This window comes from Diadema antillarum, unplaced genomic scaffold (assembly GCF_040938485.1).
Source record: "Diadema antillarum isolate AM-2024a unplaced genomic scaffold, OU_Dant_1.0 seq00001184_RagTag, whole genome shotgun sequence".
Taxonomy (NCBI): Eukaryota; Metazoa; Echinodermata; class Echinoidea; order Diadematoida; family Diadematidae; genus Diadema; species Diadema antillarum.
In genome coordinates, this window is record NW_027271984.1 from 486843 (window position 1) to 621294 (window position 134452).

The 134452-nt window shown below is 39.5% G+C and overlaps 5 protein-coding genes and 1 pseudogene across 5 annotated transcripts; 1 reads left to right on the forward strand and 5 right to left on the reverse strand.

Moving 5' to 3' along the window:
• Window positions 1-2035: 2035 nt before the first annotated feature.
• Window positions 2036-14363, forward strand: LOC139744486 (prohibitin-2-like). Its single transcript, XM_071654920.1, has 7 exons — window positions 2036-2229; window positions 8612-8773; window positions 10004-10188; window positions 10645-10735; window positions 11371-11513; window positions 13123-13200; window positions 14259-14363. Exons 1-7 carry the CDS (start codon window positions 2103-2105, stop codon window positions 14361-14363), a joined length of 891 nt encoding a protein of 296 aa, XP_071511021.1. The 5' UTR covers window positions 2036-2102.
• Window positions 14364-16728: 2365 nt separating this feature from the next.
• On the reverse strand, window positions 16729-28613 carry LOC139744487 (arylsulfatase J-like; annotated as a pseudogene).
• A 1790-nt stretch (window positions 28614-30403) lies between these two features.
• Window positions 30404-50113, reverse strand: LOC139744488 (arylsulfatase J-like). Its single transcript, XM_071654921.1, has 7 exons — window positions 49850-50113; window positions 48324-48510; window positions 47419-47621; window positions 34388-34595; window positions 31776-32034; window positions 31204-31373; window positions 30404-30678 (listed from the first exon to the last, which is right to left on the reverse strand). The coding sequence occupies exons 1-7, from the start codon at window positions 50111-50113 to the stop codon at window positions 30404-30406; spliced, it is 1566 nt and encodes a 521-aa protein (XP_071511022.1).
• Window positions 50114-51981: 1868 nt separating this feature from the next.
• Window positions 51982-63607, reverse strand: LOC139744489 (arylsulfatase J-like). The gene is made up of 7 exons (XM_071654922.1): window positions 63329-63607; window positions 59707-59893; window positions 56983-57185; window positions 54562-54769; window positions 53691-53949; window positions 52899-53068; window positions 51982-52256 (listed from the first exon to the last, which is right to left on the reverse strand). Exons 1-7 carry the CDS (start codon window positions 63605-63607, stop codon window positions 51982-51984), a joined length of 1581 nt encoding a protein of 526 aa, XP_071511023.1.
• A 5502-nt stretch (window positions 63608-69109) lies between these two features.
• Window positions 69110-76567, reverse strand: LOC139744490 (uncharacterized). The gene is made up of 6 exons (XM_071654923.1): window positions 76379-76567; window positions 74120-74349; window positions 72932-73229; window positions 70657-70691; window positions 70005-70088; window positions 69110-69323 (listed from the first exon to the last, which is right to left on the reverse strand). Exons 1-6 carry the CDS (start codon window positions 76565-76567, stop codon window positions 69110-69112), a joined length of 1050 nt encoding a protein of 349 aa, XP_071511024.1.
• A 29570-nt stretch (window positions 76568-106137) lies between these two features.
• Window positions 106138-111671, reverse strand: LOC139744491 (uncharacterized). The gene is made up of 6 exons (XM_071654924.1): window positions 111444-111671; window positions 110497-110726; window positions 109705-110002; window positions 108780-108814; window positions 107032-107112; window positions 106138-106351 (listed from the first exon to the last, which is right to left on the reverse strand). The coding sequence occupies exons 1-6, from the start codon at window positions 111669-111671 to the stop codon at window positions 106138-106140; spliced, it is 1086 nt and encodes a 361-aa protein (XP_071511025.1).
• Window positions 111672-134452: the final 22781 nt, after the last annotated feature.

Below are 134452 nucleotides of genomic sequence, written 5' to 3' on the forward strand. Positions count from 1 at the left end.
CTACATTATATAGATGATGACTGGCAGGGGAGGGAACATACCGAACGTTCCACCCGAAGGGTTTGAAATGCCATTGAGGGACTTATAGCCTCCCTCAATAGCATTTCTAACCCCGAGGGTGGAACGTTTGGTAGTTATACATGTTCCCGACAACAAAAGTCATCATCTGTTATATCATAATGGGTTAGTCAAATCTGCTTTTTCACATTGTATGGAATAGGCAAGTTTATCCTATCGATTGCGTGAAAAAAATCGTTTGGTTTGTCATTTGTTACGTGAAAATGTTCGCCCATGGGAGAACATTATAAAAATGTTCTCCCATGGGCGAACATAACCAATGTTCCTCCATCACGTGACTGTGTTTAGCCAATCACTAACCGGTATTTGACTAACCCATTTGATATAAAGTAATGTTGTATTTGTGTGTATAAAGACATTTTATTCAAATGTATTATGAATAGATTACCATGACATGACACTCATTGACATCAATCTTCCAGGGTTTACGTAGAGGAATGACACGAAGGAATTTGTCAAACCAAATTGTGGGCAAGTCCTTGAGAGTAAAACAGAAAAGATTGGACCAATGCTCAAAATAGATCTAGGGGCTGGGGAGAGAAAGGAGAAGAGAGTAAAGATCGCAGCCCCCCCCCCCCCCCCCCACACACACACACATACACATGAAAATCAGCCACGTGCTCCGGAGATGAATGTAGATGATGCGATCAGAGGGAAAGAAGCTTTAGGAGGAGGGGAGAAAGTGGGAGGACAGGAGGGGGTAAAGAAAGGGCAAAGCTAGTGGAAGAGTAAGAAGGGGAAGAGAGAGAGAGAGAAGGAGGGAATGTTCAAAGTCGGAGGAAAGGGGGGGGGGGAGCCTAAGCTTGGAGGGGAAGAGTAAACATTATAGAAGAGAAAGGAGAGAAAGAGGGGGAGTAAACAAAAACGAAAAAGCAAGAGAACAATTGAGCAGGAGCCGATCTAGCTTTATGCTAAAGGAGTGTGACCCAATGACAATCGCGTCATGTCAAACAAAACAAAACAAAACAAAACAAAACAAAAAACAAAACAAAAACAAAAACAAAAAAGAAACCTTCATATTTTTCGCTGCCACTTCTCTCCCCAAAACCGCTGAAAAGCAAAAAAGAAAAAGAAAAAGAAAAAGAAAAAAAGAAATGGTGGATATGGTGTTTCTATTAACACCCAAACTTGTATTGGATTGGCCAAAACGTCATACACTTGATTGCCTGAGAAACGCATAGTTTCTTACCAGGCCCCATGATATTTTCCATGCGTGATCGACAAAGAATGTCAGAAGATTACAGAGGAGTTTTTTTTTTCCTAACTATATGTTCTTTCTCGTGCTGTTTTATATTCTATAAATTCATATGCGGACTAACTGAAAAATAGCTCTTGAGGCTGATAGTGGTTTTTTTTTTTTTAACGTAGTGAAGTGCGCGACAGAAAAAAAAAGAAAATTTCAGAATCGAATGAATTATGTGGATAGAATGACTTCGAAAGAAGAAAGCAGCAACCGCGCACATTGATTTCCATTTCTTTCACCATGTGCATATATCTATTCTGTCCAATTTCCTAACATCAATCCTTTTCAATAATAAAATATTGTAAACACAAAGTAGGCCTACATGTATTTTTTTTTTGAAAATTATATTCCCTGACTTTCAGACGACATTTTAATCAGAAATTTATATTTTCTTTTTGATTTCTTTTTACTTAGTTCACAATTTATAATTCTGCAAATGTGCACTTTGTTAGTTTGAATACAGAATTAGAGTACAGTATTACATGGTATAGGCCTATGATGTAAAGCAACACTTTTCTGACGAAAGAATCCAGGCTCACGAAAGGGGGGGGGGGTCGTTTTGTTCTGCGCATGCGCTCTTTCTTCAACACGTTACGTGATGCCCGTCTATCTAATGGCCATTGCGAGACTGGTGGCTTGCCTACACGTGCCTCCATGCACATAACGCACTTTTACATGTGTGGGACTACGACCTCCGTGTTGCACTGTGTCCGTGTTATGCTGCAGTTGACTCGCGGCGGCAGAAAGATCTCAGTTGGTGCGGCGTTCAAACGGATAAAAAATGGCTCAGAGGATTGGAGATATGCTGGGAAGGCTGTCGAAAGGTCCATCAGGACTTAGCAGAGGTGTTCAATTATTACTTGGCGCCGGAGCTGTGGCGTACGGCGTCAAAGAATCAATTTACACAGGTAATTTTCATTTCAAAGGGCAAGCAATTGCAAAGAATCACTGCACACATAGACAATCAATGAGATGCCGCCGTCCGGTCCCATGCACTGCACAGTCGCTGAGTAATTTGTAGTAAATTTATACGAAAATAACATCCATAGAGTTTCGTTAGTTTATGATTGGATGGAGGAAGAATCAAAGAGTAAGCTGAATGTGACATAATAGAGATGACCGCAAATGTAGAACAATGTAGTAAAACTCGTGACATGAACTCCCGATTTTCGGCACGGGAGGCGAGGCGGAGGTTGAACCTTCGACGTTAGTACATTGTGCAGTTATTTTTTGTGTTGTTTTTGTTTTTTACTGCAACTTGTACAATATGTAGAAACTGGTGTAATTATTACTGACTGCGACTCGCAGACAAGAGTACATTAAAGTAAACATGGATGGCGTAGGTGCGTTACTGTTATGCACTTGTCAATGTAATGACTCACCCCACTACCCCCGGACATGGGTGCGTCATTTCCTCGTTTGGTCCATCAAATTTGTGACCCAGGTGTTCGTCATTTTACCAGCTTTGTCCGTCAAATTTTTGACCGAGGGGTGCGTCAAAATCCCATCATTGTCGGTCAAATTTTTGACCGAGGGGTGCGTCATGGTACGTCACTTGGCTATGGAAAATAACACGCATTATTTTAAACAGAGGGGTGCGTCCTGGTACGTCACTTGGCTATGGAAAACTGCACGCATTTTTGCACGCTACCAGTACCGGATACACGTACCGCGAGTGAAATTACAGTGAGCGGTGTCCCGCAGCAAGTGAAAATCAAATTCGGGAAGTGTTTTGGAATAAGAGGGAAAAATGCTTGCCAGAATCTGGCAAGCACATAATTTAAAAGCCACCCTTTATCCTTACATTTTCCCTCCAACAAACCCATGAAATCTGTGGTGACAAAGGCGAATTCTTGACAGTAAAAGAAGCGGCAGCAGAAGAAACTGCCTGCAGCATGCCATTTTCTGCTCGCGGGATAGCCCGACCAGACGCACGACGACGCTTGCGAATCTCTACGTACAGCGACTAGGCTGTATGTAGTTACTCGCGGGAATGCCGTGGCGTGGTGTGTACCTGCGCTGCAGCAGTATGCATCCACCGCACTAGCAATGGCCGCGCACACACAGCGCATCTGCACACATGTGATTGTCATGTATGGATTGCATGCACAGAATACATACTACTGTACGGAATATCGTAGCAGCAGCGTGATGTACGGTGAATGACGGTACGGTGCTTACAGGGCCATGGTAAGGGAAACTTGCCGAAACTTTTACAAATTATGTTTACGAACCAAAAGAAAATGAAATTGCGTGAATAAAACGTATGCAAAAATCGTTTCAGTATTTACGGGGGTGCGTCAAATGTACCGGGGATGTCCGTCAAAAAAGTGACCGAGGTGTGCGTCACTTTCAACGTGTTGTCCGTCAAAAAAGTGACTGTGGTGTTCGTCACTTGCAGCGTTTTGTCCGTCAAAAAAGTGACTGTGGTGTCCGTCAAAAACCCCGTGTGGTCAGTCAAAAAATGACCATGACGCACCCATGTCCGGGGGTAGTGGGGTGCGTCATTACATTGACAAGTGCATTACTGTTAGACTAACGGCTGCGCCGTGCTCCCATTCAGATCTTCATGTTGAACAAACGGGTGCCTTTACGGCGCTATATTTCCTTAATTTTTCAACGGAAACTACTAGGAATACTTACATGGGTCGATGAAACCTAAATGACTATCATCGGCGACTGTTTGATGCATTTCATTGCTTGTGATGCACAAAATGATGTCTTATAAGCAGCTCACCGATGTTCGCAGAATTCACAATCACTTGCACAAGCGCACAGAATACGTTGTTGTTGTTGTTATTTTGATTTTTTGGCGTGTATCTTGTATCGTGTATACTTGAACTGTATTGCTAGCCTTTTGTCAAGGCCCTCTCGCTGTAACGGAAGAGCGAACGGACGAGCGAAGCTAGTCCATCCGAGCGCACAGCGCTACCCCACTCGGCTGGGCTCTCCACACCATACAGCGAGAGGGCCTTGACAAAAGGCTACGTATTACTTGCTACAGACGTAAATAGTCATAAATGAATGATACACGCCAAAAAAATAAAATAACAACAACAACAACATGCTGCTCCAATTTTTTTTCCGTACCCTTAATACGCCGAAGAAATGTGTTCCAGTAATGCTGCTTGAATCGCTTACAAAATAATGATAATAATAATAATGTCTTGATCATGCACATCAATTAGGTCTTCACACTGAGTTCATGAATATTCATTTACAATGTTACTAGTATTATGTACATCAACGATGCGGCCGATGGGGGGAAAAAAAAACAAGGAAAAAAGAAAAACAGGCGAAAATACTAGCAATAAAAGCATCAACATTAACTTGTCCTATTGATACGATTATATAATCGAGACAACTATAAGAATTACAGTACTATACTACAGTATTGCAAACATTGAAAATGAACTGTTTGATGCATATTCATTTCACCTTGTAATTATGCACTGAGTAATTATGCATTATTCATATCCTTGAGCTTCCCTACCGATAACGTCATTATTTACGCATGCGTAGATGCGTGCAAATGGATACACGTTCAAAATGGCAGCAAGGCTCTCCTCAGTGGGGCAGGTCGCTTACTGGGCAAGTCCAAGATAACACGCGCGTTACGTATGGGACATTCAGAGACTTTTATGACCTGAAAAATAGTGTTAATGGCTTTTGATCATATTAAACTTTATCATGGTGATTGATATCTAGGAGAAGTATAATCATGCAAAAAATGGAGAAAAATGACCTTCACAATTATATTCTAGAAGAGAAAATATGTGCCGTTACGTATGGGACCAGAAAAATTTTGTTTTTTTGAACATTTTTTTCAACCTCAAAACTCTCTGAAAGTATTTCATTCTACAACTTGTAACTCACTGTGATGAAAGTCACAACACTCAAGATTATCACAGGTAAGTTTCGTGTCATTAGGTGAAAAGCTCTAATAACAGGTTCTAATTAAAGACAGACATGACGTGTTACGTATGGGACAGTTACGTATGGGACAGTTTGTCCCCCATTCATTTAGTGTGTGAAGAACCATGTTTATGGGTATTTTGCATAATTATTGAAGTAAAATCAGTTGAAACTACTCAAATACTGATCCAGATTGTCAAGGAAACAATATTCCCCAAATATTCACCATCATAATCATATTCAATCATATTTTTATATTTTTATGACCAACCTGAGTATGCATGCCCTTTGTCCCCCATTCGTTTAGTGTGTGGAGAGACATGTTTATGGGTATTTTGCAAAGTAATTTTGCAAAATACCCATAAACAAATTTTTGCATAATTATTGAAATGAATCAGTTGAAACTACTCAAATACTGATCCAGATTGACAAGGGAACAATATTCCCCAAAGATTTACCATCATAATCATATTTAATCATATTCTATATTTTTATGACCAACCTGAGTATGTATGCCCTATTTTTATCAGGATAGTTACTACTGAAAAATTGACTAGTTTAAAGTGTTTACTTCCATTGATGAAGGGCAGTTTGCCATTTCGTTTCAATAAAACACAATTTGACACAAGAAATATTAATTTTTATAAATAAGCAATACCTGCTGCGTGGAACCCCAGTGATCGAGTAGATATGATGTCTGTCTAGCAGTCAGATCGTTGATTCGAGTCACACCTCAGTATGTATACCCATGAATTTTGTCGTGGCTATTATTGAAACCTGAATAAGGACAATTTGTGTATCACTTGCAATTAAAAAAAAATCATTTTACTTTATATTTTTTTTAAATATTTATATTACAACCATTTCAAATTGGATCTCCATCACTAAACTTTGAATTCCTCTAGTCTTAGGATTGTATGCTCTTTAGTAATTCATATAATTGGTTTCCAATCATCTCATTAAATGTTGAAAACTGAATCCCCATTTCTAAAAAAAAACTATACCATCCCTTTAATGCTGATTTTTCATTCTGTATTTTGCCATTTTCCCCTCCCCCTTTCTGAAAATTGTTCAGTCAAGTACATGTATTGTTTAAAGTGTCTATAACTCAAAATGTAGCCACAATGTTGGGATGCTTTCTTCAGGATGATTGACCATTTGTGTACTGAGAGACCTTCCCAGCTAGCTACATGCATTTACATGCATTATGTATGAGGATGTCCCATACGTAACGCATTTGTCCCATACGTAACATTATTTCAATGCCTAATAAAAAATATTCCTTTTACTGTTTTTTCTTTTTTCTATGGTATTTAATTTCTCTAAACAATAAATTAGAACTTTCCAAAAGGGCATTAATATAACCTTAGCAATTTCAGAAAAAACCTAAAAAAATGACCTCAATTTGTTACGTATGGGACATCTCATGATAGGACACGAGCTAATTTGCATAATCATTTGCATAATCCCTAAATTTTCATACCAAGTTAAACTATTTGATGAACTTCTTATGTCCACATATTAATCAAATATCATTTGCTTTCCTTTGAATTAATATGAATTTTTATAAATGTCCCATACGTAACGCTGTGTTTCACATTTATGCAAATGAAGCCCTTGAAATTTGCATAAATTTACGTAATATACTTTTTTCCTCCATGGAAATCAAAACTTCAACTCATAAGCTTCAAAATGATACCAAACATGTCAATATTAAGCAAAGATGAAATTTTGCCTTCTGAGGGGACCTTATCTTGGACTTGCCCTACTCCTAAAAAATGTGGAAAATTTTGCAGTTTCCAGATGAATTGGTGAGAAGAACCAAGCCAATGAAGTAATCTATACTTTAATTTTGATTGTTACTGTGTTCATTATCAAAATTTAGTTATTGTTTATTTGTGAAGTTGCCGCATGTGGCAATAGGGGAGCTGTTCGTTATTCTCACATAAGCGAAACTGCGGGGAAGCCGCCAGGACCGCGCCTGGCGGCGCGGTCTCCGGGGCTACTGTTAGACTAGAGTCTCTCTCTACTGCTGCCTCTAGGTCGAATTGTAGAGTAAAAATACCCCATTTGCGGCAGGCTTTGTACAGGCCTAACAGGGTGCCTGTTTGCAGCAAGGGCCATTTCATTCATTGATGAAAAGGCCCAGTCATGTGTCACTTCCCATAACACGACTAACTCCTGCTTGTGTTCTAAAGTGGGACTAAGCACACATGATGTTCATTTTATTAGCTGTTTTATTGGTGAACGAAAGTGCCACTGCCAGAAATAGGCACCCTGCCGCATGTTGGGTATTTCACTCTTTATCATATGGTAAACTTGCTTACTGGTAGTATGGTAGAATGTTTTGTGATACAGCTGAGGCTGAGCTGACCTACACATAGATCTACAATGCGTATGCATCAAATGTAATTAACTAGAGAACATTTTTGAAATCACTGCTCCCAATGATAAACAGTACCTTTTATGTTATCACTGCACTGCAGCCCCTAACCCGACCAGATGCTGTTTTTACCACGACTGGGCTGTGTATAGTTATGCAGCCCCGTGCCATACCAGGGCCAGGGAAGAATAAAGTTGTGTACCTGTATTATGCACTGATATTTATATTATATTGGATGGCTATGAATGGCATACCAGGGAATATTGCACGAGTTAGGGCCAATATTGCACGAATCGAAGATGAGTGCAATATTGACCCTAACGAGTGCAATATTCCCTGGTATTCCATGAATCAAGGCCATCCAATATAATTATTATCATCTATACAATCAAGCAGAGCAAGCACAAACTGCACAAAATTACCCGGCTTCAACTTGTCTTGGAAGTTGACTTGGCCTTGGCAGTCGCATCCCAGCGCTGAAAAGGGGAATCCCCTAAAACTGCGTATGAAACAAACTAGCAAGATGTTTGCGCGCATGTGAATTGTAACAACATAATGCGCAGGAGTAGCAAGCGTTTGCGCATTCAGCAAGCGCTCGCGCAATAGACGAGACAGAATTTAATATGGTGTGATCTTGAATGGCAAGTAACAACGGTAGCCTATGGCGAATTAATATGTTGGCCTATGCGTTTCGTTCAATATGCTCTGATATTGAACGGTAAAAATTGCGCGGACTACAATACGCGTTTTTAATGCGACGCTAAAACGTCCTACGTAGATGATAATTACTTATATTTTGACTTAGATCTACGTAATATTAAAAGGGAAGTGAATCAAGTATTGAAGTAGTGACAAAAACCTTCATAATGCTTGGTACATTCGGGGGTTTCTACATGTAAACAGTTAACATCTGATCTGCACAGTTAACATACACGTACAACATAGCCGTGAAATTCCATTATATTTCCATGTTTTTGCTTTCTGTCTTCCAGTTGAGGGAGGTCATCGCTCAGTAATATTCAGCAGGCTTGGTGGCGTCCAGAACCAAATCTATGCAGAGGGTCTTCACTTTAGGATACCATGGTTCCAGTGGCCCATCATTTACGATATCAGGGCAAAACCCAGACGAATCTCTTCCCCGACCGGGAGTAAAGGTGATTTGAATTGTTGTTTTTTTCTTTGAAGCATACAGTACAGAATATTAAACTACTGAGCAACCTGAAATGTTAGTGTGCATTTTACAATTGCAATTTCCCGAATTTTGCTAGAGCAAAGATTCACAAAATTAAAATGCATGCATAAGTTCTCTTCTACACTATATGCATTTAATGTCAGTGGCAATTTATGGAAATTTCATGCTGCAAAAAAGGCAGTCAGTTCCAATTTGCAAAAATCTCATGCTGCGAAAATATCTTGCTTTTACAATAAAAGCATTTATTAAATGTATCTTCATTTCTTGTACATCAAGGTTGAGGTGAAACATGTGATACAAAGTGATGTTGACCATAGAAGGACCCATGTGCCATTCTTTAAAGCATTTCAATCTTTAAAATAGGCACTTGTCTGAACATTATCAGGCACTTGCCTGAGTGTCTGTCCGCATTAGTGAGAGAAAAAAAAATTCTCTCTCATAATGTGGGTAGGCACTCGTATTTCAAAAACAAAAATATGTATATCGTCACTGGGATGACAAGACCTCATATCTACAAAATGTCAAATATTCAGGAAGAGCCAAAAAACATGGTGGCCAAAGCAGAATAGCAAATGGGATAGGCTTTCCTTTGACATGTCATGGTGGCTTCATTTTTGGGGTACGACAGTTAGGATTTGGACAGGACCTCACTTATCAATTATGTAACCATTAATCCAAAAAAAGTCATTTTCACCAAAATTTGGGCTACATGTTCAAGGTCTTGTCACCCCAGCAAGGATATATATTTATTTTTGTAATGCTCAGTATTGTGAGAGATGAAACCCAGAAGTACCTGTACACTATTAAACAGGTGTATAAAAGAATTCATTTTGACAGTGTTGTTTTCATTGACATTCTTCCCTATTTCAAAAAATGGAATTTGGAAGAAAGAGATACATGACTGTGTGCAGTTTTGCCTGCCTGGCCACTAAACATCATCAATCAATGTCATACACAGGGATGTGAGAATTCAGAGTTACGAAGTAAACCTGATTTCAGACCTTTTTACTCTGCCGAAAACCCACTTTGCAGACTTTTATTGTCAATTCAAATGCATTGAAATGTACACAGTTTAATGCACTTCAGACCCTTTTTCATAAATTTCATATTTTGTCATACATTTTTCTGCAAATATTTTCACACCCTTGCATACCATATTAAACTCAACTGGTTTGATTGACATCCTGGGCAGATTTGCAGATGGTCAACATCACCCTTCGAGTCCTCTTCCGGCCCGTGGCCAACCAGCTCCCACAGATCCTCCGCCAGCTGGGCACGGATTACGACGAGAGGGTGCTGCCCTCTATCTGCAACGAGGTGCTGAAGAGCGTCGTGGCCAAATTCAATGCCTCCCAGCTCATCACACAGCGTCAGCAGGTAAAGGAGAGCTGCCAGGTTTCCCTGATTCTTGGGGGATTCCTGAAAACTTCAATTTTCCATGCCTGGATAAGGTTTCCAACATGAAAATCTCCTTTCTTTAAGAAATTACATTTGCCTGTTGGGTGGCATGTAACATGCAAATGTATCCCCCTGATTTGCTCATCAGAATCTTTGTAATTTTGATGGATAAATGTTGTTCACCCAGAGTAAAGGTGCCCTGACAGGCTGCCATGGTTTTGTTTTCCAGGAGATATTGATACTGAGGCAGTTTATTTGTTTGTTTGTTTGCTTGTTTTTGTTTTTGTTTTTGTTTTTTGTTTTTTTACCAAATAAACATTACTAAAAACAGTAATGCTGCACAAATTTTCTTCGGAATGACTACATCTCATGAGTATGTGTGTAATATTTGAATGACTGGTGTATTCTTTCATGTGTTATAAATGTCATTACTAGGTGAGTTTGATGATCAGGAAACAGTTGACAGACAGAGCCAATGACTTTGGTATCATCTTGGACGATGTGTCCATCACAGAGCTGAGCTTTGGTAAGTGGCAGTCACACCATTAACTACCTTTATTTGTCCAAGCATGTACAGTAGCCATGTTAATCGACTCTTGTCGTTAGTCGCAAACTATTCTTTACTGAATGAGTGAGTTCTGATATTAAATGGCCTGCGTCCCCTGTAGCAGATGTTCCATTGTATCAACAAAGAGGTAACATATTTGTTGTTGCCTTGTTTGATTATACCTAAGCTTATTTTCAAGACATTCCTGTTCCCCCTCCCTATTAAAACACCTCACAAACAACAAAACAAAGCTGACCCTGAAATGTTGTCTGCTCTATTCTCACAGATCTAGTACTATGCATCACCACATTGTCACAACTTTTTCTTTCTTTTCTTTTTTTTTGGGGGGAGGGGGGAGGGGCATTGAGGCATTTTGGTACTTTTGGAGTTGCTCACCTGGTCATCACCCTTTCTTGATTAGCAAATCAGCCATCAATTTCTTGGCAGACATTTGTCAATTTCATTTGCATAGAGTGACTTGAAGTGGAAACATTGTTGTTCTTTTTTTTTTTTGAACCACAAAAGTGTAGTCCATTATCAATGGCAGCCAACAAATTGCAATCAAACAGATCACAAAGTCAACTCTTGAGATATCTGTGTCCCCCTTTAACCAGGTGCTGAGTACACAGCGGCTGTGGAGTCCAAGCAGGTGGCCCAGCAGGAAGCCCAGCGGGCCCAGTTCCTGGTGGAGCGGGCCATTCAGGAAAGGCAGCAGAAAGTGGTCCAGGCAGAGGGAGAGGCGGAAGCCGCCACCATGATATCCTTTGATCTTTTTAGACTTCTTTACCTTTAAGATGGCCATGTCAGAGCTGCCGAGTCTTTCACTGATTCTGCAGTAGGCCCCCCAAAAATGTGGAATATCTCTTCATGCCATTCAGACCTCCAAACAATTCTTAATTTGGAGGAAAGAATCTAAAAGTTTACTATTCCCAGCTCTTGTTTGAATAGGCGTTTCCTAGTTATCTTGATAATTTAACCACACACAACTCTGTGGGAACTGCTCTCTCTTTCCTACTTTGGAGCCAAATCATCCTTATTTTTCAGTGGGAAAGGTTGAGAGCCAAGGTCTGTGTCATTACATGAGAATATTAAAGTCGTGCTGATTTTGGAAATAATCCTTGATTGCTCTTTGGACCCCCCGCCGTGGTTTAGCTATTAGAACAGCGAACATTGGCAGCCCTAGACTTAATCACAAACTACTTTCACTATTCCCAACAAAGTACCAAAGCGATGATGTTACTATCTTTTCTTATAGCTCAGGTTGGCACTTGGGCCAGGTGAGGTTGTTTAGAACTGGTTTTTACACGTATGATGGCTATGGTTATTTTATCACACTGTGGTATTGTATTCACTCCTAACAAGATTTTTTTTTAAAACAATTATTGAGTTTGTCATGGGATGATTAAACCCAAAGTGAATCCAGCTTCAATGCCCCAATGTGACACCACCAGTAATCCCCTCACTGGAGAAACCAGAGTACCACATTTAAAGAAAACTTCAGGGGGACCATCTGTAATCTTGATGATTGACCTTTGACCTGTTGTGCTTGACGACCCCTTTCTGTTGGAGGTCACTCGAGACCAGGCACCCTCGATGGTCCTTCATTGTAAGGACAGATGGACATTAGACTCCGAGCAGGAGATCACCGACAATTGATCTGTCCAGTCCATAGATATTGCTGTGACATGTGATTGTTGGTTGTAGAAGAAGGGTTGGACTGCTGGGTTCATAAAGTAAAAACAAAACAAAACAAAACAAACATTCTTTGTTTTTCACCATGAATTATTTTGTTAGTTAACTTGCTACATTGTATTTTACTTATTGTTGTTTTTGTATAGAAGAAAAAAGGGGAGTGCTAGTTGTGCATGCAATAATTCAAAAGTTATTAACCACAGAGATGTAGGCAGGGTTGGAAACTGGTGGTAGTCAGTTGGTGCCTCTTGGCTGGTCACGTGATCACATCTTTGGTAATCTGATGACAGACTGTCGTGGAAGAGAATAAAATTTTATTCCTGTGCCAAGAATGAACATTGTAAGTTTAAAGAGAGACTATGAAAACTAGTGTAACAAATTTAGAAGTTGGAGGGTGGGATCCTTGCACTGACCCAAAAGATTTGACATGTTTGGGTTTATGCACATGTCAATGCCCATCTTACCCTTCAAAATGGTTTTGTCTTATGGGTGTGATGCACATCCAATATTCTGCTTTGTATTCATATGTAATGCATCACAAATGGCTCCTCCTTTTTGCAGGACTTGGTCTAGAGTTGTATAGTTTCATTTGGAAGTTGTGTCGGGTATTCATACAAAGTCATTCAAGTTCTTTTTTGTTTACCCCTTGACCTTTGCGTGTTTCTCCATCTCACTTGGGAGAGGCCATCTCACAGAACCCAGGTTACCTAGAGCTGAGGAAGATCAGAGCTGCACAGAGCATTGCCAGAACGGTAAGAGACACATTAACCTATCCACCTACTTATTTTCCCCTGACAAATTTTATATAAAGTGGAAACATTTATAGACTTGTACTTAAATGTGTTTATGAGTCTTATTCATGTGTGGCTGTGCATCTTGCCACTGTGTTGCTAGCAAATGCCTTTCTCACCCCTCCTTCCTTGGCTTTGAGACTGAAGAAGGGTTAATCTTACAACATTGTACCTGACTTTTTTTTTTTTGGGGGGGGGGTGCTTTTAATTCATTCATTTTGAACTCATTAAATTGGTCCAGTTTGAGTTTTTCTCAAACTATATAAAGATAATAAGATGTGCACGTATGCTGCACATCTATAGAGATATTTGTAAGTTTTGCCACGGTGTACTGCACATGCATTGTGTACATGTATTCTGGTTTTGTACAACATGTATGATATCACGACTCAGAATGCATTATGACCCTGCACCACAAAACACACAAAAAGTTGCCAGACATGGATTTTTAGTTAAGGGCAGATTCTGAAAGAGCAGACTCTGAGCTTTAAAATGATGTATAACTCAATTCAAATGGAATCTCCTAACATATATAAATATTGGAAAGAAAGCGCGCACTTTGGAAAAGTTTGAACTGAGAAAAGAGGGTGTGAAGTACAGGGTCTATTCAAGTGCCTAATTTTTACTAAGCCGTGCTACATGTACTTTACCGAAAAAGGGGTTGTAGAAAAATTGTTGAAAACCCACTTTCCCATTCAATTTATGATCCCAAACTTAGGGATAATGTAGCAGAGTAATAGTTCTTTCAGAAAATATGGAAAACTCAAAATTGACTCGGTTGACCCGTTTCACCTTTCTTGAGTCCTCACATAAAATCAAGGGGTGCGACTTTTTGTTTGTTTTGATGCATGGTCACAGGTTAATGAAGAAGAGTTTAAACAGAGAGCTCTATTAACTCTTGCTTTTACATTTGCAAAGAGATGCTCATTTGATACATTATTTTGTGTCCCTTTTGTCTTTCCATCTGTATTTCTCTTGTTTGATCATTCTCGTGTCTGATTGTCTTTCCAATCTTGCAGATTGCAAACTCCCAGAACCGCGTGTACCTGAATGCCGGCTCGCTCATGCTGAACCTGACGGACAAGCAGTTCGGCATCGAGAACCTCGATACCAAGAAGAAGTGATGATGGTATCGTAATCGTCCCACCCATGGGGGGAGGCGGCTGGAGGATGCCAGCAATCTCTCATCCAAAATCCATTGTCTGTTGCAACATTTGACAGCAAACACCACCCTTTTCATGAATTTTTTCCCCATTAGCCGATGAGCATCCCAAAACTGGGTGCGTTGTATTCAGCATACCAAAAGTATTTTCAAGACAAGAAACAACATTACTGTGCCTGCAAGGTGTAGGGTGTAAACCACAAGTTGGACAAGTCTATACATGTAGTGGGGGTGGGGGAATGGGGAGGGGCTGAAATGGGGGATATTAGTACTGGTATATTAAAAGTACTTCCATCATATGTGACAATTGCTCCATCATAATGGTGTGGTATTTGATGTACATGGTAGTTCCTAAATGTGCCAGGTTTTAGGATGGTTGAGGAAAAAGGGGGGGGGGGGGGGTTGGAGTGGTTTCATTTGAGAAAGTTCAAATGCTTTAGGGTTATCTTCCCGACAACAGTCTGCATTAATGATATGACAGTTGAAAAGAGAGTGTTGAACTTTGATGTTTATTGGCGTGTATCTGTGCTCAGGATTCATGGAGTCAATATAAAGAGCACATGCTGTTCCTCTGCCATGCAACTATATTCTCAGTTTTTGCTTCTGATTTTTTCCCAGAGTATTCCCATTCTATGGCAATTTCAGTTTCTAGAAGGAAAATCCCACCTTTATTATATTTCATACATTTTAACCATGTTCTAAGGAAAATTCTTACCCAAACAAAAGAGAGAACACAAGCCTTATTCCTTTCTTTTGGATATTTTTGTATTTTTCATCTTCGAGGAATCCATTCTCGTTTGCTTGAAGTAAAATTGATAATTATGTCACCATATGAGGTGTTGAAGACTTACCAGAGATTTTTTTTATCGTTGATCACTTCTTATTTTTGTTTTCATTAGCATCCACTCCAGAGCCTCTGATGTTTATAAGTTCACATTTTAACTTTGACCAAATCATAGGACAAACATGCTTATTTGTATGTCAAAGTATTTCCTTTACTTACACAGAGGGAGAAATTGTGTAATGGAAGAGAAGATGAGAAATTATTCGAGTAGCGTGTGGCAAAGAATTTTTTGTTTGCTATTTGACCTTTCTGTGGATATGCTTCAATGGAAGAGAAGGAAAAAGAAAAGATACATGTTAATAAATGAATATCATCATGTATTATGGAATGGTTTTTGGTTGTTTCTGCTTTTCTTTTATTTAAGAATGTTGGTGTTTTCATGGATAACCTAATTTATTCCTCTGGGTGTGATGTGTGTGCCATAACTTTTTGTAAAGCATTCGGTGTCATTGTCCTACTGATACAAAGTGACTGTACCGTCGCCTGTAAGTGATAAGTGTCAAGAAATGTGATCGTTCAGTGAAATATAACATTACAGTGCACTCCCATTACAACAAACTTGGTTATAACAAAATTGTAGTTACAATGGAGTTAAAAATTTGGCTTCGACATTATTCACTCTATGTTTTATATTGTTTATTTGTTCAGTTATAACAAATTTTGATATAACAAAAGAAAACTGCTGGTCCCAAGGACTTTGTTTTAATGGGAGTTCACTGTACATTCTAATTTTAGCGAGACTGTTAGAAAATTAACATGCCATTAAAGACAAATCTGCCTTTGAGAAAACAGTCTTTCTTTGTTTGTTTTTTCAGACAATTACAAATTTACTGACACCAGTGACGTAAAGAAAGTCTCTTATTACATTCTTTTCCAGTTTTGGCAATAGCTGTGTGGTATGCTTCATAATACACTGTAATATACATGTATCCATTCTGTTCCAAATTAAAGATAATGGTAAGAGGCGAATGATGTATTGCGGCCTTGCGAACCAGTCAAGACTATGGGAAAATGCGACGAACATGATATGGTTTAAATCCTTTTTATTGACGGAAAGGGAATGTACTGAAGTAGTATTCATCCACAGACGGTCAAACACACCATGTATTACATTCATATCATATATCGCATTTCGATTATGCATGTAGTGTGCATTGTATTACATTTCGGCACATGATTATTTTAGTGAAGAAATACTTGGGAGAAGGATGCAACTAATACATGACAATGTATCATTTTTTTCATAGACACATTTGAGACTGAATTTCCATCATTTTATAGCTCATTTGATGTCCTTTAATAAATGAAACTAGGCCTATACCATTTTCGCTATTTGTTTCTACTCTAATTAAATTGACAGGACTAAAAATTGGTGTTGTGCTCTGACAAGTTCCTCACAAAATTCTGACAACTTCGAAGAATCTGCTCAGGAAACTTCAATATCCTGTCTAGCCAATAAAGGGTATTGAGGTTAACTTTTTGTCTAGCACTCCTTGCATGTCCAGAGACCACCGTGGAGGGCGGGATCCAAGTTGCAGTCCTTGCTGGCGTTGGCAGGAGGCACAAAGCGGGTGCTGTTGTAGTAGTCCCACAGACGGCCAAGAAGATTGTCTACCACGTCGCCCATCGAGTCGGAGAGGTCGTTTTCCTCCAGTGGGTCGGCGGTGATGTTGAACAGCCAGACGGCTTTTCCCGCGGTGTCGTTGGCACTTACGTTGGACAGGCCGGATTCGGGCGGAGGAAACCACTCTGTTTTCGCTGACCATGCAAAATCACAAAACTGATGAAAATAAGGTATAGATCGAGTAACGGCTTGCAGTGAAATGGAAAGTTGGAGAGGAAAAAACACAAAGGCAGGTAAACAAACACATGAATAGACGGATATAGAGACAGTCATATGGATGGACATGTGGATGTAGGCCTATATGAAAAGACTGAAGTTGAGTTAACAACTTTTAGCATTTTGAATGAAGATGCGTCTTGACTCGCCTCTACAAGAAAGTACCACAAACTACATTGACGCTGTTACGAATTTTATGATTTGGCTGTTTGTCTTTCTGATTTACACGTACTTGTATTCCAAGGAGTATATGCTTAACTTTTTTTTCATGTCCTTTTATTTGTGTGATTTTTTTATTATGGTGGTCATAATCGCATTTCTTGTTGAGTTTTGTAGTTGTGTTGAATATAAGATTACGTTTTGGTAATGACAGACGCTTAGAAACTGTATTAAGCGCGATATATATGTTAATTATTATTATTTATCGCCATTTCTTCCTACTCTGGTATCCGGTGATGAGCTTCATGTCCCCCCGTCTGATGGCGGCTTGGATGCCCACGTCAAAGATGTGAGACTGGTTGTTGTACTTGGAGTCGATCGAGCTCGGCCTCCGCATCAGCGGGTTGATATTGTAGACGATCTCGCGGTCATCACTACCCGACGTGCCACTCCTGAAAGAAGATTTCGTTACTAACCTAGTAGTTACGTACAAATCTAGACGGTGATCCTTTAAGAGTAAGTGAACTTCGAGGATAAGGTTATAGATAAGTATGGGGCGCCAAGTGTCCCATGGTCTCTTTCGTCATGAAATCAGTCATTTCGTCAAGGAATAACAATTTCGTGGATGAAGTGACGAAAGAGGACCATGCGATACTTGGCGCCTCATACATATCTATCCTCGAAGTTAAGGATCACCGTCTGAACGTAACTAATGTAAGCATTAGGTTTCCTTTGGATATGCAAATAGCATGCATAGCATACCAGAGAGTACCGAAGCGATGTTGTCACAGCCTTTTGTTAGACATACACCCCGTAATTTGGGTTTTACAGTAGAACCAGATGCAATCATAAACACTGTGGCAAGGTGAGGCTGTTTTAGACCGTGTCACACCTTTCCGGGCAAGCCTTGCGTGCGACTTGCAAAGAACAATTTTACTACCCGGAGGTCCCCGGAATGAGCCGCACATGACAATACCTAGCACGTATCTCACCCGTAGTCACCCGGAGGTGTCCACGCAAATCTTTTTACCCGAAACCATGTTTAGGCCCTGTCACACCTTTCCGGGCAAGCTACGCAGGCTTGTTACGTGTAGGGATTTTCCAGCATACCGGCAATTTCTGAGGGCGAACAAGGATTTGGGCGAGTCAGTGCAAGTGTCTTACTTGCTGGACTTACTTACTTCTCAGTTTTATTTGAATAAAAGTAAAATGGATGGCTCTGTTGTGCTGCTGCCATTTTTGCTTCCTGTGATTTGTTTGATTTTTGTGGGACATTGACTGTTTCCTTCCCCAAATCTTGTGTCAGATGGTTGTACATGGAACTGTCCACTGGCTGGATACTTTAAACATCATTTGGTCATTTGGTTGTGGAGTAACATTGGTATGATTTTCATACAGGTTTGGGCTGTCTGGCTACTGCTTTTAACACACTGTCTTACCACAGTGCAAGAAGCAGGGACAGTTGCTGTTTGCTACACACCATTGACAAGACCACTTACAATAGATGGATTTCTTTCCAACTTTTCAACTTTTTTTTCAAGCAGAAGGTAGTGAAAATACGTGAAACCCTTATTTTATGTGGTTCCTCATCAGCAAATTCGACATGTAGTGCTGGAGATGACACTGCCAGTGGACTAACGTCAGGTGTTGCCGAGTTCTCTGAATTTGATGCTGTTTCTGTTGATACGGTGCGTAAACTCATCTCCTCATCTCCAAACAAATTTTGTTCACTTGACCCTATGCTAGTGTGGATGCTGAAGGAGTGCATGCACACGTTTCTACCTTACATCGTGTCTATAGTCAGGTCGTCATTAGATTCTGGTGAATTCCCATCGTGTCTTAAGCGATTGTATTAAGAAGTCAAACCTGGATCGAGACGATCTAAAGAACTATCGACCTGTATCGAACCTACCCTTCCTGTCAAAGATAATAGAAAGGGCAGCACTGGCCCAGGTTTCAGAGCACCTGGAACTGAATGACCTGAACAATGATTGCCAGTCAGCGTATCGACAACATCATAGCACAGAGACGGCACTGCTGAAGATGAAGAGTGACATCCTTGATCCTTCAAGCTTTGGACAGAAGACTTGTTGCTTTTGTTGTTTTGCTCGATCTTTCGGCCGCCTTTGACTCTGTGGATCATGCGATCTTACTCCGTCGACTATCTGACTTGTTCTGCATCACAGGCACCGCACATTCCTGGTTTGCCTCTTACTTGTCAGGCAGTACCAGTAGATGCAGAGTTGCATGTGAATTGTCTTCTCCTGAGTCCTTGGAATATGGTGTTCCACAAGGGTCAGGGGTTGGCCCAAGACTCTTTTGCATGTACACTCATCCTTTCCCAGACGTAACTGAGCAGTATGATGGTGTGCATGTCCAGTCGTACGCGGATGATGTGACGCTGTATGCTTTTGCGGATCCTAAAACCCCTGAGTCTGTAAAACAAGCTCTTCTTTCACTGTCCGGTTGCATTGAACATCTGCAGAGGTGGATGAAAGACAATATGCTGAAGCTCAACTGTGACATGACTGAGTTCGTGGTAATTGCTAGTCCACAATCCCGTCATCGTGTAGAGAATGTCACGCTTACCATCTCAGACATCCCTATCAGAGCTAAGCTGTCAGCAACGAGTCGAGGTGTGCAGTTTGACTCTGCACTTAAGATGGACAAGCATGTTTCGAATCTCTGCCGCAGACTGCATTACCATCTGTCAAACATCGCTCGAATTAGACCATTCATTGTCAAGAAAGCATGTGAGGATGCCGTCAGAGCCATTTGTGCATCAATATTGGATTACGCCAACTCGCTGCTTTATGGCATTAATACCCAGCAGGTCCAGCGCCTTCAGAGGTTACAGAATCGTGCGGCAAAACTCATCTTCATGTGCCGTAGTCGTGATCGTGTCACCCCCTTGCTGAAGCAGCTACATTGGCTACCAGTCGCACAGCGCATTGCTTTCAAGATCTTGACAATTGTATACAAGTGTCTTCAAGGGAAAGCTCCTACTTATCTTAGATCTCTGATCATTTCATACTGTTCTGCTCGCCCTGGACTACGTTCAAGTGCAGATAGCACCTTACTCCATGTACCCAAAACAATCAGTAGAGCGGGGGACAATGCTTTTGTGACGGCTGCACCGCGATTGTGGAATGATCTACCTCGGTTCGTCCGCATTTCCCCATCCCTTGATGTCTTCAAGAAGAATCTTAAGACTTTCCTTTTTGTTGCCAATCTTTAACTGAATGTTGTAGAGTGCTGTAAAACCAGTCATTGACTGTGTAAGGGCGCTATATAAATGAGCTGATTGTATTGTATTGTATATTGTACCCATAAGTCGCTCGTAACAGAAAACGGATCGGTTTCAAAGCTCTCACGAAGGTCACATGGAATGCACGCAAGTAGAAGCTAAGTAGCACGCGTCTAGTAGGTAATAAACAAGTGCGAAAATTGCAAACATTCTTGTACGCCCGCGGAAAATCTTCCACTTGCTGGAAACTATACCTCCTCGCCACAAGCCCGCGTAGCTTGCCCGGAAAGGTGTGACACGGCCTAAACACTCTCCGTGGTGGTAAATGGCCACGACATCGCACATGGTACTCTATCGTTACATAAGATTGTGTTCATGATGACTAGAAATTGATACTCAAGACTTGTGTTTGTGTGTAGACTCTATTTCACGGAGCCGCTGTTAAAGAAAACAATGTAAATTTCAAATAAATTTCAAAGAGAATTGAATTAGACTAGTCAATCACCCAATCTTTCAATGGAACGATCGCGCTGTCGATATTTTTCCCCAAATACATCTTGAACGATGGTGATGTGCATTGCGCGCATGTACTTTGATCGATACCTCGCTATAACCGATCGATATGGAATTCGATATCATTCATGAAAACGTACGCGTAGAGCTAGAACGCACGCACACCAGTACCGGCTCTTACGGAGCAGAACATAACCGCGCGGAGAGCAAGGGCCAAATTGTTACAGAGATAATTAATACAATGGTGGATCCAGGGGGGGGGGGGGGCGCAACCGGTGCACGCCCACTTTATTTTTCGTTAAAAACAAAAGAAATAAAAGGGAAAAATGAAATTAAACCCGGAAGTGGCACCAGAAATATTAGTTGCCGCCCCTCTTTTTACAGAATTCCTGGATCCGCCCGTGTAATACGATATGATTTTTCGAAATACGTATAGGCCTACTTTCAGGCGCTTTCACAGGTGAATTTGGCTGTTTTGGTGTACATTCTAGCTGTATACATAAGTTTGATTTCCAGGGTATTGGTACATTTCAAATGTCTATTAGCATGTTATAATTACGAGACTGACTTCTTATTTAAGTCGCACCCTCCGAGGCCATAGGTAATGAAAATTTAGTGCCTTATAAGTCATGAGCAGACGGTGGTAGCCTTGGCGTCATGACAACATTATATTCTTCCAAGTTTTATACATACGTGATGGTGTCCCACATATTGACGCCATCCAACTGCAGCTCTGTCTCATTTATGGTTGCCCCGGCGACTCCTTCGAGTAGTGTTGGAAACCAGTCGCTCACGTGCATCAGTGCAGTGCTAGTGGTGCCCCTTACGCTGGCAGGCAGCAAGGGACTGGTGATGAAGCCTACAGTGCGAATCCCTCCCTCGAAATAGTTGCCCTTGCGGCCTCGCAGAGGCCAATTGCTACCTGCATTTCTGTCCGGGACGCCCCCATTACCTGGTCGAAATCGATGATGGGCAATGAAATGACAACGGAAGAATCATCAAGGTCCCGGATGTCATTCTCAAATACGGAAACTCTTCCGCCTTTTGCATTAGCCTTTTGTCAAGACCCTCTCACTGAAGGGTGAAGACAGCCCAGCCAAGTGGGTTTGCGCTCGGCTGGGCTCGCTTCTCTCGCCCGTTATATTAATCTTACAACGAGAGGGCCTTGACAAAAGGCTACCCAAGTCTATGCTAGGATCCTGCTTGATTTAAAGCTATTCTTTTTATGGAACAATAACGCCTTGCCTAAAGTTGGTAGACCTTTATAAATCTTACCTTCTCTCTTCGCGTTTTGTTGAGTGTTTTCAGCAATGGAAGACAGACGGCTCAGTCATTGTATTCAAAAATAGTGAAAATTTTGCCATGGGATGTTGCATTGACATTACATATGACTGCATCGTGGCACGTAATGATGGCACAATATTCAGTCGCAACAATATGAATGATTCTCTTGCCTATCTATCAGCCCGGGTTCTATCAGTTAAAGGGAAACGCTCGATTTCCCGGGAGAGGCCGTTATCTTGGAAAGTCGAGATAGAGCGTGGTATGACGTGATCGCCGAGGACTCCTACGGTGAGCGAGACTGTACAAATTGAATGGTAATGACTTTTCTGTCTTTGACATAGCCTTAGAAAAAGAAATCATACTAAAACAGCATTAAAGTTAATTTTCATACGCACATATATGAAACAAAATTCCATTTCGCGTATATTCGAGGCAAGAAAATGCAATGCCTTGTTGGATTTTAAAAAAAAATGTCGAATAATAGCAGGTTTACCCTTCCCTTCAGTCGCGGCAGTTAGCACTCCCAGACGGTAGCACTTAAAAGTAGAGGACAATCGCTGCGACTGTGTGAGCTGCTGTTACGCTGCGCGTGCCGCATACCTGAATTGTGCATAGGGATTGTGTGCATGCGTATAGGTGTATACAGTGTAGCGGGGTGGTGTAGAGTTCGAGCTGGCGCTCTGAAATGGGTAATAATAATGGTGTGGAATGGCTACTTTGGGGGGATACGACATATTGCCCTCACTAGAATTGTATTGCCCGAGTCGAATACAATATTCTAGCTCGGGCAATAAATGTCGTATCCCCCTCAAGGCCAGTCCATATAAAGTCGAATGCCCACTCTGCGACCTGAGCCTGGGAGGCAAGTACGAGCTGGTGCGAGCTGTATGGGGCGCCAATTGTCGCATGTAGAATGGTTACTTTGGGGAGGATACGACATATTGCCCTCACTAGAATTGTATTGCCCGAGTCGAATACAATTCTAGTTCGGGCAATAAATGTCCTATCCCCTCAAGGCCAGTCCATATTGCCCTCACTAGATTATTGTATTGTCCGAGTCGAATACAATTCTAGTTCGGGCAATAAATGTCGTATCCCCCTCAAGGCCAGTCCATATAAAGTCGAATGCCCACTCTGTGACCTGAGCCTGGGAGGCAAGTACGAGCAGTTGCGAGCTGTATGGGGCGCCAACTGTCGCATGGCCTATTTCATTTTCGTCAACGAAATGATTTCGTTACGAAATAGTAGGCCATGCGACGCTTGGCGCCCCATACAGCTTGCACCAGCTCGCACTTGCCTGGTAGGCTCAGATCGCACAGTGGGCAATGGGCTTTACATTGATACACTCACATTTGCAACCGTGACTGCCAAGCCTAAGAGCATTTCTGAAAAAAAAAAACAGCGGCTGAAAAAAAAAAAACGCAAAGCAACGCGGTCACCGCGCTCTTCTACGCTTCGTTGAACGCATCGATCTCGCACTTCATGACTTGATCTCGGGAAGTCGAGAGTTTCCCTGACTGTCTATTAAAGATAAAATGAAGAATAGGTACCTTTAAAAAGTTTCCCTCAGTATGCTTTGTCTTAGTTTGTGTTTCCAGTTAAAGTACCTTTCATACAACTAACACAATGAGACTTACTCGCCCCAAATGCTCTTATGTCTTAGTAATCACGCAATGATGGTTTCGGACTTTTCGACGTCGGTCCCATATCGAAAAGTAACGGCACGTCGTATTCTGGCTGGAAATTATGGTGGAGACAATTTCTGAATCTGGATCAATTTATTAGATCTGCACGAAGTTGGTTTCAAGTTCATTTGAATTTCAATTTTAGGTAGAAACAAGAAATTTGAGCTCATAATGTTTTGCAAGATGTAAATCAAGCGATATAGAGGCATTTGGTATTTCCATGAATGTGCTAAACAGTGATGGCGTGATCAGCGAAAAAAAAAAGAAGAAGAAAGAAATAGGCCTCGAGTTGAGAAAAGCTTTATTCTACTTCATCGGAAGCTTTAAATTTGATAGACAAATGTCATTACAATGTAATTACAGATCCAAATCATAGGAATGTGGTTCTTCCATTTAATGCGCTCCCAAGTAAGATTCTAGCACGTGATCTATTCTCACTTGACGTAAACACAAAGACGGTATCGTTCCACAGTCCCTCCGATACCAGGGTGTCCGTGAGATTTCCGATCGACTCGTCTAAGTACGTTATCATACCGGCATAGTACCGGCGATCCTTATTCTCGATGATGCTTCGCGGGTATGCGTACGAGTCCGGTACCTGGATCGGTAAGTGCGGGGCTTGGTAGGCGAGATACAGGAACAAGGGCTTTGCATCATATGGCAACAGAGAAGATGAACCTTCATACTTGAGTTTGTCTGTGTTTACCAATATCATTATCATCATCTTTATCATCATCTTCATCATCATCTTCATCATTATATATATTCGTCATCATCATCTTCATCATCATCATTTTCATCATGGTTATCATCTTCATCATCAATACCATCATCATCATTATATTCTTCGTCATCATCATCATTTTCATAATTATTATCATCTTCATCATCATCATCATCAACTTATAAAACTTTCCAGCTCTTAACAATAGACAGATACATGTATGTACATGTATAATGAGAGAGATAGGTAGGTAGATACATTGTATAGATAGATGGGTAGATAGATAGATAAATAAATACAGTAATTGATAAACAATAGATGGTCGATAGGCGTTGTCATTTCGCTTAGTTTTTTTCTCTCCCTCTCGCTCTCACACACACCCACACACACACACTTCTCTGGCAGGTCTTTGTCTTTATCTTTTGACCTCTCTTTTTTCTCTCTTCGCCATGCAGACATGGCCTCTCTGTCCCTCTATGACTTTCATGCTCTCTTCCTCTATCTCTCGTATTCCTTTCTGTCGTCCTTCTCTTCTTAATTATGTACCCATTATACATCTCTCTCTTATAGCTTTCCCACATTACACACAGGAAACCACAAACAGCGAGAGTGGTGTATTATGTGTGTGTTCAACTCTTTCCATCTCTCTTTCATTTCTCTTTCCCATTATTTCTGTTTCTCTTCTTCTTTCCTTCCCCTCTCTACCTCCTCCTTCCTTTCAGTCCATCTCCTCTTTATACATATAACTCTCTCTTATTCTTTTTTTTTTCATTGCTTGTTCCCTCTTATTCAAACTCTCACACACATAGATATCACACACACTTTCCCTCACCTTATCGGCGTTGTGACTACGAATGATCTCCTGGGCCCTCTCCGTGAAGATCTTCGTGGAGTACTCGCCTTCATAGTCGGGCTGGACGTTGGTATCGCCGTCGCGAAGATCCTTGCCGGTTAAGTTGCGACCGCAGCTGTCTTTCTCGGTGATTTTATACGTGTCCTTATGGGTAAAATGGTCGCCTCTACCGAGCAGCAGCCCTGACATCATTATAAGTTTAAATTCATTCAACAATTCATCTGAATGTCCGATAATGATACTAAGCATTGAGTCGTATTGGGTCATTTATACATTACCATGGGGCGCAAAGTTTCGCATGGTCTCGTTTGTTACGAAATTAGTCATTAATGAACAATAGAGAGACTCTTCTATACAAAGCTCTCATTCTACCTAAACAGATACTCATTTCGTCAACAAAATGATTATTTCGATACGAAATCAGTCATTTCGTCGACGAAATGGCATTTCGTAACGCGAATGCGTTACGAAATACAGTCATTCGTCTACAAAATTACTGATTTCGTGACGAAAGAGACCATGCGACACTTGGCGCCCCATACATTATTTATCAAATTGATCCTTTTCTGTTCTCATTTTTGAAATACATGATTTTACTTGCAACCGATTGACAAACTGCCTTACATCGACGTAAATAAGCACTGATATTGATCAGTGTTTTAGTAGTAGACATGATAAAAGAAATCATGGGCGTACGTACTAGAGCAGGATTTGAACCTACGACCGCCTGATCTCCGGACACGCGTCATTTCCACTAGACCACCGAGCTTCCACCCGACATGCAGCAAGTGTTGGTTCTAATCCTTGTATATGGCATGCAGCGGGTACTGCGGAAAATATTCACAATCATGAAATTATTCCGTCGAGATGTTTTTTATTGCAACTGAGTCGATGATAACAATAACGATGAACAAAATGTTCTGGGAGTTCGAAAAGGGGAGAAATGCAAAAGATGATGAGTACCCTCACCGAAAAATGACTGGAAACCCCTGTTCATCGGCCAGCATGCCTTCTTGTAAAAACCCAGATGCCATTTGCCAACCATGTGGGTGGAATAGTTCACCTCGGTCAATTTATCGGCCAATGTGGCATCGTCCAGCGGAAGGCACTTGGGCATGACCGGTTTGATCACGCGGTGCTGCAGACCATTATGAATCTAGCCGACGGAATAACATATAACGAGTTACTATTAGCATTAGATTGTTGCCAAAGTTGGATCTTCAGCCTGTATTCATTAAGTATGTTATACTAGTACCATACACTTCATCATAATCTCTATCTCACTTGTAACGATACACTGGAAAAAGATATTACGTGATACTCCTGTATCATGGTTACAGTTCGTTATTCCGAAGGTTCGTTAATCCGAAAATGTGACGTGGTTTGTTACTCCGAAGGTTCATTAATCCGAAAATGAAATAAGGGTCGTTATTCAGAAGGTTCGTTAATCCGAAAATGAAACAAAGCCCGCTATTCCGAAGGTTCGTTACGGACCATTTTTTCATTTCGGATCAACGAACCTTCGGAATATAACGCCACAAATGTTCGGATTAACGAAGCCTTTTTTCATTTTGGGATTAACGAGCATCTAGGTATAGGGAATTTATGTGTTTCGGATTAATGAACCTTCGGAATAACGAACAGCACCCTGTACCAAATATCTGTTAAATTGATGGCGGCAATGTATACTTCGGCCATATCCTTTTTTTAAATGTAGATGAGTAATGCTTGCGAAGTGTTTCTACATTTATTGGGCGAGGAAGGGTGACAGAAATAAGAGCTGTTAACGAAACTAACCAATGCTTTGTTTCCTGACTACAAAAGAAATAGATAGAACGCATGACGTCACAGTTGACCCTGGAACCATATGTCATGATTAGATAACACTGGGGAATATCTGTTTTATATTATTATGATAAAATGTCAGTTCGGCAGCTTAATAGACACTGGCTCATTATGTAGGCCTATACATGAAAGTTTTGCAGTTCTCGCGAATTTTCGTGCTTTCTTAGTTACCAATCACGGGAAATGCAGCTCGGCAAACCAAATTAATATTGCTGAAAGAATGTCGCATGCTGTGATCAATTCTGCGGAGAGCGCCGACAAGCGCTGCCATACCGGTCCAGGACATATGCCGTGCAAACAAACAAACAAGCAAAAGGCAAAAACGTATAGGCCTTTACAGATATTCCCGACAAACACATAAAGAAGCCTTTTGGTTACGTCATCAGCTTCCAAGTTCATTGGCCCAATCTGTAAAAAAGATCAAAGATCCTCCCAAAATCCATAAAAAAAAATCCCTAATCATTACCAAAATTGAGTCATCTGTTTTGCCCTCATCAGCTTTTCCTGCAAGTTTCATCTGAATCCGTTCTCAACTTTTTGAGTTATTTTGTACTCGGACAAACGAATCAACATCTTCCTTCCTTCGCGGAAGTAATAACCTGAGATTTTGCTTATTTCTATACTAATACACCCATTGCTTTAATGAATTAGGCAGTTTTGGCCTACTTACACATCCCGACATGTCATAATATCTTGCTTCTCTTCAGCGATGGATGTGATATAGAATAGTGAGGAAGATGCTGTACGAATTTATGAGGCAATCACAGCACGCATACGGTTATAAGACTCATTCTTGGAACCAGCCCACTGATATCTATCCACTGACACACACATTATTCTCAGCGTTTACGAAGGTGGGTAGAGACTACAAGACTTCACCTTTCATTACAATTATATACAACGTATATTGTCCTAATATGAAGGAGAAATATTTCCTCACCACATATCGCCCGGTCAATAACATGCTACGTGTATAGGGGTGCACAAAGGGGCAACATATTAGTTCTCAAGCTTCACTCCGCGACCGGCTAGATCGTCTAGGACAGGAGTCTCAATCTCTGACTCGTTGCTATGGTAACCGACATCGTTGAATCCCATATCATCGACAATCACGAACACGATGTGCGGCGAGGGCGGGGCGGAATCGGCGACGAAGCAGGCGATGGTAGCGACTACAGCTACTCGAAAGCAGGTGGAAGTCGACATCGTCAGTAGCATCTTGCAGCCGACTGTGAAGTAACTTCAGCGATTGGTAATACGAGACTTTTTTCAGGCCGTATTACAAAGACTGAAATGCAACATACATAGATATAAAACAAGCAAAGTCATCAGCGTGACGGACTACTGTGGTAAATAACGACTAGAATCTAGCGGACGAATTGAAATGGGACTAATAAAGTACACACGCAGATACTATACCCTATTAAGAGTTTCCGCAAGTGAGTTTGAGATTTGCTTTGACATCCTCTGATTACGTTTTGTGTTGTTTGATAGTTAAAGGGATGGTATAGTATATTGGTGGGAATGAGGATTGACACGTAACTTCTTGCAAGTTGCTGAGAAACCACTTATGAAATTTTACAGAGTATAATTATCATTCTAAGAGGAATTTAAATTTCATTTGACGAAAATCAGTTTCGAAATGGCCGAGACATCCAAAAACGGAGTGAAACAAAGCGATCCTATTATAAATGGTGGGCCCCACCTTTAATTAGGATTGCTTGTTTTTGATATCTCATCCATTTCAAAACCAATATATTTTCATCAAATATACGTTTAAATCCTTTAAGAATTACATGCTCTTTCAGATGTCATGAGAGGTTTCTCATTTTCTCTCTCTCTCTCTCTCTCTCTCTCTCTCTCTCACACACACACACACAACCTGAAGCCAGGCCTCAACCAAAACCATTCCATTTCTTTCTTTTTTTAAGCCGATAGCGAGTCTACCAACACCAGTGACGTAATGAAAGTCTCTTATGTCATTCTTTTCCGATGTCCGTTTCGACGTGCCTCGATACATGCAATACACTGCCGAACTAGAGATACGGCAAGAGGCGAACGCAATGTATGGCGACCTTGCGAACCAGTCAAGAGCATTGGAAAATGCAACGAAAATGATATGATATTAATCCTCTTTATCAACGAAAAGGGAACGTACTTAAGTATTCGTTCACAGACGGGCAAACAAGCCTTATATTACATTCATTGTAGACATCACATTTCGAGTATGCATGTTGCGTGCAGTGTATTACATTTTAGCACATGATTATACAATTGTACTGTAGAGAAATACTTTGAGAAGGTTGCAACTAATATAAATTTTTCATAGGCACATGTGGGACTGAATTTCAATACCTTATTCCATGTCCCCTTTTAAATAGAACTAGGCTTTTACCATCTTCTCTATCATTATAAATTGACAGGACCAAAGATTGATAGCGTGCTGTGACAAAATTGTGACGACTTCGAAGAACCTGCACAGGAAATATCAGTATCCTGTATAGGCAATTAAAAAGGTGGTATTGAGGTTAAAGGGGCGTTCCAGACGATGTTCATAATCAACATCATGTAGTACATAAATTGACAGATCCATGTATAGATTTGTGGAATTTATTGTGGTCCTTGAGCAGAGACATAATACTCTGAAAAATCTTAAACATAATTACACTGAACAGTGTTGATGACATAGTGGCCTCACATATTTCAGAAATGTAACGCTGTAATTCCATTACAATACCACTTGCTTTTAACATATTTACCTGTGTAGAATGTATGCATGCCACCTTCTTTTGTTCTGCTTCCTTGAGCCCCAACTCATGCATTTTTATGGTGAGGCTGCCATGTCATCATCCTTGTTCATTGCAATCTGTGGTAAATTTTGAAAACATTTTCTATTCCTCAACCCAATCACTTTAAGTTCTGACACTCTGTACTCGGTATAACTAATCTATAGTTGTTCAAATGTAAAAGTCTGAAAATCATCCGGAGGACTCCTTTAACATTTTTGTCTAGCACTCCCAACATGTCCAGAGGTCACCGCGGAGGGCGGGATCCGAGTCGCAGTCCTTGCTCGCGTTGACGGGAGGCACGAAGCGGGTGCTGTTGTAGTAGTCCCACAGACGGCAGAGAAGATCGTCTACCACGTCGCCCATCAAGTCGGAGAGGTCGTTCTCCTCCAGTGGGTCGGCGGTGATGTTGAACAGCCAGACGGCTTTTCCCGCGGTGTCGTTGGCACTTACATTGTTCAGGCCGGATTCGGGCGGAGGAAACCACTCTGGTTTCGCTGACCATGCAAAAACACAAAACTGATGATGAAAATAAGGTATAGAATTACGGCTTGCTGTGAAATATATGTAGGAAGTCGGAGGGGAAAAAACACAAAGGCAGATAAACAAACACATGATCAGACGGATATAGTGACAGTCACATGGATGGACAGATGGATGTATAAAAAGACGGAAGTTGAGATAATAACTTTTAGCATTCTGGACGAAGATGCGTCTTGACTCTCCTCAGCCAGAAAATACCACAAACTACATTGACGCCTTTACGAATTTTACGATTTGGCTATTTGTCTTTCTGATTTACACGTACTTGTATTCCAAGGAGTATAAATGCTGAACTGTTCTTTCATGTCCTTTTATTTGTGTGATTTTTTGTATTATGGTGGTTTTAATCGCATTTCTTGTAGAGTTTTGTAGTTATGTTGAATATAAGATTACGTTTTGGTCATGTAAGGCGCTTAGAAACTGCGTATTAAGCGCGATATATGAGTTAATTATTATTATTTATCGCAATTTCTTCCTACCCTGGTACCCGGTGATGAGCTTCATGTCCCCCCGTCTGATGGCGGCTTGGATGCCCACGTCAAAGATGAGAGACTGGTTGTCGTACTTGGAGTCGATCGAGCTCGGCCTCCGCATCAGCGGGTTGATATTGTAGACGATCTCACGGTCATTACTACCCGATGACCCATTCCTGAAAGAAGATTTTGATAACACTTAGTACAATGTACTTATGTTCAGATCTAGACGGTGATCCTAAACTTTGAGAATAAGTTAATTCCGAGGATAAGCTCGTTAGTAGGTATAGGGCCTATGGGGCGCCAAGTGTCGCATGGTCACTTTCGTCATGAAATCGGTAATTTCGCAAAGGAATGACAATTTCGCTAACGAAATAACAATTTCGTCCACAGAATGACAATTTTGTCGATTTAATGACGAAAGAGAACCATGCGACGCGTGGCGCCCCATTTATATCTACAAGCTTATCCTCGAAGTTATAGAATTAAGGCGTGCACATTGATTCGGATACTCATCAAGACATGGGCCTAGTCTTGGCGTCATGGCAACATAGTATTCTTCCAAGTTTTATACATACGTGATGGTGTCCCACATGTTGATGCCGTCCAACTGCAGCTCTGTCTCATTAATGGTTGCCCCGGCGACGCCTTCGAGTAGTGTTGGAAACCAGTCGCTCACGTGCATCAGTGCAGTGCTAGTGGTGCCCCTTACGCTGGCAGGCAGTAAGGGACTGGTGATGAAGCCTACAGTGCGAATCCCTCCCTCGAAGTAGTTGGCCTTGCGGCCTCGCAGAGGCCAATTGCTACCTGCATTTTTGTCCGCGGCACCCCCATTGTCTGGTCGAAATCGATGATGGGCAATAAAATGACAACGGAAGAATCATCAAGATCCCGGATGTCATTCTCAATTACGGAAACTCTTCCGCCTTTTGCATTAGCCTTTTGTCAAGACCCTCTCACTGAATGGTGAAGACAGCCCAGCCAAGTGGGTTTGCGCTAGACTGGGCCTGATCGCTTCGCTCGCCCGTTATAGCCATCTTACAGCGACAAAAGGCTACCTAAGTCTATGCTAGGATCCTGCTTGATTTAAAGCTATTCTTTTTATGGAACAATAACGCCTTGTCTAAAATTGGTAGACCTGTATATATCTTACCTTCTCTCTTCATGTTTTGTTGAGTGTGTTTAGCAATGGAAGACAGTCGGATCAGTCATTGCATTAAAAAATGGTGAAAATTATTGCCATGGGACATTGCATTGTCATTACATAGGACTGCATCGTGGCACGAAAGGATGGTACAATATTCAATCGTAACAATATGAATGATTCTCTTAATCTATCAGCCCGAGGTCTATCAGTTAGAGAAACGCTCGATTTCCAGGGAGAGGCCGTTATCTTGGAAAGTCGAGATAGAGCGTGGTATGACGTGATCGCCGAGGACTCCTACGCTGAGCGAGACTGTACAAATCGAATGGTAATGATTTTTCTGTCTTTGACATAGCCTTAGAAAAAGATATCATACTAAATAAACAGCACAGGAGCTAATTTTCATACGCACATGTATGAAAGAAAAGTCCAATTCGCCTATACTTGATTCAAGAAAATGCATTGCCATGTTGGATTAAAAAAAAAAACAGGGTCGAATAAAGCTGGTTTACCCTTCCCTTCAGTCGCGGCAGTTTCGCGACAGAGGGAAAATTCCCAGACGGTAGCACTTAAAAGTAGAGGACGATCGCTACGACTGTGTGAGCTGCTGTTACGCTGCGCGTGCCGCATACCTGAATTGTGCATAGCAATTGTGTGCATGCATATAGGTGTAGTGTAGCACAGTGGTGTGGGGTTCGAGCTGGCGCCGAGTGGAAATTTGTTACCGTAAATTGGGAAGTTTACATTGTAATGGCTTATTTTACTGCTCAAAATGCCTGCAATGGGTAAAAATAATGATGTGGAATGTCTACTTTGGGGGGATACGACATTGCCCTCACTAGAATTGTATTGCCCAAGTCGAATACAATTCTAGTTCGGGCAATAAATGTCGTATCCCCCTCAAGGCCAGTGCATAAAGTCGAATGCCCACTCTGCGACCTGAGCCGCCTGGGAGGCAAGTACGAGCTGGTGCGAGCTGTATGGGGCGCCAATTGTCGCATGGCCTATTTCGTTACGAAATCAGTAATTTCGTCAACGAAATGATTTCGTTACGAAATAGTAGTAGGCCCGAGCTGGTGCGAGCTGTATGGGGCGCCAATTGTCGCATGGCCTATTTCGTTACGAAATCAGTAATTTCGTCAACGAAATGATTTCGTTACGAAATAGTAGTAGGCCATGGGACACTTGGTGCACCATACAACTTGCACCAGTTCGCACTTGCCTGGTAGGCTCAGATCGCACAGTGGGAAATGGGCTTTACATTGATACACTCACACTTGCAACCGTGACTGCCAAGCCTAAGAGCATTTCTGAAAAAAAAAAAACAGCGGCTGAAAAGAAAACGCAAAGCAACGGTCATCGCGCTCTTCTACGCTTCGTTGAACGCATCGATCTCGCACTTCATGACTTGATCTCGGAAAGTCGAAAGTTTCCCTGACTGTCTATCAAAGATAAAATGAAGAATTGGTACCTTTAAAAAGTTTCCCTCAGTATGCTTTGTCTTATAGTTTGTGTTTCCAGTTAAAGTACCTTTCATATAACTAACACAATGAGACTTACTCGCCCCAAATGCTCTTATGTCTTAGTAATCACGCAATGATTTTCGACGTCGGTCCCATATCGAAAAGTAACGGCACGTCGTATTCTGGCTGGAAATTATGGTGGAGACAATTTCTGAATCTGGATCAATTCATTAGATCTGCACGAAGTTGGTTTCAAGTTCTTTTGAATTTCAATTTTAGGTAGAAACATGAAATTTGAGCTCATAATGTTTTGCCAGATGCAAATCAAGCGATATAGAGGCATTATTGGGTAAATCCGTGAATGTGATAAACAGTGATGGCGTGATCAGCGAAAAAAAAAAGAAGAAAAAATAGGTCTCGACTGGAGAAAAGTTTTATTCTACTTCACCGGAAACTTTATATTTGATATACACGTTAATATCATTACAATATAATCACAGCTCCAAATCATAGGAATGTGGTTCTTCCATTAGACTGGTTAATGCGCTCCCAAATAAGATTCTAGCACGTGATCTATTCTCACCTGACGTAAATACAAAGACGGTATCGTTCCACAGTCCCTCCGATACCAGGGTCTTCGTGAGATTTCCGATCGACTCGTCTAAGTACGTTATCATACCGGCGTAGTACCGGCGATCCTTATTCTCGATGATGCTTCGCGGGTATACGTACGGGTCTGGTACCTGGATCGGTAAGTGCGGGGCTTGGTAGGCGAGATACAGGAACAAGGGCTGCGAGTCAATTGACAGCAGAGAAGATGAACCTTCATTCTTGAGTTTGTGGTATCATTATCATCATCTTTATCATCATCTTCATCATCATCTTCATCATATATCTGCATTATCATCACCACCATCATTATCTTCATCATCATCATCTTCATCATTTCCTTCATCATCAACACCATCATCACCATCATCATTATATTCTACGTCACCATCATCATCATCATCAACAACTTATACAATTTTCCGGCTCTTAAGAATAGATACATTGTACGTAGATATAATTAGAAAGAGATAGGTAGGTAAGTAGATAGATCTATAGATATATAGATAGGTAGACAGATAAATAAATAAATAAATAAATGAATAAATAAACTATTCAATTAATCAATAAATGATCGATAGGCATTGTCATTTCGCGTAGTTTTTTTTTCTCCCTCTCGCTTTCACAAACACACACACACACACACACACTTCCCTGGGTCTTTTAAACTCTTTCTACCTCTATTTTTCTCTCTTCGCCATGGCCTCTCTGTCCATCTTCATATTTCAACTTTCATACTCTCTTCCTGTATCTCTCGTATTCCTTTATGTCGTCCTTCTCTTCTTAATTATTATACTACATGTATATATAAAAGGAGGAACAGTAAGAGGAATAATGATGTCGAAGCTACGCACCGATTTCTCCTTCCTTTATGTTCTCATATCTCATATATATATATATATATATATAATATATGTATATTATATATCTTATAGCTCACACACATTACACACAGAAAACCAAACACAGCGAGCTGGGTGTGTTATGTGTGTGTTCAACACTTTCTATCTCTCTTTCTTCTCTCTTCCCTAAAGGTTCTGTTTCTCTTCTTCTTTCCTTCCCCTCTCTACCTCCTCCTCCTCCCTTCCTTTCAGTCTTATATCTCCTCTTTATACATATAACGTAGTCTCTCTTTTTCTTTCTGTTATATATGAAGAACAGTACAGGTCGCGTGTCACGCACTGACACGTCTTCAGTGTATGCTGCGCCTGCGCAGTGCGAAATAAACACAGCTTCGGAAGGGTACTTCTTGGCGTGCACACTTGTTATTGAGTTCTCCAACTTTCCTCCTATTTCATACATAAGTATTAACGCGTACATAACAAAATTGGCGACGAGGATAAACTTCATCAGTTTGATTAGTTTGGTTATACTCTTGTCTACCAAAAATGGCAACTTTTGGTAGTATCGGCGAGTTTAACGACAAGGATGGCAGTTGGACTCAGTACGTGGAGCGCATGAGCCATTACTTTGCTGCGAACGACATCTCCGACGGGGGTAAGCAACGTTCGATACTTTTGAGTGTGTGCGGTGCGTCCATGTACAACCTCATATCAAGTCTCTGTGCACCATCAAAGCCAGGAGAATTATCGTACTCTGAGTTGGTTACCCTGGTAACTAATCATCGAGAACCGAAGCCCTCGGTGATAGTCCAGAGATTCAAATTCAAAACAGGGTGCAGAAAGAGAGGGAGTCTCTCGCAGAGTACTTGGCTGAACTGAAACGATTGGCCGATTATTGTGAGTTTGGCTCGATGCTCAAGGAGATGCTGCGAGATAGGATGGTGTGTGGTGTGCGAGATGAGCGGGTTCAAAGGAGGCTGTTGGCAGAGCCCGACCTGAATTACGACAAGGCAAAGAAACTCGCCCTCGCCATCGAAATCGCGGACAAAAACACGGCAGATTTACGTGGTTCTACCCAGTCTGGTGAGGGAACCGTAAACAAACTTGCAAACTCCCGTGGCCGATCGCAGAAACCCTTGGGTCAACGGACACCCCACCCTCTTACGCAACGCCCGAAATCCACACCTCGCTGTGGGTGGTGCGGTCAAGCCGCCCATAAACAACGTAGTGACTGCCCGGCGAAGGACGCAGAATGCTTCCAGTGTGGTAAGCGGGGACACTACTCGTCTGTGTGCCGAGCGCAGCCCAAATCGCACCAACCAGGGGGGACGCGAAACCGAAAGCCAAAAGCAAGGGGCTCTCGAAATTATCAGCTCGAGGACGGAGGAGAGGAAGCGTATGGAATTTTCAACAAATCTTCCAGTCCAACGAAGTCTCCTCCGATAACAACCGCAGTACTGGTCAACGGACAACAAGTCGGGATGCAAGTTGACACTGGTTCCTCTGTCAGCCTAATTAGCGAGGGAACTTGAAAAAAAACGTGGAACGCAAGTCAGAGACCAACCTTGCGCCCCACCCCCACGGTTCTCCGTACGTATACAGGGGAAGCTCTCCAGATAGCGGGGGAGTGCGACGTTCGAGTGGCTACATCACAAGACGCAGATGCTAAGTCAGCGAAGTTGCTTGTTGTCAGGGGCAACGGCCCAAGTCTGCTCGGTAGAGACTGGCTGAGCATAGTCAAACTTGATTGGCACACGGTCAACGCAGTTACGGCCGAGGGGAAGCTTGACCGGTTGCTTACGCAATACAAGCAGTTGTTCGCCCCAGAGTTAGGCAAACTGAAAGGTGTTCAAGTGGAGCTGAGTGTGGACACGAATGTACCCCCAAAGTTCGTCAAAGCACGCTCAGTCCCCTTCGCGCTGAGAGACCGGGTTGATGACGAAATCAACCGCCTCGTAGGAGAAGGAATACTGGAGCCGGTCAAGTACTCGAAGTGGGCGGCGCCCATAGTGCCTATCGTCAAAGGTGATGGATCTATCAGAATATGCGGTGACTACAAAACAACCATCAACACTGCTTTGCGATCGGACACCTACCCGATACCGCGAATCGAAGAGCTTTTCGCAAAATTAGTCAAAGGACAGCACTTCACGAAATTAGACCTGTCGCATGCGTACCAGCAGCTAGTCTTGGATCCAGACTCTCGCGAATTTGTGACGATAAACACGCATCGGGGACTGTTTCATTACAACAGAATGCCATTCGGTATTTCTACAGCACCGTCAGTCTTCCAGAGAGCAATGGAAACTTTGCTAGCGGACATTCCAGGGGTAGCTGTTTATCTGGATGACTTGCTGATCACAGGTGAATCAATCAGTGATCACCTCGCCAACCTCGAACGCGTTCTTCACACTCTCGAGGAAGCAGGACTCCGACTCAAGCACGAGAAATGTGTCTTCCTCGCAGATGAAGTCCAATATTTGGGACACACGATCACGTCCAAAGGACTCAGCCCGACCGCCGACAAGGTCAAAGCCATCACCGATGCACCCCCAACCAGCAACATCAAAGAGCTAAGAGCGTTTCTGGGAATGCTGAATTACTACGGCAAATTCCTGCCTCACCTTCCGACCACGCTAGAGCCTCTGCACCGTCTCCTTCGTAAGGACGAAAAATGGAAATGGGAACGCGAACATGTGAACGCGTTCACACGGGCAAAAGAGTTGCTCAAATCGGCAAGTGTTCTCACTCATTTCGATCCGAGCTTAGAGTTGATTTTGTGCTGTGATGCAAGTCCATACGGCGTTGGAGCTGTACTAGCGCACAAAATGTCTGACGGATCGGAAAGGCCCATTGGATTCACATCACGTACCCTGAGCAAAGCGGAACGCGGTTATTCGCAGCTAGACAAGGAAGGACTGGCGATCGTGTTTGGCGTCAAAAGATTCCACCAATATCTCTACGGAAGGAAATTCGAAATTGTCACTGACCACAAGCCTCTCTTAGGTTTGTTTGGAGAAAACAAAGCGATTCCCCACATGGCATCACCGCGTGTTGTACGTTGGGCAATCACTCTTTCAGCGTACGATTACCAGCTAACGCACAAAGCGGGGGCAGCGAATGCGAATGCTGACGCATTGAGCCGCCTTCCGCTGGCACCTACGATCGCAGCCGTACCCGTACCTGGTGACATTGCCCTCCTCATGGACGCGATGGAGAAGACGCCACTCACACCAGCGCGAATACGCGCCCTCACATCGAAAGATCGAGCGTTGTCGCGAGTTCGGCATTTTGTGACACATGGATGGCCAGATACGCGGATGCTGACGAAAGATGATGAGCTGAAGCCATACGTCAACAGACGCGATGAATTGAGCGTACAAGATGGTGTGATATTGTGTGGATCTCGTGTTGTGATACCACAACAGGGTCGTGCACAAATGCTAGATGAAATCCATGCTGCGCACCCAGGAATTGTGGCTATGAAAGGAAGAGCTCGCAGTTACGTATGGTGGCCACAAACCGACAAGGAGTTGGAGGAGCGAGTGAAATCGTGTGCTCAGTGCCAGATACACCAACGCGATCCAGCAAAAGCGCCACGGTGTCCCTGGGAACGACCGTCACAACCTTGGTCACGCGTTCACGTCGACTACGCCGGTCCCATCGACGGCAAAATGCTCCTTGTCGTCATTGATTCCCACACAAAGTGGATGGAAGTCGCGATCACAAAGAAGTCTACCAGTGAAGCGACTATAGACAAGCTGAGAGAAATCTTCGCCACTCACGGTCTGCCACACACGCTCGTCAGCGACAACGGACCGTGTTTTGCGAGCGAGGAGTTTGCGACATTCATGAGCAAGAATGCCGTAAAGCACATCCGAGGAGCGCCATATCATCCCGCCACAAACGGGCTAGCGGAGCGCGCGGTCCAAACTGTGAAGGCAACATTGAAAAAAATGAGCGGACCTCTTCACGTGAAATTGTCACGGTTCCTTCTCAGCTACAGAACAACTCCGCACTCAACGACGATGCAGACGCCAACGGAGCTGCTCATGAAACGACAACTGCGAACACGACTCTCGGCAGCGGTGCCTGATGTCGATTCCGTTGTCGAGGGAAAGCGAAATTCGCAAATGCAAAGTCGCCGTTCTCCACCACTTCGCGAATTCGAAGTTCATGCGCCGGTGTACGCGCGAAACTACGGGCAGGGAGATAAATACGTGCCTGGAGTCGTCATCGAGCGTGCAGGGCCTATGCTATACACGGTGGAGGTCGTCTTCAGGGGTCAGAAGTTTCGCTGGAAACGACATATCGATCAGTTGAAAGCGAGAATGACGCACTCCGTGAAGGAAGACAACGACAAAGCAGTCGAGATGGACGCGAGTGTCGCGTCTCGCGATGACAAAGCAGAGAGCGACAATGCAGTCAACAATCGTGGTGAAAATGCAGTCGACAACCATGATGAAAACGCGGTAAACGATCATCCAGTTGACGGCGAGCACGATCACAACGACGATGTTGCTGTCGAGACGCGTAAAGGAACCGACAACGAAGTAGTAGTCGAAGCGACGCGCAAGACGTATCCCAAACGCGAAAGACGGAAGCCAGATTACTACGGATTTTAATGAACGGACTCGAACTGACCATGATTAAGGACTTTGATTTTCGGACTTGGTGCTTAGTGATTATCTTAAGTCATTTGGGTTATCAAAAAAATATATTAATGTATGAAAACAAAGATGAAGAAAATAAAAGAGTTACAATTATGCAAATATTTGGCGACATTACTTCAAATAAAAAAATAATAGTTTTGTGGTTTGAGAAGAAATATTTTGTTTTTGGTTTATTTGGAAGTTTATCATAAATGAGTTTTCAGCTAAGGGGGGAGAGATGTTATATATGAAGAACAGTACAGGTCGCGTGTCACGCACTGACACGTCTTCAGTGTATGCTGCGCCTGCGCAGTGCGAAATAAACACAGCTTCGGAAGGGTACTTCTTGGCGTGCACACTTGTTATTGAGTTCTCCAACTTTCCTCCTATTTCACCCTTACGAAAAAGTCCTGTGGTACTCCTGTGGTAATTACCACAGGGCGGTACCACAGGACAGTACCACAGGAAAGTACCACAGGACAGTACCACAGGACAGTACCACAGGAATTGTCCTGTGCTATTTTGGGACATACCACAGGACAGTACCACAGGAATTCCTGTGGTATTTTGGGACATACCACAGGGCAGTACCACAGGAAAGTACCACAGGACCGGTACCACAGAACAGTACCACAGGACAGTACCACAGGAATTCCTGTGGTATTTTGGGACGTACCACAGGGCAGTACCACAGGAAATCCTGTTGTATTTTGGGACGTACCACAGGGCAGTACCACAGGACTAGTACCACAGAACAGTACCACAGGAACTGTCCTGTGGTATTTTGGGACAGTAGTACCACAGGACAGTACCACAGGTCGATCATTGCCACACAGCATTACCACAGGGCAGTACCACACAGCATTTCCATGGTACCACAGGAGAGTACCACACAGGATAGATCGAAAAAAAATCTGGGAGAATTTTAGCCACATATCAAGGAATATTCCTGATAGGTGAGTGATGGATTTCAGGACAAACATGGCCCTACTTAATAATCTGTCCTACTCCTAACATATAACCTCAAACGAGAGTCTAATGGCCAAGTGCCAATCTAGTCCTATGATAGATCTATATACAGTAGTCATATTCTATTCCTAGGTAGCCATCGACTGTATCAGTACATATATATATGGCCGTCTATCCGTAAAGCATTAAGGCATGGTTACTAACTCGATTATGCTTTATTATCAAGATTTTTTTATTTTATTTATTTATTTGTTCTCCACTCATGGGACGGATAGCCCTGGTCAGCTAAGAGCTGTTTTTCACAGGGGTCCGACCATATACAGTATTACAAAAGAAAAAAACACACAAAAAAAACAACATACAATCATTAAAATGTACAAACATTGAAACACACGTAAAAGGAATAAGAAAGAGATAGAAAAAATATTTGTACAATATATGCAATATACTTAGAAATACATACAATACATTACAATATAATATGCATTACATCATTAAAAAAAACACACAAAAGAAAGGATGCCTCCATCGCTACACATTTTTTCTGTTTTTATATGTAATGAGTTCCATGACCTTTTACCCCATGGCCCTTAATCCAGATCAGTTCAGAACCCCAAAACCCAAAACCCAAACCCAAAACCCAAGCCCCCAAACCCCAACATAATTAATCACTGCCACTTCAAAATATATTGTTATTACATGTCAGGATGAATCGTTTGAAGGATAGGATAGAATGTATATCCTGATAATTCAAATCATTCCATAATTTAGCTCCTCTGTACCTTAGGGATCTTTTCCCATAATTAGTTTTTGGTCGAAAAAGTTGTAGTTTCTTTTCACCTGACCTAGTACGATACACTAACTCACGGTAACAAAATAGCTCACATAAATATGGCGGATAAAAATTAAACACAGCTCTGAACATAGTACATGCTAACTGTTTCCACCACCGTAAATCAAGACGGTCGAGTTTCAGTTCAGTGTACAATGAATTTGAAGGATATCTATAATCAACATTCATAACAATTCGTAAAGATCGATTTTGAAGAACTTGCAATTTTCTCAAAAGCGATTTGCTAGCGTTGCTCCATACAGAACTACAGTAATCAAAATGACATTGAATTAAAGATTTAAAGAATGTCAAAGCAACATCTTTATCAATATATGGACGTAGTCTTCGAAGCAGATACATATTCTTCACAACTTTATTCATTACAAGATCAATATGTTTGTTCCATGTTAAATTGTGATCAATGATCACACCAAGATATTTGCAAGATTTAACTTGTTTAATTTCACTACCATCAATCCTGAAACACAAAGGAGGGCAGATCAAGATAAGACAAAAATGACTCTTCACACTGATCTGTATCATCTACAAGTTGTACATTATCATCATGTAAATCTTTACCAATGGATATGAAATAATCATTGAAAGTATTAGACAATGCCTGGCCGTGTACAATATTACCGTTCACTTTAATAGAAGTTGCTTGCTTGCCAGTTTTCTTTCCAGGGGTTAATGAATACAAAGCATTCCATACTTTTTTAGGATTTTCCATTGCAGACCCTATCTTCATAGAAATAAATTCACGTTTAGCTTGTCGAATAATTGCAGTTACATTATTACGTGCAATCTTATATTTTTCCCAATCATCATCATACTTAGTTTTCTTGGCTTTAGCCTTAAGGCGATCTCTATCACGCATAAGGTGTAGAATAGAAGGAGTCATCCAAGGTGACTCTTTTTGTTTAATACGAGTTTTACGAAGTGGTGCATGTTTATTGGTGACATCCATTAACATGGTGAGAAAAATTGAACAAACAACTTCAGGATCATTTAACAGAAATAATGGCCCAAAATTTAATTGATCCACATCTCTTTTGAAGGCATCTGCATGAAAATGCCTCATATTTCTTCCAGTTTTATACTTATGACCAGTAAAACTAGATTGTTGCCTACCAAGAATGCAATATATCATGTAGTGGTCACTGATGGACAATTCAACAACACCACTTTTGATTATTTTATCTCTAGTACTACAAAATATAAGATCAACTGTTGTGGAAGTTACATTAGTTACTCGTGTGGGCTTATCAATAATCTGCTGACAATTATATGACTTCATAATATCTAAGAGCTTATTTGTGTGCCATGCATTCATTGTGACATCACAATTCATGTCCCCTAAAATAAAATATGGTAAGCCCAAGTCGTCAATCTTTTGCAAAACTTGATCAAATTCATTAAAAGTTTGAACATTTGAATTCGGTGGTCTATACCACGTTATGACAATAAATGACTTTTGTTTTTCATTGTGAATTTCTGTGATTATCATCTCCAGTTTGTCATTTATGCATAGGTCATCTCGTTGAACAAATCTAATGTTGTTATTCAAAAAGACTGCAACCCCACCACCGCTTCTGTTACGATCACGTCGTAGTAGGGTATATCCATCAATACATATTTCAGCATCACTGATACTTTCACACAAATGGGTCTCACTAAGAGTCATCATGTCAATTTTACACTGATATATTACTTCTCTTATTTCATCAATATTTTTTACCAGTGACAAACAATTCAAATGTGCAATTTTCATGCCCTTACATGATTCCATATTTTTAAATTGAATAGATGGTAATGCATTTGTAGGAATGCAGACATCAGCTGATAAAAGCGACGTGGCAGTGACATTTTTCTCAATCGTATCATCCTCATCGGCAAAAGGGAGCTCATGGAAAATACATTTCTGACAAATCCAATCATTGTCACTAGAAAACAGATCCATACATTCATTAGAACATTTTAAGTGGCACCATTTTTCACAAATGATACATAACATAGCATTTTGATTATTTTTAACACTTTTATTACAAACTATGCATGGATATTTTATCCTCATATTGTTAACAAGTCTTTATAATAATGAAAACAAACGATCATGACTTAAATTCGATCGAGATCAGCTGCTCTCGTCACTTTCACCTTTTTGTTGTCTTTTGTCAGGGCAAAGATTCTCCCATCATATGTCCACGTTCTCAGCACATTTTCGAGTTCTCGTGTTTTGTACAATAGATCACTTCGTTCACGGGTTAGATCTTCATGAATGTAAATGTTTGTACCTTTCAGTTTGGATCTTGCCGCGTATACATCACGTCGCTTGTTGTACCGGGTGAACTTTACTATGATTGGTTTCGCGGGGGGTCTGCGTTCTCCAGCTCGTTGGTGGACGCGAACCGGTATTCGATGCGATCTGTCCAGGTCGTCTGATTGAAGTTCGATGTCCAGTTTTTCTTTCACCAGCTTGATGATGACCTGGTCAGTGTCTTCGTCCGCCGTTTCGTCGATACCATGGAAACGAAGACAGTTCCTCCGGCTATATTGTTCTTGCTCCTCTGCTATTCTCTGGAAAGTATGAACCTCTTTTTTCAAGGTCACGATCTCCTCCTCAAGCTTCAGAATTTGTGCAGTTTTCGCCTGGAGATCGAAGTCGATGGCCTTGTACACCTCCGCAGTGACATTTTCCAAGATGGCGTCGGCGACAGCCTTCACTATAGTAGCAATCACTGTTTCGGACATCAAGGCATTGTGAATTCGCGTTTGTAGCTCGTCACACAAAAGAGTTCCATTGTCTGCCCCCTCTGTGGTAATGGCTGACTGACCAGCAGAGTGGCCAAGGGGTGCAGACGGATGACTCATCGCCGAAACGTCGCCTGTAGAACACTCCGGGGATTCCGTTCTCTTGTTGTTGGCGCTGGAGTTCACATTTGAAGCACCTTTCTTCTCTGAATGTTTCGTCATTTCTCTGGTTTTCACCATAGTATCATTGTCACCAGCAAAGTTCAGGCATATAATTTGAAGTCTAATGTTGAAACATGTGACAGAAAACAGTAGTTTGTTAGATTTTTGACGGTAAAAATGACGACCAAAACTGCAGCGTGTCAAGCGTGCCAAGCGACCTGATTCACGGGTTGAAAATTACACTTTCATAACAATATCTATGATATTGGGAATAACATAACATAATTAGACAATCTTTCATAAAGTTCAAAGTAAGTTCCATCATTAATACTTTGACTTTTTAAGTCATATATGTATTTTCTCAAATCTAGAGTGCTTTTTATGAATATTCATGAGCTATGTAAAAATTTGTACCACAGGAGTACCACAGGAGTACCACCGGAGTACCACAGAAGTCCTTATGAAATTTCTTATGCTTTACATCAGCACTTTCACTAAATAGATAATACTGTAGGAGTATAGGACAGGATAAGTAATGGCCAATCAATTGCTATAATTCACAGCATAACTCATCTATCAATTAATTGAGGAATATTAATATGTGCTTTTTTTTTGTTTGTATTTCTGTTATAAATTTCAGTTGATTCTGCCTTACAATTTTCCTGTGTGGTACTCCTGTGTGGTACTGCTGTTTGATATTCTCCTGATGTGATAGTCCTCTGGTATAAAATGCAAGAAAAAAAAAGAAAAGAATATCCTGTAGCATTTTTCTGTGGTACTTACGAATTTAATTTGCTGTGTGGTACTTCTGTGTGGAATAGCACCATATTATGATTTTCCTGTGGGATTTTGGACAGTTCCTGTGGTACTCTCCTGTGGTATACATCGACAATTACCACAGGAATTCCTGTCGTACTGTCCTGTGGTACGTCCCAAAATTCCACAGGACAATTCGTGTGGTACTGTCCTGTGGTACGTCCCAAAATACCACAGGACAGGTCATGTGGTACTGTCCTGTGGTACTATCGTGTGGTACTTTCCTGTGGTACTGTCCTGTGGTACGTCCCAAAATACCACAGGACAAGTCGTGTGGTACTGTCCTGTGGTACTATCCTGTGGTACTGTCCTGTGGTACTGCCCTGTGGTACTGTCCTGTGGTACGTCCCAAAATACCACAGGACAATTCCTGTGGTACTGTCCTGTGGTATGTCCCAAAATACCACAGGACAAGTCATGTGGTACTGTCCTGTGGTACTATCCTGTGGTACTGTCCTGTGGTACTGCCCTGTGGTACATCTCAAAATACCACAGGACAAGTCGTGTGGTACTGTCCTGTGGTACTGCCCGGTGGTATTGTCCTGTGGTACTGTCCTGTGGTACGTCCCAAAATACCACAGGACAAGTCGTGAGGTACTGTCCTGTGGTAATATCCTGTGGTACTGTCCTGTGGTACTGTCCTGTGGTACGTCCCAAAATACCACAGGACAATTCCTGTGGTACTGTCCTGTGGTACTTTCCTGTGGTACTGCCCTGTGGTATTGTCCTTTGGTACTGCCCTGTGGTACGTCCCAAAATACCACAGGAAAAGTCGTGAGGTACTGTCCTGTGGTAATATCCTGTGGTACTGTCCTGTGGTACTGTCCTGTGGTACGTCCCAAAATACCACAGGACAATTCCTGTGATACTGTCCTGTGGTACTATCCTGTGGTACTTTCCTGTGGTACTGCCCTGTGGTACTGTCCTGTGGTACGTCCCAAAATACCACAGGACAAGTCGTGTGGTACTGTCCTGTGGTACTATCCTGTGGTACTTTCCTGTGGTACTGTCCTGTGGTACTGCCCTGTGGTACGTCCCAAAATACCACAGGACAAGTCGTGTGGTACTGTCCTGTGGTACTATCCTGTGGTACTTTCCTGTGGTACTGCTCTGTGGTACTGTCCTGTGGTACTGTCCTGTGGTACATCCCAAAATACCACAGGACAAGTCGTGAGGTACTGTCCTGTGGTACTGTCCTGTGGTACGTCCCAAAATACCACAGGACAATTCCTGTGGTACTGTCCTGTGGTACTATCCTGTGATAATTTCCTGTGGTACTGTCCTGTGGAACTGCCCTGTGGTACTGTCCTGTGGTACGTCCTGAAATACCACAGAACAAGTCGTGTGGTACTGTCCTGTGGTACTATCCTGTGGTACTTTCCTGTTGTACTCTCCTGTGGTACGTCCCAAAATACCACAGGACAATTCATGTGGTACTGTCCTGTGGTACTGTCGTGTGGTATACGTCCCAAAATACCACAGGACAATTTGTGAGTATACTGTCTTGTGGTACTGTCCTGTGGTACTTTCCTGTGGTAATGTTCTGTGGTACTGCCCTGTGGTACATCCCAGAGTACCACACGAGCCTGTGACACAGTGCACACAGTTCCTGTGTTAATATATATTTGTGTGGTACATTGTGTGGTACCAACCAGTACCACAGGGAGTACCACATGAGCTTGTAAAACAGTACCACACAGGTCCTGTGGTAACATTTATTTATGTGGTACATTGTGTGGTACTGACAAGTACTACAGGGAGTACCCTACAAGCCTGTGGTACAGTACCACACAGTTCCTGTGGTAACATTACAAGTGTGTGGTACATTGTGTGGTACCGACAAGTACCACAGGGAGTACCACAGGACTTTTTTGTTAGGGCATACATAAGTATTAACGCGTACATAACACTTTCTCTTTTCATTGCTCGTTCTCTCTTATTCAAACTCTCACACACACATATCACACACACTTTCCCTCACCTTATCGGCGTTGTGACTACGAATGATCTCCTGGGCCCTCTCCGTGAAGATCTTCGTGGAGTACTCGCCTTCGTAGTCGGGCTGGACGTTGGTTTCGCCGTCGCGAAGATCCATGCCGGTTAAGTCGCGACCGCAGCTGTCTGCCGCGGTGATTTCATACGTCACCTTGTGGGTAAAATGGTCGCCTCTACCGAGCAGCAGCCCTGACATCATTGTAAGTTTTAATTCATTCAACAATAATTCATCTGAACGTCTGATAATGCTAATGAACATTTGGTCTATGGGGCGCCAAGCGTCACATGGTCTTTTTCTTTACGAAATCAGTCATTCATAGATAATAGAGAGACTATCATAAAGCGCTTATTCTACCTAAAAAATACTCATTTCGTAACGAGATTCGTTACGAAATGCAGTCGTTATTTTCGTCGACGAAATGACTGATTTCGAAACAAAAGAGACCATGCGACACTTGGCGCCCCATACATTATTTATCAAATCGATCCTTTTCTGTTCTCATTTTGAAATACATATTTTCACTTGCAACTGATTGACCTATTGCCTTACATCGACGTAAATAAGCACCGATTTGATCAGTGTTTTAGTAGTAGACATGATAAAAGAAATCATGGGCGTACGTAATAGAGCAGGAATGGAACTTACTACCGCCTGATCTCCGGACAGGCGTCATTTCCACTAGACCATCGAGCTTCCGCTCGACATGCAGCAAGTGTTGATTCTAATTCTTATGGCGTGCAGCGGGTACTGCGAAAAATATTCAAATTCATGAAATTATTCCGTCGAGATGTTTTTTATTACAACTGAGTCGATGATAACTATAACGATGGACAAAAATGTTCTGGGAGTTCGAAAAGGGGAGAAATATAAAGAATAATGAGTACCCTCACCGAAAAATGACTGGAAACCCCTATTCATCGGCCAGCATGCCTTCTTGTAAAAACCCAGGTGCCATTTGCCCACCATGTGGGTAGAATAGTTCGCCTCAGTCAATTTATCGGCCAATGTGGCATCGTCCAGCGGAAGGCACCTGGGCATGACCGGTTTGATCACGCCGTGCTGCTGACCATTATGAATCTAGCCGACGGAATGACATTGAAAACGAGTCACCGTAAACATTAAATCCTTGCCAATGTTGGATCTTCAGCCCGTATTCATTAGCTTTAAGGTATATTGAAATCATTGATATACTGTACACTTCATCATAATCTCTATCTCATAATAATGTAACGATACACTGATAAAAGATGTTACGTAGGCCCTACGTAATAATATAATTGTCACGATATCTGTTGAAATTTCGGGAAGGTATACTTAGTACTTCGGCCCTATACATTTTCAAATTTGCATGAGTAATGCTTGCGAAGTGTTTCTACATTTATTGGAAGGAAGGGCGACAGAAATAAGCGCTGTTAATCAAACCAACCCGACTACAAAAGAAACAGAACGCATGACGTACAGTTGACCCCGGAACCAGATGTCATGATTAGATAACACTGGGGAATATCTGTTTTATATGATAAAATGTCAGTTCGGCAGCTTCGAGACAACTAACACTGACAGAATATACACTGCCTCCTTACGTGTACATGACAGTTTTGCAGTTCTCGCGAACATAATAGCCGAAGAAGATCTTGTTACCATACAATCATGGGCAATGCAGCTCGGGAAACCAAATTTACTGAAACAATGTCGCATGCTGTGATCAATTCCGCGGAGACTGCCGGCAAGCGCTGCCATGCCGGCCCATGGCATATGCCGTGCAAACAAACAAACAAACAAACAAGCAAAAGACAAAGACGTATATAGAAGCCTTTTGTTTACGTCATCAGCTTCCAAGTTCATTGGCCCAATCTGTAAAAAGATCAGAGGTCCTCCCCAAATCCACAGAAAAATTCCCTGATCATTACCAAAATTGAGTCATCTGTTTTGTCCTCATCAGCTTTTCCTGCAAGTTTTATTTGAATCCGTTCATAACTTTTTTAGTTATTTTGTACACGGACAAACCAATTAACCTCCTCCTTCGCTGAAGAAACAACCTGAGATTTCACTTATTTGTTACTATACTATTACACCCCTTGCTTTAATGATATACCGGTTTTGGCCTACTTACACATCCCGACATGTCATTATGATTAAATCCCGACATGTCATAGCTTGCTTCTCTTCAGCGATGGAGGTGTTATAGAATAGTGAGGAAGATGGTATACGAATTCAAGCAGTTTGTCAAGCGGCAATCACAGCACGCTTACGGTTATAAGACTCATTCATGGAACCAGCCCTTTGATATCTATCTACACGAATATTATTCTCAGCGTTTACGAAGGTGAGTAGAGACTACACCTTTCATTACAATTATATACAACGCGTCATATTGTCCTAATACGCATGAATACGAAGGAGAATCATTCCTCACCAAATATCGCCCGGTCAATAACATGCTACGTGTAGGGGTGCACAAAGGGGCAACATAGTAATTCTCAAGCTTCACTCCCCGACCGGCTAGATCGTCAAGGACGGGAGTCTCAATCTCTGACTCGTTGCTATGGTAACCGACATCGTTGAATCCCATATCATCGACAATCACGAACACGATGTGCGGGGAGGGCGGGGAGGCATCGGCGACGAAACAGGCGATGGTAGCGAATACAGCTACTCGAATGCAGGTGGAAGTCGACATCGTCAGTAGTATCTTGCAGCCGACTGTGGACTAACTTCAGCGACTGGCAACTTCAGCAACTTTAGCGACTGAATACGAGAGTCTTTTTAAGGCCGTCTCAATAAGACTTAAATGCAGCATACAAATATATAAAACATGCAAACTCGTCAGCGTGACGGACTACTGTGGGAAATAGCGACTGGACTCTGGCAGACGAATTGATATGGGACTAATAATAAAGTACACACGCAGTACTATACCCTATTAAGAGTTTCCGCAAGTGAGTTTGAGATTTGCTTTGACATCCTCTGATTACGTTTTGTGTTGTTTGATAGTTAAAGGGATGGTATATTGGTGGGAATGAGGATTGACACAGAACTTCTTGCAAGATGCTGAGAAACCACTTATGAAATTTTACAGAGTATAATTATCATTCTAAGAGGAATTTAAATCTCATTTGACGAAAATCAGTTTCGAAATGGCCGAGACATCCAAAAACGAAGTAAAGCAAAGCGAACCTATGATAAAAGGTGGGCCAGAAACGCTGATCAGGATTGCTTGTTTTTGATATCTCATCCATTTCAAAACCAATCTTTATCAAAATATACGTTTTAATCCTTTTGTAATTACGTGCTCTTTCAGATGTCGTAAGAGGTTTCTCATTATCACACACACACACACACACACACACACACACACAACCTGAAGCCAGGCCTCAACCAAAACCATTCCATTTCTTTCTTTTTTTAAAGCCAATCGCGAGTCTACCAACACCAGTGACGTAATGAAAGTCTCTTATGTCATTCTCTTCCAGTCTTGCCGATGTTATATCTGTTTCGGTCTGCCTCGTAATGATATTATTATATCCAATACACTTCCGAATTAGAGAAATATATAGCAAAAGGCGAACGCAATATGGCGGCAGCCTTGCGTACCAATCAAGAGCATGCATTGGAAAATAATCCGCATACAACAAAATGAATATTATGTACATCCTTTTTATTATTAAACGGAAAGGGAATGTACTCGTTCACAGACACAGACGGGAAAATACGTCCATTTATTACTTTCATTGTGTACATCACATTTCCATTCATATGCATGTACAATGCAGTGTGCAATGTGTTCCATTTCAACACATGATTCAGTGTACTAAAGAAGAAATACTTGGAGAAGGATGCAACTAATGTCAATCTTTCATAGACACATGTGAGACTGAATTTTCATAGCTGATTTGATGTCCTGTTTTATAAATAGAACTAGGCCTATACCATTTTCTCTATGATCTTCTATAAAATTGACAGGACTAAAGATTGATAGCGTGCTGTGACAAAATTGTGACGACTTCGAAGAATCTGCACAGGAAATATTAATATCCTGTATAGGCAATTAAAAAGGGGGAATTGAGGTTACAGGGGCATTCCAGACGATTTTCATAATTTCACATCATGTAGTACATAAATTGACATCTCCATGTACAGATTTGTGGAATTTATTGTGGTCCTTGAGCAGAGAAACAATAATCTGACAAATCTTAAACAAATTACACTGAACAGTGTTGATGACATAAATATAGGAGTCTCACATATTTCAAAATGTCACACTGTGATTCCATTACAATACCACTTGCTTAACATATTCACCTGTGTAGAATGTATGCATGTCATGTTCTTTTGTTCTTCCTTGAGCTCCTCAACTCATGCATTCTTTTGGTGAGGCTGCCATGTCATCATCCTTGTTCATTGCAATTTGTAAATTTTGAAAACATTCTTATTCCTCAACCCAATCACTATAATTAAGTTCTGGAACTCTGTGCTCGGTATAACTTATCTATATTTGTTCGATGTAAAAGTCTGAAAATCATCCGGAGGTCTCCTTTAACTTTTTGTCTAGCACTCCCAACAGGTCCAGAGGTCACCGTGGAGGGCGGGGTCCGAGTCGCAGTCCTTGCGCTCGTTGACGGGAGGCACGAAGCGGGTGCTGTTGTAGTAGTCCCACAGACGACCGAGAAGATCGTCCACCACGTCGCCCATCGTGTCGGAGAGGTCGTTCTCCTCCAGTGGGTCAGCGGTGATGTTGAACAGCCAGACGGCTTTTCCCGCTGGATCGTTGGCACTTACGTCAGACAGACCGGATTCAAACGGAGGAAACCAGTCCGTGTCCGCTGAACATGAAAACACAAAACTGATGATGAAAATATTCTATGTATACAATACAGATCAAGTAACGGCTTGCATTGACATGGAGAACTGGAGAGAGGCAAAAAACAGAGAGAAGAAAAAAGCGAGTAGATATTTAAACCGTATCCGGGCAATTATCCCCAGAGGGCAATTACCCCCCCCCCCCCCCCGGCTAAATACTGGTTAGTGACAAGATTAGAGTTAAGATTAGGGTTAGGGTTAGGTTTAGGGTTGGGAGTTTGGGTTAGGGTTAGGATTAGGTTCAGGATTAGGATTAGGATTAGGGCCAGGGGAAGGGACCGAGGTAATTGTCCAGGGGGCAATTGCCCTAGACCCAGTTAAACACATGAATAGATAGATAGAGAGACAGTCATGTTGACGGACAGATGGATCGAAACAAAATGACATAAAGTTGAATTAATATCTTTTATCATAGTCTGTGAAGATACGTCTGGTCTATCCTTAACCAGAAAATACTACAAACTACACGATTTTTACGACTTGGTTGGTTGTTTGTCTTTCTAATTGACACGTATTCCAAAAGGAATACACCTGAATGTTATTTCATGTCCTTTTACTTGTGTTATTGTTTGTATTTTAGTGGTTTTCGGAGCATTTCTTCCTACCCTGGTATCCGGTGATGAGCTTCATGTCCCCCCGTCTGATGGCGGCTTGGATGCCCACGTCAAAGATGAGAGACTGGTTGTCGTACTTGGAGTCGATCGAGCTCGGCCTCCGCATCAGCGGGTCGATATTGTAGACGATCTCACGGTCATCACTACCCGACGTACCATTCCTGAAAGAAGATTTCGTCAACATTTGATTGGTGTAGTCGCAGGGGTTCACTCATATCACATGACCAATAGATTGCTCTGCTGAAGGTCTTCAAATTTCATCCACTTATGTAGTTACTGTTATCAAAGATAGTGTCATCAAAATCATATTTAAATCTCACCGATGACTTGTTCATGTATGCCCCAATATTATGTTTGAAATCGTTTTACTCTGTTCTAAGAGGCCAATTTTAAAAGAAGCGCTTAATATCCATGAGAAAGCTATACATGGGAATGATGGGACAAAAGGCTTTAGGTCGGACCCTTCAATGGATAGGTAACGAGGATGAAATGGCTTTCATTTGTGTATAACAGGGGCACACCCACTTAAGGTTGCGGACTCAAACCAGCGACCTGACAATATAAATTCAAATGAAATTGTGTTACCCACAGAGTCACAGTATTGTTGTTCCTGACATAAAATGGATGCCTTTTAATCAATAAATTTTAGCCATTGAGACGTAATCATGATGAAGTCATGACAAAATAAATCAAACAAACAAACAAACAAGCAAGCAAACAAACAAACAAACAAACAATCACATTCTTCCATTTCTTTTCTTCTTTTTTTAGCTGTTCACATACGTGATGGTGTCCCACATATTGACGCCATCCAACTGTAGCTCTGTCTTATTTATGGTTGCCCCAGCGACGCCTTCGAGTAGTGTTGGAAACCAGTCGCTCACATGCATCAGTGCAGTGCTGGTGGTGCCCCTCACGCTGGCAGGCAGCAAGGGACTGGTGATGAAGCCTACAGTGCGAATCCCTCCCTCGAAGTAGTTGCCCTTTGCGCCCCGCAGAGGCCAATTGCTACCTGCATTTTTGCCCCCGACGCCTCCATTGTCTGAGCGAGATCATTTGACAATGACGTACGTGACAACGGAAGAATCATCAAGGCCCCGGATGTCATTCTCATTAATGCGGAAATTCTTTTACGCTTGCAGCCAAACTGAATCTTATTCATATTTTGCCCATAAATCAAACTTTTACGGAACAGGAATATTGCTTCGCCTAAAGTTGGGTGTAGGCGTCTATCTATAACTATGACTACCTGTCTTCGTGTTTTGTAAGTTAGCAATGGAAGACAGTCGGCTAAATCATTGCATTCAAAAATGGTGAAAATTATTGTCATCGGACACATTGTCATTATAGGACTGCATGCTGGCATCTATGATACGATGTTTAGTCTCACCACGAATGATTCTCTTGCCTATATTAAGCCATTGCATTCTGTCTGGAAAGTGTGGTGGAGACAATTACAAGAAACTGGATCAATTCACTAGATCTAAACGAGGTTGGTTTCAAATTCTTTTGGATATCAGGTTCATGTAAAAACATGAACTTCATAGCCCAAACAATGTAGTTACAATGTTAATTACAGCTCCAAATCAGAGAAATGTGGCTTTTCAACTAGACTGGTTAATGCGTAAGATTCCAGCACGTGATCTATTCTCACCTGACGTAAACACAAAGACGGTATCGTTCCACAGTCCCCACCATTCCAGGGTGTCGATGAGATTTCCGATCGACTCGTCCAAGTACGAAATCATACCGGCGTAGTACCGGCGATCCTTATTCTTGATGATGTTTCGCGGGTATGCGTACGAGTCCGGTACCTGGATCGGTAAGTGTGGGGCTTGGTAGGCAAGATACAGGAACAAGGACTGCGTGCATAATCAAAATGGAAACAGAAAAGATGAACCTTCATAATTATATCCGGAATATCATCATCATCATCATCATCATCATCATCAACTTCCAAGATTTCGCAGCTCGTAAAAATAAATGAATAGATAATATAGATAGATAGATAGATGGATAGATAGATAGATAGATAGATGGGTAGGTAGATAGATAGATTGATAAATAGATAGATAGATTGATAGATAAATAGATAGATAGATAGATAGATAGAAACGTAGATAGATCTAGATAGGTAGAAAGTTCCATAGAAAGATAAACAGACAGATAGACTGATAGATAAATGAATAGATAGATAAAATTAATATCGTGGATGGATAGATGAATATGTATTGATAAATACATGAGTGAATAAATCAGTTAATAAATAGGTCGATAAAATAAATCAAAAAGTAGGCGTGTACTGTTCAAAATCCTTTAAGTCTAGTTTCACAGTCTATTCGTCATTTCGCGCATTTTTTCTCTTTCTCTCTGTCGTCACTATGTCTTCTGGTTTTATAACTTTTTAAATAAATTTTTGTATTGGAATTCCGTTTGATGTCACCATAGTTTTCACAATGAAACAAATCCAAACATTCAACTGAATCAACGTAATCAAACTAAAGAGAGAGAGAGAAAAAACTTCTGCTTCATCGTACAAAACACGCAAATGAAAAGAAAAAAAAAACCCAGCATAACATGCAAGCCTGCTTAACTCTTTATGTGCCATGGTGGAAACCCCCTGTGTGCCACATTATTCTGATACACTACAGTTGTCATGCTTTGAAAAAATATTCTGTTTTTCAAATCTATGGAACTACTTATATAGATTTCCGTTAAGCTGAACATGTGATGAGCAAAGTTGTAGAGAAAATGCCAAGCTTTGCTCTGATGAAGATTGTAAGACAAATTGATGATTGTTTTTCTTTGAAATGACCAGTAACTACATTCATTGCGAAGGTATGACTTTTACACACAAAACAGTGACAGAAACCTAGAATTTCCACGCAAATCTATTAGGGAACACCGCTTGATAATCAATCACTGATAACATGCAAGCTATATATGAGGCAAACGGAAGCTTTCATTGTACTGCTGCATTATTTGGCCACTTATCGATCAGTTTGGGCGGGTTTGTGGGTTTGAGCAGAATATGCGAAGTTGGCACGTCGTCGACTAAGTCGCACGTCCGAACGCGGCACATAAAGAGTTAATGGTACAAAATAGACACATGAAAGGATAGCATGGCATAAGAGCCTCAGTAAACTAAAATCTCATAAAACATTCTTGCATTAATCAAACGAAATCCTTTTTTTATCATTACATCAAAATGATAACCCATATCCCCAAATCCACCCTAACCACCAGTCCCCCTCTCCTCACTCTTCCTACCTAAAACAATTTACTCATCCCTGTCAACACTTGTCACACCCGTATTTTTTTTTTAACACACATGATTAAATTCTCGCAAAATGCCCGCAAAACGAGAACATGATAGTTTGCTCAAAACAAACGAGGCATGTTCCATTGCTTCTCAAATTAAAAAGAAAAAAATCGAGGCCGTTGCGAGCAACACACAAGCATAATGCATACACACATACACCACACACACAACGCTAAACATGCAACCCCCCCCCCCCCAACCGCCCGCCCCTATGTCTTCAGCCCTCAGGTTTTATTCACACTTGAATAACTCTGACTGACGTGTAAATTACCATCTTTCCCCGTACAATAAAAAAATCCTAATCATAATGTGGAAGTGATATGGAAGTGGTAGAAGTAAAGGAGACGAAAAAAAAAACACGACAGCAATGAGAAAATAACTCGTAGATACGGCAAAATCAAGACAGAAAAAGAAAATCACATCTCATCCTCGGCATGCATCATACATTCCCACTTTGACAAATGCATCCAACTGTTCCCCTTTTAATCGCTATCTTATTTTCTTCTTCTTTACACATCCTAAAATACTTCATAACATCATTAAACTTTGGTTCCTCCCCTTCTAATCATCAATATAATTGTATTCAATCCTTTGATTTAAACGAGTTTCCCGATATACCTGTATATATAACAACTTCCCAATTCATATTTCCCAGTTCTTCTGATAGTCTGAATTCAATTTCTGAATTGAAACACACACACACACACACACACACACACACACGAACACACACACACCCAGAAATTCCCTCACCTCATCGGCGTTATGACTACGAATGATTTTCTGGGCCCACTCCGTGAAGATCTTCGTGGAGTACTCGCCTTCGTAGTCGGGCTGGACGTTGGTCTCGCCGTCGCGAAGGTCCATGCCGGTGAAGTCGTGACCGCACCTGCCTCCCGCGTTGTTTTTGTGCGTCACGTTGTGGGAAAAATGGTCGCCACTGCCGAGCAGCTTTCCTGAGTTATTTCGGTAATAATGTAAGTTCAAATTCACTCAACAATCATCTTACCATCTGAAAAAAATGTCGTTGATGTATCATTCATTATCTCCATCTTCTCCAGGTAATTTATACATACACACCAATAACTATTAAACCAATCACTGCTCATTTCAAAACTACATGTATTTACACAAGGGACTCTACAGTACAGGTTGAGATGGGGATTCATGTTTTGAACATTCCTAGGTGAGATAATGAGAAACCTCTTATGAAATATGAAAGAGCATGTAATTCTAAGGAAGATTTAACGCTTATTTGATGAAATTGGTTTTCAAATGGCTGAGATATAAAACAAAATGATAGTAATAAAAGGCGACAGGCCACGCCTTTTAATAGGATCTCTTTGTTTCACCTTGTTTTTTGACATCTCAGCTATTTCAAAACCGATTTTCATTAAAAAAAACTTTTGATATCCCTTATAGAATTGAACGCTCTTTGATATTTCATTGAGTGGTTTCTGAATATCTCGCAAAACGTTAAAAGCTAAATCCTCACCTCAACCAGAACTGTACACACCCTTTAATATACAGGGTGGCCCAGAAAGAACGGAACACCTAAGATGATATTGTTGCAAATATGTCATTATTTTGCATACTATTGGAAAGGCCATTCTTTTTCCAATAGAATGACACGAAGTTCTTTGATTCTGGTTATTGCGTTATGATTTTAGGACCATTTTGTCAACCCTTGCAATTTTCAAAATGTGATTATTTTGCACTCTCAGAGATGCCGAAACCAGCGAGAATTTGGCTTGCCATAGAACCAGTTACGTTAACAATAATTATGTGGAATGTGGTTGTCATTGTTCGTTACCATTGTGAATGAGACGACCTGATGACAATAACACCGTTCGCCCCACATTCTGCACATTAAAAAACGGTAAGCACTATTTGGGCACCCGTCCCGCTTCATCATGAATATTCATCAGGCAGTAAGATACTGTACTAGTAAATGGCAGAACGCTGGATACGTGCCATAGAATGCAAAAACGTATCGCCGGGAAATATGAAAATCTCAAAAAATTGCATCAACGGGGAATGTTAAGACGTCTCTCCGGGAGATGGAAAAATGTTCAGTTTTGCCGGGAAATGTAAAAAATCATGTATTTCCACGGTATTACGGATACATGGAGATGATGAATATTCATGATGAAGCGGGACGGGTGCCCAAATAGTGCTTACCACATTGTGAACGCTACTGGTTCTATGGCAAGCCGAATTCTCGCTGGTTTCGGTGTCTCTGAGAGTGCAAAATGATCACATTTTGAAAACTGCAAGGGTTGACAAAAATGGTCCTTAAATCATAACGCATTGACCAGAATTAAAGAACTTGGTGTCATTCTATTGGAAAAAGAATGGCCTTTCCAATAGTATGCCAAATAGTGACATATTAGCAAGAATATTGCTAGAATTAAAGATCTTAGGTGTTCCGTTCTTTTTGGGCCACCCTGTATTATGATTATTTTACGTCTCCTTGTGGATGCCCAAGGTCTCTGCCGTTGCTTATTCGATGTGAACATTTTTTCCTTGTTTTTTTTTTCAGTCTCTCTACGAAGGTGCTGTCGGACATCATGAGCGCCCAGCATATTTTTCATTTGTTTATTTTTTATTTATTTATTCATTTATTTATTTATCTATTCATTTTTATCTACTATTTATTTATTAATCTATTCTATTTATTTTGTGGATTTTGTTTGTTTATTCATTTATTCATCCATCTATATATTCATCCATTTATTATTCATTGAATGTCTTTGACGATCGTACTTGCATAGTGTCACTGTCCTTATAAAGTGCTACCACCGCCACAAGTCCCTACCAAGGATCGTCCAGGGAGGTCACCTCGATCTCTGGTTAAGTATCCGTAAGGAATGAATGCACTTTAAACAATAACAACGACACAAATTTCCCTCTCTATACGTTATTTTTGTACGTTGAACGCCCCGGGGTTGAAAGTACATCCGTGTTTAGATTGTTGTATAGGTGACATCCCTTATTAACCTTGATACGTCAATCGTATCAATGATGAAAAGCCTGTAAGTGTGTATTGACTTCTAAATAAGGGTACCGTCACTTTGTTCTCTTTCCAATTCTTCTCCTTATTTTCTTGACATTATTAAACTACGTAGGGGTCAATCCTAATAATGAATATACAAGCCATGCACGCCGCCACAAAATTTCAAGAGCAGGGTGACAAAAAATAATGGACAAAAAAGAGTCATATATCGTGATGTGATGTTGACAACTCACTATTAAAGGGAGAATGTTGAAAAGGATAAAATGTATATAATTATAGTATGATTGATGATGATGATGATGGGGTGATGATGGTATTGATAATAACGGTTGTACAGTATACAGTGTATTTAAAATCATAGTACTAAAATCACTACTAGTCATAATTGAAAAAAAAAATCTAGAAGTTGAGTGGAGTAATGTCAAAATACTGTACTGGCCCAAATTAATGAGCGCCCTCACCGAAAAATGACTGGAAACCCCGGTTAATTGGCCAGCATGCCTTCTTGTAAAAACCCAGATGCCATTTACCCACCATGTGGGTGGAATAGTTCGCCTCGGTCAATTTATCGGCCAATGTGGCATCGTCCAGAGGAAGGCACCGGGGCTTGACCGGGTCGATCACGAGGTGCTGCTGACCATTATGAATCTAGGCGACGGAATATATAACATATAACGAGTCACCGTTAGCATTAATAATTGGATTGTAGCCAAAGTTGGATCTTCAGCCTGTATTCATTATGATTTATGTTGCAACACCTCATCATAATCTGCTATAGAATGGCGGCAAGGAATGCTTGTAGATTCTGAAATTTAAATGAGTAATGCTTGCAATGTGTTTCTACATAGACTGATTGTGCAAGGAAGGGTGGCAGAAAAAAAAAAACATAAACGCTTTTAGCATTCGATTGAAGGCTTTGTTTGATGACTACAGAAGAAACGGAAAATGCATGACGTCAGTAATTAACCCGGAAACCTGACGTCAATTATGGTTAGATACACTCCGGAATATCTGTTATGATAAAAATGTCAGTTCGGCAGTAATTTCAAGTATAACTCTGACAGAGCATAGGCCTATTTCATAGTGTATCATTATGAAGCATCAGTGCGAGAAAGTTTTGAAGTTCTCGTAAGCATTCTAGCTGTATACTAGCTAAAGAAGATTTCATAAGTTACCAATTACGGGCAATGACCAAATAACCAAATTTACCGATACAGTGCATGCTATAATATTCTGCGAAGTGCGTTAACAAACATTATACCCATACACCATCCCATTGCATATGCCGTGCATATTACGAAAAATGCATAGGCTTATACAGACGTTCCATTTATAGGATGCCACAAATTGACTGGTCTCATTTACTCACAGTACTGAAATAAATTGAAATCTCACTTATGTACTTTTAATACAAGATTTGCCGCCTAAATGAATAACCGGTTCACTCACATGTTTTATTATAAAATGTAGGCTACTATAACAACATGCAAAATCTTGTTTCTTTTCGGCGAGGAAGATGCATTTAGAACTCACAAGGGAATCACAGCACGTAACCTCATTAGACTCACTCATGGAACCAGTCCTCTGATAATTATTATATACCTATACACAAGACTTAATTCTCAGCGTTTGCGAAGATGAGTATAACTATAGACTAAGCTTTTTATCATAATACCCTGCATCAAAAAATGAACACAAAGTCGCAAGATATAGATTTTAGTTGAGGGTAGATTCTTAAAGAGCAGACTCTAAGCTTTACAATGATGTATAACTCAATTCAAATGGACTCCTCAGAATAGACAACTCGGCGGTAATATCCGCTACCCATGACGATGTGTCATCGTCCATGATGGCCACCCTATCTATTATAATGTGGTCTGCACTCACTAATCTGATCTGATCTGATGATTACAGTATAGTTGACGAGTGACGACGATCGACGATGCGACGAAGAGAATGCGTAGTCGTACGAAGTATACGCAGCTAGCTACTAGCTCATGCGAACATCACTCACATTACACAAAACGTACTGTCCCGCGCTCAGCAAGCGATCGCGAGCAATCGAGATACTATAGCGCGATACATTGCTTTAGGGATGTCTTGCGCACACACACATTTCGCTTCGTAGCAACTTCGGAAGCGAGTTTACGTGCTGCCGCCCGCGGCTGAAATATGTCCATGTATCCTCGCGACTGGGTGTCTTTAAAGGCAAGAGATCCGAATTTCTCCCCGTTCAAGTGTTCAAACAGGAGTCCCCCAGGGTTCAATACTAGAGCCATTGCTCTTTTGTATGTTCATCAATGATGTTCCTAACTTAAACTTTAGTACTTCGACTAAAGTATCTCTCTATGCAGACGACACGGCAATATTTCACCCAGGACGTGATGCTTATAAAGTACAGGAACAACTCCAAGCAGACACTCTACTCCTCAGTAAATGGTTTTTAGACAATGGTATGATTGTTAATTTAGACAAAACGAAAGTTATGTTATTCAGACCTCGCCGAGGAAAACAGAGACATTCTCTTCAAATTTGTATGAATGACAGGCCTTTGGAAACTGTCACGAGAATCAAACACCTTGGGGTAATCTTTGAACAAACTCTTGACTGGTCTCCCCACATCGATGAAGTAGTCACGAAAATGTCTCGTTCTGTTGTATGTATACGAAGAATCAAATCGTGTTTGACACGTAAAATCATGAATCAGTTGTATTTTTCTTTCATACTTCCACATATTGATTACTGTTGTGCTGTATGGGGGTCATTAACAAAGACAAATTTAAATAGATTGCAACGCTGTCAAAACAAGTATGCTCGTGTAGTATTGAATGGAGGTTATTACATGTCAGCGCAAGCTCTTACTCATATTCTCAAATGGCAGTCAGTTGAACAAAGAATTCAATATCATTACTGTGTCCTGGTGTACAAATTATTACACAATTTAGCCCCAACGTATATAGCCAAACTTGTGACCAAACGCCCTACTACTTATACCACTCGTTATGCCCTTTCTTGCCAATTACATATACCCAAACCTAGAACTGAATATAACAAATGCTCCTTCACATATGCTGCAAGCAAATCGTTTAATGAGTTACCCATTTTTATTCAAACAGCCTCCTCATTGCAAACATTTAAGAATCGTGTACGCCAACATCAGTCTCTCATTTGATATAAACCCTTTACACTAGCTACGAATTATTCAGATATCTATTTTCTCTGCTCGTTTTATGTTCTTTCTTATGTGTTTTATGTTCTTTCGAACCGATTGTTCTTTAGCTGTATCATATCTATGTTTGTTTTGTTCTTGTTTTTTTTTATTGTGTGCACATGCAATGTAATTTATATCAACGCAGGGCTCCCTTGTAAAGCAGGCCTTCGTGGCACTGAATGGGACTACCCTGCTTTTAAAGAAGACTTAATAAATAAATAAATAAATAAATAAATAAATAAATAAATAAATAAATAAATAAATACTATAGAAAGAAAGCACACACTCTGGAAAAGTGTGAACTGAGAAAATAGGCTCTGAAGTGCAGGGTCTATTCAAGCGCCTAATCTTTACCAATCTGTGCGAGCTGTGTAATGAAAGGGGCAAAAAACAGGAAGTAAATCACCAGAGCAACAACAATGAAGAGATTACCAGATTTCAGCTGAAATTGAGCATGTTCTATATTAACATACTATTTCGTGCATGATTAATGCTAACTTTCAAAGCAGCAGAGTTATCCTTTCAAGAGTTATTAGATTTGAAAGTGAAGAGTGTGTAAAGGATTTCAAGAAATGAAAGGGGGACTCTAATACATACCTGATCATTCTATATTCCCCCCAAAATGGGTTGCAGAAAACCTGCTGAAAATACATTTTGCCTTTCATGTCATGATCCTAAACTTAAGAATAATGTAGAAGAAGGGTAGCTCTTTCGGAAAATATGAAAAACTCAAGATTGACTTGGTTGACCCATTTCGCCTTTTTTTGAGTCCTCACATAAAATCCAGGGGTGGAACTTTTCGTTCGTTTTGTGATGCACGGTCACATAATTTATTATACAACTCGTATAATGAAGGAGAATCATTTGCTCACCAAATATCGCCCGGTCAATAACATGCTACGTGTAGGGGTGCACAAAGGGGCAACATAGTAATTCTCCAGCTTCACTCCGCGACCGGCTAGATCGTCTAGTACGGGCGTCTCAATCTCTGACTCGTTGCTGTGGTAACCGACATCGTTGAATCCCATATCATCGACAATCACGAACACGATGTGCGGGGAGGGTGGAGAGGCATCGGCGACGAAGCAGGCGATGGTAGCGACTACGGCTACTCGAAAGCAGGTGGAAATCGGCAGCGTCATTAGCACCATTTTTGCAGCGGGCTATTGACTAACTTCAGCTACTGGCAATACGAAATTCTTTGTACGTCCGTCCCTTAGTTGACTTCAATGCAACAAACATAAATGTACTTATCCCGTTAGCGTGACTGAGTACTCGGGGAAATAGTGACCGGACTCACTGGTGGAGGCATTGATATAGGACAGGCAAAGTACTCAATCATGGAGAAACTATCCCCGCTTGAGCGTTTCCGCAAAGTGAGTTTATACGCCTTGTTTTGTTTTGCTCTTTTGTTGCTTTGACATCCTATGATTATTTTTGTTGTTGTTGTTGTTTTGGGGTTAAGATCTGGTAATATGAAGCTCAGCTAGATTTCCCGCTTCAAGGTTTGTGGGATAAGCTTTCATCAATCAGTGCATGTACACTTGAAATTCAGTGATATCGATACCGTTCTGTCCCTTAACGAGGTCACCGCTCTACATAACAATATCGCGTCTATCGATTAGTCACAACGAGGAAGCACAAAACACATTATTATTAAGGCTACCTACTTTTGTTTCGCTGCTTTTCTTTCACGAGCTTTAATTCACTGTTGCAAACAAAAACGATTTAATAAGTAAAACATTCATATAGACCGTGATAAGCGACAAAGCACGCAATAATTTTCAGGAGGAATTTAATGTTTATTTTAAGAAAATCGGTTTTAAAATGGCTGAGATATCAAAAACAAAGAAAAAGAAAGCGATCCTAATAAAAGGTGTGTCCCACCTTTTATTAAGATTTCTTTGTTATAGATTTAGGCCTATCAGCCATTCCAAAACCAGTTTTCATCAAATAAACTTTGAATTCCTCTAAGAATTCATGGTCTTTCATATTTCATGCGAGTTTTTATCTGAAAAAAAAAAATTTGATATACTATATATATATAATATATAATTTAGCTTATGATTAAAAAAACCTGATAGAAATCTCAAACCCCATCTCAATCGAAACTGTACTTCCCCTTTAAAGTAAGTCTTATAGTTTTAACAGAATAATACGTTTGTGTGTACTTTTCCAGTCGTTTAAATTCATTTTCAGCAATACATTAATCATTGTTATAATCTTATCTTTATCTTCAAAGCGAGGAGTGTAACTTTGGAGTATATAACCGGTGATTAACCCCGTCCGTTACTTCCGGTGAACTGGAAAGAGGTTATCACTATCATGACTATACCCTTAATCGGGGTCATAGTGTGAGTAATATTCGTTGAGTTATGCTGAGTGTCCGTGTGCTAGTGAGTGTGTATGTCAAATTAATGAAATAAATTCGTCTTACTGAAGTATGTATAATCACTTAAACTTGTGCATACAGGAATACCATGTACACGTGTACATGCATATAAATATTTGGGGGTTTGTCTTGCTAATGCAAGAAGTCCACGGGATCTTGATTTCGGGTCTCCTTGTATTTTATACCTTCGCAAGATACATTTCGCAGCAAAAAGAAGTGACGTAGAATGGGTCAAGTTCTTGTTTGAAAGAAACATATTTCAATGCAGAACAACTTGATCACATCTTGGACACAACTTAGAACGAGACATATTATTACACCGGTCCGGGCAATACACTTGTAGTGGAAAATAGATATTTTATGATCCTTTATTAATCATAATTTTCAGTAGGCATAGACATGGCGAGTATAAACGGTGTAAATGCAGTGATCTTTTATAAACGTCTTCTTCAACAAGTACTATCAGTGATAGTGTTTAACTACTGGTATGTCCAACAATGCTCGGTCATGTTACCCTGCACTTCATTGATTAGATCACACACCACACTGCTAAATACATGGGGTAAAGTTTGCAAACCTCCAAGAACAAGCTCAAAATTATTCATTTTCGTGCTTCCACCAGGAGAAATTCATTACAACACACTACACTCGATAAAAAAATCCAGTTGGTTGTGTTTGTCACGTTTGTGTAACTTGCTACGACAGAGAAAACACATGACAACCCAGCACGTATACATTTTACACAATATGCCGTACTAAGTACATCTACGTGTGCTTATACTTGTAACGTACTATAATGTACTGATAATGTAATAATGTTTTATTGGTACCCTGTACCATTTCGCACATTCCTGTAAACAGGGGAAAAGTAAAATATTTTGATTTAATCAATCGATGTAATAACGCGCATAGTTCGAGAATTCCATAGAATTAAACTAGGACGAATAAAATCTCTCTGAAAAAAGAATTGCACGTTTGAATGCCAAATAAAAGTACTTTCATCCCTCATATACTGCTACCATAAGTGTGATTAGCAGGAACAATAAATCTTGTATTTCTCATTACCCCTGGCAGCCATGCTCGTACACTCTTCCAACATTAACGTGGTTTAAATTAAAAAAAAAAAAAGACTGATAGACAAAAACTGAACAAAATCGAGCAAATTGGGACAATCAATTCATGAGGTATGATTTTACGGAATCTTCATTAAATTAATTTCTAAATGACATCTCAGGCACTCCTTTTACGCCATCAAAAGAAGAATATTACATTGCATTTTTTCATACACAAAATACAAGTTTTGTTCCATTTCCTGAGATGAATTGCTGATAGTCTGGCATTCTTCAGTCATACACGACAAACATCAAAGTCATCTTATCCCTGATACAGGAGTTACATTAGAATAAAGAAAAAGCAATCGTGTAAAACGACAAATTTGTGATTTCTTTTTCTCAGTACATGTATCATGAGAACATTGAATTACGCGATGACAATCAATACTGCAGCATAATCACCTAAGAGGGCAGCACATACGAATTTAATCAGAGGTCGGGAAAAAAAATACTGGCAACTTTTGATTTAATTCCAACTCATTGCATGAGTTTTTCTTTCACATTTTCCCTTCATTCTCTAAATCTGTACAGTAATGTCACAAACAGCCTTTTGCAAAGGCAGCTCGCTATAATTTCAGCACACGCACACACAGCGCGCAACCAGGGAGTTCGCTCCCATCCACCCGCCGTATGCCACCGTAAGGCTAACCCTCATGCAACTCGTCACCGGCACTGTATTGTCGGAGGCCAACCAACTCCTCGCCTCCCCCTTTCCCCCCCCCCCCCCCCACCTTCCCCCGCCCCCGAGAAAAAAAAAAATCCTGAAACAAGCATAAGCCGAGAATGGCTCAATCATAATCATAACTGCAGGACAACAGGATCCGTGTCGCAAGGAGGTATGTAATCATTATGAGATACTGCAGTTACCATGCCTGCAATCAAAATGGTAATGTTTGTATGGTAATGTTTGTATGGTTAAGTTTGTACCACTGTTATACAGCCATATTATAAAAGAAAACTAGAAATGTCGCTATGGCGACTGGTATGCCTCCACTATAATGCATGATTCTCCTAATAGGTGTATAATACAATGTCATCACAATGTGTGATGACAGTTTTACATAACTAGCAAAATATTGAAATGACAGGTTTGTCAGAAATATCTTGAATGTTCACTTTCTTGAACTGGGTTTGCTATAATTGTCTAAGAGTGCAGGTACACATATATGGGGAATTGAGGATTTTTACTTGACTTTTGACCGACCCTTTTTATAAGTTTATGCATTGAGTAATTTTCAAGGTATGAAGAAAATGTGTAATTACAGTATAAAATAAAGAGTGAAATTTTGAGGAGTTGACCTTGGCCTTTGACCTGTGACTACTGACCCATGACCCCTAAATTCCCTAGATAATCCCTGCCAGTCAGTGCATGCGTATGTAACCAAGTTCCATGAAGATACATTGAACCATTTGCGAGAAAAGTGAAATTGTAACATTTTCACCTGACCTTTGACCTTTTGACTTCTGACCTTATGGCATGAAGTTCTCTCTGGAGAATCTTAACGCAGTATTACATGCCTACACTTAGTTTCAAGAAAATATCTTTGGGCATTGCATAGATATGGGGGAAATAGCAACATCTTAGCATTTGACCTTGACCTTTGACCTCTTGCCAATTTCACTAAAAAACTACTCAACTAATTGCCCCATCATACTTCATCCTTGGACCAAGTTTGGTGAAAGTTGCTTCATCCAGTTTTGAGTTATGGCGTCAACAGATAAATTTTAGGATTTGACCTTGATCTTTGACCTTTGACCTCTGTCCGATTTCACTCAAAAACTAACCAAGTAATTGTCCCATCATACATCATCCTCGGACAAAGTTTAGTGAAATTTGCTTGATCCAGTCTTGAGTTATCGCGTAAAGAGATACAATTTCATGATTTGACCCTGACCTTTGACCTCAGCCTTTGGCCAATTTCACCCAAAATTTAATCAGGTAATTGCCCTATCATACTTTATACTTGGACCAAGTTTGGTAAAATTCCAGTCAATATTACTCAAGTTATAACGTAAACGAATGCGGACGGACGTACGTACAGACGTACGTACGGACGGACGGACAACCCGAAAACATAATGCCTCCGGCACCACTTCGTGGCGGAGGCATAAAAAATGCAGTTGCTGCTTAATGAAATGCTTACTGAAATGCTGTAGGCAATGATAGTAGTGTTTATTGACCAGTTGAGTTCGATAAAATGGGTCTTTCCAGACCAGTGATATTAGTCGCAGTGACATAAATATGCAAATTACATGACAAATGGCGTCATCGCCTTGAAATAACGAAATATTATGTAATCTAGGCCACCAATGCATTTTTGGGGGAAACCCCTAACGCTGATCTGAGCCAAAAGCGTCATAAAAATATACACACGCAGCAAAGAAAAATATCGCATATTGCATACACGGAGCTCAACTCGAACGTAACTCAGTAGCCGTGGGGTGTACGCTGGTGGCTCAAACATCATTTGATTAAACACACAAATTGGCAAAATAGTTACAGATTAGAATGGTTTGATAGAAGTATTTGTTTCCATGCAAAAGAAAGTTAATTTCTAAATAAAACGTATAATATTGTCCCCTTCCATAGACCCTTTATGCGCACATATTCAATGCAGAATTAGATAATAAACAACAAATCATAAACAGTCTTTTAAGGTACACAAAATGCTGAAAATACAAAGTAGACATATTACTCTGGGCATAAATATGAATCCATTGGATATGTGTATCTAGGGAATCCAATGCAAAGATCAAAGCTTGCAGCGAGAAAAGAAACAACAAATTTAAACCAAATTCACAATTTTTAATCCAGATTGCATAAACTGACCACCCCGTGGAGTGAATCCTTGAATAGCCCTCTACAAGTCTCCAACTTACTGGGCATCATCATAGGTAATTCATGTAAAGACTGTCAAAACACATAGAGTGTAAAAAGAACCCCATCACCCCTCACGCGCCATTTACAAAAATCAAAACATAAAAAAAAAATAATAATAATAATCGCGTTTTGACGCAGGTACATGTACATTTATTCCTGGCAAGCGCATCATAAGAGAAAAAGTATATAATATACCAAAAAAAAAAAAGATTATGATAATAATAATTGTGCTGGAAGAATACGCTAAGTGTTTGGGGATGGATAGGTTCTATGACCTCCCACAAATCCTGTATGGATCCGAATTGTACAGCTTCTTCGGGAATAAATCGAGGTAGTATGTTGACCCGTTGTACGTGATGGCGGTAAACAGGATCAGAATAAAGATGAGGTGCGCGATCCAGAAGTGGATAAGTAACCAGGACACTGATATTGACAAGGATCCGTATGCTAGCTGCAAGGCGAGATAGACCACAAGTTTCCACCTTTAGAGAAGATAATGATAATAAAATAGACAAAAGACACGATCATCGCATGCTTTGCTAGGAAATATAATGAAATATCAACATCTGAAATATCACGCGACAAAATAATTCGTTCATTCGTAATCACTTTCTCAAAAATACCGACGTCCGCTGGACCGGTAAGAATACATGTAATAATATTTTATGGAATAACGTGGTATGTAGCTGAGCTCACCGACAGGTGGCGCTATTGCAAAGAGGAAGCAGGCACGTTGACTTGACGGAGCCAGTAGCCGTATTACAGTAAAATCTTTGAGTGCCGTGACTTGTAAGGGTACAGCACTGGTCCACAAGCGTGCTGCCTTGGGCATCACACGGAGAAGCTAGTGACGTTCACTGTATCATGGCTGGAATACTCCCTGGAATAAAATGTATGGCAGTGGTGGATCCAGGGGGAGCGCATGGGGCGCCCCCATTTATAATTTTGTTTTTGTTAAAACAATAAATAAAAAGAAAAAATGGGGAGGGGATACGTGCACGCCCCTGTAATCTGGTAAAGGCGCCCCCTCTTTATGGAAATCCTGGATCCGCCCTTGTATTATATGTCTATACTAAAAAGCACTGTGTTCAGGAGCCTGGACTTTTTACCCATGAGTGTGCCCCTCCTAGCCTACAATCAAGGCAATTTAACATTGTACTTACTTTCCCCCTTTCTTCACTGTCTTGGAAACGCATCCGTCAGCATGCTTCACGAGATAGGAGTAGTTGTTGAGATACTCCTTGGAACTATGTTGTGAAATCGTACAAAAAAAAAAAAAAAAGATGAATAAAGTAATGCGTCGGGGAACAAAGATCTGCTCTTTCATTTGTATAAATTGGAATAACTATGGGATTTACTTACAGGAAAAATTTACCCCACAAACAAATAGCTGATTCAGTGAGTGTGGGAACATGGACCACATCAGTGAAAGTAGAGAACTACCGGACAATCCATTCAAAAGTTTATGATTATCAAAGTTTTGACAAACTCATGTGAAGTCATCGTTGTGGATAAGAAAGCTCCGACAATTCGTGATGTCACAGTAGTAGAACGTAAATTCCACAAAATTCAATTTTTTAAAATAAAAAGTACACATTCCATCCGAGTCAATTTATTACCAACGTGATATTCTGTTAAGGTAACAATATCAATCCGATTGAGTTTTGAAGGAGGCAAGTCAAGAGCTCTTGCATTATACTGGAGAAATAGATATATAATATGTCAAATTATACATCGAGCTGCGATGGACTTCCAAAGTCCAGAGTTACAAAGCCATTTTCTCGATAAAACCTGAGATTTCTGCATAGCACTTACTCTATAATACCGACGAACACGGCGATATAAACGGCCTGAAGAGAGAGAGAGAGAGAGGGAGACAGAGAGGTAAAGAAATATAAAAAAGAGAAAAAATCAACAACAACAACAACAACAACAACAACAACAACTCACTACGACCTGTACTTGACCACTGACACAAAACCGGAACACGACATGCCAACATTTCATTTGCGAACTTTTACTCATAAAAATTATACAGTGGTATGTAGTTGTAGTTATGGTACGTGTGCATGCAGCCTATGTATGTACTTTGGCTACATTGTACATGGATGCATGTGTATGAATACGTATGTAAATATGTGTACTTTGTTTGAAATATTTTGCACCCGAGTTCACCTGAAGTGCTTTCTACTTATAATTTTGATGTTGTTGTTTTTCGTCTTTTTCGTTGATGTTCAGCCTGAAATGTACGACAGATAAAGTATAACAATTATGTACATCAAATATCGAATTCATCGAACTAAGGAGGCCCTAGGCGAGCCTAGTAGACCTATCTCCTTTAATGAACTCGCAGATTTTCAGGTGAGATCTTGAGCGGAGTGGACTGTTCTTTAGCGTGTCAAATCTTATATCAACTGGTGACAAAATTGTCCATTCATTCTTTACAAAATAGTGTAACTGCCAACTTTTACCTATTGAGGGTAAAGGAAGCTCAATATTTGGCAAGGAAATTTGACATATCACATTTCTGACATATCACATTTCTCACATCAATCCGTCATTTTTTTTTCAAGTATTAAAGACGTACTTGTCTGTAATTTTTAGCCATTATTACCACCAGCTAAATGAGATTTGAGTCATCATTCAAACAGTCACCATCTTATCAACATTCTTGTATAGAAAATATGTCACTTCTGATAACAGTTAACTCATAACCATAATATTTTAGATTGAAAAACAAAAACAAGTCACCCAAAACTCGGATAGAATCCGAACCCACGACAGCAAATTGCAAGAATAAAAGAATTGAAGAAATATGCAATATAATAATGGGCAATTCCGCAGTTAGGTGGACATGACATGGATAAAAGAAATGTGCCTCTTTATCTTACTCCTTGATTTAGGTATCAACTAATGCCATGGATGTTCATCAATCATTAAGGTCTTTCAAATTCAGTAGATTTTATTTTTCGTATTCATTGATTTTGCAAGATCTAAAACCATCATCTAAAATGTACATGTGGGACTGGGGATGCTGAAATTCACTTAAATGCAAATTACAGTGGGTTCCTTTGAAATTTTTTCCTCAAAGCTTTGCTAAAGGGTAAAAGATGAATACATTTAAATACTCCAGAAGTCATGTGACATTTTGTCAATTACAAAAGGGTGAAATGACCTGCGAAATTACTCCGGACAAATGTAACGTTACTAACCGTAACGTTACTAACCATGCTTTTGGGGGTCTAGCTAAAAAATTATCGGTCAAACTGCTAAAAAAATTTGCATGAACATTTGTCATGATGCAATAATTGAAATTAATGCAACACTTTGTTTGAAGTAACTTGAATTTTTGCACACTTTTTGTTACAAAACATTGATTTTTTTGTCATGTCCTTTTTTCGTAACGTTACTAACCAGCCCTTTAAGTTGCCATAGCAATTCTAATATTTCTTGGATTGTATTCATTCTTTTCTGTATCATAAACATGGGAAGGATGAATATGTTTTTGACATAATTTTGACTTGAAATGAATAAATGGTAATTTTGTAGTAAAAACAAATATCTAAATTTGTTCAAATGTAACGTTACTAACCGCGGAATTGCCCTAATGTGTGTTTATTTACGTCGATGAGGGGCAGCCGGTGGTTATTCAGTTCCAATTACTCATGGGAGCACACAATACCATGCACACGGAATTAAAAAACTCAACAAAATAGGGAGCTTTAGATTTTCGTCACGGGGACGTTCAGAGGGGAAAACTTGTTCTGAGCATGCGCAAAATCGCCTATCAAAAGCGAGCTACACGTATTTATAGCTCTCGTCGTCTGAGTTTACATTACGCGTTTTTGGCTGTTTTTACGTCCGCTCAATTCACGACACAAAGAGCTACTTGACGCACTGATCATAATACAAATATGAAGGCGCCATTTTACTTTTTATGGGTTGCGTCCTCGTGTAATCTTAAGCTACTTTTCAGCACGACGCAGGGAGAGAGGAGAACGTCCACAGCACTCGTCGTCTCAAACGTCCGCGCCACAAATCTAAAGCTCTTTAATGTCTCGTCAGAAAAGGAGTCCACCCCCTCACTTACCACGTGCAGCATGTAGCAGCCTAGGGGAACCAGGACCACCCATACGAGCTCCTGCGCGACGCTAACATCACCTAGGGATAGGACGGCGAAATCTCTGTACCAGGACGCCGAGACTTTGGCGGGGTGCCATCGGATCACGAACGTGACTAGCGCGGGAAAGAAGTGGACTATGAGGCAGGTCATGCGTTCGATGCTGTGCGGGACCAGGCAGTTTCGGAACAGGACGGTCGACCAGGCTACCGGGCCGTTGGCAAGGGCAAAGACGACGGTGAAGAAGGAGGAGCTGGACGGTACAGCCCTGGGGTTAGGAAAAAAGTATCCAAGCCAGGCTTTTGCTAGTGAACATCTTTGGAATTACAATACTATAGGGCAAAAATAATTAGGCCCCGTTGCTACAAACTTTGCATAATAGACGCAACTCGAAAAATCAAACGTCATAGTCCACAAAATTGTACACAAGTTGGATTTAAACACAAGAGCGTCGTTGAAAGGACTTGTGTTTCATCAAGAACACAAATATCAAACGCAACTTTGCATTAGATTCATTGTTGGACTCATGATCAAACGCTAACAGAATGCAAATGGCAATAACAAAGGCAGTTCTACAAGCTACTAATGTAATAGGAATTGGTGGCTGTCGATCATGCCTCCGGCATCGGGGGGGGGGGGGGATGCGTGCGTGCGTACGTGCGTGCGTGCTTGTGCTGTTTGTGTGCGTGAATGGAAATAATTCCATCATGAAGTTTCCGAAATTAAATTGAAGATAGGTAGCAGTTTGAATGATGATTTCGACAATTGGACCAAACAAGATAACAAATGTGCTGAGGTCTAGTCAAGTAAATCGCTTTTTAACCATGAATTTCCTCCCTAATTTAAAGTCAGGGTGGAATGAACTCCTACAATCATACATAAGGCAGAAATAAACCGACGATACCAAACTGACAAAGAGAATAATATACCCTTTCTGTAATGTATAATAATCATTCATGTACGTTTCTTCTCCTATAGCCTATAGTAACAAAGCGTTTCATTCATCTGCTCCGTAGGCATGCAGAAATTCACTTATAGGTATAATAAGGCAAGGCTCCAGCAAGCTTTGGCAACTTTTGCCATAAAATCTGAATACATGACAAAACAGGTGTATTACTAGGAGTGTCCGTAAATGGAATATTGTACATTTGGACGTACCATATATAGACAAGGAAGACAGCGCTTGCGCAGTAGCACCAGTCGCACATGAAACACACCCATTTGATGGTCACATACTTCCAGATCCGAATGGGCACAACGATCGAGAGGTAACCGGTGTAAAGATAGGGGAGGAGCCACTGGTGTGATGTCATCGTCCACGTCACCAGTACGACGGTCAAAACAGCGAGTATATAGATAGTTTTCTCCGGACAACTGTTGCTATTTATCTGCAGACAGGATTAGTAATGACGTTTTGTTCGTGCGATTAAAGGGGCATTCCAGACAATTTATGTAATTCCACATCATGTGCAAGGTATAATACAAATCGGTAGTACTAGATGTATAACATGTATAAAAAGAGATTCGCGGAATTTATTGTGCTCCTTGACCCAATCAACCAATATTATGAAAACCCCAAAACATAATACACTGAACAAGGATATTACATACTTTAAGAGGCTCACGCATTCAAATGAATGAATGTAGCGAAGGATTCGACTACAATACCATTTGCTTAACCGTTTATTGAAGCATGGTCTGATATCAGATATTCTACTTTCCAGTTTTTCTTACACCACTGCGACTACACTCATTGGTCTGCCACAAATTTCGTCTAATGCCCGTTTGGTCTAATCTTCTGGTCTAATGCCCAGTTTGGCTAATCATCGTTTCGTCCATTTTTGGCACCTCCCTGAATAAACTGTGGGTATTAGACGAAATAGGCATAGCCCAACTGGAAGTAGACAAACTGGTAATGAGGCTTTGTAAGTGGCAATTGGACTAGATCGATGGTTAAAAGACGAACTGGTTGTAGAAGGAATGGGATTAGACCATGTGGGTTGAGAGTAAATGGCTATTAGACGAAATGGGAGCAGCCCAAGCAATATCAGCTGCTTAGCATGTCCTACTGCGTATATAGAGTTTACGCATGCCTTTTCATTTGTTCTGCCTCCCTGAGCACCACATCATACATTATGTGAAGCTGCTATAATAATACATGTATAATATCATCATCCTTGTTCATTACGATTTGATATGGATTTTGAAAACATTCCCATTCTCTGACGATTGGGGAACAAATTAATCACTTGTCTCGCGAAGAAAATCGTAGTAAAATAGTAGTAGAAAATCGTACTACAATTTTCTTCGCGAGACAAGTGCTTAATTTGTTCCCCAATCGTCATAGTATTCATCGCGATGGTCAACATCTTCACAAGAATTCCTATTCTCATTAAAAATCACTATAAATTCTGCAACTCTGTACCCAATAGGCTATCAACTATTATAGATGATCGAATGCAAAAGTCTAAGAAAATCTGGAACGTAAGCACACCTTGGAACACCAGACGATGGCTGATGTGTTAATCGTGTACCTTCTTTCCTCCCTCCCCCACCCTGCCCCCCTCCTTCTCTCTCTCTCTCTCTCTCGCTTTCATGAAAATAGATAGCAAGATAATTTAGTCATCAAATTGGGATTCGCACGAATTTGTCAGTCTGCTTTAGGCCAGATAAGTGCGACCACTTGAATGTATTGATAATTACCATCGGTTGAAAGTTCAAGTACCTGCTGCGAGTGTACACAAAATCGAAAGATTAACTCACTGAATGTCGACAGTACTGACAAGATTGTTTCCATATAAGATTGAAAATGCATCCCACGATTTGCTTTTGAGTATAGAAAATGATATACGCACACTCTTAGGAGTATTTTGTGTTATTCTCGTTGTCTTTGTCTTGGAGCTACAGTCTCATACTTCAGTGGTTCCCGATGAAATTTGCTCCTGCGACAATATTGCTCCCATGAAATACCTGAACGGTAAGCCAGACATAAATTTTACCCTCAAACATATCCCTAATCCTAATCCTACTAAATACTATAAGAACATTGAAGTTTGCTTCCATCAAAAATGTGACAATTTTTGAAAAACATATATTTTTGAAGACGGAAAAATTGAACTGGAAATGCAATTTCTTAGTTGAGATTTTTTGGAAGATTTAATGAATTAATCCCATTCCATCTCAAAGCATCTGATCATTTTCCAAAGTATGATATGCAGGAAAACAAAAACAAATGAAAAAAAAAAAACATGCCCCAGAACTTAATGGGGGCAAACTACAGTAGGCCTATATTAACCTTTTCCATGATCCCTTATACAGGTTGTTAGAGGAAGGATTCCATTTTAAGATATTGCTAGTTAAGTAGGCCCAAAGTGTAGAGGCAAATCATGTCTCAGTGGAATCCTTTTGTGCTCTCACCTTGTCTCGAAAACTCTCTTTTTCCTCCTCCATCTTCGCGTCATCGGCTCCCTGCGCGAGTTCGATCAGATGGTGGTCGCTGGCATTGACGTCATGGGAGCCCATGTTCGACGTCGATGTTGCCGCCCACTTTGTGGCGTCGGTTGCCGTCTCGGGCGAATACGTTTCCGTGTCCACAGCCTTGGACATAGTCTCTATAGATCCGTTCATTGTAGCACGTGTCCGCAAATCGATAAATCTATCAAAACAGGGATAGAAATCATTAAAAAGTTGAAAATGTCGGACCAAAGTGTAGAGGCAAATCATATGTCTACATTGATTGAACATAAAAGATTATCAATCTTAGAAGTCTTAAGAGCGGGATAGGCCAAAATGTCCCATGTGACAAAATGAAAGTTAGAAAGTCTGGAATCAATTGGAAAGATAGGCAAATGTGATCCGTGGCAGCATCCTTCCAATATTAGAAATCAGCATGAAATATGACGTCACACTAATAGTCGTTTCGCCGACTATAAGTAACGTTGAGGGTATCATGAATTATTACCTATACAAGGGAGTTTTGCGAGGCAATTCCGGTTGTTATTTTGCAGGGTTAAAGGTCAGGAGTTGTTATTTTGCAGGGTTAAAGGTCAGCAGTCAATATGCTTTTCGCCACGTCGCTGCGTAACAATAATAGTATGAGCAAACAGTGCAATCTTCCGGTTTGGGGAGGTGGGAGGAGAAAGAGTGAAATCTCTCTCCCCACCTGCCTGCTCTAAACGTAGTTACATTCCGATCGACCACGAAAAGAAAACATTCCAGGACGTCCAGGGTGTCAGTTACACGCACCGCAGAAGAACGCTGATAAATCAACTCATACAAGGTCGACCACTTACAGAAGCACTAGGCAATGACTAGTCCATTTGTGATCAGTAATTGCACAGTGACCATCAGTTTTACAACTCTCAAACTTTAGACAGAGAAGTAAAAATAAAGTGTAAGAACTTTCAGAAGTTTGAAGTTTGCCTGTTACAACTACATGTATCTTTGAAGTTGGAGTTGAATGATATACACTGATGAACAATTCTGCAATTATTCAACATGTTGATGGTCTACAGGTAGTCAAATGTGGCTTGATCTGTATCATATATAGTGTATAGCCGTATTTACATATTTTCTTAATTTACCTAGGGGGATAGGTAATAATTATGATATTGACTGGCCTTTCTTTCGGGAGGTACCACATAAATATTGCCCGCACTGAAAACATATTGCCCTCGTCTTCGACTCGGGCAATATGCTTTCCGTTTGGGCAATATTTTCTGGTACCTCCCTCAGGGCCAGTCAATATTATATAATTATCCGGCAAATCAACATGCATTTGTACTGCACTGGTCCTTTTTGTGCCTCTTCTAGCTAAAGGCCTCATTCCACCACTGACCATCGAAGACTAATCTGATCCCAGAAATGGAAAACTTTTCGGCGTTTTAATGAGTTCCGATGGAATCTGATCCGACAAGCTTGAGACTCGCACCAAGGCCCACCAAGGGTAAATCAATGCCGGAAAAGTTCCCCAGATCCAGTTCAGTGGTGTATCCAGTACACAGCATTGCCCAGTCACTGTGCAGGTGCTATATTATATACAACAGTCCATTTTGTGCTGCACCTTGGTCTCATGACACATGCGCCTGGTAGACTTGCATTCTTTGCGATTACTTATTGCATTTTTGGATGAAAACTTATTCTCTAATGGTTTAGTTGCGGAACCTCATTTCATTGTCATTAACAACTATTTCCAAATGTTGGCTAAGACATTTTTTGACACTCCATCTGATATAGCCTATTTGTGAAATGACGTCACCAAGCAATTGCAACAATGCGCGCCACTACTAGATGGTCACATTGTGAATGTCATACAGTAATTGTGACGTCACAAAAAGCAATTATGACATCACGCCCTCTGAACTCTCCTATACTTCAGTGCATCGCGTCCTGATATGTACGATCACTGAGGACCCCCCCCCCCCCACACAATATCGCATTTAGGCCTACTACACGCATTCAACGACATAATTTTGATCCGACGTATGAAACATACACATCTCACCTCCTTACTGTTCAAAACTATGGGCCTTGATGGCTCTAATGCTGGCGCTAGAAAAAAAGTCTTCAGCGCAACTTTTGGTGTCACTTCTGGGTTTCTTCAGCTGACAAGCCCTCCCCCCCCCCCCCAAAAAAAAAAAAAAAGACAACAAAAAACCAGAACAAAAACAAACACACACACACACACACACACACAAATAAGGAAAACAAAAACAAGCAGGTCTTCAGCGCAAAAGCAAAGGCCTTACCGGACTCAAAGGTTTCATAATATTTTTTGTTCTCCTCCTGCCACTCGGGGGGGGGGGGGGGGCAAGTGGTTCCCTCTGTCCATATAGTGAGAGTATGATATAATAATGTGTGTAGGTGTATCATGTTACGCAAGACCTACTCGTTTTACAATACTATGGGCTTAGTCGGCCATTTTATAACTGGGGCTTCTAAAATACCGAAACAGTGATTCTATGGATGACCGCAGAATTTGCGAAATCTTCCTCGATCGTCATGTGTGCAGAGGACAATAAGCCAGTTCGTAAGTACCTCATGTGTACATTAGTACAAAGATCTTTTTGTTGTTGTTGTTGTTGTCGCTGTTGTTGTTATTGTTATTGTTAATGTTGTTGTTGTTGTCCAGGCACTCCCCTTGTTCCGAAAGCAGCATTTAAATGCATCAGCTTGCCAAATGTAACATTGATGGACCTCATGCAAGTTCAAACAAAGAAAGAAAAACGTGCGCAGAGCAGGTGACCAGAATGATCAGTCAGTATGTGTTTACCTGAGGAAGCAAAATATTTCATTGTTTTTCCCCAAATTAATGTTCAGACACTAATGCTAGAGTCACACACGGCCGGTCACACTTCTAACGGATTTGATCCGGGTAAAAATGAGCCGGATTAGTCCCGGAATGGAGGGTAATTGATTTCGTGCTACAGCCACACACAGCCGGATTTCGAATCGGGTCCATAAGCAATTAAAACCGTATCGACCCGTATTAATTCCTTATCAACCCGGTTTGACCCGTATTGACCGGTATCGAACCGTATAAAAATGTGCTTTAAATCCTTAACTGAATCCTTTTCGACCCCTATCGACCCTTGTCAACCCGCATCCGACCAGGATGTAAACCTTGTCATCATCCGTTGCGTGAAGGCAATGCGGTATACGGCAAGGGTCTACGGTTTTACGCTACGGGTTGCAGCGGGTCGATGCGAGTCAATGCGGTTCGAACCGGGTCAATTCGGATATCAATACGGAATTGAAATGCGTGAGAAAATTTTGACCATTACCAAAAAAATTTCACCGCCGTATCGTAGCCTCCGGAATCCATCAGGAATTGACACGGGTTACGATGCTGATCAATGCGGGTCTCTAGGGCTCGAACCTTTTATACATGACCACTAGGATCCCTCCGAGAGAAAGAGAGAGGGAGGGAGAGAGAGAAAAAAAAACGTTTTAAAGAAACTGCCTATAGCAGTCCCCTGTTGTCTATTACGGCCACTTTTTACGTCTCTTTGGGGTGGCCGCTATAGACAGATTTGACTGTAAACTATTTAAAAACTGATTTTACACTCTGCATACTAGAAATGTTGCTGTTATCTTATTTGGTGCACCGATGACTGCAATGAAGTGCTAACTGGGAAATTCCACGATAAAGTGGACATGACCATCAAAGTTTCAAAATAGTCAAATCTCATTCATTTTGGTATCAAATGAAAGCTTAAGGACTGAATTTTTCATATTTGACCATCTTGTTAAAAAATGACAACATTAACTTTGCTAAATATGTGCATAAAATCAGCATAATTAAATTTGATATAAATAACTGGAAAATATAATGAACTTAAATGAATGTAGCATGAGAAAATGAAAAAGGAGGTAAAAATGTTGTCTTTGTTTCCAGCGTTTAAGGGTTGAACATCACTACCAAATTATCAAAGTGCAAGATTTTCAATGTGTTAAGCTTCAGCGAACATCGCAAATACGATCATCAATAATGTCACTGTGTTACTGTAAAAACTGATGTTTTTAGAATTGTTTGAAAAAATCCCCTTACAAACACAAAAGGGTTTATTTTGATAGCCCAAGTCATGACCACATGTAGCTTCCATATACAAGTACTTAAATGATGGTAACTCATTTTTCTAATTAATTAAAACTGATTAAAATGTGTCACGGTGTTACAGTAACTGTAACACCGTGAATATAACACCGTGACTTGCATTGCAACAACACAGGACACATACCGGATCACACATGGTTATCAACTGTTGAAGTGACCATCTGATTTCTCTGTCACATTTACTCAAAAGATAGAGGTTTTTCAAAGATTGTTCATAACAGATGGGTCAAGCTATATCCACAAAGATTATCAACTGTACTTGTTGCCAGCATCATGCAATCCTAACCATTTCTGTGCCAAAAATCTAGAACTGTGTTTACAATGCAAGTGGGGTTTAATATGCCAATCAACACTCAGAGCACATGCTGGGTTAAAACGGAAGCAGTCCACTCACAGTGTGCCACCTATAAGATTCATAACTATCCAGAGCAAACATTTCTGAAGGTTAATAACCTTTGGTTCATATTTTATCATAATTGACCATTTATCACATGGTCTGACTCTTCTTTTGTAGATTCAAATGTGTTCCTAACATTATAAACAGTATGAAGTCTTGCTGCAGCTTCCCTTGTATCCTATAAGAATTACTTAGGGCACACTGAAGCTAGATCGCTGTGTCCACCATTATAAGTTAATCTCACTGGAATAATACTTTCTGTGCATGGTGCTGTGTGCAATCTTACAAGCTTCATCATTAAAAGAGCCTAACTCACTAGGATATATGTATGAATGAGAATTTGCATTGTAATCATTTTTATGTACATGTTCATTTTCCAGTACATCTTTAAAAAAAGAATAATTATGGAACATTTGTACCACACAAATTGCTTGAATAATTCTTTTCATTGCTCCTGAAACTGCTAAGTGGGTTCACCTGGCTTTGTGACCAAAGGTATTGAAATCAAAGTTTAAAATTTGTATGTCATCTTTAGATATCCAAATTGGACTTTTAAAGAGTATAGTTGTAAACACTAAAAGTTCACTCGGAAATATTTAACAAGCTTTCAATGATAATAGAGTGAATTATGTCTCAAAGCATAAAGTATATTTTACTGAAAGAGCAGTGTTCCTGACTGTAAGGTGTACAAACGTATATGACATATCACAGCGTTACAGTGCAAAGTTTTTCTTTACTTTGTTGTTTTTGTTAATCTGTTATGACTTCAATAATTGTCCCCGCCGAACGAGTTCGAGCAGGGGACTATGAAACGGGCTCCGTACGTGTGTGTGTCTGTGCGTCCGTCCGTGCGTCCGTGCGTCCGTCCGTGCGTCCGTCCGTGTGTGCGTCCGTGTGTGATCAAAATGTTCAATTTGCTACTTCTCTGTCATTTATGAGCCAATTTTGATTCTGTTTGCTTTATATGATAGCACTACATGGGAGCTTTAAAACTTCTACACAGAATTTCAGTTGTGACCTTTGACCTTGACCTTTGACCTATATTGTACATTTTGCTACAAAATGCTACTCCTTCGCCATTTCTAACCCGATTTCGATTCCGTTTGCTTTATGTGATGGCACTAGGTGAGGGCTTCAAAACTTCTACACAGAATTTGGACCCTTGACTTCTTTGACCTTTGACCTTGATTTATGACCTATATTGTACATTTTGCTACAAAATGCTACTCCTTCGGCATTTCTAACCCGATTTCGATTCCGTTTGCTTTATATGATGGCACTAGTTGAGGGCTTCAAAACTTCTACACAGAATTTTGACCTTTGACTTCTTTGACCTTTGACCTTGATTTTTGACCTATATTGTGCATTTTGCTACAAAATGCTACTCCTTCGCCATTTCTAACCCGATTTCGATTCCGTTTGCTTTAAGTGATAGCACTAGGTGAGGGCTTCAAAACTTCTACACAGAATTTTGACCTTTGTCTTCTTTGACCTTTGACCTTGATTTTTGACCTATATTGTACATTTTGCTACGAAATGCTACTCCTTCGCCATTTCTAACCCAATTTCGATTCCATTTGCTTTATGTGATGGCACTAGGTGAGGGCTTCAAAACTTCTACACAGAATTTTGACCTTTGACTTCTTTGACCTTTGACCTTGATTTTTTACCTATATTGCACATTTTGTTACAAAATGCTACTTCCGGCGGGGACATATATTACGCACCGCGTAATTTCTACTTTTCCTTGTTTTGTGTTCTATCTGGAAGTGTTATAAATACTGTGATGTCAAACATTCATCATGAATCATCATTTCATTCTACCTAATGGAGAAACAATATGAGCTGAAAGTAAGACAACAGGATTCTCCATAGTTTTTCTATACACATTTCAGAGGTCACGGTGTTACAGTAACGGTGTTACGGTGCACTTATCTAAAATCTTTGTCATAGTTTTCCTGTCAATTGATTCTTTAATCAAATTTTACTTCATTATTATCATTGAGTCTCCTATGAACAGATCCACTTATCGAAATATTCATTAACTTTACAGAGTTTGGTCAGTAAACAAAGTGCACAAAAACCCATGTCCATTTTGCGTCACGGTGTTACTGTGGTAATTAATCGTGCATAACTCATTTACCACAGCAATTTTTCTTCCTTTCTTTTGTTTTCAAAATTGCTTATGACGATATGCTATCGATACAGAATTAAAAAAAAAAAATCTCAAGTGTTACATTTTGATTATTATTTACATTTGATGAGTGAAATTATACTCAAAAGTGTCACGGTGTTATCGTGGAATTTGCCCAACTACAAATACTAGGTGTTACAAAAAAAAAAAATCTCAAAAACTATACAGTATGTCCAAAAAAAATAATCACAACGGGGCCCTCCGCAATGATATCTTTAAAAATAGTGAATCAATCTAAATACAAATTCAGGGTATGAAACTATAACACATTGCCCACACCTTACAGAAAACCCCATTCGATTTGCTTCAGTGGTCAAAGAGAAATGAGGAATTTTGTAGAGGATGTCGGGAATCTCTTCTGTCCAAATTCTGTCTATTATGCACATACAAGAGCATAGAATTACTAGAATTGGAAGAATCAGACTCATGACATGCTTTACAACAATCCACATTTCTCTGTGACCGCTTAACCAAATTGAATGGGGTTTTCTGCAAAATAGAGCTAAGATGTTATATTTTAAGACCCTGAAACTTAGCACTTAGACAGGTCGATCATATTGCGTGTTATCAATTCGAAAATCTAATTGTAATTTTTGGGGCGACTTACTGCAGTAGGTCCCCCCAAAATTACAATCAGATTTTCGCATTGATAACACCCAATATGATTGATTCTTTTAAATGCTACTTCAGGGTCTTAAAATTTAAAATTTTAGCTCTATTTTGCAGAAAACCCCATTAAATTTGGTTAAGCAGTCACAGAGAAATGTGGATTGTTGTAAAGCATGTCATGAGTCTGATTCTTCGAATTTGAGCAATTCAATGCTCTTGTGTGTGAATAATAGACAGAACTTAAACGGAAGAGATTCCCGATGCACATCGAATACGTTTTTTATTTTTTGGTTGTTTTTTTTTTTGTAAGATGTGGGCAATGAGTTACAGTTTCATGCCCTGAATTTGTATTTAGATTGATGCAACATTTTTAAAGATATCATTGCGGAGGGCATCGTTGTAATTTTTTTGGGGGGGACATATTGTAGGCCTACATCCGATAAAACTGTCATTGATAAGATTAATAGCTGAATAGTGTACAATTTAGTTGGAGTGGATTTGAATATGAAAGCCTATATCAGTTTTATGAAATCAATGATTTATTTCAATGTTAGGTTCCAGATTTTGAGCAAATTTTAATCCTCTGTATCAAAATTGAACTTTACACAGGAACCAGTAATGCGTCGGCCCCTATATGATTGTGTGCTTACAGCGACCCTGAACAATGGACATGGCTACCCCTTGTTCAGAGCCCTGCTGCTTGTAAGGCACGTGGATGCTTTTTTGATTTCATTCATTTCATTTCATTTATTTCATTCCTTCTTTCTTTTTCGCCAAACATAACACGAAATGAATCAGAAGATATAACATAAGCATGTATTCGACTTTACATGGTAGATAATGTTTAACAAATACGAAATTATACATGCATATCGGCAAAATACAAAGTTATGTTTGGAGGGGAAAAAAGAAAGAAAGAACTGAGAGGTTAACTGAAAAGCATGCTTGTAAATTGTGAACCACTCAAAGGATTCTTATGAATACATTTTTTTTTTACAAAGACAGGAGAGAGCAAGACAGGACAGAACAAGACAGTAGAAACACAGCGACTTTACATGACTTTACAGTATATAGGGTATACCATGACAGTAATAAAACACAAAAGAACAATGGAAAGAAAGGAGAGAAAGAAAAAGGAAGTGAAAGGAAAAGCCAACACGCTGAACATCGGGATCAGAAGATGGAATTGAGGTGCTGTACATCTGGATCAGAAGAGGGAATTGAGATGTTTCAGCTCGATCAGCCGAACAAAGTTTATACAAATAAGATAATGTAAAAAATACACAATGATGAAATCAATGATTGACGATGAACCCTTAGGCTGTAAATACCAGCTAGGTAATGAATCATATATAGCTTAATATGAGTTCAAAAAAAAAATTAACTTACGCTTAAACGAATTCAAAGATAAAGAAGTTTTTATATCACAACTTAAAGAATTCCAAAATCTAGGGCCACTGTATATAAATGTATTTTGAGCCAATAACGTTCTCAGAAGGGGTAAATGAATCTCATTTGATCGCCTGGTGGGATAATTATGAAAAGATTGATTTCGTGGAAACATTGAATCAAAAATGCTAGGAAGTGCATTTGTGTTATAATTAAACATAAACTGACCCAGCTGAAAGAAAAACAAATCTTTGATTTTTAAAATCTTATATCTAACAAATAATGGATCTGCATGGGAACATGGAGAAACGCCACAAATAATACGAAGTGCCTTTTTTTTTGTAATAACAATAATCTATCTAATAAAGTTTGATGGGCACTGCCCCATGCTAAAATTCCATAATTTAAATAAGGTAATATCAACGAAAAATACAACGTCAGCAAAGAAGACAACGGGATATGAGATTTAAGTCTATTAATAATCATACCAATATTACGCGAAATTATTTTACTAATATTAATAATATGAGGCTTCCACGAAAGTTTATCGTCTACTGTAATACCGAGAAACTTTGTATGTGATACACGCTCTAAATGAACGTCATCAAAGATGATATCTGTGCGTAATACTTCTATAGACTTACTGAATAACATGTAGTTAGTTTTCTGAAGATTCAGTGATAATTTATTGGCTCTTATCCATTGAGTCACTTTTTTAATTCAGAATTAACAGTATCGACAAGAGTGATTGGATTTTGGTGGGAGAAGAAAATATTTGAATCATCGGCAAAAAGTATAAAAGAAAGTATATCGGATGATCTACAAAAATCATTTATGTAAATGATGAAAAGTAAAGGTCCTAATATACTCCCCTGAGGGACGTCACATTTAATAACTTCAAGACTAGAACTGTGCTCGTTCAAAAATACATATTGTTTTCGGTTTTGCAGGTAACTCCTGAACCACTCCAAGGCCTTCCCTCGTATACCATAATGAGACAATTTATGAAGTAAAATTTATTTTTTTGTTTATTTATTGATTAATTGTATCGAAGGCCTTGGAGAAGTCCAGGAAGATATCAACAAGATGAGAATGGTCATCTATAGTATGTGCGGCGTTATCAATAAACTTCAAAAGAGCATGAATGGTGCTGTGTTTCTGACGAAACCCAAATTGAGAGTTCATAAAAACATTATAATAATTGAGAAATTTAATCGTTCTTGTAAATATCAATTTTTCCAAAACCTTAGATATGGATGAAAGTAGAGAAATAGGTCTATAATTACTTATATCAAAACTGTCTCCTTTTTTTGACTAAAGGACACACCTTAGCAATTTTCATACAATCAGGAAAAACACCATGTAATATGGATTTATTAAAAATATGAGAAAGTGGGTCAGCAATAGAAAATATAATTCCCTTTATAATAAAATTACTTATATCATCATAACCGGCACTTCGTTTATCATTCATAGCAGTAACAATGTCTATTATTTCATATTTCGTAGTTGGAGCTAAGAAAATAGAACTGGGATTGGATTGACCTAAAAATTTTGCAAAATGCGTATCGGACTGCGGTACTTCTTTTGCCAGATTCTCTCCAATCATTGAAAAATAAGATTTAAAAATATTTGCTATATCACCAGGATCTTCAACAATTTTATTATCAAATCTTATTTTTGTAATATTCAATTTCTTTTTTGATATATTCATGGCCTGCTTTAATATCTTCCATGTATTCTTCACGTCATGTTTATATTTTTCTATCTGAATAGTATAATATTTCCGCATTTCAGATCGTATGACCTTAATCAAAATATTCTTATATGATGTATATTTATTTTTTGACTCCTCAGTTTTTTTCATTTTGAATTTATAATACAACCTATTTTTTCTGTTAATTGAACGGAGAAGAGATTTCGAAATCCATGGAAGTTTAGGTGTTGTTTTATAATTTACTGACTTATCTTTTAGTTTAGGAATATAATCATCTAAATGCTTATTGATTATCTCCATAAAATTATCAAATGATACATTAACATCATCAGTATCACAAACACTTGACCAATCAACCCTGTCTAAACAAGCGTCAAGACTAGCTAAATTTTCTGGTGTGGCTCTACGTTTGAATAAAGGAAAATAAGACTTATTAACCGAATGTTTAAGGTCACAGCATGTTATAATTGGAAAGTGATCGGTCATATCGGATAAAATTATAGAAGAATTCAAAACTTGTAAAGAATTAGTGAAAATATTATCAAGGAGGGTGGCAGAATGATTTCTAACACGTGTAGGTTTGGAAATTAATGGCAAAAAAGAGGATGACAAAAATAATTCAAGAAATTCTTGTGACGTATTATCATCACTCTTAATCAAATCAATATTAAAATCACCCATTATATAAATACACTTATTAACAAAACGAGGGCTTTTTAATAAATTCGTCATACTATCTAAAAAATCTTTAGAACTGGAGTTTGGGGGTCTATTAACAACGCCAACTATAATATTTTTACTTTGAGGGATGGAAATTTCAACAAACAAAGACTCTATTATATCATTCATTATATTTAAATCATCACAAGTATCAAACTCAAGGTCATTGGATAAATAAATCGCAACCCCGCCGCCGGTCCTATTCACTCTATTATTTACAATCAAATCATAGCCATTCAATGCATACGGTAAATTAATATCAGATGATAACCATGTTTCACTTAAACCTATTACAGATATTTGTTGTTTATTTTGATTATCTAACAATACCTGTAATTCATCAAAATGCTTATTCATACTCCTAATATTCAAATGTACTATAGAAAATATACTTTCTGAAAAATCTTTCACAAAATCTTTAAATTGATCAACCGTAACATATTTGGAGGAGATTAAAGTGGAATCATGTTCAAAGTCAAAATCATTAAACAAATCATTAGAAAAAAATTAACATTATTGGCAACGAGGTTTTCATAAAGTGCAGAAGAACGTGAATTGATCTGACTTCTTGATTCTGTAGGCGAGCGTCTAAACAAATCAAAGAGTTCATCGTCATCAAGGGAGTCAAATGCTGCGTTAAGTCGATTAGCCATAACGCAGAACATAAAGTATATGAAGGCATGTCAACTGGCAAGGTTGCAAAAGAATGATATGTGTGAACGTAAATGAATCACAAACAATTTCGAGTTCGGGGATAGTACAGCGTGTAGGCAAAAACATATTAACATAGAGTTCAAGCGACACAATCAAAGAACACAGAAGACATAAACAACACAACTAGAAAGCGTACACACTAAATGACAAGGTCTGCAAACGGAATTCAGCAGAATCAGTACAGGGCATATGAACAGAGAAAAAAAAAAACAGTAGAAAACAGTAGAAGCTCCCTACGTTTTGTCTAGGCAAAAAGTATGTGAGGAAATATAAGATAATCAAGAATGACGGAAGTGAACGATGAAAATATAGCAGCACTAAAAATAGCAACTTAAAGAAAATGCAGACATTAATCATGCTGCAATCAATAAGAAGCGTAAGATTAATCATACTTTTTTTTAACGATATGAATGAGATATACATTATTACACAGTATTAGATTATAAAAGGGATGTTATATTATTCTTGTGAAAACTGAAAAAGTTTGATGCAATATTGAAGGGAAAAATCCTATGCAAAACAAATATTACGGATCTTTATACTGAGATTGGGGGCATCACTACCGCAAAGGTTTATCTATCAAAAAAAAAAAACAGAACAAAATAAAATTCAGAGTGAGGTTGAGTGACACCATGGCGAGACTTGACAACGTGATAAAGACCAGTTTTAGTGAGCTTCGGGTAGCCTGAGACCGCCAACTCAATGGCACGAAATCATGGTGAAACCAAAAAAACAAACTAAAAGGAACATTGCGTGTGACCACGGTGACTTGAGACAACGGCGTAGCCAGGATTTCATCTTAGGGGGGGCGGTTAGTCTGCGAGGGAGCGAAGCGACCGAGCCCGAGCGAGCGGAGCGAGCGAGGGGGGGAGGGTGTGGGAGGGGGGTTTCCCCCCTCCCACGGTAAGAACTTTTTGCATTTTGATGTTGTAAATGGTGCAATTTGATGCATGTTTTTGCGCGTTATATCGACGTGAAACAGTCCCACTTGTTTAAGGTAGCAGTAGAGGTGGGCTATAGAGGATCAATTTTAGGTCATATTTTCAGAACATGCTCATCTTACCTTAGTTTGATGACTTTTTGCCTACTGACATCATTTTTGAAAAAAAGAATGAAAAAAATGCGAAATCCGGGGTGCCCTGGCCGAAATCGTAAAAAATCCAAGATGGCCGCCGTTACAGCTTGAAAAAGACATTTTAGGCTATAACTCGGCTATTTTTTTTTTTTTTTTGGTCTATTGAGACGGTTTTGGTGTCTAACGCCATGTTTTAGGGGTCAAGGAAATGGATTATAATGATAATTTTCGTGTAAAACCTAATTTTCCACATGATACTAACCTTTTTCCCATATTTTGGGTTAAATTTTCCTTCTCCTTTACCCCTACCCCAACCGCCATTTTTTGCATTTTTTTCTGCATTTTTTTCAAGTCATGTTAACTACCATACTCCTAGTTCCAGCTATCAATTTGTTTGTTTTTTTTCTACCGATAATACGGCAAGAAATACAAATCACTTACATTATACGTAATGTGTCATGCCAGTACTGGTACAGTATGTGGCTGGTGCATTCAGGATGCATGGTAACTGTGGAACCAGTGCTAATACTGTATCTGCTTTATAGCATTTATTATTTCACATACAAAGGTACCAGTTTCGTGCACCTTTGTAACCCCATACCACAATGCAGAATTCATTGATGTCTAGTTCACTCTCAACAGTTTCTTCAAGGTTGGAATATGGGCAGTTGGTCGTGTGTTGCCATTGGTTGACTTTAGATTGAATGCATTCACCATCTTTTTTTCCCCGATTAATGTGCTGAGAAACATCAGTATTAAGCGCTATACAAGCGTTATTCATTATCATTATCATTATCATTATCATTATTGATCTGTAGGCAGATCAGGGGCAGGGAGATTGACTCTCCTCCTGTCTATAGAGGATCGAGTCAAGTTCATCTTCATTTCCATCTCAGAGATTTGGTTTCAAGAACTTATACAAGTGTGGGTGCACAATAATCTTGATGGGATATGAGTGTGCAGTATGATAGTTCTCTACATACACATAGAATAGCTTTGAGTTTGGTGGGATCTTTGGTATCCAGGCATTCCTTGAATTCTTCAACATTGTTAATGGGCCTCCCCATGTTTTACATTCATGTAACAGACAGCCTATGCACATACTCTAACTGCTTGTGCTTGGAACACATTTGGGAATTTGAAAAGAGTAAGTAGAAATAACTAATAAAGTCAAAAGACACTAATTACCTCAGCTTAAGGAACTTTCAGTCACAGAGAGTGAGATGATGACTTTACCATAATTATGATGCTACATGTAGGTGAGGAACATAGGCCTACATTGTACATAACATCTGCTTGTTATAGAATTGGTTGAATCACCCAGATGGTGTCAATTTTTTCACCAAACCTGAGGACTCTATTGCTTTATAATAGTACTGCAATTAATGTACATGGTGGTAGGGAAAAGCAGGCATGACAAATAAAGGACCATGTGGTGATAGTGAAACACCAAAACCAGGCTATGAGATGAAAAAGTGACTGAGTTATGGTAAAAATGTGTTTTCTAGGCAAAAGGGCGGGTATAATGTACACATCTATATTCAAAACATTACCTTTGTGCTGGACAATTGGCATATCACAGAAGGCTTATTCAAGTCATTTTACAAATTTGTACACCTACATTAGAACTGTTCACTGACTATTGTTATTCAAGGTCTTATGACTAAAATGTTAATGGGCACTATAAAGCAGATACAGTAGTAGCACTGGTTCCACAGTTACCATGTATTCTGAATGCACCAGCCACACACCAGTGCTGGCATGACACATACATGTATAATGTAAGTGATTTGTATTTCTTGCCGTATTATCGGTAGAAAAAACCAAATTGATAGCTGGACCTTGTTATTAGGAGTATGGTAGTTAACATGACTTGAAAAAAATGCAGAAAAAAGTGCAAAAAATTACAGTTGGGGTAGGGGTAAAGGAGAAGGAAAATTTAAACGAAAATATGGGAAAAAGGTTAGCATCATGTGGTAGATTAGGTTTTATGCTAAAATTATCATTATAATCCATTTCCTTGACCCCTAAAACATGGGGTTAGACACCAAAACCATCTCAATAGACCAAAAAATAGCCAAGTTATAGCCAAAAATGTCTTTTTTAAGCCAAAACGGCAGCCATCTTGGATTTTTCACGATTTCGGCCAGGGCACCCTGGATTTCGCATTTTTTTCGTTCATTTTTTCAAAAATGGTGTCGGTAGGCAAAAACTCATCAAACTAAGGTGTGATGAGCATGTTCTGAAAATGTCACCCTCTATAGCCCACCTCTAGTAGCAGTTTATTTTGATGTAGATTATTATTGAACAATTTGCCTATAAAATGCTATAAGTTAAATACACTTCTTGTATTAATTCTTTTCACTGAATATCATGGACGCGACTGAACCCGAGCGAGCGGAGCGAGTGAAGGGGGAGGGGAGGGTGTGGGAGGGGGGTGTCCCCCTCCCACGGTAAGAACTGTTTGCATTTTGATGTTGTAAATGGTGCAATTTGATGCATGTTTTTGCGCGTTATATCGACGTGAAACAGTCCCACTTGTTTAAGGTAGCAGTTTATTTTGATGTAGATTATTATTGAACAATTTGCCTATAAAATGCTATAAGTTAAATACACTTCTTGTATTAATTCTTTTCACTGAATATCATGGACGCGACTGAACCCGAGCGAGCGGAGCGAGTGAAGGGGGAGGGGAGGGTGTGGGAGGGGGGTGTCCCCCTCCCACGGTGAGAACTGTTTGCATTTTGATGTTGTAAATGGTGCAATTTGATGCATGTTTTTGCGCGTTATATCGACGTGAAACAGTCCCACTTGTTTAAGGTAGCAGTTTATTTTGATGTAGATTATTATTGAACAATTTGCCTATAAAATGCTATAAGTTAAATACACTTCTTGTATGACTTCTTTTCACTGAATATCATGAACGCGACTGAACCCGAGCGAGCGGAGCGAGCGATGGGGGAGGGGAGGGTGTGGGAGGGGGTGTCCCCCTCCCACGGTAAGAACTTTTTGCATTTTGGTGTTGCAAATGGTGCAATTAGATGCATGTTTTTGCGCGTTTTATCGACGTGAAACAGCCCCACTTGTTTAAGGTAGCAGTATATTTTAGTGTAGATTATTATTGAACAATTTGCCTATAAAATGGTATACGTTAAATACACTTCTTGTATTAATTCTTTTCACTGAATATCATGAACGCGACTGAACCCGAGCGAGTGGAGCGAGTGAAGGGGGAGGGGAGGGTGTGGGAGGGGGGTGTCCCCCCTCCCACGGTGAGAACTTTTTGCATTTTGATGTTGCAAATGGTGCAATTTGATGCATGTTTTTGCGTGTTTTAACGAGTTGAAACAGTCCCACTGGTCTTGTTTAAGGTTGCAGCATATTTTGATGTAGATTATCATTGAACAATTTGCCTATATAATGGTATAATTTAAATACACTTCTTGTATTAATTCTTTTCACTGAATATCATGAACGCGACTGAACCCGAGCGAGCAGAGCGAGCGAGGGGGAGGGGAGGGGGTGTCCCCCCCCCCCCCTCCCACGGTGAGAACTTTTTGCATTTTGATGTTGCAAATGGTGCAATTTTATGCATGTTTTTGCGTGTTTTAACGAGTTGAAACAGTCCCACTTGTTTAAGGTTGCAGTATATTTTGATGTAGATTATCATTGAATAATTTGCCTATAATATGGTATAATTTAAATACACTTCTTGTATTAATTCTTTTCACTGAATATCATGAACGCGACTGAACCCGAGCGAGTGGAGCGAGTGAAGGGGGAGGGGAGGGTGTGGGAGGGGGGTGTCCCCCCTCCCACGTGAGAACTTTTTGCATTTTGATGTTGCAAATGGTACAATTTGATGCATGTTTTTGCGTGTTTTAACGAGTTGAAACAGTCCCACTTGTTTAAGGTTGCAGCATATTTTGATGTAGATTATCATTGAACAATTTGCCTATATAATGGTATAATTTAAATACACTTCTTGTATTAATTCTTTTCACTGAATATCATGAACGCGACTGAACCCGAGCGAGCAGAGCGAGCGAGGGGGAGAGGAGGGGGTGTCCCCCTCCCACGGTGAGAACTTTTTGCATTTTGATGTTCCAAATGGTGCAATTTGATGCATGTTTTTGCGTGTTTTAACGAGTTGAAACAGTCCCACTTGTTTAAGGTTGCAGCATATTTTGATGTAGATTGTCATTGAACAATTTGCCTATATAATGGTATAATTTAAATACACTTCTTGTATTAATTCTTTTCACTGAATATCATGAACGCGACTGAACCCGAGCGAGCAGAGCGAGCGAGGGGGAGGGGAGGGGGTGTCCCCCTCCCACGGTGAGAACTTTTTGCATTTTGATGTTGCAAATGGTGCAATTTGATGCATGTTTTTGCGCGTTTTATCGACGTGAAACAGTCCCACTTGTTTAAGGTTGCAGTATATTTTGATGTAGATTATCATTGAACAATTTGCCTATAAAATGCTATCATTTAAATAATCTTCTTGTATTAATTCTTACACTGAATATCATGAACACTGTCTGTTCAGCAGTCAAACAGAAAAAGCATGCACACGAGGGTGTAGATAGGGGCATATCCCCTCCCACACGAAGGTGATTTTGTGTTTTCAGACCGGAAATTCAGCGATCTGTTGCAAATTTTTGGTGCAATACTTTTTCATCGAAGTGATAAAATCACGGAATTTAGCTCTTATTCCGAATGTGCACCATCTGTGTGTATGTATAAAGTTTAGTGAGGTATATAGAGGAAGGGGGATTCCTCCTCCCGCTCGCGGAGCTTTTGCGTTTTTGGAATTGAAATAAAGCGATCTGGGTATAGCCACAGTCTATACTTCTATGCATAGTGGAAGGGGGGGGGGGGAGGGGCGGGGGAGCAGGGAGAAGGCGTGGGCGAGTGTTATCCCCACCCTTCCCTTCCGATCGAGCTTTTGCCTTTTTAAGGTTGAAATTGAGATATCTCATCTACGCATTTTTGATGGAATCAACATTTGGGAAATCACACACACACACACACACACACACAAACTGATTGGGGGGGGGGGGCTGAGGGAGGAAAGGGTCGATTAAAAGGGGAAATTCCCCTTATACATGAGGGAACCTTGAGTTTTCGGAATATAAGTGATAAGTCTTGTGCACTCAGAATTATTCATAATTTTTTGTAAATCTAAAAAGTGTACTAAGCTATGGAAAGAGGCACAGAGGGGGAGGGTTTGGGAGGGGGTATCCCCCTCCCAAGCACGAGAGATTTTGCATATTTTGAATTGAAATTCAACGATCTGGTGCACACTTTGAGTGAAATATTAAAAAAATATCTTATTTGATGAAAGGTTGCAAAGGAGACCCGCTTCATGTGCATGCATATACAGTATACGCGCATTTTTTTTTCCGCCTCCCAAATCCCCGGTCCAAATCTTAGGGGGGCGATCGCCCCCATCGCCCCCCCCCCCCCCCCCCCTGGCTACGCCAGTGATCCTCGCCAAAATTTCTATCATGAAGGACTTTATACTGGGATGCTGGGGTAAGTCAAACCCTTGTCTATACAGACTTCGGCATGCATTATTATGCGTTAAATGTATAATGGGGAAAATGCAGTCTGGTTGGATAACGTTTTAAATGCGGCCAACTATTCACATTCTTATAAAAATCACGACTACGGGATAATGATAATGGTACGCTATTGCCACTGCACGTACAAGTGCAGTGTGTCATTGCTCTTACGTAATCAAAACAGTTTCTCCCAGTTGCCTATATAAATTGGGTTAAACCGAAATCTTTTTACATAAAGAAATCAGGCAAGCAGGGTTGGAACCCTGAGCAAACAATGTATTATACAATGAATGGAAAAATAACAGAAGAAGGCATGAACATGGTTCCCGCGTAGAAATCAGGCAAGCAGGGTTGATACCCTGAGCAAACAATGTACAATGAATGGAAAAATAACAGAAGAAGGCATGAACATGGTTCCCGCGTAGAGCCAAAGTTATTTCCATCTGTTTCCACCACAGAAACTATGTCAGGCTACCCCCCCCCCATCCTCATCCTATAGAACATTATAATAGCTCACAGCTAGCAAAAGCAACAACAGCAATAGGGCAATTGCTTCATAATGATTGTAATACCAGTTTCGCTCAGTTTTTCAAACACAACACACAAGAATATTCGAAATGTCTATAAATGACATATAATATCTATGATAGGCTCTAACAAATAAAGTTTGTTATTCATTTTTCATTGTTATTCATTATTCATGTGGATTGCCCTGAGCACTGCTAGTCTGAGTTCATGAGAGTATGAAATATGAACCTGAACCTGAACCTGAAGAGTCACACAGAGTGAATTCCTCATAGATTATGGAATAGAGCATTCCAATCCCGGCCATTGTTCATTACCATTGTCTGAGTATCAAACACACACTCCTATACGCACCAATAACCACTGTGCAAAGTTGAAGTTTTGTACAGGTTTGAAAATAAAGCAAAATCTGAAACCTAACTGAAAATTAATGTTGAATTTAACGAAACTGAATGATGCTTTCATTTTCAAATTACCTCCAACAAAATTGTACACTATTCATCTATTGCTCGTACATTGAATCAATGTTTAATAGTGTTATCTGATATAATCATTATAGTTTTTGAACTATAAAGGATCAAAAGTGGGAAATGTTTTTGTAACACCTATAATTACAAAATAGTACAATCATAACAGATCAGATCAAGTATGGACCCAAGTAAACAGTGCACTAGGCTACTGCATTTGTTGTATACATACATTATTTTGTATAACCAAGGAGGTACTAGGCGCACCTCCTTGGTATAACTAACAAAAGGGAGGTGTAACACTTGCAAGTGCAACGGTACCAAATACGGACAGGTATCACAGAAAGGGAGCCTTATCAACAACGGTGTTTTTAGGGCTGTTGTGAATTGTGTAATGTCTATAATGCAATTTAACGTGTGTGGTATTTAACTATTAGGACACGAATTTACTGGACTGAATTACTGAGCTACAGGGAGCATAATGTGGATTGAACGAAAGATCGGTCTGTTATCTTGCCGGGGATAATTATGTTCCGCGGAGACTGCGCCTGGCTTCACGGAATACACGAAAGAGAGCGGTAAAGGCAAGGCGTCCGGAAAGGACACTAACTAGCCCCGAGCCGTAAAATTAAAGTAAAAAAAAATGACAAGAGACTCCTCCGAACTGATGGATATTTTTTCTGTCTGTCCCATCAGCAGTCTAGACTAAAGCACCGTCGCTCATCATTTCTCGCCCCTGTGTGCATACAGGCACACCATCGAGACATCAGTCATTAAATATAGTAAATACAGAACGTGCGCGTATGTATAGTTACTAGCCCATAACATGGAGCTACTGTAGCTCCATGCCCGTAACAAGGCTCAGTGCTTGCACGGCGTGTATATCGCTTTGGCCCTATATGTTATAGATTTACCTGTATTCGGATTCTCACCACAGAATGTCCACTCCTTTGCTTTAAGGCTCGTAGTCAATACTCAATGTCCAGTATACCAATACACGCCATATTCACAGCATTGAGTGACTAAAGTGACGTGTAGCAGTATCGCGTCGCTGGCGTCTTGTATTACATATACATGTACAAAACAAACCCTTGCCAGGTCTCTCTTTTATCCACCTCCCTCTTTGACCACTGAAGCACATCGAATGCGTTTTTTTTTTTTTTTTTTTTTTTTTTTTTTTTTTTTTAAGATGTGGGCAATGAGTTACAGTTTCATGCCCTGAATTTGTATTTAGATTGATGTAACATATTTAAAGATATCATTGCGGAGGGCATCGTTGTAATTTTTTTGGGACATACATTGTATTGTACATCCGATAAAACTGTCATTGATGAGATTAATAGCTGAATAGTGTACAATTTAGTTGGAGGGGATTTGAATATGAAAGCCTATATCAGTTTTATGAAATCAATGATTTATTTCAATGTTAGGTTCCAGATTTTGAGCAAATTTTAATCCTCTGTATCAAAATTGAACTTTACACAGGAACCAGTAATGTGTAGGCCCAGTAATGTGTAGGCCCCTATATGATTGTGTGCTTACAACGACCCTGAACAATGGACATGGCTACCCCTTGTTCAGAGCTCTGCTGCTTGCAAGGCACGTGGATGCTTTTTTGATTATTCATGTGTGGATTGCCCTGAGCACTGCTACAATGTAGTCTGAGTTCATGACAGTCACACAGAGTGAATTCCTCATATGGAATAGAGCATTCCAATCCCGACCATTGTTCATTACCATTGTCTGAATGGGTATCAACAACACACTCCTATACACACCAATAAGCACTGTGCAAAGTTGAAGTTTTGTACAGGGTTGAAAATAAAGCAAAATCTGAAACCTAACTGAAAATTAATGTTGAATTTAACGAAACTGAATGATGCTTTCATTTTCAAATTACCTCCAACAAAATTGTACACTATTCATCTATTGCTCGTACATTGAATCAATGTTTAATAGTGTTTAGTTTTTGAACTATAAAGGATCAAAAGTGGGAAATGTTTTTGTAACACCTATAATTATAGTACAATCATAACAGATCAGATCAAGTATATGGACCCAAGTAAACAGTGCACTATATAGGCTACTGCATTTGTTGTATACATACATTATTTTGTATAACCAAGGAGGTACTAGGCGCACCTCCTTGATGGTATAACTAACAAAAGGGAGGTGTAACACTTGCAAGTGCAACGGTACCAAATACGGACAGGTATCACAGAAAGGGAGCCTTATCAACAACGGCGTTTTTAGGGCTGTTGTGAATTGTGTAAGGTCTATAATGCAATAACGAGTGTAGTATTTAACTATTTGGACACGAATTTAATGGACTGAATTACTGAGCTACACGGAGCATAGTGTGGATGGAACGAAAGATCGGTCGGTTATCTTGCCGGGGATAATTATGTTCCGCGGAGACTGCGCCTGGCTTCACGGAATACGAGTACACGAAAGAGAGCGGTAAAGGCAAGGCGTCCGGAAAGGACACTAACTAGCCCCGAGCCGTAAAATTAAAGTAAAAAAAAATGACAAAAGACTCCTCCGAACTGATGGATATTTTTTCTGTCTGTCCTATCAGCAGTCTAGACTAAAGCACGGTCGCTCATCATTTCTCGCGCCTGTGTGCATACAGGCACACCATCGAGACATCAGTCATTATATTGTAAATACAGAACGTGCGCATAGTAAATATCTATACTTGTATACATGTAGTTACTAGCCCATAACATGGAGCTACTGTAGCTCCATGCCCGTAACAAGGCTCAGTGCTTGCACGGCGTGTATATCGCGTTGGCCCTATATGTTATAGATTTACCTGTATTCGGATTCTCACCACAGAATGTCCACTCCTTTGCTTTAAGGCTCGTAGTCAATACTCAATGTCCAGTATACCAATACACGCCATATTCACAGCATTGAGTGACTAAAGTGACGTGTAGCAGTATCGCGTCGCTGGCGTCTTGTATTACATATACATGTACAAAACAAACCCTTGCCAGCAGGTCTCTCTTTTATCCACCTCCCTGCCCTTACTGTACATGGCCAGTTTGACCGAAAGATCGGTCTGTATCTGTCCGTCGGGGAATGTTCCGCGGAGACTGCGTCTGGCTTCACGGATCCCCTCCGTATACAGATCGAAGTCAATGATTGCGGCTCCTGTGTGGAGCAGTCGCGCACAGATCAAACGTTACGATAAACCAAATTTCAGACAGCTTTTTTACATTCAAACAAGTATGACATGACATGACACATTATGCAGCAATATTTGGGATAAATTTCTCACATTGTGCGATCGAAATACTCACATAACCTTGGTTATAATGCAGAAATTTTATCGATATCGCAACATCGCCGTTCGCGAGCAGTAAGTCGCCATTTTGAATCTGTAACAATTGCTAAGCCAATCACATGCGAGGTACGTGTTTTAGTAAAACAAACACGTAGAAACTACCTCGCATGTGATTGGCTAATAGATTCATAGTGTATGTTTCTGCAGTTTGAATGTGACGACGCGACAGGCTGTGTTTTACGTTGAAAATTCTCCTAAAATGTTGGATTATTCATTAATCTGGTGAGTGTAACGTATTCTTAAAAAAATAAATTCACCATACAAGCTTAAATTTGCCGACCTAGGGCCATGAATTAGACGCAATCGAGAAGGGTGAGGTACCTCACCCAATTTTCCATAGAGACAGTGGTTAAGAACATCCACACAGCAATGGGTACTGCAACCTTCCGTCTGTCTACGGAGGACAGCGTTAATGGCAAAATATAAAAGAGTCCTCCGGACAGACGGATCTTTCTGTCTAATGGCCAGTGGATGATACTGGGCATCCGGCGGCAATAATGCAACTGTGTGAATAGGTGCATGATATGTACGTACTGTACATGTAGTCTTTTTGGCGCAGACCCCTAATTACGAATTAGAAGGGTTGATAATTATAGATGCAAACTAGCTGCCGTGATGTGGGTTGCTCATTCAGATGACTGGATGTTGTATGGAGGGCTACAGCATGGATGGATGTCCCGCGTTTAGGTTAAAGCAAATAGCTTAACGGGGAAATCCAGTCCAAATATAAGTTAGTCTGATAAAACAGAGTAATATCTCTCGAGTTCAAAGGTAAAAATTTGACTTGAATCCGAAAGAAAATAAGGAAGTTATGAAATTTTGAAGTTTTGCTGATTTCAGTTCTTGTACAGAGGATATGAATATTAGAATGAGTGAGCTGACCATGTCATCATTTTTCCATTGATTGTGTACGAAAAAAAAATATGAAAATTTAATATTTCTGTCATTGAAGTCTGAAACATGATATTCCTGGTTGCATAACTTCAGAATAGTGATCAGTTGTATGTACCAGGATTTGAGCCTCGGGCATATAATTGCGTATGAATGAAAAACTGGAAATTGCAAAATTATGTGTATAAACTATGTTATGGCAAGCTGTGAGGAGATGACATGCTCACTTTATTATTTGCATATTCATATTGACTGTTCAAGAACTATTTCCTGAAAAATTAGCGAAAGCTCAAAATGTCATAACTTCCTTATTTTTCACCCAATTTCTAACAAAATCTACCCATTGAACTCGCAGTATTTTACTCGTTCTTATCAGACTCATTTATATTTGGACTGGATTTCCACTTTGAAGGGAGCCACGTACCCAAGCCTTTTTCAAAACGCAGAGGAAGCGAGTGGAACTGCATGCCAGATAGAGCCGAGTTCTTGCTGGCCTTTGCCCCTTTTAATCTGGTATTTTTTATTTCGAGAAAACCCTCTGTCATGCAATCGCTCCTCTTTTTCTATTCAAAATGTATCTTTCCAGCTCGTTTTTTTTTCATATTCAACCTGCCCATTCATTACTGCTTGTTCAATGAAAAAAAAAAAATCTTTGCACTATTCAATTGTCGATTTTGTTGAACGTCTTCCTGTTTATGTTTCTGCGATATATTCCATCAGCACATTCTGACACATGGTCTGCTCTCTCTCTCTCCCAGTGCGTGTTTGGTGATGTACTTGTTCATATGATTCTGAATAATATGAATAATAAAATAGTATTTCATGTCATGGCCGAATGATATCATCAATAACAGAACAGAACTCCAGAAATGGGCATGAATCATCACAAACTTTTGGGCTCCATCCCTGCCCTTTATCAAGTGATTATTATAATATTTACCATCCATCTCAAAACCCACAAAAAATTAGGCAAACATAAATTTCTACTTTTCTCGAAGCTCTGATATATGTGATATAACCGTCTTTAAACTGACCATTGATTAAAAAGGGAGTGAAACGAAGAGAGAGAATTGGGAGGTGTAGTTGTTTAGAAAGGGTAGAAAAGAGGTCCAAGATAACCTGGGTCACTAACACTAAAGGTATGTTGTGCAAAATCGATAGGGAAAACAATGGTTCGTTGGAAAAAGAAATGTTTTAAATTTCGGCTTAGTTTTAAGCTGTCAAATTTTGAAAGCAGGTAGAGAAAAATATTTCCGATATCTTAGATAAGAGAAGATAATATCCAAATATTTGAGTTGGTCGACCCAAAGAGACATTTTTTTCTCCATAAATTATAACACAGAGAATCCTAATCTGCGACTTTTTGTATGTTTTCATTACAAGGGTAGATAATTATTAGGGGTGGCGAGGCGCAGAGCCATGCTCCAGAAATCATGTCGAGCACCACTTTCACTGACTTTTTGAGAAATTATGATATTTTGGTTGCTTAGAAACATGTCTTTTCTATAAAGTAGAGGTGACCAGGTATATTTGAAGAGTTTAACGAGCGAACTCCGTGCTTGTTAAGTTTAGATATTATGTAATTAAAGCTGAAGAAAAATAATGAAGAAAATAACAATTAAATACAAGATGAAGGAAATAAAGCTGATCTTTTGTCCCAAGAAGCGAGGTTAACACGAAAAAATTAATACGACGTTTCGGCCGCGAAATCTACTAGCCTTCGTCTGGCAAAGTATACATACCGAGCGCTGCAGTGCGTGCCTATTCATATTGCTAGTGGAAGGGAGCATTGTGCTAAGAAAAACATGTTGAAAAATGGCACTTGGATCATTTTGCAATCAATCTCTTCATCTATACCCCTAATTTATAATTATTATCATTTATTATTTATTTATGATTAATTTAATGGATATGGTGTCAAAGAAAATTATGTTTATGCATCAATATTGAACAAAATGTTTGCAGACTTAGTGAACATTATACACATCGCATGATTGCTGTGCTACATTCCCTTCATCATACCGAGCCAATTATCTCATAGAGTAAATCATAATCATCGTTGTTTGTAATCATTATTTCAACGTCTGATAAAAATTATCTAATATATTATCTTTTTCACTCTGTAGTCACAGAACTTGGTATTCAATTCAAAACGCTTTGTGATTCCTGCCAAGTTTCACATAATTATTATATCTTATTGCATTATTTTAATCTTTTATTGAATGATTCTGTTTTGTTATGTTTCTCTTTTTTCTTTTCCTGATTTTCTCGGACCACCCCCCCCCCCCAAAAAAAAAATCAAATGTGACAATTTTGGTTACCCAAACAGATCACCAACACGTGACCAAAGAAAGAGTTTTGATATGTATAATTATATAATACGATGAATATAATAGATTATGTGTGAAAACACTGTAGGCAACTATGATTATGCATTTCAAATGTGTATGTGGAGAGTTTGTTCGCAAAAACCGATAAGTCCATTCTTGAAAATTTTGAAGTACGGCCTTTGTCATAAGGTACAAAATAATACCGTTTAAATGATATGTTGGTCACTACATATTAAGGTACATTTTTGAAGTTATGGTCAAAAGAAACAAAAATTTTCTTATTATTCTCTTTATTTTTCTTGAACTTTAATCGCAAATATCTCCATTATGACAAATATGGACTTATCAGTTTTTGCGAACAAACTCTTCATGTGTGTATTTTTGAGTGTCTGTGTGGAAATAGATGCATAAATGTCATGCGAACGTTGTACATCGAGTAAAAGTGCCTAATGGTAGGTGATTAGATGACAATGCACACATAAATAAAACTGAGAATCACAGTAATAATCCGTAATCATTGAGATGAAAAAAATTGTGTAATGCAATACATCATCATATCATCATCATCAGGCGTAAAACGACAGGCTACAAAATATCTACGCATGTATAGCATCGCAGCGATGATCGTTTAGTGTTTAGTTATTCTGCTGTAAATACAAACTAGCGTTCCAAGAAATTTTCGCAAGATTTGATTGAAACGACAAAATCTTTTCTGCATGAAAGTTAGTAAAATTATGCTGAATGAATCATTTTTTTTCTCTAATGATATCTATGGATCAAAAACAGAAAATTCATTAAAAAAGGAAAGAATTTACACAATTTCTTTTTCTAGGACAAAGAAAGAGTGAAATAAAATAAAAAAATATTAATGTGGACTTCTTCTTTACCAAAGTTACTGTTAGAGATGCATGCAGGCATGAAGACGTCCAGACTTATCATGATACATAACCGTAGAAGGATTGTGTGGTATTTATAATTATGCATATTTCATACATAATATAAAGTATTATATACATGTATATATATATATATATATATATATATATATATATACATGCATATATATATATATATATATATATATATATATATACTCTCTCTCTCTCTTCCTCTCTGGATATCTATTACTAAGTATGCTTAGATATAATATAAAGAAGTATAGATTACAATGTCTTACAGGTAGATAAACAATGTTTATAAATTTAATATATAGATACATTGTATAAACATTGTTTATATAGCTGTGAAATATACATATTCTGCAAGGGCTATCAACCCTGACGACCATTTATCGTTGTCTTTTTGTGGGGCTGTGCCCCCCCCCCCCCAAAAAAAAGGAGGGGATCAACAGGATGATACAAGAAATTATAACAAAACCTATGACTTCCCCACAGTTCTGTCAGGAAATTCTTCTCGCGGAAGCGAAATGCATGTAATGACATGCACATTAGCAATCATGATGGTGAATGATAATCTCTTATGACAAATCTATATGTAAAATCAGTAAAATCACGTGATTCGTGGTAATCTGAAATTCAGATGTAAATACATTCGGTCTATTGTACAATGATACCATCACTTACTTATAAAGGAAAATACAAACAAAAAGCACACTCTTCGATAGATATTAACGTTTGTTTTGTTTATAGAAATAACTATAAACGCGTACACATGACACATGTTTAATATTGTGGTGCAAGTGTTTTTACATGTGACATCGACAACATTTATTACAGTTGTACAGTATACAATGGCTACCGTGGCGAACCTGCCTGCAACGGTCATCTGCCTCTAACGACCATATTTCGTGGTTCTCGTTTACACGCGGTTGGTCGTTATAGACGAGTTTGACTGCGTGGTTTGATTGCATGTACCCTGTGAGATGTCCATAATCGTGCTGCTGCAACCTGAATATTCTTGACAAGTTCTAGTCCAGAGAGGGCGCTACACCTTGTGACGAAAACTTGAGACACACATCACTCTATGGTACATGCATTGTGTGGCGAGTCCAATTTCATATAAGTATATAGGCATACTCGACGTTTCACTCATATTCTGCATTTACTGAATCCATGAAGAATACGTGTACATGTATGGGGGAAATGTCACTTTTTACGAGTCCGACAGAGAACATGAAGTCACAACCATCTTCTTTTATATAACATTCTACCGCACTTTTTAAGGCAGCCTGTATTCTGCCTTTCTAGCACCCCGAGTCATTTACATACCTTAACATTACTATCCTCAAAGAGGTGATCATACTGTAGAAGTATAAGGAAACATCATCCGATGCCTACACATAATCATACACAAACATCTTCTAAAGTATTCAGCAAACACGTATTATCGAAAGATTTTGCAGTGTTGATACACGGCGTCAATTGGAAGCATGATCCCGCAAACTTTTTTTTTTGGGGGGGGGGGCACTGAACTTTACTCATTGCCAAGGGCAGGAGAATTGGGTATTTCTTGTGCCCTTATCACAGACCTAAGACACTATTGGCACGTGTCACACATGTATCAGCAAGTAAATAAAGATGCGATAATGAATAAACATAAGGTAAACGAACTACTGCACATACATAGATCAGGCCAGAAGAAAAGGCCAAAGACTACTAGTAAACGGCAGCATATCATTGCGCCAATTCACAATCAAAGTGCAGTATAAAGAGATAATCAGCTGCGAACAGTTCGAGAAGCTGCTATTTTTAAGCATACGTACAAAACTGCACGTGAAGGTCACACTGTCGTTTCTTACTACTGTCATTCTTGTGAGTGATAGAGGGAGAAAACATTTTAAATTAATCACAGGGGACCCATTATTTATACTGGTCACGCATATCACCACTATTCTTAATTTCCAGTTCTCCAAGGCATGTTCGGGAGGGTAAAAGTTTCTGGTCTGTGTAACCGTATTACTTTGTAGTGTTTGCTTTTGTTTGTTTGTGTTGTAGTTTTTATGTGTTTATGAATGCAGCGACTTTGGGAGTATACTGAGTATACATTGAAGGGAAGACCTGCCTCAATTTATCAAACAGGTTAAAAGAATACCGAAAGAAAATGGACGTAATTTCTCTCTTTTGAATATAGGATCAGCAATCAGCTCCAATAAGATTTCCTTCAACCCTGAATCGTGGGTGCAATCTACAAGCGTTGTGCAGCGTATCCTTTACATATCGTCGAAGGCTGAGGCACTTTCAAGCACTTCAAGTCACGGACTATCACATTACATTGCATGTATTTAGGCCAGCATTACACGTCGATTGCACGGGCTACTGGTTATCCATCTCAAATCACACTAGTAACAGGGTAAAGATGTATGGCAGACACAGTCACGAAACTTTAAAGACAACGTTAACGGTGCGATATGCATTCGCCATCAATACAATGTACTCTGAACAAAGTTCAAACGTTGTAATGGAGATACTCCGAACAAAGTTCAAACGTTTTAATGGAGGGATGCACCTCTCGTTACAGGTGGGAACTATGGAACATTGGTTACACACAAGGTATCTACACATTCGCACCAAGTGTCAGGTTCGAGGAGAAAATAGATTTTGTTTTTGGAAGAGCAATCCGCAAGAAGAAATCTCTCTCTATAAACAGGCTGTGTTCTACGACTTAGTGCACAACCTGTATGGGTCGGCGTCGAGTTTCTTCTTGGGGTAGAGATCGAGGTAGAAGGTAGACCCGTTGTACGTGGCAATGGTGAACAAGAGCAATAGAAAGACGACGTGCGCGACCCGGAAGTGAAAGAAGAGCCACGTTATCGAGATCGTGACAAAGGCGTAGGACAGCTGCAAGGCGGTGAACACCAGATATTCACATCTGAAAGAGAATTGGTATTAATACGATAAAGGCATCAACGATGCAAGTCGTGTGTGATAGAAATAATATTGACAATATTTACTTTCTTGTGAACACAAAAGCACACCTGAAATATCGAAGACACACCTAGTATCAATTCAATGTGATATCTTCCTCTTCTCTCCTCTCTCCCTATCTCCCTCTCTGTTCTTTTATTTTCTTCTATTTCTCTCTTCATCACTTCTTCCTTTGCAAGAATCACCTAGAAATATCTAAAATACTGCATGCACTAAATCTTAATTTGGTTTGAGTATCTAGGTACAATCCTCTTTTTCTTTGGGACAAGAACCAACGTTCCTACAGATACATTTTTTTCTACAGTTCCTACAATTGCATTATTTTCTTTTTTTCAAGACAACGTTATTTGCTTTTTCAATCGCAGTAACATTCTACTTTACTTTCAGCTTTGTACCTTTATAAAGAAAATAGGTACGGTATTCATTGAATGATAACTTCAGAAGTATTCTATTAATGGGAATAACAATTCATTATATGATCCCGACCCGTTGAGGACTGGCAGATCTTGCTACAACACGCATTTCCCATAGACACTTGCCCGAGTGTACACGGGACTCGTCCTCAGCGCGTTAAAACACAAAGAATCACACCGCACTAAGTGTATTTTTGTGCATTTTACTTACTTTCCACCCTTCTTCACCGTTTTCGATATGCATCCAGCGCTATCGTTGACGAGATAGGAGTAATTGTTTGGGTACTCCGTACTGTATGTGTATGGGGAACAAGGTCGAAAAAAGGAGATCAATGTCAAAGGCAATGTTCCCGAACTTGTTCACATGATGACGTGTATGGGGGGGGGGGGGATTATTAAATAGTAATTAAGGGACAACAGTTTTATTACTCAAACTTGACATTGCATTTGTAATTGAGACTGATTGCGCTTTTATAATCAGTGGTTATTTAGTGATCAGTCTTCCTTGACAATGATAGTTGAAAATATCTCCACCATTTCCTGTTCATGGATTATGCCTCAGATCTTCCTGATTTTACTTTGTAGGACATTTAGTGCCAGGAAGGACTAAAATTCATCAGGAAACTTGTGTGGTACGCAGAGCAGGGCTCATTCCGGGCCCTGGTTGTTTCATTCGAACTTGAACTTGAACTTGAACTTCATTTCAATAACATGTCATGTATTCTTCGCAGAAGCAGCAGGTGGCAGTAAGATCAGGGTGGTTTACAAGCGTGATGAATAGCCACACTAGGCGTTTTCACATCAGCCCGATAAAAGTCCAAGCTCGAGATATTTGTTTACTTCCCAAGTCAGAAAATAGCGCGCTATTTCGAAACATCGAGCTGATGTGGAAACGCCTACTGTCTGATGTTCGAGGGTTAACTAGAGAATTTATCGTCGCGTCCTCAATGAATGGAAAGCTCTGAATTCTACTGCATAATATCCAGAATTATCTTCTTCTTTTTTAAAGGACAAGTTCACCTTCATGTACATGTGGATTGAGTGAATGCAACAATATTAGTAGAACACATCAGTGAAAGTTTGAGGAAAATCCGACAATCCGTTCAAAAGTTATGAATTATGAAGTATCTGCGCAATTGCGTACAACGATATAATGAAAATAAAAAGAGAATTTCACAAAATGTTACTTTTTGAATAAAGTGCAAATTTCTTGGACTTGTTACTGATGTATGTTAAGAACAATATTATTCCCCTTGCCTTCTGAAAGAGAGAAGTCGAGTGTTCTTTTGTTATGCGAGAAAAGTGAAAATAAGGTGAATTTTCTTTATACTTTCTTTATACCGTTGTACTCATGTGACATCACAAGCTATAGTAGTCTTCTCATCCAGCCATGACTGAGCAGAAACTTTAAAAATTCATAATTTTTGAACGGATTGTTGGATTTTCCTCAAACTCTCACTGATGCGTTCTACTAATATTGCTGCATTCACTCAACCCACATGTCTATGAAGGTGAACTTGTCCTTTAATGAAAGGTACGCAATCCCTCGACTTGTTACTGGCAAAGTAATTACGTCACAAGTGACATTACCACCCCACCCCCTGCCTTCTGAAGGAAGTATAAATCAAGCGCTCTTTCATTATAGAAAATGAACACACACGTATGTGGAAATCTCTTTATATTTTCTTTACATCGTTCCACTACTATGACGTCACGAATTGTTGGAGCCTTCTTTTCTAGCCAAAGCGGCACCAAAATTTCAAAAACTCATTCCTTTTTTAATGTATTGGCAGAATTTACTCAAACTCCACCGATGTAATAAGCATAATGGGAAAATACCAACTGAACTTTGTACTGCGGGTATACATGTAGGTCTGTTGTAGTTGTATTGCCTTTATCAGTTACGACCGCGTAGTTTAAATTAGAGCAAATTAAAGTTTATGATAATGAGGAACTCACCCTATATAACAGACGAACACCGCCAAATACAGCACCTGCGAGAGAAATAAGAGAAAGTGTGAGTGAGTGGGTGAGTGTGTGTGTGTGTGTGTGTGTGCACGTGTGCATAAATGAGACAGTGTGCACTGTAAAAATATCGGTGTTAGATTTAACACCACGGGTGTTAAATCTAACACCGATCAAACTTCAATAAAGGACCACACCCACAGGTGTTAAAAATGCACTGTGATGGTGTTGAAAAGTGTTCACCTGACACTTCGTGGTGTTAATTTGACACTGTACCTGGTGTTATTTTGACACTGTACTGGTGTTAATTCAAAAATGACACCACATGGTGTTGATTTGATATTTGTTGGTGTTAATATCAATGGATTAACACCCGTCCAGCTTCAATAAGAGACCACACCAGCTGGTGTTACTTTGGTGTAAATTTATTTTCACATTTTTTCAAAAATCTAGTATTTTAATGTAAAATTCTTGATCGTCTTGTTTAAATTAAAAATCAACAAGAAGTGCAGTTACTAAGAAACTCTTCAAAAAACAGTTTAAAATTTGGAAATGACACCCGGAGGTGTTAATTTAACACCATAAATGAACACCGAAAATTTAACACCAGCTCGGTGTTCACTATTTAATACCGGACTTTTTGCAGTGTGTGTAATATAGACTGAGAGAAATGGAGTAAACATCATAATCATCTGCAAACATGCCATATAGAAATCAATGCCAAGCATTAAATGTCAAAATAAGAGTCGTTACGTGTGTATAGTGTGGATTCCAAATTAGAAAATACACCGCTAACATCTACAAAAGAATGTATATGTATGCAATACTTGTGTCACTTGTATCATAATACTCATGCGTCTTGCTGCGTCTGTATACGAGTGGTCCGGGGAGGGGAAAAAGAAAGTACGGCTGAACTCACCGCGTGCAGCATGTAGATGGCAATGGGAACCAGGATGAGCCACACGCACTCCCATTCGAAGGGGAGATCGACCAGCGACGGGACGCCGAAATCGCGGTACCAGCCGGTCGAAGCCTCCTCGGTCTGCCATCGGATGGTGTGGGTGACCAGCGGAGGGAGCATGTGGATGAAGAAATTGGTCATTCGATCGATGCTGTGGGGCACCAGGCAATTTCGGAACAGGACCACGGACCAGGCCACGGGGCCGTTGGAAAGGGCGAAGACGATTGTGAGGTACGTGGAGTTGGAAGGTGCGGCCCTGTGGACAAAGAGACAGACAGAGTTCGCTAGCTATCTACCATGGTTGCCGTTGTGTGTGTGTGTGTGTGTGTGTGTGTGGTTTTTTTTTTTGATTAAATTTAATCAATTTAAATTAAATTGAATTGAATAAAATCAAATTCTAAAGAATACATGTCCAGTTCATTCTGCAGATGTGGTAACATTCGAGCTGTGAAATCCGATATCCTAGTGGTATTGGCATGGATCTAAAAAACAACAACACGTTAACAAAACCAAAGTTAAATCCTATGTGGTAAAGAAGTCGATAAAGGGCAGTAGAGTTAAGTTTAACAGATCAATGCGTAAAAGACAAGGAAAAAGATAACAACACACACATTGACACCACACACATACACACGCGCAAACACCCTACACAAATACATACACATACACAAACACCCTGCACAAAATTCTATATACACAAACACATGCACAAACCGGCATTATACCGAACACTGTGTAGAGTGTACGTACCAGAGAAACATTAGCAGAACGACGTTTGCGTGGTAGCACCAATCACAGAGAAAACACACCCATTTCAGCTTGGCATACTTCCAGACGCGAATGGGAACCAAGAGTACGAAGTAGCCAGTGTAGAGGTAAGGGAGGAGCCATTGTTGTGACGCCATCGTCCACGTCACAAGCACAACTGTCATGACTGCCAGCACGTAGGTTGCCTTTTCCGGTATGTTGGCATTATTTAGCTGCAAGTACACAGTTATATGAAATAATTAAAGAAGGAATTCAAACCCTTGCATACAACTCTATCCAGATGAAACATAGCGAAATTGAGCTTTCGTGTCAAAATCATTTTAGCGGAATGTCTTGAGAACATTGTGTGTGGTTTTTTTTTTTTGTTTTTTTGTTTTTTTGTTTTTTTTTTTGGGGGGGGGGTAAATTTGCTGCACATTATTTCATTGATCATTGTTATTTTTTTTTTATTGTTTTTCGAGGCACTGCAAAGCAGTCTCGTAATCGATAGCTCGAGACACAAAAATGGCACCCTAGAAAAGGATTTCACAACCTCATTGTATGATTTTTTTTATGCCTTCGGGGTCTCATTCCAAACCACATACATACCGAATTTATTATTCCTATATACCCGTACTTCTGTTGGAATACTCGTCACTCCTTTCAATACATACCCAATAGTGACAACTAAAATTACCATTTCTGTTCATAACCTATAAATTATTACATAAAATAGTTCAAAAAGATGTGGCTTTTGAACTCAAAAAGCACTTGACACGAATCTACGCGGACCCCGGAAGATTTGTTGTTTGTTTGTTTGTGTTCCTTTCTCTCTCTTTTCCGCTTACCCCCCCCCCCCCCCCCCACCCCACCCCACACACACACACGCACACCACCACCTGATGGGCACCCTGTCTCCATGACAACGAGGTTCACTCAGTCCAACCCACCTTATCGAGAAGGTCCGTCGTGTCTTCCTCCTCGTTCGTGGCCGAGCAATCTTTCGGTATTTCAACGAGGTGGTGATCGCTTGCCGTGGTATCCGGGGAGGTGTTGCCTCGCGGCGAAATCGCCCACTTGTCGGAGTCGGTCACCAGGTCGACGTCGTGCCCTTTCATCGTGTAGCTCCTCAAATCCCCATCATTCGCCATTGCACACTCGTCAGCTTCAGCCACCATTTTGGAATGTCTGTCATGTTTAACACAGCGATGAAAAGGAAGATTAAAGGACATAAGGTAAACATTTCAATACAGAGTAAAAAGCAAGTGTATGTGTTGCTTGTCAAATACAAGTGTGATTAGCCCATCTAGAAGCCCTCTGTGCCTTCTTGAATGCTCTGTCGTACATTCTCACTGTAGCAGCAAATACCACTAGAAGTCTATACCAGTTATGTAGTTTTACCATGGAGGTCCTTGACGAGCTCGCCTGGTATACAGGGGATCTGCCTGGAGAGTTTTCTGTCAGAACTATTTACTGAAGGGCGCGGCTCCAAAGCGAACAGCTCTTTTGGAGGCACCGAGGCCTATAGTTTGAACAAGAAGCTCGAAATCAGGCAAAGCATGTTTTATATGTTTTGGATCAATTAAAAAAAAAAAGCGTAATTGGGGGAAATGCAAAGCGAGAAGTCGTGTGGTGGAGGCGATGTTGTGAAGGGATCCTACATTGACCATGTGAAGTAGCACACGATGTCAGAAGTGCTTTGTGAATGTGATGTTTGTTAAAATTGTTTACATTTTTAGAGCGAAGCAAATCAAATGCGCAATGTCAGAATTGCTCTTTGTGACATCACAATTGTTTTGTGAGAAATTATACATTTCACAGAAGAGTGATGGTAGGAGCTCGCGTGAAATGTCAAAATTGCCTTGTGGTGTCACAATTGTTTTGTCAGAAAGTTGTTACCGTACTTCACAAAGTGACAGTACGCGCAGTGCGGGACGCGATGGCAAAAATTGCTTTGTGATGTCACAATTGTTTGCTTAAAAATGTGGCATTTCACAGTGACGGGTACAAACATGCAAAGCTACATACAATTTCAGAATTACTTTGTGACATCATTTTGAATATAGTATACTGAGTAGGCTACTATTTGCAAAATGTCATAGAAGTGACGTCATTTTGCAAATAGTACTAGTACATGTACTATCATTATGGAATTCTCCTTCATTGTATTCCTTTAAGCGTAAGTTGAAATCCTTTCTGTTAAACCCTCTCTGATGTTCGTTTTTATTAATCAAGTTCCAACAACCACAGGGTTTATCATCCAACCATCAATCAATTGATTTCTGAATTCATTAATTTATGAAATAGCCATTATAATTTCTACACAGCTGTATGCAACCACCGGCTGTTTAAAGAATTTCTTCAATTCCCTCTTCAATTCTCTCTTTCGCTTCTTTGATCAGCGTGTAGGCATTCTCTTTCTTTCTTCCTTCCTTCCTTTCATTTTCCACCTTTCTGTCTAGTCGTGTCATGTTATTGTGTGTCTCCCGTTTGTTTCCGTCTTGTGTAAATCATACTTATGTCCAGCATATACAAATAAGTATTTAGCTAGAGTTTCTTGAGTGGTTCACAATCTACAAGCCTGCTTTTTAGTGAACCTCTCAGTTCTCCTTTTTTTTCAACTGAAACAAAGTCTTGTATTATTTTGCGTATACAATGTGTTACTTTATTATTGTATCATTTGATATCATTTGTAAGTTGTGTGTATACGATTGTGATAATAACCTAATTCATACTGTGTTGTGTTTTGTTGGAAAAAGGAGAATGAAATAAAATGAAATGAAATGAAATGAAATGAAATGAAATGAAATGAAATTATGGAGTATCAAACATACCAACTTTCTGACAAAACTGAAAATACCTATAATCACGTGAAGCTCTTTTCAGCCACTCACGTAAGGAAGTAATGTTTGATCCAAAATATACTATCTCCTAAGTGGTTTTACAGTCAATGTGTGTGGGTGTAATGTTTCTTTTTGCAATTACAGTACTAATATGACGAGCATGCGCAATGGCAGTTTGAATCTACATTCGCTGGCCTATAGTATTATGTATCGTCAATGAGTGATATCACTCAACGCTATTAAGTAAAGGCTATTCCCTGTATTTGATAAGTTCAGATGAAACAAAAATTGATATTAAAAGACAAGATAGTGCCTGCCCCATTATTTGCAAGGAAATTCGCGAACGTCTTCAGTTGTAATGATCGACATGGTTAGGACTGGCAAAACTATGCACAGCCCTACTATCCACATCCCCTTGCTCCATGGTGGATATTTGAATTGAAGAACAATAAATATAGTCTGAAGCACAGACTAGTTGTATAAGGGCCAGGGTGAAAAGGACGTAATGATGAATGGACAGCCGATCAGTTGAACTGCTCGTGTCTATCACGTGCAAAGTGGTGATTGGTAGTCTTTATTTCTAGACCCCAAAATCATGAATTATGAAAGTTTATTGAGCAAAATATAAACAAAAATGTAGACGCAACTCTAGAAATTAACAGTGGGAGAGAGAGAAAAAAAAAACCAACATTCATGAGGTACTGCTTCTACTGTACAAAAAGTAAAACGATTATGAGGTTCAGGGATGATTTTTTTTTTTTTTTTCAGATCGAGACGGTGTGTGTTGGTGTAGGGATTCGTTTCAAGGGTTGATTTACGACGCGATCGCTGTGACATGTGAACTATCAGTGGGGTCCACGTGGCTTTGTTTGTTTATCTACCAGTTTACTACTCTATTCCGTGGAACACGCGCAGCATCAAGGAGTATGTACATCACAGAGGAACAATAAAGCATTTTGATTATGTCCCTCCCCCTCCATTTTCCTTCGGGGTGTCCCTCCTCGATTTATTTTTCTGCTTCGGTAGTATCCTTGAAAAAATTTAGATTTCTTAATTGTTTAAAAGTTTTGAAAAAAATGACAATTTTTAAACTATTCCCCTCACTCGGATACTGCAGCCAGACACTGTGTTCTCAGATTATCCCACCCCTAGCTCCCAAGGCATCGTGGTGAAAATCGCGATGATCATGGTGATGATCGAAGCAGTGTGATTTGTATAGTATTTATAACTCAATTCAATTCAATTCAATAGAACATTTTATTTCCAGATCAATTCGTGTAACAACAGTAACAATACAGTAATGACAAACTGGAGGTGACAACTCAGCAAGCAAGCACAGCTTGAAGTGAGTGCACCTTTAACATTTGAAAATGTAGTTGAATCTGATTGAAACATAGCTAAAAAGACATTCAAGACGAAGTACAGATACACAAGAGACTAAAGCTAGGGATGCAGGAGGGAAAACAGATAGGAAGAAGGAAAAAGAGAAAGAAAAGAAAAGAGAAGAAAGAAAAAATACATGTTGAAGGAGAGGTAAAGAGAACCTAAAAATATATACACTTCTAATACTAAAACAAACAAGGCAACATTGTACATAGATGTACATGTATTTCATTTTAGTATAATCAAGAGAAATTTAGCAGCCCTCACTATAAACTACCTTATATGGATGAATACAACTTTTTCTTGAGTCTTATCTTAAAACAATTTTGAGATGGTGCATTTCTTATGTCTTTAGACAAATTGTTCCATTTTTGGGGGCCCATAAAACGAATATTATGTTGGTAAGACAAGGTTCTGGGTCTGGGCAAATGCATTAATGACGAGGAGCGTGTATTGTAATTATGCACATTCTGATGATATCAAACAATTGAACAAAATGGTCAGGCATAAGTTTGTTGACACACTGATATACAAAAATACATTGCTGATAGGTGGTGATATTTTTCAAAGTAAGCAATTTTGGTTTTGAGTATACAATGGGCCTGCTTTAGATTTCGGGTTCGCTCCATGTATAACTCTTACTATTTTATTTTGCTTTGAAGTCAATTTCTTTAGACTGGACTGAAAAGTACTTCCCCACACCATGTTGCAGTAAGACAAATAGGGCAAAACAAGAGTGGAGTATAACATCCGTAATACATCAGTAGGTAACATGTAGCTTAGTCTGGATATAATACCAATGCTCTTTGATATTTTTTTCTCGGTCTCTTGTATATGAGGCTTCCATGTTAATTTTGAATCTAAAATAACACCAAGAAATTTAGTTTTCTCTACCCTGGGAATTTGAACATCATTCAATTCCACTTTAACAAAATCAGTGTCGTATGATTTGTTACGATTACTAAAAACAATAAAGTTACATTTGCGGGGGTTAACAGATAATCGATTTGCCTGAAACCATGTACACAATTTGAAATGCTACTAGTTACTTGATCTTGCAAAGAAGGAAGATCCTTACCACTGAACAATATATTAGTGTCATCAGCATATAATATGTACGATGAGGTATCGGAATTAGAAGCATTTACAATGTCATTTATGTATAATATAAACAACAGTGGTCCTAATAAAGACCCTTGTGGAACTCCACATAATATTTTCTTGAAATCTGATGTACAACTGTTATATTTTGTACATTGATATCGATTGGAGAGGTAGCTTTTAAACCAACTGTATGCTACACCTCTAAAACCATAGTGGTTTAATTTAGCTAACATAATATGATTAATTGTGTCAAAGGCCTTTGACAAGTCAACAAAAACACCAATAAGAAAGGAATTTTCCTCAAACGTATCAACAATCTTAAATTCGCAATGTCAGTTAGGGCCATGGCAGTTGAATAATTGCTGCGAAAGCCGTATACTGATAAATACCCACAATATTATTAACTATCGTTATACTCAACGCGATGTTATTTTAATTCACACGGTTGCTCACGTATCACTACCAGCAGAAGTCGAGAGTCAAGAGTGCTTCATTAATATCACTGTCTGACAATAATAATACATCACCAGTGATTACCATGGTCTAGAGCCCTATACAAAACTTCCCAGAAGGTTAGAATGAGCCCTCGAGGTTAGAAACACCGGGTAAAACATTTTTACAGACCATTCTGCATGAGCAACAAATAGGACCCTACAATTTGTTGTACCGTCTACCATACGTTACTATAGAGTATTTAGGGGTTCGGAGTTGTAATTTGATAATACTAACTGACAGCTCGATAGAAGAACTTATAACAAGTAATAATGATAATAATAATAATAATAATAATAATAATAATAATAATAATAATAAAATAATAGTAATAATAATAATAATAATAATAATGATAATAATAATAATAATAATAATAATAATAATTATAATAATAGTGGCTATAGTTTCGATAGCGCACAGGTCCACCTTTTGGTGCTCATTCATGGCGCTCCAAACAATAAAAAGACAGATATATGTATACCTGGTACATGTTCAAACATGACAACAGAGAAGAAAATGGCAAACAACAAAGAAACACAAAATGATCAATGATAGAGTCCAACCTCATAACAATGAAAAGAAACCCGGTGAGACCGGAGACAGTGTAGAGCATCCTCTAATTAATATGCATGCATGCAGGTCTATTTAGACCCACCCTCTAATGTTAGTTTAAGATAACTCAACTGTAAAGAACAATAACTGTATTAAAAGTTAGGTAGTGTAAACTTAATACACTCTCTGCCATGCCAGAGGTGAACATAGAATCTATATTGATAATGTTATTGGAATACTGAGTCACTTAAAAAACATACACACAAACGAGAACAGAGTCTATTCTTTCAGTGAGAAGAAAGATGCGAGAAGAATGATCAAAATGCTACTCACATTGTTTGAAAGGATTGTTAATCGCGATGATAATTGATTTGATCGTCCCCTAGATCCCACCACCTGTTCTGATCTCAATCGCCGTGCAGAGTCGGTGCCTACATACAGAGACACTTTCACCAGAATGAGAGCGAAACACAAGCCGGGACCGCGGGACGAGCCGGATGGAGACGGACTTCAGAGGATGACGTTCGCCAGCGGCTCCCGAGTTCTCGCTGAGCCTGATGCGATGGGTTCTCGATGAATCAGCTGTGAGCTCACACACGCTCTCGCTTGCTCTTTTGAACACTGCCACGGTGAGTGAGCTATTACAGTAACCTGTCCTTTGTATCGCGCGGACCTAGCTACGAGTGACCTTCACAGGATTTTACTTCACTTGCGTGAGCAGTCGGACATGGGGTGTTTGAAAAATTATATGAAGATGCGCTCCTCTTTTGGCGACTTAAAATGCAGATCAGCACGTGTACATTGTTATCTCCGCTTCTTAAGAAACTGTCCACTTAGCCATAATTCACTGATAGGTAGTGGCTCTTCGCTGGTCTGATCAATGACCTTGGTCGTTACAGTTTTACTCGACTTTAGTATGTATGTTTACTATACAACATGTACAGTATTATACATTCATAAACGCGCGCGGCGATCGTTTGTGTCGTATTGACTGTGTGCAGTCGTGCGGATCGTCCGCACACACAATCAATAAGCCACTGTGCGCTTCATGCCACAGCTTCGCAATGGGATGCGTCGATGAATGTCTATCACATGTGCAGGAGATGGTGCATACATCGTCGTTGACACCACGAAGTGGCACTTTGGCCAAAATCGCGTAGAAAATCAATTTTCTGTTTTCTTCATTTTTGTTATGTATTAGTTATTCTCTATCATTTCACAGAATCTCAGGTCTGAATTATGCTTATTTATGCAAAAACTGGTATTTCTACAAGTGGCACAAGGCACAAAAACGCAGATCAGTAATTTCACAAAGGTGGCACTATCGAATGTGCCGCTTCGTGGAATTAATTGCTCTGTGTGTTGGTTAGTTCGCCCTGTGTTAAGACGTGCTACGCGCATCGTACGCGGACCACTTCCAGCCAAGCTACGATAATAATACGTCAATTTCCAATGAAATACCAAGTACCATGTCATAAGAAGGTAAGAACTCTGGGCAGATTTTAGTCATCTATGATAATGGTGTTTATTTTGTCATACTTGAAATATTTGACTTGACATTGCAACGCTATTAGAAACGTAAGATTAGAGACGTTCAAGACAAGTGTCTGATGTTCCTACTGTACAACGCAACTTTCAAGTTAACCTGGGCCCACGTACTGTGATCCCTGTATGCTATGAGTTATCAACACCCCCCCCCCCCCAGAAAACATATACATGTATTAAATTCACGCTTTGCCAGCATTACCATTTTTTTTTTTCCCTGGACAAACGTCTGTCCATTTAGACTTTCCCCTTTTTATTTGCTTGTCAGTTGCGTAGAAGTAAATGTGTATGATACATGTTCGTGCCTGTACAAACGTCTAGTTTGTAGGCCGAGATGAAGTATTATTAAATACCTGTACGGGCTGTACGCTGTTATTAAGAAGGGCTCAGAGGGGTCCGTTTTATGGAGTCATTACATATTTGAATCTCTCATAGATGTGTCTTATGAGCGAAAAGTCTCTCCTTAATAGGCTTTCATGAAACGGATCACAATCTTGTAATTTACATAGACTGAAACTAATATGCCAGGGAGCGAAACATAATGTGATTATCTAGGCCTACACCCTCATTTGACCTAGTATCAAGATGTAGATAGACCCTAAAGCACGATGAAAGAAAACTGTAGACACCCATTTAAAATGAAGCAAAAAAAAAAAAAATCACAGGGCTGTTTCCCGGAAAAAGATGGATTCCTAGTGTTCAGAGAATTATGCATTCAGGTTGTCAGGGAAACATCTTCACAGTCTTGTGCTACTTCATCGTTGAATACATTTTGTGCAATTCTGGCAATGCATTTACCAATTTGAAACGAAACAGAGCAATTCAGAGTAATTTTGAAATTGTGTTTATTTTTTTTTTGATAGAAAAGGCCCTGGATGTGTTAAGATTTCCAAGGTCACCAAGTCACATTATTCATGTAATAATTTACATGTCTGTGTTTCTGCAATTATTTAATCCAGATACCAACAGTGCAGGGCACTTCATCTCCAGAATCACACCTCTACAGAAAGCAGTTCGGATTCAGAGGACAATGTTTCACCGCCAGTACTGTGTAACAAAAGTGTACTTCAGCAACAAGTGGAGAAATTCATACGTGCCAATCGTTGCAATGTTTTTCTTCTTTTTTTTTCTCAAGACTCTCAAGCATAAACACCCCTCCCTAACATCTTTACCACCAATGTTTGACAGTGATGTCAGGCCTTACTTAAACTCATGTGTCCATGTAATTATTTCAAATGGTCTTTAGGTTTTAGTTATCCTCTTGTCGTAAGATTGATGATGAGTGACATGTTTAGCAAACAAAAGCACATGCCTGGAGCAATGTGGTTTTCTTATTTAATTAAAAATGTTCGAAGAACTATGAATCAAACAAAATTTGCTACTATGTTTCACCACTGTAAATGTGACCGTGCATCACAAAGCGAACTAAAAGTCGCACCCCTTGATTTTACGCGAGGACTCAAAAAAAGTAAAATGGGTCAACCGAGTCAGTCTTGAGTTTTTCATATTTTCTGAAAGAGCAATCCTTGTACATTATTCTTCAGTTTTGGATCATAACATGAATGGGAGAGTGTGTTTTCAGCAGTGTTTCTACAACCATTTTTTTTTTTTTTTTGGGGGGGGGGGGGGTAACCGAATGATCAGGTATGTCTTAAGGTCCTCTTTTCATTTCCTGAAATCCTTTACTCACTATTCACTTTCAAGTTTAATAACTTTTGAAAGGATAATTGTACTGCTTTGAAAATCGACATTAAATGAGGGCAGAATGTGTTAATAGAACATGCGTAATTTCAGTTCAATCTGATAATTCCTTCATTGTTGTCCCGGTGGTTTACATCCTGCGTTTGTCCCTTTCATTGCATAGCTAGCACGACTTGGTAAAGATTAATTGCTTGAATAGACCCTGTTCTTCAAAGCCTCTTTTCTCAGTTCAATCTTTTTTTTCAGAGTGTGTGCTTTCTTTCTAGTATTTAGATAGGTTAGGGGAGACCATTTGAATTTAGATATACATCATTTTAAAGCTCAGAGTCTGCTCTAAAAGAATCTGCCCTCAACTGAAAATCAATGTCTGGCGACTTTTTGTCGGTTTTGTGATGCAGGGTCACAATGTAATATAGAATGCGCAACACATTACTGTTAACTCCATATTTTGAATCAGTTAGCTTAATGATAGTATCCATAATATTTATTATATATGATATACATTGTATATTATCTCTTGTGTATTTCAGTCAGTTAAAAAATCATTCCTTGAATCATTTCATCTTTTTGCCTTTATTTCCACATTGAAAAATAATTCATTTGTTAAAAAAAAAAAGAAATGAAAATTCGTAAAGTTCGAATTTACTTATGCCATTCGATATACCGTTCCGTACCATTCTTATTGATTTAGTGCTTATCGATTCATATTTTGACAAACATTCTGAAACAGGTATAATGAATAATTACATATCCAAGTGCACGAAGAGGGTCAAACTGATATACTGGAAAAAAATAGAATATTTGCTAGGTAATAAGGGGCATGGTCAGTTTCTTGACATTCAAAAAAAAGGGTTGATTTATTCATTTAATTATTTCTCCTCCTGAGCCGTTATACACCGCTAAAAGTCAGTGATCTAATTAAACGTAGAATTAGTGATCGTTGGTGCGTTTTAAAGTGCTGATATGCAGGGTAATGGACGTTGGTGTTAATTAAGGGGACGCAGGTATGTGTTCCACAGAATTATTAATTTTCTTCCGCTTATCTGAATCTTAATCTGGCAGAGAAAAAAAGAAAGAAACTACACTGTATTGTTATTTTAATCCGTTCCGCAGCTAGCCTTTCCTACAACGTGTGTATAGAAATATAATTATCTATTCTGTCAAATACCTTCAGAATATGATTATGTTATAACAATAAGCGGACAATGTAGTTTTCAAATGAACTGTCAATTTTGTAATACTAAATTTCGATTACATGTTTGAAATGTAAGCGCTTATTCAAGTCTGAAGTGGTATAAAAGATCATTTTCATTGCTTTATCAACTGACCATTTTTCTTTGTCAGTGAAGAACGAAATAAAATATGAAGTGTTTCAGCACTTAACAAAAAAATTGTGGGGATCGATTTTATCATTTCTTTCGTACATTCTTTATTCAACCTTTATCATGTAGATTTGGTTTTGTTTTGCTAGTTTTTTTTTCTTGTATAGACGAATGAAAGTAGTGAGTATTCTATTAGAATAATAAGTATGATAAAAAGAGACTGAATACGGGCAGTTGATGGGGGATGAGGAGGGCATGAGATTGCTTCCAAGAGAGAGAGAGAGAGAGAGAGAGAGAGAGAGAAATGTGAGAGAGAGAAAGTAGACTTAACTGTAAAATAAAGTCTGCATGTGAAGTTATGAGACGTTAATCATAACTGTGAGCATCGTGAAACATAGAATTAAGCAAGAAAAAAGATCAGTATACATTACAGTAAATGTACAGAAGTGAATAATTCTGATTAGGAATCAACCCCTTGTCATTATATAAACACAGAAAGCCCTGAACATAACAGCAACACTGCTTGTTTTTTATTACATGGAATTGTTCTTGTGATATATAGCCAAGAAGACATTTGGGGTTTATAATGAAATGGCGAAACTGTCTACATTTTTACTGTAAAGGCTGCACGAATGATTGCAAGTAATTTCGGAAATTGCAACACGCGCGAATACCTCATTGTTGTGAACAAGGCGCACGTACGGTACGTCGTGCGCGCGTGCAATGTGCCACTTCGTGGAATTAATGAAACCTCGATTTGGGCGTGTGATTTCGTTCACGAAGCGGCACATATGTTTGCATGCTTTATGGTGCTAATATATTTTCTCCTCGATTTGAAAAAATCATAGTAGCCGGTGAGAAAAATACCCTTCTTGCTTTTCTGGTCAATAAACCATACATATATCCCCTAAAACCGATCGTAAGAGCAATTTCAAGATCGCATCTCAGAAAACCTCGTATTGTACTCGAGAATACACAGGACACAATGGGGCGCGGCCCAATGTGCCACTTCGTGGAAACAATCGAACCGCGGTTTACGCGTATGATTTATTCCACGAACCGGCACAATTGTTTCCTGCCTCGCCGTCGCAATATTTCACCTTCATTATTTAAAATTGGTATGTGACTGTAAAGAAGAAGTTCTCCTCTTTCCGTTCATGTACAATTTATTATGTTTAGTTACAGAAATCCACTCGATTTGACGATTTCAAAAATTGTAAAACTTTAATTGCGTTTTTCTCGAAACGCGGTATTCGTGAACCCCGCGCCAAAGTGCCACTTCGTGGTGTCAACGACGACATGAGTACGAGTGTGCATACATAACAGAAAAGTTCTCTGCGTTCTGTGAAATCAAGGAGGTAATACCTCCTTGGTGAAATCGATAGCTATTTAAACAAGAACCACTGCATGTGGGAAGAGGCGATTGGTTTCTCTTTAATCCTGTCAAACATGAAATGCATTCAGCGCGATAGGAGGATGCGAGTGGATATACTAATAGTAGTCGCCCACGAAGACAGTAATTACTCTCAATGCATTTTTTTTTTTACTATACTACTCAGAAGTAGCATGGAGGTAGTTCTACCTCCATGGTAGTAGGCCTACATAAACCTGCAGTGATGTTGCCGATTTATACAGTAATGTGTAATCTTACAAGATTGATCAACTGTCACAGCACCGATAAACCTCATGTAATAGTCAATAATGAAGGGAGAGATTTATGTTGTATTCTGCCACCTCATGTAATCATACATGACCTGCAACTCTCATAAGGCCGATACTGATATCACACCGATGGTTATAGGGACTAGTATTGGTAGAGATGGGGATTTCGCTTGTAACTATTTGCGAGATGGTACAAACCTCTATATGAATGTTAAAGATTATACCATTCAGATCTAAAGAGGAATTCAAAGTTTGTTTTATGAAACTGGTTTTTAAATGGCTGGGGTGTCCAAAACAAAGTAAAACAAAGCGATACTAGTATCCGAACAACGGTGGATCCCACCTTTTATTTTGGATACCTCAGTCATATAAAAACCAATCTTCATCTAATATACAACTGTACTTTGAATTCCTCTTCGTTAATCCGAATATCTATATAGGGCCTATGGCGGTATTCCGAATTTTTAAGGTTCGTTATATTCTGAAGGTTCGTCCGAAAATGAAATAGTTAATTTACGTAATGTTAAATGTTTGTTAATCCGAAAATGAAATAATAAACATAAAAGGCTGGTTATTCCGAAGTGTCGTTTATCCAAATATAAAACAAGGTTTGTTACTCCGAATTAAGGTTCGTCGATCCGAAAATGGACCAAAAATAAATAAATAAGAAAAATTGCATGAAATTTATACTATAAGAAACCTTCGGAATTATATTAAACCACATTTTATTTCGTTTTCGAAATACAACTAATACCTTCCTTCATTATGGGATTAACAAACAAAGCTCTGAATAATATAAGTGAACCTTATATTTCACTTCGGACTAACGAACCTTCAGAGTAACGATCCTTATTTCATTTTTCATTACAAACCTTCAGAATATGACGAACTTTCGGAATAACGAACTGTATTATTAAACCTATTCGGTGCTGTTCCTCGGGGCATTCCATGCAGTCAAACTATCATGTGATCTTAAATTCATGGCTCGATGTACAAACATGACGTAATGGGAGCGCAATGACGGCAAAGATAATAATGTTGAAAAATTATAATAACAAAATATCAAGACTAACATATAATTGTAAAATGATGGGAATATGATCATATATCGTGATTATCATTATAGAAATATTGAGAGTTATAACGATAATAACAGTATAGTAAAGAATGATTATGACAATGGGAATGACAACAAAAACAGTCTTAAAGGTAATGATAATGTTTTCAGTGACAACGATGGACCTATGTTATAGTTTGTGTTTTTTATTATCTTTCCTTTAAAAGTTTTGCTTTTTTCGCCCTCAATTTGATTCTTTTTACATGTGTGCATCTGCATTTTCTGCGGTTTATATTTTCTTATGAAATCATTGTAACCCTCATTCATCTTGTTTTTATGAAAAGATATTATCAAGATTTTTTTAATGAGACGCCGAATTTCGATCGACGTGACTGATGTTGTGTGTACGAAAATCATGGACTGACGAGGGGGCATTGCACGAATCGTTTCGTATACGACAAAATGCTTTGTCGGACAAATATCTGTTTTGCTCTCAGCCAATCAGATGCAAGGATTTCAGTAGTTTATAAAAATTTGTCAGAAAGAATATCTGACAACTCTTCAGGAAATGCCACCTGAACGTATTAAGTATATACAACAAGATATTTTCTTTAAAAAAATGAAAAATAGTCATTTTTATGGAATGACGTAACCTACAAGATACCAATATAACAGCTCGTATGCCTTCTTATTTCTTTCTTGCTTACTCCCTCTGCTCCAATCTCCTCTTTGAAGTTTGATATGATTATGAGGCCATTTGTGTTGATTGTTCAAGCATCGAATGACACAGCGCAATCGTTTACCCGAGACGAACGGTATAGATAACAATTAAAGGTCAAAGCTCGCGAGAGGCTTATGCCATACCAATTAAGAAGACGGTAATGATATTAAGTGAAAAATAAAACAACAGGTGCATTTGCAGAGACCCAAATATCCGGAAATTATACCACATGAAATCCACGTGCACGGGTTGCGTATTTTACTGGTTGGAAGCCACAGGAAAAGAAAAGCAAACAAACACAGTAATTAGCAACGATATCAAGACTGTGGTATCGATGTAGAAATATCTATTTTGAGCATGCGCACCATGGTATAGAATAACCATAACAAGGGTAAGGACTTTAAAGGGATCGTATAGTTTTTGTTGAGACTTAACTTCAGGTTTTTATCTTTTTTTTTTTGGTGAGATAGTGAGAAACCTCTTATGAAATATGAAAGAGCATGTAATTCCATGAGGATTTCAACGTTTATTTGATGAAAATTGATTTTGAAATGGCTGAGATATCCAACACAGAGCCATCCAAATAAAGTGTGGGACACACATTTTATTACGATGGTTTTGTTTTACTTTGTTTTTGGATGTTTCAGCTACTAGTATTCCAAACCCGATTTTCATCAAATAAACTTTGAATTCTTCTTAAAATGGTATGCTCTGTACTATTTCATAAGTGTATCCTTGGTATCTCGCAAAAAAAAAAGAAGTTAAAGCCCAATTTTCATCTACACCAATACTGTGCCATCCCTTTAATGAAAAATAATCACTATTATTGATTTACTATCGTTATGATAACGATGGTTTGGGGATAATTTATGCAGGAAGTATATCAGTCGTTAGTGGTGACAAGAGCATGATAGACGGCGTATATTGTTGCATGCCTATAATATGGACTGTTCAGCACATGGCACTGTGTTTATGTTTCTTAAATGGAGTGAATTTATAAGTCCGTTTATTACAATTCAAAAAGTACGATGATTTTGAGTATAGTCTTGCTTTATACAAACCAATTCAAGGGACTCCCCTGACTGTTTCTATTCAGTAACTATACAGGTTAAGTTAGATAAGCTGCATTCACTTTGCACGCGACCATGGCGTTATAGCCAAAGATGATTGAATTCTGTAAATCTCTGTGTGCCTGCACAGGATTGGAAAACGAAACAACTTTCTGTGTATAGAACAACGAAACAGAAACTGGTGCATGCATTATTCTCAGTCACTTTGTTATGCATAATGATGGTTTGCTCATTGCAGTTCCGGAATCTCAGCTCGAGGGACTCGAATTGATCCCAGATCAGTCGGCATGCGTGTATCACCCAAAACAATATCTGAACACAATGTAACTGCAGTTCTCCATAGTCTTTATTGGTTGCCGATACGGGCTGGTATCGAATTTGATTTTCATATTATTTACAGTACCTTGTATTTAAATGTTTTCATCGAAATGCCCGTATACGGTATGCGTATCTCAGTGAACTCTTTAAACCCTAGTTGTAATCTACGTGCCAAGAATCTCATGTTTTCAATAAGCGTGAACTCCAAGACATGTCGTGATAAGGACTTTAAGACAATTGGCATCGTCATTATAAAACGAATTCCCCTTTTACAAGACACGTTTTAGATTTTAGATAGAAATATGGATTCGTTTGAATGCATACAAACAGCTTCTTAAATCCTCTTACATTTTGTTTTTAAGATATGGTGTATATTTTAGAAGTGTAAGAAGCATGCTCTTGTTTTAGAGGCTTTGAGTACTGGTAAGAAGCATATGTTATTCTTATAGATTATGTGAATAAGTACGCATTCAAGAACGTTTTGAATAAAACGTATCCAGACAACTGCATATCATATTTTCACATCTCTCTTCATGCAGATGTATACTCTTGCCGAGAAGGTTAACTGTTTGATAGATATAGTGCTCACCTTATTGAAAAGGTAATTGGGTACATTTTTGGTTTCAGTATATTATTCAAACACAACTAAGTTAACTTTTACATTAACATTTACACAACTCACAAATTCCACACGCACACACATTTCATGATTCACAAGATCCAAGTTACACTAATCCTATTTACTTTGCAGAGTGCAACAACAACATAAGTTATATACTGAGCAAATAGGCTTACATCAGTTCGCACTATTCAAGGTTTAGAGTAGTTAAGGAACTAAATCGTACCCGATTTTGTGATGCTAAGTTACACCCTGAGATGATGGGCAATATTGCCCCTATAAAGGAGCAGGCAGTGACACTGACTTGCTCCTTTAAAGGAGCAATTATGCAGCAGTCATGGAGCAAATAGGCACCACATAGGTGCAACATCATACCAATAAGGCACAAGATTGCACCCTCCAGAGAGGGTACATTCTTGCATCCTTCGGGCATAAAGTTGCACCTAAAGGTACGAGGTTGAACCTTTTTCAAGGGGGCAAAGTTGCTCCCGAGGGTGTAACTTTCACCATTTCTTGCGGGTACAAAGCAGCACCCAAAGTTCCAAGATTGCACCCTCAAAACAAGGCACATTCTTGGAACTTTGGGTGTTTCTTTGCACCCTCACGAAAGGACGTAAAGTTGCACCAAGATGTAAAGGCTACACGGGGTGCAAAGGTACGCCGAAAGGTAAAGGGTGCAAGATCGCACCCTCAAGAAAGGTGCAACTTAGCACCACTTATTGTGGGTGGAAAGATGCACCCTCAAGAAGAGGTGCAATCTAGCACCACTTAGTGTGGGTGGAAAGATGTACCCAAGGGAACATTTTCTCACCCTCAATAAAGGGTTCAACTTTGCACCCTCTCTGCAGTATTATTTTATACACACGTGAAGTCCTTGTTCCTGTGAGCTACGTTAAATATGAGCGTGACCCAGTATTAGACACGTGTCAAGCCTTTGCAGACACAGAATTTTTTTCTTCATACTGTTTAAAGGTAATTTAAAACAAATTTAAATATGTATTTAATTAAGTTAAGAGGAGCAAATGTGGAGATCATGACCTGTGATACATGTTACGGGAAGTCTATATTTTTATGTGTACTCGGTGTTTTTTTCAACTACAACTTTACCTATGAGCTAATTGGATAAAGAAGCTGAGCATTCCTTTTTTTTATCAGTTAATGTCAGTGCTTGAGTATTATTCTTGAAAAGTTGGCATCTAAATGTCCTCCAAATCAAGTACTTACTGTATAAAATTATATTCCTGTGAGTTACGTTTCTTATGAGCATGACAGATCTGTAGACACGTGTCATAGTGGTTACAAACACTAAGTTTCCTTTGCTTTCATCGTTATCAAGAAGCGATTTTGAACAATTTCAGATGTTCTGGGTTTTTTTTTCAATTTCGTTACGAGAGGGCAATAATGATTTCACGTAAAACATGTTAATGAAAGTTGATAGTTTGGTTATTTTATCATTACTCATCTTCGTCTTCTCAACAAGAAGATGATACACATGAGCTCATTTGCTAAAGGAGTTGAAGGATGTTTAATTGCTGGTAGCCACGTAGGGGCTTTTGTCATAACATTTTGCATCTTAATCCCTCGAAACTAAGTACATGCAGTATTAGTTTATAGATAACATAATATTTTTGTTGTTGCTGTGAGCTTATTCATATGAATTTTAGACATGTTTCTCATATGTTTCTGTCATATGCTTTACTGAAGAACAGCAAATGTTGAGTTTATTGGCAAGAGAGGTTGATCATTACTTTACATTTAAGTTCATTGAAGTGCAGGAGCATAAACTTGTCTTGAAATATTAGCATCAAAAACCCTCCAAACCAAAAACGTGCAATACTAGACACGACAGGAATTCCTTGTTGTTGTGAGTTATGTTTCTTAAAAAACCCTGAATTTGTCTGCTTTTGTATTGTACTATGTTCAAAAACACTCTTGAACAATTTTCATATTTCGTTTCTTTCTTAAGAGAAGAAAACGGTGAGGTCATGTGAAGCATGTTCCTATAAGTTTTATTTCGTTAGTAATTTTTCTTTACCCATCTCCTCAACCGTGTAAGGTGATACGGTACCTAAAAAGTCATAGGCCAAAGGTGTTGAGCTTTACTTCCCCTTTTTAAAGTAAATTTAAGAGCTGGGGCATTATTTTTTAAAAGTTGGCATTTTAAGCTATGTACACCGAGGATGAGTCTTACTGATTGTATTTCTTATGAGCTTGATGGAGTATTAGACAATTGTATAAAGTGTTTGCAAAAACTGTTAATGTATTCCCTTTTGCTAATGTCCAAAGAGTTCATTTGCCAAGTTTTTATTGTCTTTTGTTTTAATCATCAGGGGTTTGTTTTATCATGGTCATAGAGGAAAGAAACTTAATTATTAAAAAAAAGCCTTCATATAAGAAGAGATACTGTAGGACACAATTTCATCAAAAGTTGTGATTTTCAACATTTCCAAAATGCAATTGATGAATATTTCTTCCCAGGGCATAGAAAGAAAGTAGTTTTTGGTCTTGTTTTTTTTTTTTTTTTTTTTTTTTTTTGTTCACGTCAGTATGTTATAATACCCGCGGGTTTACGCCCATCCCACCAATTTCCATCCGGATACTGTACCCGGCCCTATTTTTTTGTTTTTTGTTTTTTATTTTTGTTTTACACTGCAAAGAATATGAGAACACTGATGTTTGAGAATTATCCCGACATGTTTGATTGGGCAATTCTTTTTTGATGTCTATTATTCTTTCCAAATAAGTTTTTTGGTTATCACTGAGGACAAATACAGATACCCTATTTCTTCTACCAAAACCACAGCACTGTATATTCTCATATTTCTACAGTATTTCGTCTCAACACTTGCCCTATTGATATTTCAAAGCATGTTTCCCTGTGCGCTCAAGAAACTCCCCCATTAAAGGAGACTTCAGGGTGATACTCAGATTTTTACATTTGTACAACTATGAATTAGTTATACTGAGGACAGAGTTTCAGAATTTGTGATAATTGGGATGAAGAATAAGAATATTTTCAAAAAAATAGAACAAATTGCAATGAACAAGGATGATGGCATGGGAGAGTCACCATAAGAATGCATGAGTTGGGGCTCAAGGAAGCAGAACAAAAGAATAAGGCATGCATAGATTATAGACAGGTGAACTCGCAAGCAAGCGGTATTGTTATGGAATTACACTGCTATCATTTCTGAAATATGTGAACCTTATAGCTGGTAAAATTGGATCTTTGAGAGCGTCTGGGGGCTACGCCCCACCACTTAAAGCGTCTGGCAACGGTCATGCATTTATTCTGTAAGTGTAAGAACAAGTTCCAGTGGGTTTCATGGGGTTACTTTCCTAATTTTCAGCTAGGCTAGCCTAGCTGGTAAGAGTTTGGTCTTTGGGGCGTCTGGCGCCTATTGTCTGCCAACAATCATTCAATTATCCTTTGAGTGTATCACAAGAACAAGTTCCAGTGGGTTTCAGGAGGTTATTTTTCCAGCTATATACAGGCTAGTCTAGCTGGAAAAAGTTTGGTCTTTCCAGGGCGTCTGGCGGCTACCCCCCCCCCCCCCACCACTTAAAACGTCTGGCAATGGTCATTCATTTATCCCGAGTGTAACGAACAAGTTCCAGTGGGTTTCATTAGGTTACTTTTTCAGCTAGGCTAGCCTAGCTGGAAAAAGTTGGGTCTTCAAGGGCGTCTGGCGGCTACCCTCCACCACTTAAAACGTCTGGCAATGGTCATTCATTTATCCTGTAAGTGTAACGAACAAGTTCCAGTGGGTTTCATGAGGTTACTTTTTCAGCTAGGCTAGCCTAGCTGGAAAAAATCGGGTCTTTAAGGGCGTCTGGCGGCTACCCCCCACCACTTAAAACGTCTGGCAATGGTCATTCATTTATCCTGTAAGTGTAACGAACAAGTTCCAGTGGGTTTCGTGAGGTTACTTTTTTAGCTAGGCTAGCCTAGCTGGAAAAATTTGGGTCTTTAAGGGCGTCTGGCGGCTACCCCCCACCACTTAAAACGTCTGGCAATGGTCATTCATTTATCCTGTAAGTGTAACGAACAAGTTCCAGTGGTTTTCATGAGGTTACTTTTTCAGCTAGGCTAGCCTAGCTGGAGTTGGGCCTTTAAGAGCGTCTGGTGGCTACCCCCCACCACTTAAAACGTCTGGCAATGGCCATTCATTTATCCTGTAAGTGTAACGAACAAGTTCCAGTTGTTTTCAAAGGGTTACTTTTCCAGCTAGGCTAGCCTAATTTTGGGGGGTCCTTTTTGTGGCCCTCCTGGCCACACCCACCACCGATGACCAGCCAGACGTGCATTTCCATACTCAGGGGCGTATGTACTAAATTGCTATACACATAAAAATTGGTAACCTTTTCAGCTAGGCTGACCCCCGCTGGCTCCCGGACTAATACCTTTGTGTCACAGTTTTTGTAGGAAACTGTTATCAACATCAAGGTCGTCCAACTTCCCGTTAACAAAATTAATCCTGTAGGCCTATGTAGTCTTGTCTCACTGAAACTCAATTATCAATCATAACAATGCCACATGGGCATTTATCAACCCCGTAACGAATCTTATCAAACAAAGATGATACATATGGATTGAGCCAAACTTTCAAACAATCATAACTTTTAAACATAAAAAATGCCTGACTTTTTTTTCAGACCTTACTGATGTGTACTATCCACGTGATGATGCATCTTTTCATATCCATACAATAAATAAACTCCCCCTTTGAATGTTGTTGCTGTGTCTATAATAACAATACCATGTACAGCGCTGTTGTGGTGTATGGCAGAGAGATCCCCCCCCCCCCCCCGGATACGGGGATGACATTGTGTAGTACTGTACTTGTCCTCAATTACGATGTCATTCAAGCGACAGCGGTCTTTGTTTTGGATCGTACGATTCTGAAGTGTTTAGTGCCCCCGAGTGGCGTGCATCGAGTGATAAGCAGAATCATTTACTATCTCGGCATGCGGGATCCAAACTATAATAGCATCAGCAAACACGTCACGAATTATTAACACATTTCTGCTGCACGAGGAGTCCACGTTACGCGTCTAACAGGCATGTCGAACCAAAAGGAACAAGAAGGAAGAAAAATATTCATTTCAGTTTAAGACTCATGCCCGATGACCAGGGGCCCGATGCTTAATTGTTTCCATGCCTGCGGTATAATGGCCTATTATTATGATGTCCTATATGGCGACCTATATGGCGACCTATATGGCGACCTATATAGACTCCATCATTTTAAGCGTCCATTCTGCTCCATGAGCAGGTTGGTTCATACAGGAGGAAACGGAATGAAAATAATTACAAAAGTTTCATCAAACTCAGACATTGTTGTGAATTATGCTGGCGTAGCGTGATTTCATATCTCCGGTCACGTGTTTTCATCCAACATTGATGTTGGTTGCAGCTATTGCGATGCAAATTACATGATGTCATCACATGCCGTGTTTGATCTGTATGCATGTGTTGTACGAATGTCTGGATCGTGAATTTGATTGACACGGTGCCTGCTGTTATACCATGAAGCTGAGGAGGCATGGGTCAAAACCTGTGTCAATTCCTGTTTTTCCAGATTTTCATCATCTCTGCGTTTTATTGCTGTCAGCAATTGACATTGCTGGCGGAAAGAATGCACGGATTTTGATTAGCGTATAATAGACATTTTCAGGAAAATGTCCTTTGTGATGAGATAAACAGGTGCATGCATGTATTGTGTAGCACCTATTAATTGGTTGTCTGGAGAATGATCAGCCTCCAGAATCAATATCAATAGGTATATACCATGGTGGTGGTGATGATGATGATGATGATGATTATCATTCTTATTATTATCATCGTCATCATCGTTTTCTGAAAGGATGCGTGAGAAACGGCGTTAGTGACCCTTATCGTCAGCTGAGAACCAGAAGGGCGCTAGTACGTTTTAAAATTTGAGCGTATAAATGCAAAAAAGAAACAACCAATTCTAATGAAATAAAAAGTTTATCTAATCAAAAGTGGATATATTTATAGGCATTGTTCCAAGTATCGGATAAAATAGTGCCCTTGTGATTTTAATTGTTAATAATTTACTAAAAATGAAAATAATTTAAAAAGACAAGTCCACCTTCATATACATGTGGATTGACTGAATGCAGCAATATTGGTAGAACACATCGGTGAAAGTTTGGGGATAATTGGACAATCCATTCAAAAGCTGTGAATTGCTGGATGAGAAGACTACTACAGTGTATATTATGATGTCACATATGTAGAACAATATAAGGAAAATATAAAGAGAATTTCACAAAATTCTATTTTTTTTTAAAGTGCACATTTTTGGAGTGACAAGAACTCGTAGTCTGGCTTTCCTGACCCTTGGACAGAATTTGAGCAGAAGAACCCACCCTGAAAATTTGATGAATGAAAGGGTATATCTCACTTATCCAGGTTAGTGAAGCTGAAACACCTCATTTCTCCCAGCTATTTTACAGATTTTTTTGAAATTTGAATTTTAACACACGTCTCTGTGGGGAATTATCTACCCGTGTGAGCCCTATAAAGATTGCACGCAATGCACACAAGTCTATATGGGAATTATTAATCCCATAAAAGCTCTGCTGGTCTATGTTGATCTATTGTGTCAGATCTCTTCCCCCTCCCCCCCCCCTTCTCCTTCCTACCTCCCCCCCCCCCCTCTACCCCTCTCCTCTACCCCCCCCCCCCCCCCACTCTGCTTGGCTACAATTTGTTTTCTTATTATGTTGTTGTGGTACTAGATCTTTGTACATAGCAGCCATCAGTATCTCACAACTTTGAATGACTGGTTATTTTAATGTATTTCTTTGTTTTAGCTACCACTGAAACAGCTCAAAATACATAAAGTTAGTCTGTTTGACAAAACAAAGTCTTTTAAAGTGCTTTGTAGGCAATATGGTGATGATGACACCCCCATAATCAAGGATAACTGCCTGCATCTATGTATTCATCTTATGAAGAACTGATCAACACTGCAAGATTTATTTTTGAAAAAAAACCCCAAAGGGCATGATTTTCAAAAGTGTCCCTTTGAGAAGCTTTATAACCCTTGAATGTGTAATTTCCCATATGATGTAGGGGCAAATATCATCAAAATCACATTTATGATGTTAAAAAGTCAAATGAGAAATATGGCCTCCACCATAGGGCTCACACCTGTAAATAAAATGGACTGTCCCAGACCCCTCACAAATTCGTACCAAAGATACCAAAATAAATGAAGAAAAAAATTTATTAAAAATCAATGATGCAGTTTGGCAAAAAAAAAAAAATGAATAGCTGTAGATATTGAGTATGAATTCCTCTACAAACTGCATTTTGGTTGGAAGATGAAAGCTTTTCTGATGGAATGTGAGGGGACTATATTTCATTGGGTACGTGTACGGAAAGTAGGTGATTTTTGAGTGACAAGAACTCGTAGTCTGGCTTTGCGGACCCTTGAACAGAATTCATTTTGAGCAGAAGAACCCACCCTGAAAATTTGAAGGATGAAAGGGTATATCTCACTTATCCAGGTTAGTGAAGCTGAAACACCTCATT

What these genes read in the sequence shown, in the direction of transcription:
- LOC139744486 (XM_071654920.1), top strand. Translation starts at nt 2,103, where the DNA reads ATGGCTCAGAGGATTGGAGATATGCTGGGAAGGCTGTCGAAAGGTCCA. An exon ending in CAAAGAATCAATTTACACAG is followed by an intron (nt 2,230 to 8,611) that starts GTAATTTTCATT and finishes TCTGTCTTCCAG; the next exon opens with TTGAGGGAGGTCATCGCTCA. An exon ending in TTCCCCGACCGGGAGTAAAG is followed by an intron (nt 8,774 to 10,003) that starts GTGATTTGAATT and finishes CATCCTGGGCAG; the next exon opens with ATTTGCAGATGGTCAACATC.
- LOC139744488 (XM_071654921.1), bottom strand. Translation starts at nt 50,113, where the DNA reads ATGTCGACTTCCACCTGCATTCGAGTAGCTGTATTCGCTACCATCGCC. An exon ending in TATTGACCGGGCGATATTTG is followed by an intron (nt 48,511 to 49,849) that starts GTGAGGAATGAT and finishes TCCGTCGGCTAG; the next exon opens with ATTCATAATGGTCAGCAGCA. An exon ending in AACATGTGGGACACCATCAC is followed by an intron (nt 31,374 to 31,775) that starts GTATGTATAAAA and finishes ATCTTCTTTCAG; the next exon opens with GAATGGGTCATCGGGTAGTA.
- LOC139744491 (XM_071654924.1), bottom strand. Translation starts at nt 111,671, where the DNA reads ATGGTGGCTGAAGCTGACGAGTGTGCAATGGCGAATGATGGGGATTTG. An exon ending in CCATCTACATGCTGCACGCG is followed by an intron (nt 108,815 to 109,704) that starts GTGAGTTCAGCC and finishes TTTCTCTCGCAG; the next exon opens with GTGCTGTATTTGGCGGTGTT. An exon ending in ACGGTGAAGAAGGGTGGAAA is followed by an intron (nt 106,352 to 107,031) that starts GTAAGTAAAATG and finishes ATTCTCTTTCAG; the next exon opens with ATGTGAATATCTGGTGTTCA.
- LOC139744490 (XM_071654923.1), bottom strand. Translation starts at nt 76,567, where the DNA reads ATGTCCAAGGCTGTGGACACGGAAACGTATTCGCCCGAGACGGCAACC. An exon ending in GCTGCTACATGCTGCACGTG is followed by an intron (nt 70,692 to 72,931) that starts GTAAGTGAGGGG and finishes CTCTCTCTTCAG; the next exon opens with GCCGTTTATATCGCCGTGTT. An exon ending in ACAGTGAAGAAAGGGGGAAA is followed by an intron (nt 69,324 to 70,004) that starts GTAAGTACAATG and finishes TCTTCTCTAAAG; the next exon opens with GTGGAAACTTGTGGTCTATC.
- LOC139744489 (XM_071654922.1), bottom strand. Translation starts at nt 63,607, where the DNA reads ATGGTGCTAATGACGCTGCCGATTTCCACCTGCTTTCGAGTAGCCGTA. An exon ending in GGGTTTCCAGTCATTTTTCG is followed by an intron (nt 57,186 to 59,706) that starts GTGAGGGCGCTC and finishes GAAATAACTCAG; the next exon opens with GAAAGCTGCTCGGCAGTGGC. An exon ending in GTAGTCATAACGCCGATGAG is followed by an intron (nt 54,770 to 56,982) that starts GTGAGGGAATTT and finishes TTATGCACGCAG; the next exon opens with TCCTTGTTCCTGTATCTTGC.